We start from the raw sequence: 144,179 nt of genomic DNA, 5'->3' as shown, positions 1-144,179 counted from the left end.
TGTGACATAAGATCAGAAAATGTTGAATTCTTTTGGGTTGAGTTAAGAAACAGCAAGGTTGTTGATGAAAGTTATATACAAGCCTCCAAACAGTAACTGGGATGTGGACCACAGATTACAATGGGAAATAGAAAAGGCATGTCAAAAGGGCAAAGTTATGATAGTCATGGGAGCTTTCAACATGCAGATCAATTGGGAAAATCAGATTGATAATGGATCTCAAGAGAGTGAGTTTGTTGAATGCCTAAGAGATGGCTTTTTAGAACAGCCTGCTAGGGGATCAGCTATATGGGATTGGGTGTTATGTAATGAACTGAAGGTGATTAGGGAGCTTAAGGAAAAAGAACCCTAAGGGAAGACAGTGATCACAATATGACTGAGTTCAACTTGAAATTTAGTAGGGAGAAATTAAAATCTGATTTAACAGTATTTCAATGGAGGGAAGAGAAGTGAGTGCAGTGACTATTTCAAGGTGTTCAAAAAGCTGAAAGACCTAAACGTACATAAGTCACCTGGACTGGATGAACTGCACTCTAGGGTTCTGAAAGAGGTAGTGTTAGAGATCGTGGAGGCATTAGTAATGATCTTTCAAAAATCATTGAACTCTGGCATGGTACCAGAGGATTGGAAAATTGCAAATGTCACCCCATCCTTAAAGAAAGGAGGAGGCAGCAGAAATGAAATTATAGATCAGTTGGCCTGACAGTGGATGGGAACATGTTGGAGTCAGCTGTTAAGGATTTTATGGAGACAGGACAAGATAGGACAAAGTCAGCAAGGTTTTCTTAAGGGAAAATCCTGCCTGATAAAGCTGGTGGAATTCTTTGAGGAGATTATAAGTAAGATGGATAAAGGGGATGCAGTGGATGTTGTATATTTGGACTTCCAGAAGGCCTTTGGCAAGGTGCCACAAATGAGGCTGCTTACCACGTTGAGCCCAAGGTGTTTCAGAAAAGTTACTAACGTGGTTAGAGCATTGTCTGATTGGTAGGAAGCAGTGAGTGAGAATAAAGGGATCCTTTTCTGGTTGGCTGCCAGTGACTAGCGATGCTCTTCAGGGGTCTCTGTTATGACTGCTTTGTATGTAAATGAACTAGATAATAGAACCAATGGTTTTGCTGTCGTTTGCTGGTGATACGAAGATTGGTGGAGGGGCTGGTAGCGTTGAGGAAACAGGTAGGATGCAGAAGGAATTAAACAGATTAGGAGAATGGGCAAGAAAGTGGCAAATGAAATACAATATTGGAAAATGCATGGTCATGCACTTTGGTAGTAGAAATAAATGTGCACACAATTTTCTAAGTGGAGAGAAAATCCAAAAATCTGTGATGCAAAGGAACTTGGGAGTCCTTGTGCAAAACACCCTTAAGGTTAACTTGCAGGAAGATTCAGTGGTGAGGAAGGCAAATGCCATGTTAGCATTCATTTCTGGAGGTCTAGAATACAAGAGTTGGGATGTGATGCTGAGGCTTTATAAGGCATTGGCGAGGCCTCACCTTGAGTATTATGAACAATTTTGGACTCCGCATCTAGGAAAAGATGTGCTGGCATTGGAGAGTGTTAAGAGGAAGTTCACAAGGATGATTCCAGGAATGAAAGGGTTGTCATATAAGGAACGTTTGATGGCTCTAGGTCTGTACTCCCTGGGATTTAGAAGGATGAGGGGGGATCTTGAATGTTGAAAGGCCTAGACAGAGTAGATGCGGAAAGGATTTTCCCATGGCAGGGGAGTTTAGGACAAGAGGGTATAGCCTCAGGATAGAGGGGTGTCCATTTAAAACAGACTTATGGAGAAATTTCTTTAGCCAGAAGGTGGTGAATTTATAGACAATAGACAATAGACAATAGGTGCAGAAGTAGACCATTCGGCCCCTCGAGTCTGCACCGCCATTCTGAGATCATGGCTGATCATTCACTATCAATACCCAGTCCCTGCCTTGTCCCCATATCCCTTGATTCCCCTATCCATCAGATATCTATCCAGCTCCTTCTTGAAAGCATCCAGAGAATTGGCCTCCACCGTCTTCCGAGGCAGTGCATTCCACACCTCCACAACTCTCTGGGAGAAGAAATTCTTCCTCAACTCTGTTTTAAATAACTGACCTCTTATTCTCAATCCATGCCCTCTGGTATTGGACTCTCCCAACATCTGGAACATATTTCCTGCCTCAATCCTATCAAATCCTTTAATTATCTTAAACGTTTCAATCAGATCCCCTCTCAATCTCCTCAATTCCAGCGTGTACAAGCCCAATCTCTCCAATCTCTCTGCATAAGACAGCCCTGCCATCCCAGGAATCAACCTAGTGAATCTACGCTGCACTTCCTCAATTGCCAGAATGTCCTTCCTTAAACCTGGAGACCAAAACTGTACACAATATTCCAGGTGTGGTCTCACCAGTGCCCTGTACAAATGCAAAAGAACATCTTTGCTCTTGTATTCAATTCCCCTTGTAACAAAGGCCAACATTCCATTTGCCCTCTTCACTGCCTGTTGCACTTGCTCATTCACCTTCATTGACTGGTGAACTAGGACTCCTAGGTCTCTTTGCATTTCTCCCTTACCTAACTCGACACCGTTCAGACAATACTCTGCCCTCTTGTTCCAGCTTCCAAAGTGGATAACTTCACATTTATTCACATTGAATGACATCTGCCAAGTATCTGCCCACTCACTCAGCCTATCCAAGTCTCCCTGTATTCTCCTAACGTCCTCTTCGCATGTCACACTGCCACCCAGTTTAGTATCGTCAGCAAACTTGCTGATATAGTTTTCAATGCCCTCATCTAAATCATTGACATAAATCGTAAAGAGCTGTGGTCCCAATACATAGCCCTGTGGTACCCCACTAGTCACCTCCAGCCAGTCTGAGAAACACCCATTCACTGCTACCCTTTGCTTTCTATCTGCCAACCAGTTTTCTATCCATGTTGAAACCCTGCCCCCAATGCCATGAGCTCTGATTTTACTCACCAATCTCCTATGTGGCACCTCATCGAATGCCTTCTGAAAATCTAGGTACACAACATCTACTGGCTTACCCTCGTCTAACATCCTTGTTACACCCTCAAAAAACTCCAACAGATTAGTCAAGCATGATTTGCCCTTGGTAAATCCAGGCTGGCTCGGCCTAATCCTATTTCTGCCATCTAGATGTGCCACTATTTCGTCCTTAATAATGGACTCAAGCATCTTCCCCACGACTGACGTTAGGCTAACAGGGTGATAGTTCTCCATTTTCTCCTTCCCTCCCTTCTTGAAAAGTGGGACAACATTAGCCACTCTCCAATCTTCAGGAACTGATCCTGAATCTAAGGAACATTGGAAAATGATTACCAATGCATCCGCAATTTCCTGAGTCACCTCTTTTAGAACCCTCGGATGCAGACCATCTGGACCCGGGGATTTATTAGCCTTCAGTCCTACCAGTCTACTCACCACAGTTTCTTTCCTAATGTCAATCTGTCTCAATTCCTCTGATATCTTATGGAATTTGGGTGTAGTTAAGGCAGAACTTGATAGGTTCTTGATTCGACATGGCATCAAAGATTACAGGGAGAAGGCCAGGAACTGGGCTTGAGGATGTCCAAAAAGAATCAGCCGTGATTGAACGGTGGCACAAACTCGATGGGTCAAATGGCTTAATTCTGATCCTATGTCTTATGGTCCTATGGTCTTATGGCTTTTGAGGAAGTAGAGAGGCTACAGAAGGACTTAGGCAGATTAGGAGAATGGGTAAAGAAGTGGTAGATAGAATACAGAGTCAGGAAATGTATGGCCATGCACTTTGGCAGAAGAAGTCGATGCGTTGGCTATTTTCTGAATAAAAGGAAATTACAAAAATCTGAGCAGCAAGGGGACTTGGTAGTTCTCGTAATGAATTCCCTAAATGTTAATTTGCTGGTTGAGACACTGATGAGGAAGGCAAATGTGATGTTAGCACTCATTTTGAGAGGACTTGAATTTAAAAACAAGGATGTAACATTGAGGCTCTATAATGCACTAGTGAAGCCTCACATGCAGTGTTGGGCCCTTTTCTAAGAAAGGATGTGCTGACACGGGAGAGTGTTCTAAGGACATTCATGAAAAAGATTCCAGGACTGAAAGACTTTTCATATGAGGAGCGTTTGATGACTCTGGGCCTGTACTCACTTGATTTCAGAAGAATGGGGTCGGGGGGGGGGGGGGGAAATCTCATTAAAATTAATTGAATGTTGAAATGCCTTGATAGAGTGGATGTGGAGAGGATGTTTCCTGTGGTTGGGGAGTTGAAGGCCAGAGGACACAACCTCAGAATAGAGGGACATCCATGTGGAATGGAGATGAGGAGGAATTTCTTTAGACAGGGAGTGGTGAATCTGTGGAATTTGATCAAGTCATTGTGTGTATTTAAAGCAGAGGTTGATAGATTCTTAAATATTCAGGCATGAAGTGATACAGGGAGAAGGCAGGAGATTGGGGCTGAGAGACAAATGGATCAGCCATGATGAGATGGCAGAAAGGTTTCAATGGTCCAAATGCCCTAGCTGATAGCTTATGTTCTAAATAGTTCCTAGTTTCATTCCACAAAGGCATAAGCTGAGTTTAAATTTTATCCTGTGCTCTCAGAGCTCAAGGCCTGGTAGAATTAGTTTCTGTCTATCCACTCTGTTATCTTCCTTTATTAACTTGAAAACTTTATTCAGATTTCAGGTTAATCACCTGAAGTACTATGGAAAACAATTTGCATTCTGTCCTTGTAACCTTTGTAATTAACCAGTTATTTTTCTAATAAATACATATGATGCTCTCTCTAAGGGCAATGTATCCCATTATTATCATATTTTCTGTCCTTCTCACGTAAGAAATTATATAATATTACCATCATTTCTAGAGATTATAAAAAGGATTTGTATTACTTTCAAAGGAATGTTAGGATAACAGCTAGCTCAACAATTTACAGAATCAGTGACCAGGATTCAATTCCTGCCGCTGTCTGCAAGGAGTTTGTACTTTCTCCTCATTAATGTGTGAGTTTCTTCCAGATGCTCCAGTTTGCTCCTACATTCCAGAGGCATACAGGTTACTAAGGGTTAGTAAGTTGTGGCTATGCCATGCTGACGCTGGGAGCATGGTGACATCCTTGGACTATGTTGGTCATTGGTGCAACCGGTGCATTTTTCTGTACGTTTTGATGTTTGAGTGTACAATAAATTCAACACATAAAGCTAACCTTCAATATATATAGTAAGTATCCTACCTTAACTTTGTTCTGTGAGTAAACAGTCTTGCCATTGATTATACATTATCATCAGTAACAGGAAGAACAAAGGCTTTGTACCTTGAAAAATCCTTAGAAAAGGGTTTGTGACTCCCACTCTGCCTCATAAACAAACTGCAGGATCACAGATCACAAGGTCATGTTTGACAAACCTTATTGAATTTTTTGAAGAAGTTACGAGGAAAGTTGACGAGGGTAAGGCAGTGGATGTAGTCTATATGGACTTCAGCAAAGCCTTTGACAAAGTTCCACATGGAAGGTTAGTTAAAAAGATTCAGTCGTTAGGTATTAATGCTGGAGTAATAAAATGGATTCAACAGTGGCTAGATGGGAGATGCCAGAGAGTAGTGGTGGATAATTGTTTATCGGGATGGAGGCCGGTGACTAGCGGGGTGCCTCAGGGATCTGTTTTGGGCCCAATGTTGTTTGTAATATACATAAATGATCTGGATGATGGGGTGATAAATTGGATTAGTAAGTATGCCGATGATACTAAGGTAGGAGGTGTTGTGGATAATGAGGTGGATTTTCAAAGCTTGCAGGGAGATTTATGCCGGTTAGAAGAATGGGCTGAACGTTGGCAGATGGAGTTTAATGCTGAGAAGTGTGAGGTTCTACATTTTGGCAGGAATAATCCAAATAGAACATACAGAGTAAATGGTAGGGCATTGAGGAATGCAGAGGAACAGAGAGATCTAGGAATAACTGTGCATAGTTCCCTGAAAGTGGAGTCTCATGTAGATAGGGTGGTGAAGAGGGCTTTTGGAACACTGGCCTTTATAAATCAAAGCATTGAGTACAGAAGTTGGGATGTAATGCTAAAGTTGTACAAGGCATTGGTAAGGCCAAATTTGGAATATTGTGTACAGTTGTGGTCACCGAATTATAGGAAAGATATCAATAAATTAGAGAGAGTGCAGAGACGATTTACTAGGATGTTACCTGGGTTTCAGCAATTAAGTTACAGAGAAAGGTTGAACAAGTTAGGTCTCTATTCATTGGAGAGTAGAAGGTTGAGGGGGGATTTGATCGAGGTATTTAAAATTTTGAGAGGGATAGATAGAGTTGACGTGAACAGGCTGTTTCCATTGAGATTAGGGGAGATTCAAACTAGAGGACATGATTTGAGAGTTAGGGGGCAGAAGTTTAAGGGAAACATGATTTCTTTACTCAAAGAGTGATAGCTGTGTGGAATGAGCTTCCTGTAGAAGTAGTAGAGGCCAGTTCAGTTGTGTCATTTAAGGTAAAATTGGATAGGTATATGGACAGGAAAGGAGTGGAGGGTTATGGGCTGAGTGCGGGTAGGTGGGACTAGGTGAGATTAAGGGTTCGGCACGGACTAGGAGGGCCAAGATGGCCTGATTCCGTGCTGTGATTGTTATATGGTTATATGGTTTAGTTACCTTTGTCATAATCCAAAGGCCCAAACCAAGAACTTGATGATATTTATTATTCCAAGTATACTTAATTTAAGTGAATGTAAGTACTATAATTCAAATGGTACTTTCATTCACTTAAATATACCTGGAATAATAAAACTAATTGTGATTAGATTACCATAATTAGGGATGGCTAATAAATCTTGCCTCAGACAGCAATACCAATATCCTAATAATAAATTAAAAATCCAAGCAAAGAATGACAAATTTGGAAGTCTCCCAAAGTGTTCTGACCGCAGTAAAAGCACTGCATTATCTGGGTAAATTTAGTAGCGACTGTGAAAGGGTTAAATATCCCATGTCTAGTGTACATGCAAGAAAATGCATTGCAAGGTCTCAATATCTTTTTATTGATTGGTTTTGCTGACTGCTGATAATTGATTGGAAAGTTCACACACTCTGTTTTTGCTTACTTGTGGTTCATGAATTCATTCAATTGTGATTATTACTTTATGGCAGAATTTGTGCAAAGCAAGTCATGTATTTGCATTCAGAGGGGGTATGTGTAGAATGTAGTGTATGTATGTCAACTGGGCAAAACTACACTACATTTCATCTTAAAATACACTTTTTCATTCTTTCTTAATCTGCAAAGAAATTTTAATTTTGGGCCTTATTTTATTCATTGGGTTAAATTAATTTACTTGATTCCTACCGCTCAGGTTATTACTAACTCTCAAATTTCTAAGCCCTTTAAATTACAGCGGGGAACTAGACAAGGTTGTCATCTTAGTCCTTTACTTTTTGCTTTAGCTATAGAACCCTTAGCAATAGCATTTCGAGAATCTAAGGACATTTCTGGTATACTAAGGGAAGGTATGACTCATAAAATTTCGTTATACACTAATGATATTTTACTTTTTATCTCTAACACTGGAACTTCGGTTCTTTCTTTAATTTCCCAGTTTAGGTCTTTTTCAGGATATAAGCTGAACTTACATAAAAGTGAGCTATTTTCTTTAAATGACCTAATGTCATCAAATGCCAAATTTCCGTTTCAAGTTGTCACAAGTCAATTTACATATCTAGGTGTAACAATTACTAAAAACTTCAAGAATTTATTTAAAGAAAACTTAAACCCCTTATTGAATTATGTGAAAAAGACGCTTTCTAAATGGTCTCCTCTTTCTTTATCCCTAATTGGCAGAATTAATTTGATTAAAACGAAGATTCTTCCTAAATTTTTATATCTTTTTCAGGCCTTACCTATTTTTATTCCTAAGACCTACTTTGATTCTTTAGATTCAATTTTAACATCTTATATTTGGAATAATAAGCAAGCTCGTTTAAGTAAAGTTTACCTACAAAGAAATAAAGAGATGGATGGATTAGCCCTACCCAATTTTATGTTTTACTATTAGGCTGCTATTAATATTTTACTATTAATAAGGAATATTAATAATAATAATAAGGAATATTACTTTCTGGTCTTATTAAATTTATCGTAAAGATTGCCCATCATGGGTCTCCTTAGAAGTTAATTCTGTAAAAAATTCCTCTATTGTCTCTCTTCTTGGATCATATTCTTCTTTTTCAGCAAATAAAATAACAGACAACATAATTATTAAGCAAACTTTAAGGATTTGGTCTCAATTTAGGAAATTTTTCAGTTTAGCGAATTTTTCATTATCATCTCCCATTCTCCTTAATTTTTTTTATCCCTTCCATGACTGACAAAGTCTTTAAGGATTGGGATGAACTATGTATTAATTGTTTTTGGGACCTGTTTATCTCAGGATCTCTTGCTTCATTTGACCAATTGTCAACTAAATTTGCACTCCCAAAAACACATTTTTACAGATACCTTCAAATTAGAGATTTCTTACGTTTCCAATTAACTACTTTTCCTATAGGAAATTTACTGATAAAATTTCCTGATAAAAATTTACTGGATGATCTTTTAAATTTAAAACCTTTTGTTAATGGTTCTATTACCGGTATCTATAACTTGTTGATTGAATCTAGACAAGATTTTTTAGATAAAATAAAAAAAGCTTGGGAGGGTGACCTAAATTGTCAGATTTCTGATGATAGATGGAATAAAATTCTTAAACGGGTTAATAAATCATCTTTCTGTGCTCGTCATTCTCTTCTACAATTTAAAGTGGTTCAGAGAGCTTACATTTCTAAACAGAAGCTGTCCAGTTTTTATCGGAATGTTTCTCCACTTTGTAATAAATGTAACTCTGCTGATGCCTCTTTAATTCATATGTTTTGGTTTTGCCCTAAAATTGAAAAGTTGTAGTGGGAAGTATTTCATACCTTCTCACAACTTTTTAGGGTCCAATTTGACCCAAATCCCCTTACTGCCTTGTTTGGTATTATTGCAGATGAAGATAAAACTTTAAATACTTCTAACCTACAGGTTTTAGTTTTTACCTCTCTTTCAGCAAGGAGAGCGATCTTGCTTAAATGGAAGAAGTCTACCCCTCCTACACATCTTCAATGGCTACGTGATATTATGTTTTATTTAAATTTAGAAAAGATCAGCTGCTCAGTTTTAAATTCAAAACAATCTTTTTATGATATCTGGGGACCTTTCCTAAATTACTTTTACAATTTATAAAGTTTAACAGTGCACAGACTTTTATGTATATTTTTAACTTCTCTTCTTAAGCGAATATGTTTTATTTTCTTATTTATCCATTATCATCCATCAGGTTTTTTCTTTGGTAGTTGGTAGGGGGTTGACTTTTTCTATATAATTTTTTTTATGATGTATGACCTATCTTTAAATTTTTGATTACAGTGTGGTATACCTTTATGTGTTATACTATAACATTTTGATCAATTTTATCACAATATGTGAATGTGCACAAGTTATGTTGAGATGAATCTATGTGTTGCATTCTGTAAATCTTGTTTTTTTTTCTTCTGAATAAAAATATTGTAAAAAGAAATAAATTTCCAAAGCTTTGCTTTCTAATAAGAAACCATATTTCAAAGAAGAGGTTCTTTTATGCCATTGAGCCGAGGGGTCTATGAACCCCAGGTTGGGAACTCCTGACTTAAAGCATCATTACGTAAGGTACTGTCCATGATACTTCTACAGATCTGCTTATAGTGCTCAAACCTGACCTGAGGGTCATTTCAAACCTGACCCGAAGGATCTAGGCTCAGACACCTGACCTCAAAGCAAACCACTCCAGTTCAAAAAAAGCCCCTTGCCTGACCTTGACATTGATGCAAGTCGCCTTTCCATCCTGGGTCAAGATGCTCAGTCACAAACTAACTGGATGCTAATCAGCAGAGCCAACACCATACATAGAACATAGAACAATACAGCACAGTACAGGCCCTTCGACCTACAGTGCTGTGCCGACCCTTAAACCCTGCTTCCCATTTAACCCTACACCTTAAATTCCTCCATATACCTGTCTAGTAGTCTCTTAAATTTCACTAGTGTATCTGCCTCCACCACTGACTCAGGCAGTGCATTCCACGCACCAACCACTCTCTGAGTAAAAAACCTTCCTCTAATATCCCCCTTGAACTTTTCACCCCTTACCTTAAAGCCATGTCCTCTTGTACTGAGCAGTGGTGCCCCCGGGGAAAAGGCACTGGCTGTCCACTCTGTCTATTCCTCTTAATATCTTGTAGATAGATAGATAGATAGATAGATACTTTATTCATCCCCAAGGGGAAATTCAACATTTTTCCAGTGTCCCATACACTTATTGTAGCAAAATTAATTACATACAGTATTTAACTCAGTATAATTATGATATGCATCTAAAATCACCCTCCCAAAAAGCATTAATAAATAGCTTTTAAAGAGTTCTTAAATAGTTTACTAAAGTGCATTTAGTGGTAACTTAAGCTCAGTCCTAACCCCGGCGCTTTAACATGTCTTGCCCCTGGTGGTTGAATTGTAGAGCCGAATGGTGTTGGGGAGTAATGATCTCTTCATCCTGTCTGAGGAGCATTGCATTGAAAGCAACCTGCCGCTGAAGCTGCTTTTCCGTCTCTGGATGGTGCTGTGCAGAGGATGTTCAGGGTTTTCCATGATTGACCGTAGCCTACTCAGCGCCCTCCGCTCTGCCACCGATGTCATACTCTCCAGTTCTGTGCCCACGACAGAGCCCGCCTTCCTTACCAGCTTATTAAGATGTGAGGCGTCCCTCTTCTTAATGCTGCCTCCCAGCACGCCACCACAAAGAAGAGGGCGTTCTCCACAACAGACCGATAGAACATCTTCAGCATCTCACTACAAACATTGAATGACGCCAGCCTTCTGAGGAAGTACAGTCGACTCTGTGCTTTCCTGCACAGGGCATCTGTGTTAGCAGTCCAGTCTAGCTTCTCGTCTAACTGCACTCCCAGATACCTGTAGGTCTTAACCTGCTCCACACATTCTCCATTAATGATCACTGGCTCCATATGAGGCCTAGGTCTCCTAAAGTCCACCACCATCTCCTTGGTCTTGGTGATATTGAGACGCAGGTAGTTTGAGTTGCACCATATCACAAAGTTCTTTATCAGTTTCCTATACTCTTCCTCCTGACCGTTCCTGACACACCCCACTATGGCCGTGTCATCAGCGAACTTCTGCACATGGCAGGTCTCCAAGTTTTATATTGGAAGTCTGATGTGTACAGGGTGAACAGGACTGGAGAAAGCACGGTCCCCTGCGGTGCTCCTGTGCTACTGACCACCGTGTCAGACCTACAGTCTCCCAACCGCACATACTGAGGTCTGTCTGTCAAGTAGTCTGTTATCCAAGCCACCATGTGTGAGTCTACTCCCATCTCCGTTAATTTGTGCCTTAAGATCCTGGGCTGGATGGTGTTAAAGGCACTAGAGAAGTCCAGGAAAGTAATCCTCACAGCACCACTGACCCTGTCCAGGTGAGAGAGGGATTTGTGCAGCAAGTATGTGATAGCATCCTCCACTCCCACCTTCTCCTGATACGCAAACTGAAGAGGATCCCGGGCGTGCCTGGTTTGTGGCCTCAGATTCTGTATTATCAGCCGCTCCATGGTCTTCATCACGTGCGACGTCAAAGCAACAGGTCTGAAGTCATTCATCTCTCTTGGTTGTGGTTTCTTCGGTACCGGGACAATACAGGATGTTTTCCACTGTCTGGGTACCCTTCTCTGCTCCAGGCTCATGTTGAAGATGCGCTGAAGGGGTTCTCCCAGCTCAGACGCACAGGCCTTCAGTAATCGTGGGGATACTCTATACCTCTATCATGTCTCCTCTCATCCTCCTTCTCTTCTAGCTCCCTTAATCTCTGATCATAATGCATACTCTCTAAACCTCTGTATCCAATGCTTCCACATTCTTCCTATAGTGAGGTGACCAGAACTGGACACAATACTCCAAATGTGACCTAACTAGAGTTTTATAGAGCTGCATCATTACCCCGCGACTCTTAAACTCTCCCTCGATTTATAAAAGCTAACACCTCATAAGCTTTCTTAACTACCCTATCTACCTGTGAGGCAACTTTCATTGAAGTGTTTGAACTATGGAGCTAAGACAGCACATTCTAACCTGACTCAACTCAAAGCCTGTGAGTTTCAGATTGAGTATCTAAGTTTGTACAGAGAATGATATTTACAGTGTTTAAGTGCCTGGCACATACAATGTTATACATCAGGCACAATGGGCAGGTTCGCAATGATACGCAGTCACTCTCTGGCCCAGTGCTGAATGGAATGCTTGATGCACTATTGATAGCAAGTGGAAATATGTGACGAATCCAGTCTGTCAGTAACATATGCAAAACCTCTGAAACCCCTAGGGGACAGTACCATGGTGTAGCGGTTACAGTAACACTTTACAGCTTCGACAATTGTGATTGGGGTTCAATTCCCACTGCTAACTGTAAAGAGTTTGTATGTTCTTCCCGTGACCACATGAGCTTCCTCCAGGTGCTTCAGTTTTCTTCCTCATAACAGAGGCATATGTACAATTTGGGTTAGTAAATTGTGACATGCTCTGTCACGGCCAGGATCATGGCAACACATGCAGATCCTGGCACACCATTAGACTGTGCTGGTCATTGTCATGAAACTTGGCACCAGTGATCATCAGTGACACTCTGTAGAAAAATGTTCCTGATTTCATAGAACATAGAAGATCTACAGCACATTACAGACCCTTCATCTCACAATGTTGTGCCAACCATGTAACATACTCTAGAAGTTGGTAAGAATTTCCTTATTGCATAGCCCTCTATTTTTCTTAGCTCTATGTACCTATCTAAGAGGTTTGTAAAAGACCCTATTGTTTCCTCTTAAATATACTTCTTTTGAATTACTTTCGCTGCAATCTACTACATGTAATTTTCCTCTAAATAACAGACTCCGAATGATCTTCAGATCTCACAATCAACAAAAGAACATGGAGCAGTCAGGCGCGGTGCCTTTAAGGATCTTCGCCATGGCTGAAAATGCAGCAGGAGTGGTGGAATTCAAACCAGGCTGAAACGCAGAAGAATGAAGCCTTCTCTACCCAGCTTTGTGCCAGTGAATGTGCAGTTGTGGAAAATAAAACTGGTGATCCAAGGGCAAGGCTGCTGTATCGGAGGCAGATCTCAGTTGTTTGTTGCACCAATAGTTGCTTATCTGCAGACACATGTTTATGATTTTCAGGATGGCCTGGGCTGCAGGCTCTGTTTTGGTCAATTCTTGTTGATGCTCTGAAAGTGTCAAACTTGTGCTCCACTGTCTTGGAACACCTATCAATTAAATGCAGACCATTCTTTTTGCCTTGGGGGTTCTCATTTGTGATCTTGACTGCAGTTTGTATACCAACCTCAGGCTTTTGAACAAAAGGGGATAACTATTGAGATATTCCTAAAAGCAATGATCTGACCTTAAGGACTCTTTATCTTGTTATTTCGTGCTCTTGTTATTTATTGCTATTCATTTATATTTGCACAGTTTACTGTCTTCTATGCTGTGGCTGATCTTCAATTGATCCAGTTATAGTTACTAGTCCATAGATTTTCTGGGTATCTCAGAGTTGCATGTGGTGACATATATGTAGTCTGAAAATTACTTTGAACTTTGAGGCATTTCACTATATGTTTGATATATGCGATAAATAAAGTGAATCTCTTTTATCTTGAAAATCTATGGTGAGCCCAGGGCTGGGGCAAGAGGTCAATCTTGCTGGCATCCGATTTCTAGTGTTCTCGATTTTTGCATTCTACAATGGCTTGACAAATGAATATACTCGCTCTTCGTTCATTTTACAGTGCCAGGATGGTGCTCAGTGAGCAACCCTACCTCTTCAACACCAGGCAGACCAAATGGCATTGCAGAGGATCTACACTCAGAAATGTGATCAAAGTGACTTTGACTGTGGAATGATTGTTGGTGCCAGATGGGGTGGTTAGAGCATCTAAGAAATTGCTGACATCCTGGGATTTTCACGCACAACAGTCTCTAGAATTCACAGAGAATGGTGCAAAAACAAAAAAAAATCCAGTGAGTGGCAGTTCTGTGGGCAACTATGTTTTGTTAATGAGAGAAGTCAGAACAGAATAGTCAGACTGGTTCAAGCTGACAGGAAGGTGACAGTAACTCAAATAAACATAGGTTTCAACAGAGATGTACAGAGAACATCTCTGAAAGTGCTTTGTGTCAAACCTTGAAGTGGATGGGCTTTAGCCCCAGAAACCACAAAGATACTATTAATATTACTATTATTAATATTAATAAAGTATTAACGGTAAGACTCTTGGCAGCGTGGAGGATCAGAGGGATCTTGATCCGAATCCATAGGACATCAAAGCAGCTACACAGGTTGACTCTGTGGTTAGGAAGGCATAGGGTGCATTGGCTTTCATCAACCAAGAGGTAATGTTGCAGCTATATAGGATCCTGGTCAGACCCCACCTGGAGTACTGTGCTCAGTTCTGGTTGCCTTACTATAGGAAGGATGTGGAAACCATACAGAGAGCATGCAGAAAACATTTACAAGGATGTTGCCTGGATTGAGGAGCATGCCTTATGAGAATAGGTTGATTGAACTCAGCCTTTTCTCCCTGGGGTGACAGAGGATGAGAAGTGACCTGATGGAGGTGAATAAAACGATGAGAGACATTGATCGTGCGGATAGTCAAAAGTTTTTTCTCAGGGCTGAGGCTGAGAGTGAAGGACTAAAGACATCTCGAGAGAAGCCTTTTTTTTTGCTGATCGGGGAAAAGAGGCTAGACTGCACAGGTGCCGGATGTAGCATGCCAAAGGTTTAAAAAAAGATCGCCATACACAGCAGCCATCGTCAGAGTGGGATGGCTTTGGCTCAACAGGCTTCGGCGTGAACAGGCAGAGCCGAGGGTAGGTTCCGGTAAGTTTGGTTTTGTTTGTTTAGAGTAGAGAGAATGCCAGGCAGGATGTTGGAATGCTCCTCTTGCAAGATGTGAGAAGTCAGGGAGACCTCTGGTGTCCCTGACAATGACACCTGCAAGAAGTGCATCCAGCTGCAGCTCCTAACAAATCACGAAGGGAACTGGAGCAGGAGCTGGATGACCTCCGGATCATTCGGGAGAATGAGGAGTTTATAGATAGTAGCTACAGGGAGGCAGTTACGCCAAAGGAGCAGCGCGCTGGGAATTAGATTACCATCAGGCGAGGGAAGGGGAAAGGGCAGGCAGAGCAGGGCTCCCCTGTGGCCATTCCCCTCAATGACAGGTATACCAAATTGGATACTGTTGAGGGAGATAACTTACCTGGGACAAGCTGTGGCAGCCGTATCTCTAGTACTGAGTCTGGTTCTGCAGTGCAGAAGGGAGGGGGGAAGAAGAGGAGAGCAGTAGTGACAGGGGGATTCAATAGTTAGAGGTACAGACAGGAGGTTCTGTAGTCACAACAGAGACTCCCAGATGGTTAGTTGCCTCCTGGGTGCCTGGGTCAGGGATGTCTCTGATCACATGCACAGCGTTCTGAAGTGGGAGTGTGAGCAGCCAGATGTCATGGTACACGTCGGTACCAATGACGTAGGAAGAAAGAGTGAGGAGGTCCTGAAGAGTGAGTATGGAGAGCTTGGTAGGAAGTTAAAAAGAAGGACCTCGAGGGTGGTAATCTCAGGATTGCTACCTGTGCTATGTGCCCGTGAGGGTAAGAGTAGGATGCTCTGGAGGTTCAACACGTGGCTGAGGAACTGGTGTAGGGGGCAGGGTTTCAGATTTCAGGATCATTGGGACCTCTTCTGGGGCAGGTGGGACCTGTACAGGAGAGACGGGTTACATCTGAACTACAGGGTGACCAATATCCCTGCAGGGAGGTTTGTTAGTGCTATTAGGGTGGGGGGGTTAAACTAGATTTGCAGAAGGATGGGAACCAGAGTGCCAGAGTAGATAGAGGAAGGGGGGTGAAAATAAATGGTTAGTAGTTCATGCAAAGTCACAAATAGAAGGGTTGTGTGTGGTGGTAATAATCTTCTGAGGTGTGTCTATTTCAATGCGAGGAGTATTGTGGGGAGGGCTGATGAGCTGAGGGCCTGGATTGACATGTGGAATTGTGACATTGTAGCCATTAGTGAAACAGGGCTACAGGAGGGGCAAGACTGTCAGCTTAATGCTCCAGGGTTCCAATGTTTCAGACGTGATAGATACAGAGGGATGAAGGGTTGGGGAGTGGCATTGCTAGTCAGGGGAAATGTTACAGCAGTGCTCAGGCAGGACAGATTAGAGGGCTTGTCTACCAAGGCCATATGAGTGGAGATGAGAAACAGGAAACTTATGACCACATTAATGGGGTTGTATTATAGACCACCCAATAGTCAGCAAGAATTGGAGGAGCAAATCTACAGAAAGATAGCAGGCAACTGCAGGAAACATAAAGCTGTGATAGTAGGGAATTTTAATTTTCTGCACATTGATTGAGATTCCCATACTGTTAAAGGTCTAGATGGGTTAAAGTTTGTAAAATTTGTTCAGGAAAGTTTTCTAAATCAATATATAGAGGTACCGACTAGAGAGGATGCAATATTAGATCTCTTATTAGGAAACGAGTTAGGACAGGTGACGGAAGTGTGTGTAGGAGGAACACTTTGGTTCCAGTGATCATAACACCATTAGCTTCAACTTGATCCTGGACAAAGATAGATCTGGTCCTCGGGTTGAGGTTCTAAACTGGAAAAAGGCCAAATTTGAAGAAATGAGAAAGGATCTAAAAAGCATAGATTGGGACGGGTTGTTCTCTGGCAAGGATGTCATTGGTAAGTGGGAGACTTCAAAGCAGAAATTTTGAGAGTGCAGAGTTTGTATGTTCCTATCAGGATTAAAGGCCAAGTGAATAAGAATAAGGAACCTTGGTTCTCATTGGGATATTGAAACTCTGATAAAGAAGAAGAGAGAGATGTATGACATGTATAGGAAACAGGGAGCAAATAAGTTACTTGAGGAGTATAAAAAGTGCAAAAAAATACTTAAGAAAGAAATCAGGAGGGCTAAAAGAAGACATGAGGTAGCTTTGTATTGGCTATTTATGGAACCAAAAGAAATGGGGGAGATCTTAAATGGGTTTTTTGCATCTGTATTTACTGAGGAAACTGACAAGGAGTCAATGGAAACAAGGCAAACAAGTAGCGAGGTCATGGAACCTATACAGATTGAAGAGGAGGAGGTGCTTGCTATCTTGAGGCAAATCAGTAGATTAATCCCCAGGACCTGACAGGATATTCCCCCGGACCTTGAAGGAGACTGGTGTTGAAGTTGCAGTGGCCCCGACAGATATACTTAAAATGTCGGTATCTACGGGTGAGGTGCCGGAGGATTGGAGTTCTGTTGTTTAAAAAAGGCTCTAAAAGTAATCCAGGAAATTATAGGCTGGTAAGTTTGATGTTGGTGGTAAGTTATCAGAATGGGTACTAAGAGATTGGATCTACAAGTATTTAGATAGACAGGGACTTATTAGGGAGAATAAACACAGCTTTGTGCATGGTAGGCCATGTTTAAAAAATCCATTAAAGTTTTTCGAGGAGGATACAAGGAAAGTGGATGAAGGGAAGGCAGTGGATGTTGTCTACACGGACTTCAGTAAGGTTCTGCATGGGAGTTTACTTAGGAAGATTCAGTCACTAGGTATACATGGTGAGGTAGTAAATTAGATTAGACATTGGCTCAATGGGAGAAGTCAGAGTGGTAGTGGAGAATTGCTACTCTGAGTGGAGGCCTGTGACTAGTGGTGTGCCGCAGGGATCAGTGCTGGGTTCATTGCTATTTGTCCTCTATACCAGTGATCTGGATGATAATGTGGTAAATTGGATCAGCAAATTTGCTGATGATACAAAGATTGGAGGTGTAGTGGACAGTGAAGAAGGTTTTCAAAGCTTGCAGAGGGATTTGGACCAGCTGGAAAAATGGGCTGAAAAATGGCAGATGGAGTTTAATACAGACAAGTGCGAGGTATTGGACTTTGGAAGGAAAAACCAAGGTAGAACATACAAGGTAAATGGTAGGGCACTGAGGAGTGCAGTAGAACAGAGGGATCTGGGAGTACAGATGCAAAATTCCCTAAAATTGGCGTCACAGGTAGATAGGGTAGTAAAGAAAGCTTTTGGTACATTGGCCTTTATAAATCAAAGTATTGAGTATAAGAGTTGGAATGTTACGGTGAGGTTGTATAAGGCATTGGTGAGGCTGAATTTGGAGTATTGTGTGCAGTTTTGGTCACCAAATTACAGGAAGGATATTAATAATATTGAAAGAGTGCAGAGAAAGTTTACAAGGATGTTGCCTGGACTTGAGAAACTGAGTTACAGAGAAAGGTTGAATAGGTTAGGACTTTATTCCCTGCAGCGTAGAAGAATGAGGGGAGATTTGATCGAGGTATATAAAATTATGATGGGTATAGATAGAGTGAATGCAAGCAGGCTTTTTCCATTGAGGCTAAGGGAGAAAAAAACCAGAGGACATGGGTTAAGGGTGAAGGGGGAAAAGTTTAAAGGGAACATTGGGGGGTGGGGGCTTCTTCATACAGAGAGTGGTGGGAGTGTGGAATGAGCTGCCAGATGAAGTGGTAAATGTGGGCTCACTTTTAACATTTAAGAAAAACTTGGACAGGTACATGGATGAGAGGTCTATGGAGGGATATGGTCCAGGTGCATGTCAGTGGGACTAGGCAAAAAAATGGTTTGGCACAGCCAAGAAGGGACAAAAGGCCTGTTTCTGTGCTGTAATGTTCTATGGTTCTGTGGCTGAAATGGCTAACACGAACAGGCACAGCTTTAAGGTGCTTGGAAGTAGGTATAGAGGAGATGTCAGTGGTAAGTTTTTTATGCAGAGAGTGGTGAGTACATGGAATGGGCTGCTGTCTCCAAATAGCTTAGTACACATCTATGTTGGACATGTAGTCCAACTCCTCAGATTGGTGATCCCTTATAATGCTTTTGGCCCTTTGAAAAAATTGTCTCTTACTTACTTAAGTTATAAACAACAATAAAGAAAAGCTAGTCAAAACTTATGATCTTATAAAAATATCTATTATCAAAATCCCTGCCATCTTCTCAAAGTTACCATCAGACAGGAGTCAGCAAAGCCTTAAATCCCACATCACGTGGCGAAGGAGAAGACACTCTCTTCAACCATTCTGCTAATTGTCAAATCATAGAGAAGTACACCACAGAAACAGGCCTTTGGCCCAGCTAGTGCATGCTGAACCATTTAAATTGCCTACTCACATCGACCTGCACCTGGACCATAGCCATCAATACCCCTACCATCATGAACCTTTTTAAACATTAAAATTAAGCTCATGCACCATTTTCACTGGTAGCTTACTCTACACTGTCAGGACCCTCTGTGTGAAGTTCCCCCTCATGTTCTTCTTAAACCTTTCACCCATAACCCATGACCTCTAGTTATAGTCTGACCCAACCTTGAATGCACCTGCAAAACTCTAATCACTACCTCATTAATAGCAACACTATGACCACTTTGCAATACAGTAAACTTTATTTTTGTTCATTCTTATATAATTTCATTTACATAGAACATAGAATAGTACACCACATTACAGGCCCTTTGGCCCACAATGTTGTGCTGACCCTCAAACCCTACCTTCCATAGAATCCCCCACCTTAAATTTTAGTTCATGTTTATCTTCTGAGGGCTTTGTATCTGATACTAGGTGATTGTGATGCTGCTGCAATGAAGTTTTTCATTGCATTTTTGCACACATTACTTGTGGATATGTAATAAACTCAATTTTGACTAACTCTTGAGCTAATCTGGATTGACTGATGTGAAAAACAGTTCATTACTTACAACCTTAAAAGAACATTCATGTTGCATCATGTTGTACTTTTTCTTTCTTCAAGGACTGAGTGAAAATACCCGAGAACAACATGGCATTTAAAATAATAATATGGAAGTGTGTTATATGTGGGAATTATGCTTGACTGAGCTTTTGAAAATCCTGAAGTCCCACCACCATTGCTTGTCACATGATGCAGGTGAAGCCACCACATCAGGCACCCAGACACCAAAGGCAATAACATATATTTTTAAAGCAAACACGAGGAAATCTGCAGATGCTGGAAATTCAAACAACACACACGAAATGCTGGTGGAACATTTTCTTTTGGTGATGTTATAGGAGACAGTGGCCTGGTGCTCTTCTTTTGGTGATGGTATAAACGCTGTATTCCACCAGCATTTTGTGTGTGTTGATTGAACATATATTTTTAAAATTTTTATCAATATTTCTTTTTATTAAAATCCATTACAGCCTGAAGGCAGCAGCTGTCTTGGAATCAGTAAAAGTCCACAAAATACTTAAATCATATCTTTAGCCTTGTGCTTCACAAAGCAGTCGAGAATTAATGGAAATGGGAAGTGAACATAGGAAAATATAATTTAACATGGGAGAAACAATCAGATGCTGAAAACTCTGTCCCTGACAATAAACTGGAAAGGCGGCAAAAAAAAGAACATGAGAGTGGAGCAGAAGTGCTCAGCACATGATTTAAGATTATAAACCGGAGGAAATTTTAATGTGAAAATGGAGATCTTTTATGGAAAAATCTAGAGAGGAGCAAAATAATTTTGAATATGTAATGTTTGGTAGGAAAGAACAATGAAATCATTAGTTTGTGCTAAATTACAGTCATAGAAACATAGAAAACCTACAGCACAATACAGGCTCTTCGGCCCACAAAGTTGTGCTGAACATGTCCCTACCTTAGAAATTACCAGCTTACCCATAGCCCTCTATTTTTCTAAGACCCATGCACCGATCCAAAAGTCTCTTAAAAGACCCTATCGTATCCGCCTCCACCAGTTGCCGGCAGCCCATTCCACACACTCACCACTCTCTGCATTAAAAACTTACCCCTGAGATCTCATCTGTACCTGCTCCTCAGCACCTTAAACCTCTGTCCACTTGTGGCAACCATTTCAGCCCTGGGAAAAAGCCTCTGACTATCCAGACGATCAATGCTTCTCATCATCTTGTACACCTCTATCAGGTCACCTCTCATCGTCCATCACTCCAAGGAGAAAAGGCCGAGTTCACTCAACCTATTCTCATAAGGCATGCTCCCCAATCCAGGCAACATCCTTGTAAATCTCCTCTGCACCCTTTCTATGGTTTCCACATCCTTCCTATAGTGAGACAACCAGAACTGAGCACAGTACTCCAAGTGGGGTCTGACCAGGGTCCTATATAGCTGCAGCATTACCTCTCGGCTCCTAAATTCAATTCCAGAATTGATGAAGGCTTATACACCATATGCCTTCTTAACCACAGAATCAACCTGCGTGGCTGCTTAGAGTGTCCTATGGACTCAGAACTCAAGATCCCTCTGATCCTGCACACTGCCAAGAGTCTTACCATTAATACTATATTCTGCCAACATATTTGACCTACCAAAATGAACCACCTCACACTTAACCTGGGTTGAACTCCATCTGCCACTTCTCAGCCCAGTTTTGCATCCTATCAATGTCCCACTGTAACCTATGACAGCCCTATCCACAACATCTCCAACCTTTGTGTCATCAGCAAACATACTAACTCATCCCTCCACTTCCTCATCTAGGTCATTTATAAAAATCACGAAGGGTCCCAGGACAGATCCCTGAGGCACTCCACTGGTGACCGACCCCCATGCAGAATATATCTACAACCACTCTTTGCCTTCTGTGGGCAAGCCAGTCGTGGATCTACAAAGCAATGTCCCATTGGATCCCATGCCCCCTTACTTTCTTAACAAGCCTTGCATGCAGTATCCTATCAAAGCATTGCTGAAATCCATATACACTACATCTATTGCTCTTCCTTCATCAATATGTTTAGTCAGATCCTCAAAAAATGCAGTCAGTCTCGTAAGGCACGACCTGCCCTTGACAAAGCCATGCTGACTATCCCTAATCATATTATACCTCTCCAAATGTTCATAAATCCTGCCTCTCAGGATCTTCTCCATCAAATTACCAACCACTGAGGTAAGACTCACTGGTCTATAATTTCCTGGACTATTTCTACTCCTTTTCTTGAATAGAGGAACAACATCCGCAACCCTTCAATCCTCCGGAACCTCTCCTGTCCCCACTGATGATGCAAAGATCTTCATCAGAGGCTCAGCAATTTCCTCCTTCGCCTCCCACAGTAGCCTGGGGTACATCTCATCCGGTCACGGTGACTTATCCAACCTGATGCTTTCCAAAAGCTCCAGCACATCCTCTTTCTTAATATCTGCATGCTCAAGCTTTTCAGTCTGCTGCAAGTCATCACTACTATCACCAAGATCCTTTTCCATAGTGAATACTGAAGCAAAGTATTCATTAAGTACCTCTGCTATTTCCTCCGGTTCCATACACACTTTCCCACATTATAGGTCCTATTCTTTCACATTTTATCCTCTTGCTCTTCACATATTTGTAGAATGCCATGGGGTTTTCCCTAATCCTGCCTGCCAAGGCCTTCTCATGGCCCCTTCTGGCTCTCCTAATTTCCTTCTTAAGCTCCTTGCTGTTAGCCTTATAATCTTCTAGATCTCTAAATTACCTAGCTCTCTGAACCTTTTGTAAGCTTTTCTTTTCTTCTTGCCTAGATTTATTACAGCCTTTGCACACCACGGTTCCAGTATCCTATCATAACTTCCCTGTCTCATTGGAAAGTACCTATGCAGAATTCCACACAAGTATCCCCTGAACATGTGCCACATTTCTTCCATACTTTTGCCTGAGAACATGTTTCCAATTTAAGCTTCCAATTTCCTGCCTGATAGCCTCATAATTCCCCTTACTGCAACCAAATGCTTTTCTAACTTGTCTGATGGATTGACTTGACAACCTGAACATTGTTGCCCAGAATAACTTCAATATACATTACAATGCCAAGAATTTCTCAATAATTTATGGATATTTAAAAAATATATTATAACTATTCCTTTTTGGTTGGTCCTGCACAATTGAACTGATAACCATCCGGCAGTACTAAATCAGAACTGCTGGAGCATGGAATGTTAATTAGACCATAAGACACATAGCAGAATTCTACCATCAAATCTGTTCTATCACTTAATCATGGCTGATTTATTTTCTCTCTCAATCCCATTTGTCTGCCTTCACCCCATAACCTTTGACACCATAACTAATTAAGTACCTGTCAACCTCCACTTTAAAGACAGCCAATGTTTACCTGAGGTATACACTTATAGAAAAGAGAGGATTTTTTTTAATGTAAGTGTATACCTCAGATAAATATTATGCGGAGATTTGTGGCAAATATGAATATACAGGTATGCTATATATGTACAGCGTCTGAAATACATCTTATGGAAATGTTTATTTAATAATAAATTTCAATAAAAATGAATTATAAAAAAAATAAAGACACTCAATGACTTGGCCTCCATAGCTATCTGTGGCAATGAATTAAAGTTCAAGTTCAATTGTCATTCAAATACCCATGAATACAGCCAAATGAAACAACATCCTTCCAGGACCAAGGTGTAAAACACAATACCAACTGTCATACACAGAACAAAGTACATCTAACACATACAAGATAGCAGGAAACATAGTCACACAAAAAAATATAAACTAGCCCAAGTTCCTGGTTGCCAGGTCCTGTAGATTGATAGTGCATAGGATATTTCAGCAAGTACATATCTGGGGTAATTCAATCATCACACACTAGTGCAGTCACAGACGAATGCAGCCCAGTCTCACGGATGCTGCCTGACCTGTTGAGTCCTTCTAGCGTGTGTTCGTATTCTTTGATCCACAGCATCTGCAGTTGTATTTCTGTGTACCGATGGGAGAAGCCAGCCCTCTACCTAGAATAAACACCCACCATGCCAGTCTCTCCAATGTCTCTTCCCCTGGGTGGCTGTAACAAGTAAACTCCTCCAGTCCAGACCCCACACATTATCAAACAATTTGCTGATAAGGTAGACCTGCAGTACTTTAAGTTCATTATGTTCAACAAAGTCTTGCAATCATAAAAAAGTCAAAGGATGAACAACTATAGCTTTATACATTTTATTATAGAGGCCACCGTGGCCATGTGCATCACCATCTTACCAGACAATTCACCAACTCTGGCCAAAGAAATTCCTCCTCATCTTTGTTCTAAATGAATATCCTTCTAATCCAAAGCTGTGTCCTCTGGTCCTAGATTCTCCCACTATTGGAAACATCCTCTCCACTTCCATTCTATTTAGACCTTGAAATATTCAGTATGTTTGTGTGTGTGTGTGTGTGTGTGTGTGTGTGTGTGTGCGCGTGTGTGTATGGGAGGGGGGTGGGGAGATCTTATTTTCCAGTGAATCAGATTCTATTTAATTGATCCACTAAGCAAATACCAGCATGCTATAGAGCAACTCATTTATATGTCTGCAACTTCCCTAGAGCTATGGAAATTATTTTCCATAAGTATTTTTTTTTGAAAACCCTGTATGACAAGCCTTACAATCTGCAAGTTCTAGATAGTACCCACTGCACAAACTGTAAATTCTAAATTATACACACTGCACTTGTAAAAAATATTTTTTCTCTTCATCCCTTCTGTACCATCAGCTAATTATTTTAGCTCCAAATCAATTGATACTTTATCCATTCACCAGCTGGAACAATCACAAACAAGAGAAAATCTGCAGATGCTGGTAATCCAAGCAACACACACAAAATGCTGGAGGAACTCAGCTGTCCAGGTTACATCTATGGAAAAAGAGTACAGTCGACATTTTGGGCTGAGAACCATAGAACATATGAACATAAGAAATAGGAGCAGGAGTAGGCCATCCGGCCTTTCGAGTCTGCCCCGCCATTCGATAAGATCATGGCTAATCTGTCTGTAAACTCAGCTCCATCTACCTGCCTTTTCCCCATAACCCTTAATTCCCTTACTATGTAATAGCTACCTGTTTCTTAAATAGATTTAGTGAAGGCGGCTCAATAGCTTTCGTGGGTAGAGAATTCCACAGATTCATCACCCTCTGGGAAAAACAGTTTTTCCTCATCTCCATCCTAAATCTTCTCCCCTGAATCTTGAGGTAAAGTCCCCTAGTTCTAGTCTCAACTACCAATGAAAACTATTTTCCTACTTCTATCTTATCTAACCCTTACAAAATTTTGTATGTTTCTATAAGATCCCCTCTCATTCTTCTGAACTCCAGAGAGTATAGTCCCAGGCGACTCAATCTCCTCATAGGTTAACCCCTTCATCCCTGGGATCACCCTGGTGAACCTCCTCTGCATTGCCTCCAAAGCCAGTATATCCTTCCTCAAGTATGGACACCAGAACTGCACACAGTACTCCAGGTGCGGCCTCACCAGTACCCTGTATAGTTGCAGCATGACCTCCCTGCTCTTAAATTCAATCCCTCTAGCAATGAAGGCCAACATTCCGTTTGCCTTCTTAATAACCTGTTGAACCTGCAAACCAACTTTTTACGATTCATGCACAAGCACTCCCAAGTCCCTCTGCACAACAGCATGTTGCAGTCTTTCTCCATTTAAATAATAATCTGCTTTTCTATTATTCCTTCCAAAGTGGGTGATCTCGCATTTACCAATGTTGTATTCCATCTGCCAGACCTTGGCCCACTCACTTAGCCTATCTATATCCCTCTGCAGACTCTCCACATCCTCTATACAATTTGGTTTTCCACTCAGCTTAGTGTCATCAGCAAAATTTTGCTACGCTACACCCAGTCCACTCTTCAAAATTATCAATGTAAATGGTAAACAGCTGTGGCCCAGCACCAAACTGTGCAGCACCCCACTCACCAGACTGCCAACCAGAGAAACACCCATTTATACCAACTCTCTGCCTTCTCTTGATTAACCAATCCACTATTTTCTGTCCTGATTAAAGGTCTCGTTCCAAAACATCAACTGTGCTCTTTTCCATAGATGCTGCATGGCCTGCTGAGTTCCTCTGGCATTTTGTGTGTGCTGTGCGAACAGGATCAGCTTTTTTTACTTTAGCTAGAACTGTCATGCTCTTCATATCTCTATCAGGGATATGACTGTAGAGTCAACTGCTCTTTGTTTTGCTTGGAGGAGACAACTTCAACTTTCCCAATTTTGGCAGAAATCCTCATTCCTAGAACAATTCAACTTAATCTCTTCAAATGGAATGACATCAGGGATGAGGGATTTAATGAAGAACATTAGAAACAGAAGTTGTTTGGGCCCGTGCCTGCTTCACCTATCAATGAAATCATGGCAAATTTTCCCTCCAACATTATTTTCCTGCATTAACTCCATCTTGCTTGATTGCTTTCAGATTTAAAGACCGTGAATATACAAATAGGATCTTTGTCACCAATTGATACTAGAACGTACAATCATCAGTGATATTTGTTTCTGTGTTTCACACTCCCTTAAGTACAAGTCAAAGTAAATATTATAAAAATTTAAATTATAAATCATAATTAGAAAGTTGAAAAGGGGAAGTAAGGTAGTGCAAGTCAGGTCTGGATATTTGGAAGGTATGGCTCAGATCTGGGTCAGGATCTGTTCAGCAGTCTTATCACATTTGGAAAGAAGCTGTTCCCAAATCTGACCGTACGAATCTTCATGCTCCTGAACCTTCTCCCGGAGGGAAGTGGGACAAAAAGTGTGTTGGCTGGGTGGGTCTTGTCCTTGATTATCCTGACAGCACTGCTCCACCAGTGTGTGGTGTAAAGCGAGTCCAAGGATGGAAGATTGGTTTGTGTGATGTGCTGGGCTGTGTTCATGATCTTCTGCAGGTTCTTCGAGTCTTGGACAGGAGAACTTCCATACCAGGTTGTGATGCACCCTAGAAGAATGCTTTCTACGGTACACCTATAAAAATTAGTGAGGGTCTTTACAACATTCCTGAAGTATGGTAACCAGAAATAGGCACAATGCTCAATGTCTAGCCAGTGTTTCATAAAGTTTCAATATAACTTCCCTGCTCTTGTATTGTGTGGATCTGCAAAACCATGTCATACACTCCTTTTGAACAGACATGTATATAACACAGATGAGATATTTAACCCGAGTGTTTTAAACATAATTTATTTACAATTAAACAACTATCAAAAACAAAAGACAATGAATTTCAGAACAGATAAAGTATCTCTTTTAATAAAAAACTGAAAGCTTGGCTATTCAGTGTTAATAAAGCCATTATTAAAGTATGTCATTAGATAGATATTTCCAGGATTAAAGGGCAGATAGTCAGCCTTTTAACTAAAATGAGAAATAAAATTATAATGTCTAAAAATATCCTGAGAGCTAATATGGTGACCCACATAGCAAGTAATATTCCTTTTCTACCTTACACTTATTCCACACACACACACACTGCAGCCAAGGAGGAAAATAAAGTTTTCAGCAACTTTTAATTTGGCCCACTTCCACTCCTCCTTCCTTTCCTGGGGTGATGCCTCGCACAATAGTACAGGCCAATTCAGTAACTAAACAACAAACTGAGTTCACTTCACGTGCTTCGTTAAATATGAAAGCTGCCAAGACACTTCTACGTGATATATTTCATATATATATATATATAAAAATACCTGCTTACAGCCCATACCCATCATCCTGTCATCAGTACCAACTATTATTAACAATAGATGTTTTGGTCCAGAATTCTATGAAACTTCACAAAACAATTTTGAACAGGCAAGCAACAAACATTGTTGATGTCAGAGGGGTTAAATGGTACCAAAGTAATATTGTGCTCAATTCATGATGATCACAGGAAAACATTGGTTTTTGATCACTTGTTAAGCACAAAAATATCAGATCACCTTCACATTCAATTCCACTAAAGTTGATAGGAACCAAAAGCATTTCTAACCTCAGAATAAATAGAACTGAATTCTCAAAAGCAGTCAGGATTTTCAGTCTTTTCCTCAGAGGAGGAGCATTCCCTCATCGTATTTATCCAAATCTCTTAGGTGAATACAAGTAACTGTACAACTTTCCATAGATTCTTCACTTATATTGATAGTGACCTCTTTGCCTCTAGCTGTGTCATCTGAAGGAAAAAGAAACTTACCAGAAACAAGACAGAATTCCATTTTTGAAGAAATAGTTAGAGAAAGACATGATTTATTGGAAGGAAAAATATCCTCTCTTGCCTGCCCCATAATAAAAACAAAATGGATTTTTTTTAGAAAAGTGACATTAATGCCAATCTATCATTACTTTCATAAACTGTAATAAATTAGTTAATGTAATAGCATATGGAATAAGCAATGATTACAAGATTTTATGTATATGTTTGCAATATGTACAGGAGGTGTAATAACAGTTGCAAAATTAGATCACAGTTAAGTCTACTGATGTTTTTATATTCCTCTGCTTCACATATATTGTTGGTCATATAAAACATAACCATATCTATAACTTCCTTTGATCAGCATTTGGCAATCTGCTTGTTCACACATGTATTAGGTTAATTCTGCATATTCAGTAGAACAGCCAGATTCAATTAAAAAAAAAATATTTGACATCAGACAAAGGAAGGATGTGTGATAGTCATTTTCTCCAAATTGGTACTGATATCCCATTCACCCTTTTTACTTTTTATGTTCTGAAAATAAATTCACACAGGATTTTCTGTTTTGGACTAGCTTTCCTCTCTTCACAGAAACAGATCATTATAGGTAAAGTCAGTTCATTGTCTGATGTCTCTGCTTTGAAATGTAATAATGCAATGAGTAATCTTATAATAACAAAAACAAGTAAATATAGAATGGCAACTGGAGCAAGAAAAATGGTCTAAAGTCAGTATTACATATCATACTTTTTGTACATTACAGGTATTTTATGGTAATAATTGAATAATCGCCAGTGTTTAACTGTGACATGACCACCACAAACTGGAATAATTTTATGAAAAAATAAAGAAAATTATATTAAAAACTCTAAAAGGATTTACGTCCAGCCATGCACAAGAGTTTTGTTTATTTTATTAACCACCTGATTAAAAAAGTCATGTTCAAGGAAAATGAAATATTTGTAGTTACAATGGATTTTATAATTGTGTTGATTATTAATTGAAATGACACCACACCACAATTTTTTTTAAAGATTTGTATAAAATCTGTTCCTGTTCTGAAAATCCCTGTGGGCATACTTTGCATCCTTTTTATTGTGTGGAATTCTTCCAAAAGGTTCATGATCATTAAAACAGCTATCAAAAACATCATCAACAGCTTTCTTTGCAGTTTCTTGGCTGACTTTGCGAACAGCTAAAATGGAACGACAAGCTCTTTCACGGACACATTTCTGAGTGGAAATAAAAGAGCAAAATTAAACGAGTCAAAATCGATAGCGATTACAAAGCACAGTTCAAGCAAAATGTTATTCGCATTAATTGGTACAGTAATCCTTCTGAGTAAAATGAAAAGCATTCTGAATGTTGCTTTAGAACACACCTCAGCACCTTTATCAGCTTAAAAATACGTGGATTTGTAATTCCTTCTTACCTTGCCACAATGCAATTTACCCAGCCATAATGTCTGGAGCTCTGCCATGGACACTCCCAAGCCCAGATGCAAAAGGAGAGGGTTGGACACGGGGCTAGAAATCCTATCCCATAAAATCCCAGAGCTACAGAGATGCCGACAGAAGCTCCAGAGATCTTCACCTAAAAGATGTAAGACGGCATACACCCAAGGCCAACTTGAAAGAGCGGCCCAAGACATTGGTGCACTGCTGTAGGTGGCCTATGCCCAAGTTGAGGTGATGGGGATAAGAAGAAGGTGGTCAGGAGACTCATGATCAACTCTCCATTAAACAAAACTTTACAAAGCCAACAATAACTGATCAGCATGCACATTACTTTTGTAACTCTCAGGGATGTGCAAAAGTGACCCTGACAACTTTCTCTTTGTCAAAAAGAGATAACATACAATCTCTGTCAAATAACCCTTTCCTACTCCGGCTATATTATTTTCACATCATCATGAATAAATGCAGTGTAAAGGTTTAGATTTTCCCCCAAATACTGTACAACAGATCATTAGAGCTTAATTTGCTAGCTTAGATAAAAGGATAACTTTTGATACCACATATAAATGTGAGTATTTATTAGTGAGAAGACAAAATACATAGGAGGGAGAATAAATATTCTAAGAATAGAGTAACATTTAGAATTTTGCCCTTATAAAAAGAACAAATACAATTGTATATATCTTTTATCATAATATCATCATCGGGATCCACCACAGGATTTCCCAAATTTCTAGCATAATCTTACTAGAAGTTTATCAGACAAGCCTATGAATTCTACAAAAGCTATGTTAATCTGAAAAATCCATTAAGAAATACCTCATTCTCGTAATACGTGGAGTATTACCATACTTACTTGATGATGTTGCTTTAGACCAAAATTGAATCTGCTCAATTCATTCTGAAATGTGCACTCCCCACTGAGATTAGCAGCTCGGATCTGTTGAAAATGTCAAGGTCAGTGTATATAATAGAACTCCAGCAAGATTTCTTTTCTGAAATATCACACAATGGAAAGTCTGTTTCACATTTTGATTAAAAATGACTGAAGCCATCAGAGAAGCATGAAACATTTCCAAATAACTCAGAGTGAGATCTTTCTTCCTGGTTTCCTCTCTGATGATCTCTTTCCCTTATAAAAGCAGTCCAGTGATTACAAGCTGTTGCTTATCTAAGCGATCAATCAATTCTTCTCCGTTTCTCAAGGGTGGCATTGCAATGTTACATTTTATTTAAAATAAAACTATTCCTGACCAGTTGCAATGACCCTTTAATTAACTGAAAGACATGTCTACTTATAGCGCTTTTGAAGTGGAATTGGTTACACAGGGTGAAGATCAGAATTCTCTCTGAACTAGTTAGCAGGTGTCAATATGAACTGACAGATCACATTACTAATCCAACTGAACAGAACAAAAGCTTTCTGTGAGCAGCGTTGAAAGTGAAATGAACACAGCAATAACTTATAATACAGAAATATTCTCCATCTTACAACTATTTGAACCCAATTCCATGGCTCTGTGACTATAGATTTCTGATGTGTAAAAATGGGATTATATCAATTCTTCAAATATCCCAGTGAAGAACACAGATGTTCATGGATTCATATATGCAATATGCCTGCAGAGAAGTGCTTTAACCCTTACACAAACAATGAAATAATGTCCAACCTAACTTCCCTTAAAAAGTTCTGACATGTTTTATCATCTTCACCAAGAACTTTCAGCTGTTCCCATCTACAACCTCCCAGCCTCTAACACTATATCTTATAGTCCGATGAGATTCCATAAATGTTGGTAATCCTGAGCTAAACACACAAAATGCTACAGGAACTCAGAAAGTCAAGCAGCATCAATGGAGGGGAATAAATAGTCATGGTTTCATTCCATCAGTACCTTGCCCACACTTTGTACACTGGCTATTTCTCTTCTTACTTTTCAATCCCAATTAAGGATCAAAACCCAAAACATTGACTGTTTACTTCCCTCTATAGATGCTGCCTGACCTGCTGAGTTTCTCCAGAATTCTGTGTGTTGCTATTTCTATTCTTGCCTCCTCCATCTACCAATCACACCTCCTCACCTGGATCCAACTAACACTTACCATTCTTGCTCCACTCTTTTCCCCGCACCTCTATTACTGACCATCTACATGGAACAGTCTATGCTCCAAGCCTACACTGGTGTCACTCCCCAACTTTTCCTCTGCTATATCAACGGCTGCATTGGTGCTGCTTCCTGCACCCATGCAGAGCTCACTGACTTCATCAAATTTGCCTTCAACTTCCACCCTGCCCTCAAATTTATCCGGTCTGTTTACAACACTTCCCCTTTCTTGATTTCCTGTTTCCATCTTTGGAGACAGCTTTATCTACTGATGTCCATTATAAACCATTGACTCTCACAGCTACCTGGACTATACCTCTTCCCACCCTGTTACTTGTAAAAATGCCACCCCCTTCTCTCAAACGCTGCACCTGCTCTTTAAAGATGTACTCCTTCTTTAGGCTTCCCTTCTTCCACCATCAATGCTGATCTCAATCACATCTCTTCCATTTCACACACGTTTGTCCTCACCCCATCAGGAACATGGATTCTTTTGTCCTCACCTACCAACCCAACAGCCTCTGTATCCAGCACATAACAGCACAGCTCCATAACTTCTGCCACCTCTAACAGGATCCGACCACCAAGTACATCTTTCCCTCCCCCCACCCCCAACTTTCTGCTTTCCGCTGGGATCGCTCCCTCATGTGACTCCCTTGTCCATTCGTCCCCCCCATCCCTTCCCACCGATCTCCCTCCTGGCACTTTTCCTTGCAAGTGGAACAAGTGCTACACCTGCCCTTACACCTCTGCCCTCACTACAATTCAGGGCCCCAAACAGTCCTTCCAGGTGAGGCGACGCTGCACCTGTGAGTCTGTTGAGGTCATCTATTGTACCTGGTGCTCCCAGTGCGACCTCCTGTATATCAGTGAGACCCGACGTAGTTTGGAAGGCAGCTTCACCGAGCGCTTATGCTCCGTCCACCAGAAAAAGCAAGAGTTCCCAGTGGCCACCCATCCATTTTAATTCCACTTCTCATTCCCATTCTAACATTTCAGCCCATGGCCTCTTCCACTGTTGTGATGAGACCACACTCAGTTTGGAAGAGCAACACTTTATATTCTGACTGGGTAGCCTTCAGTCTGATGCACCAACATCGATTTCACAAACTTCCGTTAATGCCCCCCCCAACACCATTCTCCATTCCCTTTTCCCTCCCTCACCTTATCTCCTTACCTGACCATCACCTCTGGTGCTCTCTCCCCTCCTTTTCTTTCTTCCATGGTGTTCTGTTCTCTCAGATTTCCCTTTCTCCAGAATTGTATCTCCTTCCCAGCTCTCTACTTCACCATATCCACCCCACCCCCAGTCTCATCTATCACCTTGTGTTTCTTCCTCCCCTCCTCCCACCTTCCAACTCTGACTCCTTATCTTTTTTTCTCCAGTCATGATGATGAAATGTCTCTTTTCCATTGATGCTGCCCCACCTGTTGAGCTCCTCCATTTTGTGTTTGTGTGAATTTGCAGCATCTGCAGATGTTCTCTTGTTTGTGACCTCCCCACTATCTTTCAATCTGGATGTAGGAGCTCAACCAGAAATATCACCATCAATTTCCCTCCACAGATGCTGTCTGACCCATTGAGTTCCTCCAGCAGGCTGTGTTTTGCTTCTGTCTGTTCAGGAATAGTTATTTCCCCTCAACGTGTTCAGGAACAGTTATTACCACTCAACCATCAGGCTTTTGAGCCAAAGTTAACTTCACTCCCCCCATCACTGAACTGTTCCCACAACAAATTGACTCATTTTCAAGGGCTCTTCATCTCACTTTCTCAATATTTATTATCATATTTCTTTTTGTATTTGCTTGGTTTGTTGTCTTTCGCACACTGGCTGTTTTCTTTCATTGATTCTATTATGGTTATTGGATTTATTGAGTATGCCCGAAAGAAAACAAATCTCAGATTTGTACACGGTGACATATATGTACCTTGATAATAAACTTAATTTGAAGATGTTTTATGTAGCTAAATAATTCAGGGAAAATGACTGGAAATGAGGATGCTGCCACCTTTTTGTAATTATTGTTGCCATCTGCCATTAGCAGGTTTGTGTATTCATCTGAATATGCACAGAGAATTGAACAATAACTATCTTAGGAAGAGTGTTTTCTCTGAGCCAATTACTGTCTCTCTGGCAGATGTTCATCAATAGCAAATTTTAGCAGCATAAAGAAAATAAACATGTGTTTGATGAATTATAAAGAAAGACCGTTTACATCAACACCAGGAAGCAGATAGGTCACAGTACATTCCACAACCACCATCCCTGGAATACTGGCTATTTCACAGTTCATGTAAGATCAGCCACAATGCAAAACACTTATTCAGATAAATTCAGGAACAACACAGGAGTTAAGGGGGATGCACAATAGCTATGTGGTTAGTATAATGCTTTACAGCACCAGCTGTATATTCAGGGTTCAACTCCCTCCACTGTCCGCAGGCAGTTCTCCCCAAGACTGCATGTTTCAGTTTCCTCCTACAGGTTAGTGTCAGTAAATGTGGGCTTGCTATGTTGGTGCAAAGAAGCATGGCTCTCTGCTAACTCATCCTTAACGCAAATGATACTTTCCACTATGTTTTGATGTGCACGTGACAAATATAAGCTAATAATTAATATATGAAAAACTTTGAATATGGAGATACCTTTCATAATGTAGGTTGTCCCCAGGTTACAAACCCCTGACTAATGGACAACCTGCACATATGGACAACTATTTTTCGGATAGAAATTGATTTTTTAAGCAATAGGGATCTTCCCCTGATTAAAAGGAGGAATTTCTATAAGCTTTACCTTACCCCCAATATTGAATCACAAAAATCAGGTCTGGGTGAAGTACAGCAAAGCCAGACTGCTGATCAGACTCATGCACTAAGGCCAGCCTGTGCCCAGTTCTTCCCTTGCATGTTCGCTCACCTGTCACCTGTTACTTATGTCTCATTCACAAACAGCTCACTTTTGAAATCAAAGACTGCCTGCATAGATCTTGAGATTTTGACCATACTCAAGTGATACCTTACCTCCGAGCAGGCCAGATGTTTTATATTGTGGAACCAATCTACATGTGCACGACAGTGATCAAACGTATGGATTAATTCATGGGTCACCACCCGGTTCATGTGCTGTTGCTGATGGATGTTATTCTGGCATAAGACGATCTACAGAAAAAAAGCACAAGTAAAATATTGTTCTGTAGCTGATTAACTCACATGTGTTCCTCAAACACATTTGATTTACTTGTGCACAAGGAGAACAGTTTGCCCCATCAACAAACTGTTCTGAACAAAGAAATGGAATCTTTATACTGAAATTGACCAGCTGTATACAAACATTGATCCAATAGAAACTTCGTGCACATTTGAATCCCATTATATTATATATTTCAGGTTTTATTAACCAATTAAATCTACATGTTAAAGACCAATGATACTAGAGAATTAGTAAAATAACTGTCCTAGAATCCTTCATTTACATCTTTATCTTGTCTGATTACGCTCAGTGACCTTGGCTCCCGAGCTTGAACAGAAAAGCTGTAAGTACAAAGGAAAGTGAGGCTTTCAAGGACCATGTTCAGCCTGGGTGACAGAACTATCTTTGTCAGTTTATCATCTTAACTCGTCTTCATAAGCTTTCACACAGAGTATACAAAGTGTCAGTGCACTGTTTGGTTAGCACACCATTTTAACCCTTGTGTATCAGTAAAGGGAAATAGTTGGAAATTTAGTTGCTTACAGAACCTAGATCAGTACAGCACAGCAATAAACCCTTTGACTCACAGTCTTAGTGCTGGGCATATTGCAAATTTAAATTTAATCTCTTTTGTTTGTAAATGATCCATAGCTCCTCCAGTTCCTGCATACCCAGATGTCCAAAAGGCATTTAACATACCAGTGAATCAGTTTCCACTATTTCAGGCACCTAAAAAAAGTTACCTGGACTTCTCCTTAAACTTTCTCTTTTCCCACCAACCCCACCCCCCACCTTTGTAATTGATAATTCTATCCTGGGAAGGAAAGAAACCTATCCGTGCCTCTCAGAATTTTATAACCTTTTGTCAGATTTCCCCTCAGAGGACACAACCCAAGTTTGTCCAACCTCCCCTTACAGCTCATGCAGTAACCTAACAATCTCCTCAAAAGTTTTGGCTGAGAACTAAAGGTTACTCTTTTACAATCTCTTCCATGCAACATCTACCCATCTTAATTGTCCTGTGCTAAGAACTACTCTGTTATCAGTTCACAGGCAAGATCCTGGTAAACTTCTTCTGCACCCTTTCCAAAGCTTTAACATCCTTCTGTAATGGGGTAACCAGATTATAACATATCCAAAATAGGATCAAGACTTTCAAAGCACTATCCAAGAAAATACCTTCACTGTTTTCAAACTGCACTGTGGCAGACAGGAAGCCTCTATGACTGATAATCAAAACTGCCCAACACGTCATCAGCACCAGCCTATCTGCCATCAAGCCCATCCAGAACTGTGTAAAAAAAATGTGATATGAAGTGACGTCAAAACTGCCTATCACCAACACGAGGTTGTCCACCAGCAAGGGACATATATACAGAAAGTTGCTGGAAAAAGGCCAGTAATATGAAGGATCCCACCGACCCTACTCATGGACTGTTTATCCCACTCCCTTCAGAGAAGCTACACAGCATCCATACCAGGACCACCAGACTCAAAAACAGTTATTTGCCCAAGTAACACCTCCATTCACTAACCTATCATCATCACCATATCATTTCCCATCAGTACCCTCCTGTACCTAGCATCATTTTATGCTTACATGTCCTTGATGCATAATGCAGTTTTGATTTCACCTCTTATATCAATGTTTATTACATGTGCCCAAGACCTTTGCGTGGTATGGTATGACCTTGACATAGTGCATACAAGCTACATTATGTATTTATATTTATTGTGTTTTTTGCTTATTTTTGTGCTTTTTCTGTGCTGCATCAGATCCAGAGTTCATTCTTCTTTACAAATGTGTACTGGAAATGACATTGTATAACCTTCAATCATGTATAATTTCTTTCAAAGTGCAATAGGTATAAATGATAAATACAATGATTTTCTTGGATGTAGGCGTCAGTTGCCAAGTCAGCAGTCACCACCCATTCCCATAATGAGGCAATGAACTGAGATGCTTGCACAGTTATTTTCCAGGGAAAATAGGAGCGAATCTGATTACCGACTTGTGGAACCGCTAATCCTGATAGCTGATGCTTCCATCCTTGAAAGACATTTAAAACTAAACAACTCTTCAAGGAATCCATGAACACAAGAGACTGTTGATGCTGGAAATCCAGAGTAACACACACAACATGGCAGAAGAACATGAACTGTGGTCATAACTCTGGGTGAGCACATGGTCAAAAAGTTGGAGAGCAGTGAGGGAGGGCAGAGTGAGAGGGTCTCACTGAACACCTGCAGGACTACTACAGTTGAAATCCATAGTCACAGCCATGTCAATGCTTTCTAAGTACCCTTTTCAAAAACTACCAATACTCAAATCAATATCAGCTGACCCTGGACATCAGACTCAGGTTACAGATCCCTTTAAGAAAACAGATGTGGCATGGTTCACTGGTTTACAGGTACAATTCAAACACAAAGGTCTTAGACTCCCCACTGCTGATGAACATACAGTCTCTGGAAAACAAAATTGAAGACATCAGAGCAAGACTGCAGTACCAGAGGGACATCAGGGACTGCTGTGCACTTTGCTTCATGCAGACTCTAATTTCTAATGCAGGGTTCTAGTTTGATGGCTTCACTAATTACAGTAAAGAAAGGATAGCCAAGTCTTAAAAGTAGAGGTGGTGAAGTATGCTCTATGACCAACTCATTTTGGTGTACCGATATAGCGGCTTTGTCTCCATCTTCTTCACTTGACTTGTAACATCTAATGGTCAAATGTCATCCATTTTATTTGGCGGGGGACTTATCCGCCATCATCCTGGCAATGCTGTACATTCCATTTCTTTTGAGTGCTGCTTATCTGATGCTATGTGTCTGCAATGCTGCTGCAACTAAGCTTTTCATGGCATCTGGATATACATGTATTTGTGCATTAGAAAATAGACTGGACTTCAACTGAACTTTGATTTAAACTTATTGCAAAATTCAGTCCCAGAAAAATACAAAACTTATTAGCAAAACCACTGGGTAGCAGCATTCTGCTATGGCTACAAGACACGACATGTAGTAATAGGTCAAATCAATCTCTTATTGCTACAGTCGGACATTCCCACCTACTTGAAAAGGGTGACAATCATACCAGTACATAACAGCAAGGTGAGCTGCCTCAATGACTATCACCCAGTAGTATTCACATCTACTGTGATAAAGTTGATCATGGCCAGAATCAACTCCTGCCTAAGCACGGACCTAGACTCACCTGCAATTTGCCTATCACCAGGTCTGCAGTGGGTGTAATTTCATTGGCTCTCCACTGGGCCCTGGATCACTTGGACAATGTAATATCTATGTCAGGCTGCTGTTATTTGATTACAGCTAGCATTCAACACAATTATACCCTCAGTTCTAATCAACAAGCTCCAAAACCTGAGCCGCTGTGCCTCCTTCTGCAACTGGATCCCCCACTTCATCAGGAGACTGGAGACAGTGCGGATCGGAAACATTTCCTCCTATGAAGCTGTGTTTTGATTAAAAATTACTGTACACTATTTGTTTTTCTTTTTAGGTTTATGTAAAGTATAAAAACCAACAGCATTGTAGACTTCTTCCGGTGTTAGATTTTCCATCAATGATGATCTTCCCAAACTTACCAATGAATTTCTCTGCTCTTTTGTGATCAGCAGACGCTTTATCATTAACATTTTTTAACTCACTAAAAAAGTAATGTCATGCCTTTTCTTAAACTTCTGCAGCCAGCATGCTACATATTCACAAATAACTCCAATTTCAGTTTGTCATGTTAGGTCTTTGCTTGTTTCATGATCAGCATACCGTTAAGGGATCCACCAATGCTTCTGAATCCACTCTGTCAAAACACGATCAATGCAGTGTTTTTATATTTTTCACTAAACTCTGTTCAAAACTTCTTAGAACTGCCTTTGATATGTAGAGACCTGCACATCATCTGGGAGCTTTCAGTGTCTTGTGGAATTTTGCATTTGTGATGTCTGGTCAGCAAACAAAATAAATTGGGATTTCAGTGGATTTCAGGTTTTGGAATTTCAGATAAGGAGTACTTAATCAGAAGAATCAGGTTATTATCACTGACATGTGACATGAAATTTGTTAACTCAGCAGCGGTTCAATGCAATACATAATATAGAGGAAAAAATAAAATAATAAATAAGTAAATCAATTAAAGTATATATATATATTGAATAGATTAAAAAATGTGCAAAAGTCAGAAATACTGTATATTAAAAACAGTGAGGTAGTGTCCATTTAGGTGGCAGAGGGGAAGAAGATGGTTCTGAATCGCTGAGTGTGTGCCTTCAGGTTTCTGTACCTACTTGATGGTAACAGTGAGAAAAGGGCACGCCCTGGGTGCTGTATAGGCTGGTACCCAGGATGGAGCTGACTAGATTTAAAACCCTCTGAAGCTTCTTTTGGTCCTGTGCAGTAGCACCCTTCCCCCAACAACCCCCCCCCCATACCAGACAGTGATGCAGCCTGTCAGAATGCTCTCCACGGTACACCTATAGAAGTTTTTGAGTGTTTGTTGACATGCTAAATCTCTTCAAATTTCTAATGAAGCATATCCACTGTCTTGCTTTCTTTATAGCTACTTACATCGATATGTTGGGACCAAGTTAGATCCTCAGAGATCTTGACACCCAGAAACTTGAAACTTCACCCCCTCCACTTCAGATCCCTTTATGAGGCTTGGTATGTGTTACTTCGTCTTACCCTTCCTGAAGTTCACAATCAGCTCTTTCGTCTTACTGACGTTGTGTGCCAGGTTGTTGCTGCAGCACCACTCCACTAGTTGGCATATCTCACTCCTCTGAGGTGTCTCGTCACCACCTGAGATTCTACCAACAATGGTTGTATTGTCAGCAAATTTATAGATGGTATTTGAGCTATGCCTAGTCACACCATCATGTGTATATAGAGAGTAGAGCAGTGGGCTAAGCACACACACCTAAGGTGCGCCAGCGGTGATCGTCAGCAAGGATGATACGTTATCACCAGTCTGCAGAGATTGAGGTCTTCCGGTTAGCAAGTTGAGGATCCAATTGCAGAGAGGTACAGAGGCCCAGGTTCTGTAACTTCTCAATCAGAATTGTGGGAATGATGATATTAAATGCTGAGCTATAGTCGATGAACAGCATCTTGACGTGATAAAGCCGTGTGGAGAGCCATTGAGACTGTGTCTGCCATTGACCTATTGTGGTGATAGGCAAATTGCAATGAGTTCAGGTCCTTGCTGAGGAAGGAGTTTAGTCTAGTCATGACCAACCACTCAAAGCATTTCATCACTGTCGATATGAGTGCTACTGGGTGATAGACATTTAGGCAGCTCACATTATTCTTCTTAGGCACTAGTATAATTGTTGCCTGTATTATTACAAATGTACCACTGCCGTAAAACAACAAATTTCATGACAAATGCTGGTGATATCAAACCTGATTTTGAACTCCTTTCAAAGATTTAAACTTTAAGGTAAATAAAATGTGGTAGGCTCCACAGACCTCTTGGTTAATGGCATTGGTTCATGGCATAAAAAGGTTGGAAATGCCTGTGGTAGAGAGTCCCAATGAAAGGTCTTGACCCAAAACATCCACTCTGACCTGTTGAATTCCTCCAACATTCTGAGCATGTTGCTCTTTAGGCAAATCGGTCTCCTCACACCTCCTGCCATTCTTTAACAACCCACAAGACAGAGGCTACCCACTTCACAAAACAGAACATTTTGTTTGTGACTTATCACTTTTAAAGAAAAACAGGAAAATTAGTGTAGAAATCCTATCAAAGACAGGCTTTTGTACATTAAAATTAAATTCAGTGCTACAATGATATAAATAATGATTCCACACCTATTTAATTTGGCTCGAAATGACTGCTAGTTTGTCACATTCATAAAGATTTCCTTTGCTATTCTAATAGCGACATTAATTAGCTTATCCCAATACCCAACCACAATCCACAGAGAAGTTCTTTGGTCTGGTGTTATTTACTTATTTTGTTTATTTAAATTTGACATTTATTTTAGTTCGGTATAGCAATGGTCTGGAAGAGATAAATTAAAATGCCGTGTTTTTGCATAATTTGTTGCTGTTGAAAATGTCAAAAGCAACTCATCCTAACCACCACCCCAACCCCCACCACCCCTGGGTCTCAACAAAAATTACCAGGATCGAGGAAATCAGTTGTGTTAATCTGTAAGACATTAAGTGTAACGTGCAATGAAACAAAAAAAAAATGGGAATACAAACCTACAGAGTTTATAAAACTAATGAACTACTAATATTACTAAGCAGGTAAAGTCATTTTCACCACGATTTAGCAATTTTATGCAAAGGAAATAAAATTATATCATTATTAGCGTAACAGGCAGAGATATTATTTCTTTGACCTGCTCCAGTTCTACACAAGTCCAGATACTCATCCAAGCTCAGCAGTTTGAACAACAGCAGACCTCTGGTTGTGCGATATCAGTACACTGTGCATCAGTAACCACTGTCCTTCTGTGAACAGTTAAACATGAAAATCCAGATCATGCTCCCATAGGCTGTCCCCGCAAATCCAAGCCCTGCTCCATAGAATGCCCCGTTGGTCCACCGGGTGAGTGAATGATAAGTACTTGAACTCATTGAACCATTTAAAGCTTGTTTTATTATACAATACCCTCATAGGAAGCAAGTGAACCTTCTTGAATCAACTGCAATTCAGTTTTAACAAATGTCTTACACCATTATTACTCCACAATGACCTATGGTACCAAACATATGCATGTCCGTGTTATTCCTTTAAAATACACTTGGTGGGCACTTTATTAGATACCTCCTTTACCACTGAGTGCATGTTCATGGTCTTCTACTCCTACAGCCCATCCACTTCAAGGTTTGATATGACGTGCATTCAAGGATGCTCTTACACCACTGTTGTAACACCTGGCTATTTGAGATACTGTTGCTTTCCTGTCTGCTTGAGTCTGTCTGGCCTTTCTCCTCTAACCTCCATCACCAAGGCATTTTCACACTGCCACTCACTGGAATTTTTTTTGTTTTTCCTCAACATTCTCTGTAAACTCCAGAGACTATCATGCACAAAAATCCCAGATCTGCAGTTTCTGAGATACTCAAACCACCCCATCCAGCACTACCAATCATTCAACATGTACAAGCAAGCTAGATGAACTCAGCAGGTCAGGCAGCAGTCTATGTTTCGGGCCAAGACCCTTCGTCAGGACTGAAGAAGGGGGGGGGACAGGGGCCCTATAAAGAAGGTGGGGGGAGGAGGAAGTTGCAGGTGAAAAACCAGAGGAAAGATCGAGGGGTGGGGGAGGGGAAGCAGGGAGGGGACAGGCCAGAGAGGTGAAGGAGGAATGTAAGCGGAAAGCACTATGGGTAGTAGAAGGCAGAATCATGAGAGAGGTGATAGGCAGCTAGAAGAAGAGGCAGAGTGAAAGTGTGATGGGGAAGGGAGAGGGAGGGAATTACTGGAAGTTGGAGAATTCGATGTTCATGTACCAGCTCGAGTGTGCTGGTATAGCCATTGCTGAGGGTGGACTCTGTGTCAAGGCCTGATAATAGACGACAAACCCATGGTCAGCTCCATTACTTGTGCCAATTAAAGCGTTGATCAGGATTAAAATCATGGAGGATGGAGTGGAAAGCAAACAGGTGTTCAGAGATGTCCACCTGCATTTGACCAGTCTCCCTCTCTTCTCGCTACCACAGTCGAGCGGGAGGTACAGGAATCTTGGGTTCCATGCCGCCAGGTTCAGCAGCACTCACTGACCAGTAGTCATCAGGCTCCCGAGCGGGCTTAACTCACCTCAATGCTGAATGGACTCCACAGTTGTGGACTCACTTTCCGGGACTCTGCAGTTCACATTCCTTGTGTTTTTGTTTACTTTTTCACTATTCATGCGAGATGCAAGTAGGTTAAAATGTTAGCACAACATTTTGGTGAGGGGGAGAGGGGGAGAGGGGGAGAGGGGGAGAGGGGGAGAGGGGGAGAGGGGGAGAGGGGGAGAGGGGGAGAGGGGGAGAGGGGGAGAGGGGGAGAGGGGGAGAGGGGGAGAGGGGGAGAGGGGGAGAGGGGGAGAGGGGGAGAGGGGGAGAGGGGGAGAGGGGGAGAGGGGGAGAGGGGGAGAGGGGGTGTTTTTTAGTGAATTCTATTGTGTTTCTTTGTTTTGTAAATCCCTGCAAGATGAATCTCTGTTGTATACTGTACATATTTTGACAATTAATTTGAAGATTATCATTCCATGGCCTTAGCTCTTCATTAGCTTATCTTACATCAAGAAAGGAAAAATGCACAGAAACTGTGGATTAATATACTTGACCAATTTAGAAGTCTTACACTGAAGAGTATCGGCAATATTATACTGATTAAGGATGCAGTGTGAGCAACTGTCCAGATTTCACATAATCATCTTTAGAAACAAATTATAAATAATCCTTGAGAGAAGGGTGCTTGACAGGATGTTATTATACTCTGCAAAGGTAGAGGGTCTCTTTCCATCATGAACATCTTGAAATGTACTTTCTAAGTGCATCATAGTAACCTAAGTGGCACCATTTGTTTGTTTCACTGTATGTTGTATCAAACGATTGATCAAAATAAATTGGTAAATATCATTGCCACAGGTACCAAGGGAAAGTGGAAAAAACTTATCTTTCACAGCATTCTTCCAGATCGATTCTTTACAACAGTTCTTTGAGGTCATATAATAACAGGGTGTGCAACGAAGTGCTGGAGCTACAGAGAATGTACAGTGCAAGTAGACAATAACGTACAAGGTCATATAAAACAAGGTGGATTGTGAGGTAAAAAATCCATCTTATTACACTACGGAACTGTTCAATAGTCTTATAACAACGGGATAGAAGCTGTCCTTGAACCTGGCGGTATGTGCTTTCAGATTTTTGTATCTTTTGCCTGATGGGTGGGGACAGTGGGTGGGATCTTTGATCGTTTTACCACTGCAGTGAAAGGGTAGGTGAGTCCTTGGAGGGAAGGCTGGCGAGCCTTTCTTGACATGGTTGGACCAGGACTAGTTAATGGTGGTGTTCATTCCAAGAAACTTGTAGCTCTTAACCCTCTCAAGCTCAGTACCGTTAATGTAAATAGAAGTAAATGCACCACCTGTCTCCCTGAAATGAATGACCAGCTCTTCTGTTTTGCTGACATCGAGGGAAAGGTTGTTGCCATGACACTGTCATTGGGTTGTCCATCTCCATTACTAGCCCACTATAGAAGTATCATCTGCAGGTGGAAATCAAGCAGAATCTGGCCATGCAGTAATGAGTGCAGTAGCATCTCAACCTTGAGGATAATCGAGACACAGCAGTTGCTGCCTACCCTTGCTGACTATAGTCTGTTGGTCAGGAATTTAAGGATCCAGCTGTTGAATCTCAGGTTTTAGAGTTTGTTGATGAGTTTGCTTGGAATTTTAGTATTGAAGGTGGAGCTGTGGTCAATAAAAAATAGTTTGACATAGGTGGCTTTTCTGCCCAGATGGTTAGCAGCCTCTCAACTACTTTCCACTCCTCATATAGTTTATCTACATTTTTCCACAGCATTCTAACATAAATTTCAAAATGATATCATCACATTCCCTTTAAGACCAGAGATAAAGGAGCAGAATTAGGCTATTTCCCATTGAATTGCTCCGCCATTTGATTGCGGTCATTTATTTTCTTTCTCAGCCCCATCCTCCTGCCTTCTGCCCATAAACTTTGACACCTTTAACTTATTAAATATCTATCAACCTCTGCTTTAAATATATCCAATGACTGGGCCTCCATAGTCGTCTGAGGCAATGAGTTCCTCAGATTCACTACCGGCTGTCTAAAGGTATTCCTCCTCATCTCTGTTCTAAAGACACCTCCTTCTATTCTGAGGCTGTGCCCTCTGGTCTAGATTCTCCCATTATTGGAAACATTCTCTCCACATCCATCCATCTAGGCCTTCCAATATTTAATCAGAATCAAGTTCAATATCACTGGAATATATCATGAAATTTGTTAATTTTCTGGCAGCAGTACAATGCAATAAATATAGAAAAAATCTGAATTACAGTAAATTATAAGACAGACATACATACACACACAAGATAGTTAAGTAGGTTTCATTAAGATCGACTCCCTCATTCTTCTGAACACCAGTCCAGAGATGATAGAAAAAAAAATGCACACCCATGTAAGAGGGAAGAGTTAGATTGACCTTAGGTTAAAAGGTTGGCACAACATTTTGGCCCAAAGGCCTGAACTGTGCTGTGTTCCACCTTCTACGTTCCTTGCAGAGCTACAAAAATCAGCACTGAAAATTGACTTGGATAGTGAATCACAAAAGGGAATTTGATAAATATTTCAAGGGGAATACATTTATAACATAATCAGCAGAGTAGTGGGAATAACTTTAAGGACCCAACACAAGGTTAACAGACCAACTGTGTGTTTAGTCTCGGTGTGTTACTCACCTGCGATATTTCAGCATCAAAGCCTCCACTGACTGTTCCATCACAGTCTTCACAGGAAAAGTGACGATCTGTATAAACAGTGCTGAAGACATAGAATATTGTAGATATCATTTGGCTGCTTTTGTTGTGGATATATAAAATACAACACTATGACTGCTGCATATCTGAAATAAAAAGCAAACTGCTCAGAGCACATCAAATCCAACAGTAATGTGGAGTAACTAATAAAGTTAACATGTCAGATATATGTACAACATGCTGAAAGAACTCAGCAGGTCAGGCAGCATCCGTGGGACACGATGCTTCATCAGGACAAAAGAGGAGGGGGCAGAGGCCCTATAAAGAAGGTGCGGGAAGGGTAGAAAGGAGAAGGCTGGTAGGTGCCAGGTGAAAAACCAGTAAGGGGAAAGATCAAGGAATGGGGGGGGGGGGGAAGGGGAAGCAGGGAGGGGATAGGCAGGAAAGGTGAAGAAGGAATGTAAGGGAAAGTACTATGGCTAGTAGAAGGAGGCGGAACCATGAGGGAGGTGATAGGCCGTTGGAGGAGGAGGCAGAGTAAAACTGGGATGGGCGAAGGGAGGTGGAGGGAATTACCAGAAGTTGGAGAATTCAATGTTCATGCCAAGGGACTAGAGACTACCCAGCCGATATATAAGGTGTTGTTCCTCCAACCTGAGTTTGGCCTCATCATGGCAGTAGAGGAGGCCATGTATGGACATATCTGAATGGGGATGAGAAGCAGAGTTGAAGTGGGTGGCAACCGGGAGATCCTGTCTGTTGTCGTGGACAGAGTGGAGGTGCTTGACGAAGCGGTCCCCCAATCTGCGTCGGGTCTCACCGATTTAGAGGAGGCTGCACCGGGAGCACCGGAAGCAACAGATGACCCCAACAGACTCACAAGTGAAGTGTTGCCTCACCTGGAAGGACTGTTTGGGGCCCTGAATGGTGGTAAGAGAGGAGGTGTAGGGACAGGTGTAGCACTTACGCTTGCAGGGATAAGTGCCAGGTGGGAGATCCGTGAAGAGAGTCACGTGGACCAGGAAGTCGCGGAGGGAACTATCCCTGCGGAAAGCGGAGAGGGGTAGAGAGGGAAAGATGCGCTTAGTGGTGGCGTCCTGTTGAAGTTAGAGGGAGTTGTGGAGGATAACGTGCTGGATCCGAAGGCTGGTGGGGTGGTAGGTGAGGACAAGGGGAACTCAAACTCAGATATATAGTCTTTCACTAGACATAGATGTGCTGCGTAAATCTTTGGTCCCTCAACACCACCTCTTTGGGCAAGAAAACACAGCAGCATCTCCACTTCCTGAGGAGATTGAGGCAAGTTAAGCTCCTGTCAGCCACCCCACCCCAACATAAAAAATTCTTACGAGGCATCTGACCATGTCCCCACAAAGGATTGTGAGGGCTGCTGAAAAGATCATCAGATTCTCTCTTCCACTCATCAAACATGTTTATCTTGAGCTCTGCAAACAAATGCCCTTAGCACTGCCATTGATAACCTCCGTCCATCCAACAATATCTGCCCCCCCCCCCCCCCCCACCATCAGGCAGTGGGTACAGAGGCATTACGACAAGAGCTGTTAGGATAGGAAACAGTTTCTTTCCCCCAGGCTGTAAGACGACTGAATTCTCAGCCACCACCAAAAATTCATCACATATGAAGTACTAGTAGTGTTATATAGTTTACTTTTTAATTTATATTATTTGTGGCAATATTACTTTATGTTGTGCACATCGTCTATTTTGTTTGGCAGTGTACAGCAATACAGTTGAATGATGATAAATTAAACTTGACTTATTCAAAAGTTAATATTTTCTTTACTTATCCTTATCACAGTTTTTTCCTCACATAACCACCATCATCATCAACCACTTCTGCCTTCCACTTTTATCAAGGGTATTATCACTTTTAGTCCACTTCTTTCAACTTCTACGTACTCAGAAGTTGCCCAATGCATTAATTGCTTCTTACGTTTGCTACCATAAAGCATTAACTGCCTCTTATGTTTCCTCTCAGGATTGCTACCAGTGCCACGTGCAAGTGGGTTTAGAAATAGTAAGATAGTGCAGATCAACACGTGGCTGAAGACATGGTGCAAGACGGAGGGCTTCAGACTTATAGATAATTGGGCAGTTTTCCAGGGAAGGTGGAACCTGTTCTGGCGGGACGGTTTACATCTGAATTGGAGGGGGACAAATATGCTTGCAGGTAGGTTTGCTAGAGAGGCTCCAGTGGATTTAAACTAGTTACGAGGAGGGAGGGAAACCAGAGTGTAGGAACAGATGTATGGGAGAAGGAAGAAAAAGAAGACAGTAAAGTTCTTTGTACTGTTAGAGATAAACAGAGGAAGAGGTGGAGAATTTCTTAAATGCATTTATTGTAATGCTAGGAGCATTGTAAGAAAGGTGGATGAGCTTAGAGCATGGATTGATACCTGGAAATATGATGCTGTAGCTATTAGTGAAACATGGTTGCAGGAGGGGTGTGATAGAATCAGAGGGACAAGAGGGGGAGGTGTTGCGCTGCTTGTCAGAGAAAATATTACAGTGGTGCTCTGGCAGGATAGATTAGAGGGCTCGTCTAGGGAGACTATTTGGGTGGAATTGAGGAATGGGAAAGGTGTAGTAACACTTATAGGGGTGCATTATACACCACCTAATAGGGAGCAAGAATTGGAGGAGCAAATTTGCAAAGAGATAGCAGATAATTGTAGTAAGCACAGGGTTGTGATTGTGGGAGATTTTAATTTTCCACACATAGACTGGGAAGCCCATACTGTAAAAGGGATGGATGGTTTGGAGTTTGTAAAATGTGTACAGGATAGTTTTTTGCAACAATGCATAGAGGTACCAATTAGAGAAGGAGCAGTGTTGGATCTTCTGTTAGGGAATGAAATAGGTCAGATGACGGAGGTATGTGTTGGGGAGCAGTTCGGGTTCAGTGATCACAATGCCATTAGTTTCAATATAATTATGGAGAAGGATAGGGCTGGACCCAGTGTTGAGATTTTTGATTGGAGAAAGGCTAACTTTGAGGAGATGCAAAAGGATTTAGAAGGAGTGGATTGGGACAAATTGTTTTATGGGAAGATGTAATAGAGAAATGGAGGTCATTTAAAGGTGAAATTTTGAGGGTACAGAATCTTTATGTTCCTGTTAGGTTGAAAGGAAAGATTAAAAGTTTGAGAGAGCCATGGTTTTCAAGGGATTATAGCAATGTACTACATACAGAGCTAGAGACGACACAGTCGGTAAGTCATTTTGAGACTAGTTTATTCAAACTTCGCGGCGTTGGCATTTAATCCCTAGCGCCTGCCCTCTCTGGGTGGAAATGACATCAGAGGTGCATTACCAAAGTCTCTCCCCGCGTGCTGGCTATTTGTGAGCCGGTTTGCCTGCACAGAAAGTGGGTCGCCACAGGATATCGAAAACTTGGTTAGGAAAAAGAGAGATAGCTACAATAAATATAGGCAGCATGGAGTAAATGAGTGCTTGAGGAATATAAAGAATGTAAGAAGAATCTTAAGGAAGAAAATAGAGAAGCTGAGATACGAGGTTGCTTTGGCAAGTAAGGTGAAAATAAATCCGAAGGGTTTCTACAGTCATATTAATAGCAAAAGGATAGTGAAGGATAAAATTGGTCCCTTAAAGAATCAGAGTGGACAGCTATGTGTGCAGCCGAAAGAGAGGGGGGAGATTTTGAACAATTTCTTTTCTTCGGTATTCACTAAGGAGAAGGATATTGAATTGTGTAAGGTAAGGGAAACAAGTAGGGAAGTTATGGAAACTATGACGATTAAAGAAGAGGAAGTACTGATGCTTTTAAGGAACATAAAAGTGGATAAATCTCTGGATCCTGACAGGATCCCTAGGACCTTGAGGGAGGTTAGTGTAGAAATAGCAGGGGCTCTGACAGAAATATTTCAAATGTCATTAGAAACAGGGATTAGCGTATTGCTCATGTGTTCCATTGTTTAGAAAGGGTTCTAAGAGTAAACCTAGCAATTATAGGCCTACACGAGGAAATCTGCAGATGCTGGAAATTCAAACAACACACACAAAAAATGCTGGTGGAACACAGCAGGCTAGGCAACATCTATAGGGAGAAGCAATGTCAACATTTCGGGCCGAGACCCTTCATAGACCTGTCAGTTTGAAGTCAATGGTGGGTAAATTAATGGAAAGTCTTCTTAGAGATGGTATATATAATTATCTGGATAGACAGGGTCTGACTAAAGTAGGTGGCGTTGTGGATAATGAAGTAGGTTTTCAAAGCTTGCAGAGAGATTTAGGCCAGTTAGATGAGTGGGCTGAACGATGGCAGATGGAGTTTAATGCTGTTAAGTGTGACATGCTACATTTTGGTAGGAATAATCCAAATAGGGCATACATGGTAAGTGGTAGGGCATTGAAGAATGCAGTAGAACAGAGTGACCTGGGAATAATGGTGCATAGTTCCCTGAAGGTGGAATCTCATGTAGATAGGGTGGTGAAGAAAGCTTTTGGTATTTTGGCCTTTATAAATCCAAGCATTGAGTATACGAGTTGGAATGTAATGTCAAAATTGTACAAGGCATTGGTAAGGCCGAATTTGGAGTATTGTGTACAGTTCTGGTCACCAAATTATAGGAAAGATGTCAACAAAATAGAGAGAATACAGAGAAGATTTACTAGAATGTTACCTGGGTTACCTAGAATGTTACCTGGGTTTCAGCACCTAAGTTACAGGAAAAGGTTGAACAAGTTAGGTCCTTATTCTTTGGAGCGTAGAAGGTTGAGGGGGTACTTGATAGAGGTATTTAATATTATGAGGGGGGTAGATAGAGTTGACGTGGATAGGCTTTTTCCATTGAGATTAGGGGAGATTCAAACAAGAGGACGAGTTGAGAGTTATGGGGCAAAAGTTTAAGGGTAACACAAGGAGGAATTTCTTTACTCAGTGTGGTAGCTGTGTGGAACAAGCTTCCAGTAGAAGTGGTAGAGGCAGGTTCAGTATTGTCATTTAACGTAAAATTGGATGGGTATATGGACAGGAAAGGAATGGAGGGTTATGCACTGAGTGTGGGTCAGCGGGACTAGGTGAGTAAGTGTTCGGCACGGACTAGAAGGGCCGAGATGGCCTGTTTCCGTATTGTAATTGTTATATGGTTATATGTCATCTATGTAGAGTGGATTCTGGTTAATTGGATCATCGGTTAATCAGGGCAGGCCCTTATTTGGTACAACTCTTAAAGAACAAAAACTAATCCAGAAAACTTCCAGGATTCCCTTCATTTACTTAGGACCTTAACCATTTAATTGTTGCAGGACACGGTTGCCAAAATGTTTCTGGCTAACATCTCAGTTGCGTACACATGTGGCCAGTAGACACTTCACCCTGCTTAGAGAAATCAGTTGTTAAATAGCATTAGTTGCATGCGTTTGTGTTCAAAAAGGAGTGATTTTTGAACTGATAGTTGGCAAGAAATAAGCAGTATGGCAATTCAGAACTGTTTCCTTTACTGGGGTTTCAAGCATTTAGGCTTGGAGGTGGCAGAGATGGCTGGGAGTGAAAACATAATGATTTCACTATTTCAAAATTACAATTAAAATGTAGATTTGGAGGATGGAATTATCTACATTATTATACAAAGGCAGTCCATTATCTGCACTAGGTGTCAGCACTGATTTTGTCCATTTACAGTCAATCAAAATAAAACAGTACATGAATTCTTCTGTCAATAACTACTAGGGGTTAATACATAGTTTAATAGTACTTTACAGGCACTGGTAGTGTTCTAAATTGTTCTGTACTCCATTTCAATAGTTAAATTGTTACTCAGTTAAATTGTCGCTTGTTTTTCTTCCTTTCAACAATTTCCATGAAATTTTGGCAAGCTGGGGTAGCTGCTTAATTGAGCCAAAATGTACTGGTCCCGATGTGTCTCAATTAACTGGAATCCACTATATATGCCAAGATGCTATCTGGTCTTCAATATCTTCTAATTTAGTTTAGTTTTATTTGGTATATTTACATTGAAACATACAGCAACATGGTAGGTTGCACCAATGACCACAGTCTAAAGTTTTTACTGAGGCCAGTCTACAAGCCCACATTTCTCTTGCCAACATAGCATGCCCACACCATTATGGCTTTGGAATGTGGAGAAAACCACTATGCCACCATGTCATCCCAAGGATTCTGTTTTCCATTGTAACTCTGTACTCTTTCTATTTCAAATGCATTAGAGTGAGAATAGTCAGTAAAATTGGTTGAAAGCAAATATTTGCAGATTTAGAAAAGACTTTTAACAGCTGCCAAGACTCAACATCAGATTCAACTTACCATCCTGAACTTTTCATGGCATCCATAAGTAGTTTTGCAAAAGGGCCTACAGAAAGGATTAAGTGTCAAAATGTGCCAAGAGTAACACTGAACTCATAATCAGAAACTCAAAATGCAAACTGATTAAGCATTGTCATTTCTGAAAAATTTGAACATTTGCAAACACATACGCTTAACTGTTTTGAAGGCCACTGCTTAACTCCTTAATCTTAGAATGAGAGCTATGCTAATCAGAGCTGTTATGAGAGAGCAATATTTCCAGACCAACATTATAGAGAAATACAACTCCTCACAACTCCTAAAATGGGTTCTATCAAAATCAATTAAACTTCAACGACAAGAGTGATAGATTTTATAGTAACGTCACAATGATCTTTCTGCGAATCTCAGTACTACACAGTTCCCATGTTTCAGCAGTTACCACCCCCCACCAAACCTCATGAGAATGTAGCAAAGAGGAAATTAGCAACTACTAGAAAAGTCCCCTCCCACAAAAAAAACAGGCAATTTAATAATTCAGCACACCACCCATTTCTTCTCAGCTTTAAGGACATCTTGTCCTCCTAAAAGCAGAGGTTCTCCTGGGAAGTGCAGCCATTGCTAAAAACATAGCTATGGGTAGCTCAATTGTACACGGAATAGGGACAAAGCTGAAAGCACAGAAGAGTTTCAAAGTTATGGAAGCAGCCACTTCCTGCCCTTCTCTCCGGTTTATAGACACCTTCTTAGTGCCAGTGAAGAGATTATCAATGAGCAGCTGGCAAGAAAATTCCTGGACGGGGAGGGTGAACAGCCAGAGCTGTCTTAAAGACAATGGTATAAACATGATGAGATTCCGGTCAAATTTTGAGTGATGAAATCACATGTAGTACCAGAGGAACCAACACACTAGACCACTATTAAACCACCATCAAGACTGCTTAATGTGCTATCCTACACCCACCCCTCAGAAAGCCTGATCACCTGACTGTACTTCTACTCTGAGTATAGGCAGAGACTGATGCTGTAGCACCAGTAGTGAGGACCAAGAAGATAGGGACATGGGAGACACAAGAGCACCTACAGGACTGTTTTGATTTGGTGGACTGGACTATATTCAGGGATTCATCTTTGAGTTTGAATGAGAATCCCACAGCTGTCACTGAATTCATAGACTGCTGAGGGTTAGATCTGTGTGATTCAAGTCTGGCAACTCTGGTCTGCATGAGAAAGCCAGGTACGAATTATGGAGGGCTATCTCACAGTCAACTCTGGCAGGGTTTGCAGGCCATTACTTCCAATAAAGCGAAACCCAACAACACGAATGACAGTGATGTTTCACTTCCAGATGAGCCTTTTATGCTCACTTTGAAAGAGAGAATAAAACTACAGCTACAAGGATCCCTGAAGCACCCAGTGATCCAGTGATCTATCTGTGTCTCGGAGGCCGACTTTATGCTTTCTTTCAAGAGGATGTACCCTCACAAGGCAACAGGCCCCAATGGAGTACCTGGTAGGCCTCCAAAAACCTGTGCCAACTAACTGCCGCAGTTCAAAGACATTTTCAGTCTCTCATTGCTACAAATGTTTATTCCCATCTGCTTCAAAAGGGTGATAACTATGCCACTGCTCAAGAAGAGGAGGGTGAGCTACCTTAATAACTATCAACCAGTAGCACTCACATCTACAATGATGAAGTGCTTTGAGACGTTGGTCATGGCTAGAATAAACTCCTGTCTCAGCAAAGGACCTGGACCCAATGCAACTTGCCAATCGCCACAATAGGTCTACGGTGACTGCAATCTCATTGGCTCTTCACACGGCCTTGGATCACCTGGACAATACAAATAACTATGGGAGGATGCTGTTTATTGACTACAGCTTAGCATTTAACACAATCTACAAGAACTAGGGCCTCTATACCTTCCTCTGCAACTGGACCCTCAACTTCCTAACCAGAAGACCGCAGTCTTTGCAAATTGGAAATAACATTTCCACCTCACTGACGATCAACACTGACGTACCTCAGGGACATGAGCTCAGCCCACTGCACTCCTTTCTCTACACCATGACAGTGAGGCTAGGCACAGCTCAAATGCCATCTATAAATTTGCTGATGATACTATTGTTGGCAGAATTTCAGATGGTGATGAGAGGGTGTATAGCAGCGAGATAGGTCAACTATCTGAGTGATGCTGCAGCAACAACCTTGCGCTGAACTTCAGTAAGACTGAAGAACTGATTGTGGACTTCAGAATGGGTAAGATGAAGGAACACACACCAGTTCTCAGAGGGACCAGAAGTTGAAAGAATGGGCCCAACATATTAATGCAGTTACAAAGAAGGCATGACAGCGGCTATATTTCATTAGGAGTTTGGAAGATTTATTATGTCACCAAAGACACTTACAAAACTTTACAGATGTACCATGGAGAGCATTCAAACTGGCTGCATCACCATCTGGTTATGGAGCCGGGGGTGGGGGGGGGGGGGGGGAGGGTGGTGGCTACTGCATAGATTTGAAAAAAGCTGCAGAGATGTGTAAACTTAGTCAGTTCCATCATGGGCAGTATCCTCACAATATTCACACAAATTGGGGCTTGGTTGAGTGAGATGTCCTAACTTCATGGTGGGACCCAGGTCATATCGACCTTATAGACATACAGAGTCTGAGAACGGTGGTTTTCTTACTGCTGAGTCCAGTGGCTGTTAGCGAGGCTCTAATGAGCCACATTTCTGGAGATGCCCAGTAAAAAGGGGTTTGATCTTCAAGGAGTGATGCCTCAAAAAGGCAGCATCCTTTTTTACAGAGACCCAATGCCCAGGATATGCCCTCTTCTCACTCTATCATCAGGGAGCAGGTACAGAAGCCTGAAGGCACACTCAACGATTCAGAATAGCTTTTCCCCCTCTGCCATCTGATTTCTGAATGGACAATTAACCCATGAACATTACCTAACTACTTTTTGTTTCTATTTGTGCATCATTTATTTATTTACTGTAATTAATGTTTTTTTCTGTTAATATGTATTGCACTGTTCTGTTGCTACAAAAACATAGAAAACCTACAGCATAATACAGGCCCTTTGGCCCAGAAAGTTGTGCCGAACATGTCCCTACCTCAGAAACTACTAGGGTTACCCATGGCCCTCTATTTTTCCAAGATCCACGTACCTATCCAAAAGTCTCTTAAAAGACCTTATCATATCCACCTCCACCACCATTGCCGACAACCCATTCCACACACTCACCATTCTCTGCATAAAAAAAAACTTACCCCTGACATCTCCTCTGTACCTACTCCCCAGCACATTAAACCTGTGTCCTCTTGTGGCAGCCATTTCAGCTCTGGGAAAAAGCCTTTGACTATCCACACGATCAATGCATCTCATCATCTTATACACCTCTATCAAGTCACCTCTCATCCTCCGTTGCTCCAAGGAGAAAAGGTTTTCACTCAACCTATTCTCATAAGGCATGCTCCCCAATCCACGCAACATCCTTGTAAATCTCCTCCGCACCCTTTCCATGGCTTCCACATCTTTCCTGTATTGAGGCGACCAGAACTAAGTACAACAGAACAACAAACTTCACAACATATGCCGGTGATATTAAACCTGATTCTGAATCCTGTACCTCCTCTCTGATAGTAGCAATGAGAAGTGGGTATGTCTCAAATGGTGAGGGTCCTTCACGATAGATACCACCGTACCGAGGCATTGCCTTGTGAAATGTCCTTGACAGTGGGGAGGACTGTGCCCCTGATGGAGCTGGCATCATCAAGGACTCTCAGCATCAGGGACGTACCCATTTCTCCACTACTACTCTCAGAAAGAAGCCAGAGAAACCTACGGACACTCAACGTTTTAGGAACAGCTTCTTCCACTCTGCCACTAAATTTCTGAATGATCGATGAACCCATGAATACTCCCTCACTATTCCTTTTTTGCACTTTAAAAAAATATGTAACTTACAGAAACATAATATCCTGCTCTGTACCATTGCTGCAAAAAAAATTCACAACATACTGTACATCAATGACAATAAAACTGTTTGATTCTAACACTCCAAATCTCAAACTCCCAATGACATCGAGCCACTGACATTCCAAATCTCAAACTCCCAATGACATCGAGCCACTGACATTCCAAATCTCAAACTCCTAAAGAAATAGTTTTTCTTCATGATTTCATCAATATGTTGGACCTCAGAAAAGATCCTGTGGGATGTTGATGACCAGGACTTGAAGCTACTCATTCTTTCCATCATTAACCCCTCAGTGAGAACTGATGTGTGTTCTTCTGATTTCCCTTTCCTTTGGGATCAATTCGCTGGTCTTGCAGACTTTGTGTGTGAGACCGTTGTAGCAACACCACTCAGTCAGCTGATCTATCCTCACTCTGGTATACTGCCTCATCACCATCTGAGTCTCTATCAACAAAGCGGTGACATTGGTGAATTTATCAACGGCATTCGAGCTACATCTAGCACAGAGTAATGAGCCATGTTATAACCAGCTACAAAACAAAGTCAGGCAGCATCACTGAAACCAGCACATCTCTTCCCCATGAATTTAACACATTCTATTCATTTTTGAACCCTACAGCCTCCAGTGCAACTGAACCTACAATCCCCATTATGGACATAAGAAACCATGGAAAGCAGAATATCGAACAGTGCAGAAAGAGGCCCTTTGGCCCATAATGTTTTGCTAAACCAATTAAATTGCCAATTAAACTAATCCCTTCTCTCTCACGTTCATGTGTCTATATAAACATTTCTTAAAAGTCTCTTATGTTTCCACCTCTACCACCACCCCAGCCAGTGCATTCCAGGCACCCACCACTGTGTAAAAATCTTGCCCCTCACTCATCTTCTTTTCCCCCCTCACTTCAACACCACTGCCTCCTTTACCTCGTCCTGCCCCTCCCATTCCCTCCTCACCCCTCCACTTCCACACCACCTCATCTTCCCCCCCTTTATGCACCTCCTCCTCACCCCTATTTCCACACTACTGCCTTTTCTTCATCCTCCCTCTCATCCTCCTCACCCCTATTTCCACACTACTGCCTCCTTTTCTTCACCCTCCTTCACCTCCTCCTCACCCCTATTTCCGCACTACTGCCTCCTTTTACTTCACCCTCCCTCACCCCTACTTCCACACCCTTTTGCTCACCCTCCCTCTCCTCACACACCCCAGCATCCACAGCACCGCCTCTCTCCCCTCGCACTCACTTGTGTGCAGAGCCACCTTCAGCATCAGCTGACATTTGTGGTTGAAGGTAAAGAGGCTTTTCTCTAACATGCTCCTCTTTTCTTTGCTACTTTTGTGTTCGGGAAATAGCCCATAGCCATAATCCTCCTCCTGTTGCTCCTGCTGACTTTTATCCATTGAATCCCCGTGGAGAGAGTCCAGAGCAGGAGCTGCCGGTCACAACTAGAGGTCAGGCACAGCACTGCCATGAAGGGGTTAGAGGTCAAACTGCTCAAACGATATTAAAAGCAGTCCAATGCTCATCACTTTCTTTGTTACAATAATACCACTCTAAAATTATATATTTTATTTTAAAAGGACCGTATTTTATGATGAGAGTTTTTCGATGCACATGCGATTTCATAAGGGCGTCGTGGATTGGTGGTTGCTCCCTCGAACGTCATCTGCTCAGGCAAGATAGACCGGTTTCACACTGACGTCATTTGCTGGGACGACAGGAAGTCGAAACTTCTTTACTCGACAGCACACACAAAATGCTGGTGGAAACAGCAGGCCAGGCAGCATCTATAGGAGAAGCACTGTCGACGTTTCGGGCCGAGACCCTCCGTCAGGACGAACTGAAAGGAAAGATAGTAAGAGATTTGAAAGTAGTGGGGGGGGGGGAGGGGGAATTGCGAAATGATAGGAGAAGACCGGAGGGGATGGGATGAAGCTAAGAGCTGGAAATGTGATTGGCAAAAGGGATACAGAGCTGGAGAAGGGAAAAGATAATGGGACGGGAGGCCTCAGGAGAAAGAAAGGAGGTGGGGGGAGCACCAGAGAGAGTTGGAGAACAGGCAAACGACTAAATATGTCAGGGATGGGATAAGAAGGGGAGGAGGGGCATTAACGGAAGTTAGAGAAGTCAATGTTCATGCCATCAGGTTGGAGGCTACCCATCCGGTATATAAGGTGTTGTTCCTCCAACCTAAGTTTGGATTCATTTTGACAGTAGAGGAGGCCATGGATAGACATATCAGAATGGGAATGGGACGTGGAATTAAAATGTGTGGCCACTGGGGGATCCTGCTTTTTCTGGTGGACCGAGCATAGGTGTTCATCGAAATGGTCTCCCAGTCTGCGTCATAGTAATTCCTTTAGGTTAGTCCTGACGAAGGGTCTCGGCCCGAAACGTCGACAGTGCTTCTCCCTATAGATGCTGCCTGGCCTGCTGTGTTCCACCAGCATTTTGTGTGTGTTGTTGTTTGAATTTCCAGCATCTGCAGATTTCCTCGTGTTTACTTCTTTACTCGTCTTGTTTTATGGAAGTTTTCTTCATTGTTTACTTTTCTGCAATATCAACAGATAATCGAACCTCTGTAGATATACATCTTATACATGTTATACCATTCATAAATCAACGTTGCAAAGAAAAAGCCCAAGAAGGTTGCCTCAATTTCTATCTGCCAATGAGCTGTTGTAGTGAAGCAGTTTTGAAAGTCATCATACGGTACACTTTTCAGCTAGCAATAACAAGTGTATAAATTCCTCCACTACATAAATCTGTGCTTTTTGACACTGTATTTTTCAGCGTTTTGGAGGAAAGTTGATACAATCTACTACTGCTGCAAAACAATGACTTTAAATCATTTGCCGTTCAACACCATCATTCTCACAGTCCTGATAGACAAGCTACAAAACCTGGGCCTCTGTACCTCCCTCCGCAATTGGATCCTCGACTTTCTAACTGGAAGACCACAATCTGTATGGATTGGTAATAATATCTACTCCTCGTTGACAATCAACACTGGCACACCTCAGGGATGTGTGCTTAGCTCACTGATCTACTCTATACTTATGACTAGGCATAGCTCAACTACCATCTACAAATTTGCTGATGATACAACCATTGCCAGCAGAATCTCAGATGGAGACGAGAAGGCATAAAGGAGTGAGACATACCAGCTAGTTGGGTGGTGTTGCAGCAACAACTTTGCACTCAACATCAGTAAGATAAAAGAGCTGATTTTGGACTTCAGGAAGGGTAAGACAAGGGGACAGGAACCATTCCTTATAGAAGGATCAGAAGTTAAGAGAGTGAGCAGTTTCAAGTTACTGGATGTCAAAATTTCTGAGGATCTAACCTGGACCCAAAATATTGATGCAGCTATAAAGAAGGCAAGACAATGGAGTTAAGAGTTTGAGGAGATTTGGTTTGGTTTGTCACCTAAAACACTGGAAAACTTTTATAGATGTACTGTGGAGAGCATCTGACAAGCTGCATTCCTGTCTGGTATGGGCTACTGAACAAGAAAGAAATAAGCTACAGAGTGTTGTAAAATTATGCAGCTCCATTTTGAGTACCAGCCTCCAAAGTATCGAAGGCATCTTCAAGGAGCTTCAGGGAAAAGCCTGTGTCTATTATTAAGGACCCCCATCAACCAAGACATGCCCTCTTCTCATTATTACCATTCGGAAGGAAGTACAGAAGCCAGAAGACACACACTCAGTAATTCAGGAATAGCCTCTTGCCCTGTGATTCCTAAATGAACATTGAACCCATGAACATTACCTCACTTTTAAAAACTATTTAACCTATATATACTTGCTGTAATTGATTTCCTTTTTATCTATATTATCATGTATTGCATTGTACTGCTGCAGCTAAATTAATATCACCATATATGCCAGTGATGTTAAACCTGATTCTGATTCATTTAATTCAGTGGTAATTAATCTGATTCTACTGTTTACAAAAATGTAATGGCCATCTTCCCGATGTATCTCTGGAATTCTTTATCCCTAAGAGTAGTAGAAGCCAAGTTGTTAGATATACTTATGGTAAGGTGGAGATAGATGGAAAAAAAAGATGAATATTTGAAAGATCGAAGAACTGAGCACAGGAAGAGGAGCTGAGTGGAGGCCATCATAGACTGAATCATGGAGCAGGCTTGTGAGGGGCCACTGGACTACTTTTGCTCCTAATGTCTTGTGTTCTTGTCTCACAGATGCCAGTTTCCAAACAATTTGATTAATTCTATGTGATAACAAGAGTTGGCTTGGAACACTAGATACTGTAACACCCAGATATCACATTGCAGACGTGCATTCTCAGACGGACTGTGCATTAAAACAAAGCATTCCAGTACAGTTCTAATGCAGTGGTGGGGCTCATCAGCAAAAATGATGAAACAATGTACAGGGAGGAGGTCAAACACCTAGGGAGCTGGTGCAGTGACAACAACTTGATGCTTAAAGTCACCAAAACCAAGGAGATGATCGTCGATTTCAGACGGTCTCAGCCTGAGTGCACACCCCTCAGCATCGGCGGCTCCACAGTGGAGAGAGTGGAAAACATCAAGTTCCTTGGGGTGCAGATCTCGGACAACCTCACCACTGGGATTGTGAAATGAGTCCAGCAGAGATTGCACTTTTTGAGGAAGCTTAAACAAGCATCACTCCCCACTAACATCTTAACTACATTCTATGGAGGAGTGGTTGAGAGTGTGCTGACGTTTTTCATCACAACCTGGTGCCCCAGCTGCAGTGCTGCCGACAAAAACGCCTTGCAGTGGATGGTTAGGGGAGCAGAGAAGGTTATTGGGGTCTCCCTACCCTCTGTCCAAGACCTCTTTCAGAGTCGATGCCTCCAGAAGACATGGTACATCATTAAAGACCCCTCACACCCTCTCCATGAACTGTTTGTTCTTCTGCCATCAGGTAAACGTTACAGGAGCATCAAAACTAAAACCACAAGGCTACTAAACAGCTTCCTCCCACAGACAGTCATGCTCTACCTGACTCTGCTTTGGACACTTTTAACTTGCACTGAACACTTATAACTTGATTTTAACTGACATGTAGCTGTTGTGTTTTACTATTTATTGTTACATTTATTATTTAGTATTGCATTTGTTATGTTATGATTGCACTGCTCCTGGGAAATGCTGTGTCATTCTGCCCTGCAGAGCTGATGTACAGTTAGAATGACAAGGAAGTTTTTGAATCTTGAATGTGGAAAGTTGTCACAAACAGGTGGACATATCACCAGTCTACTCACTTTTATTAGTGAACGTGATGGAAGCCATCATCCACAGTGCTATTAAAGCAGCCCTCAATGCCCAGTTTGGGTTTTAGTTAAAACAATTAATTCCAGACTTCATCACAAACTTGGACAAAAGTCTGAATTCCAGAGTTGAAAGAACAAGAGTGATTTCTCATGGCATAAAATAGCATTTCATCAAATCTGATACCCTCAGTCCTCAGCATCAAAGAGAAAACACTCCTGTGGTAGGAGTCATACCTCATGCAAAAGAAACAGTTATTGATTGTCATATGTTAATTATGCCACCCCAAAATATGATTGCAGTAATTCTTCACAATATATCTTCAACACCTCCAAGAGCCTCCCTTCATCTTAAAGTTAAAAGTGGGGATATTTGCACAATTTTCAACTCCTTTTGCAACTCCTCAGATGCCAGGTAATATGACTTTGATAACATGGGCTGAATACCGCTTACCTTTTAAACTGTCATAAATGCACCCTGTTACTTGTTCATTTATTTCTTCACATTTCATGAATATTACTTCATGTGTTATGTGTGTGAGTAAAATGTACTGTGTTGTGCACCTTGGTCCAGAGGAACATGTTTCGTTTGGCCGTTTACATGTGTATGGTTGATTGACAATAAACATAAATATGAAAGTAGAAGTAACTTTCATGCAATGAACATCTCTCGCAAGGGACAGAAAAACCACCTACCTTAAATACTTAATTACTTTAGCCAGGTTCATCAATAACCTGCATATCACCATTGACCAGAAATGCAAACAGACCCATCACAAAAACATAGAGACCTGCAAGAGTAGGTCAAAGGTTAGGTATCCTGCAGTGACTGACTCCTATCCTGACATCCTATTTTTAACCCATTTACAAGGTGCAAGTGAAGATACAATACTCTCCACTCGCCAGTGTTAGTGCAGCTCCAATTCTCAAGAAGATAAACATAATTCACAGTAAAACTGCTCTATCATTACCACACTATCTCCTACATGTATGCTCCATCGTTGCTTCACTATTGAGCACAAAACCAAGGCTGATATATTATTGATCAAATTTTGTAATGCTCACTTGCTAGTTCAATTCATGGACATTTATACTACAAAACAACAGCAGCTAGCAACAGAGAGGCGAGTCTACAGATGCTGGAATCCAGAGCAACAAACAAATGTTGGAAGAACTCAGGGCGTCAGGCAACATCTGTGGAAGGATATGAAAATTCCATATGGTCATTTCCTGTGAACTATCTCGTCTGCTGTCCATATCCATAGCCCAGTTCCTCCAGCATCGTGTTTGTAAATGGCTAGCAATGCCCAATTACTGGAAACTAACATGCCAAACATACAAAAATCCTCTCCCCAAATGATATTAAATCTGTTTCTAATCCTACACTCTGGTGGAGTAGAGCAGATTGTCCCCACTGAGGGGAGTTGAAAAACGAGCACGGTGACTGAAGACCTCCTGCACCAAGGAGGTGCTTCCGGCCCTGACGTCATTTCCGTGTTCCGCGGTGTCATGGTGCCGGCGCCGCGCCGGGCCTGGGTTCTCTTCGCTTCGCCATGTCGGGACCGAACAAGTCGGTGGAGCTGCAGTTTCAGGTTCGGCACCAGGCTGAGGAGCTGCGCGACTTCATGCGAGAGCTGGACGGCTGGGAGAAGGACATCAAAAAGAAGGACGAGGACCTCCGGCGGCAGAGCGGCGTGGTACTGGCGGCGGACCCGGTGCGGAGTTGGGGGGGGGGGGGGTCACACGAGGGGTGAGAGTGTGTCGGGGTGTTCATTGCGGGAGTCAGCGGTCACACTGGGGGAGAGGGTGGATGGGAGGCGTTGTCACACATGAAGGAGTGTGGAGGGTCCCGGCCCATGAGTGGGTTTTGGTGGGGAGCCAACACATGCAGGATTTGGGGATGGGCAGCAGGGCACCGGGAACTTGAGGGTGTTTGGGGATGGGGAGGAGGGGTCTTAAATGTGTTTACAATTCTTTACTTTGTATTTGAAGACCTTTGAATCACTCTAGAATTCTTAAAGTTTCTGTTCAACTGGTGGGATGTGCTCTTTGACACACAGATCTAGTTAACTTGAACAGTAGGTGGTGTGGCTATGGAGCATTACTTTGGCTAATGTCTGTGGGCTATCCTCCTACATTCCAAATATGTACTACCAGGTTAATTACCAACAGCAGCATGGTAGTGCAGTGGTTAGCACAACGTTTGACAGTACAATCGACCCCGGTTCAATTCCCTCCACTGCCTGCATGCACCTCAGTACATTTACAACATGGTAACGTAGCAGATAGCACAACGTTTCACCATCAGCCCGGGTTTAATTCCCTCCACTGTCTGCATGTGCCTTAGTACATTCACAACATGGTAGTGTAGCGGTTAGCACGGCACTATCACAGATTGGGGCACTTTGGAATTCGGAGTTCAATTCCAGCACTGTCCGTTCGGAGTTTGTAAGTTCTCTTTGTGAACCATGTGGGTTTCCTCCTGGAGTTCTGATTTTCTCCAAAGAAGTATCGGTTGGTAGGTTGGTTGGTCATTGTAAATTATTCTGTGATTAGACTACGGTTAAATTGGAGATTGCTGTGTGATGCGGCTGAATGGCCTATTCTGCACTGTATCTCAATAAATAAATCAAATTGCCACTACTGCAGATGTGTTGTAGAAAAAAAGGAAAATCACTGGTGGCTTGATAAGTATGTGAAAAAGAACTTGGAAGTCAGTGGTGGAATGGGAATGATGGAAATCCTCTGAAAGCCTGCATTGATTTGATTAGAAACATTGAAAACCTACTGCACAATACAGGCCTTTCGGCCCACAAAGCTGTGCCAAACATGTCCTTACCTTAGAAATTACCTAGGGTTACCCATAGCCCTCTATTTTTCTGAGCTTTATGTACCTGTCCAGGAGTCTCCTAAAAGATGGGGTAGAGTGGGTTTAGTATTTTTTTAAGGAATATGAAAATTCTTTTAATATCTTAGAGTGATCTAGGAGTAATGGTGCATAGTTCCCTGAAGGTGGAATCTCATGTGGATAGGGTGGTGAAGAAAGCTTTTGGTATGCTGGCCTTTATGAATCAGAGCATTGAGTATAGGAGTTAGGATATAATGTTAAAATTGTACAAGGCATTGATAAGGCTGAATTTGGAGCATTGTGTACAGTTCTGGTCACCGAATTATAGGAAAGATGTCAACAAAATAGACAGAGTACAGAGGAGATTTACTAGAATGTTACCTGGGTTTCAGCACCCAAGTTACAGAGAAAGGTTGAACAAGTTAGGTCTTTATTTTTTGGAGTGTAGAAGGTTGAGGGGGGACTTGATAGAGGTATTTTAAATTATGAGAGGGATAGATGGAGTTGATATCGATAGGCTTTTTCCATTGAGAGTAGGGGAGATTCAAACAAGAGGATGTGAGTTAAGAGTTAGGGAGCAAATGTTCAGGGGTAACTTGAGGGGGAATTTCTTTACTCAGAGTGGTTGCTGTGTGGAACGAGCTTCCAGTGGAAGTGGTAGAGGCAGGTTCGATATTGTCATTTAAAATAAAATTGGATAGGTATATGGACAGGAAAGGAATGGAGGGTTATGGGCTGAGTGCGGGTCAGTGGGACTAGGTGAGAGTAAGCGTTCGGCATGGACTAGAAGGGCCGAGATGGCCTGTTGTATTGTGATAAGTTGTATTGTTGTGTTGTATTGTACTGTTGTATTGTGAAAAACACCATGTTGTATTTGTTATATGGTTTAATACATCGGTTGGCACAATATCGAGGGCCGAAGGGCCTGTACTGTGCTGTCGTATTGTAGTGTCTGGTATCCGCCACCATCGCCAGCAGCCCATTCCATGCATTTACCACTCTCTGTGTAAAACAACTTGCCCCTGACATCTCCTCTGTATCTACTTCCAAGCACCTTAAAACTGTGCCCTCTCTTACTAGCTATTCCAGCCTGGAAAAAAGCCACACGATCAATGCTTCTCATCATTTTATACACCTCTATCAGGTCACCTCTCATTCTATGTTGCTCCAAGGAAAAGGCTGAGTTCACTCAACCTATTCTCTTAAGGCATGCTCCCCAATCCAGGCAACATACTGTAAATCTTCTCTGCACCCTTTCAATAGTTTTTACATCCTTCCTATTGTGAGGTGACCAGAACTGAGCACATTACTTCAAGTGGGGTCTGACCAGGGTCCTATATAGCAGCAACATTACCTCTTGGCTTCTAAACTCAATCCCATGATTGATGAAGGCCAATGCACCACATGCTTTTTTTAACCACAAAGTCAACCTGGCTGATAGTTGGCTGATAAAGAAATATTCATCCTGAGATTTAAGGCTGTTTTTGTTTTAACTAAAATTTTTGTTTAAAATAAAATGAATATTGAACTAGTTGTGGTCAAAGTATGATAAAGTATTTTTAATGTAATAGTAAATGTAATTACTTGGTTGAAAATGGCCCATTATTCTTTGGATAACTTGCAGTCTTTGCCACCTATAAGAAATCGAGATTTCAAGAAAAAAACAAATAAGAAGCCTGTCTCCCAGAACAATAGGAAAAATGGAGAAAAAAAAGCAACCAGAATAAAGTCTTATGATTATAAATCTTGGGAAAAATTTGATGTGGTAAGTCTTTATTGTGTATTTGACATAATTTAGCATAATTTAAATTATTGCCTCAGATTTTCTGGCATTTTTTTAAGTTTGGTTTATTCTGTAAAGCTAAAATGATATAAAATATAAATATAATAAGTAATTTCAATCTGTCTTTAAGTCAGTCTCTTTAATTCAGCTATAGACTCTGAAATAAAAGGCTGAATTTCTTTCTAATGCTGAACTGTTTGGACCATAAATAATTTTTTCAGCTGTTTTGAGGTTGTTATACGTTATAAAGGGTCTTTGTGGTTATACCTGCTGTTTGAGTTGGACTGAGTGTGAATGACTGATAAGTACCATCGGCTCTAGAAGCTTGAACTGTTATGCCTACTGTAAAATATCTACATAAGCTGCAATGGCCTGTTTTCCCCATACACTACCCCATCCAGTTTTCCATCTGCCAGTTATAGAGCCCCCAAAGCTAAATTCCAAGAAGCTACTAAATTCCTTTTTAAAATCACATGGTGATTACTTTTTGGTATATTCATGGGTGTTGATGGCAAGTTCCTACTGAGTGGCTTGATGGTCTATTTAGGAGGTTGTTAATCAACTAGAATGTTGGAGTCACATGTAAAACTTTGTGAGGATAGTAGGATTGTTCCTCTAAAGGATAATTGTTCATCAGATAGTTCTGTGACTTTGTGCACCATTTGACATCTGCAATAGAAGGTATAAAAAGTGGTGGAAACAGCCCAGTCCGTCACAGCAAAGCCCTCCCAATCATTAAGCACACTTAAAAGGATCACCGCCATGAGCAAGCTATGTCCATCATCAAGAACCCCCCGAACACACCAACCATGCTTGTCTCTCGCAGCTACTATTTGACAGTAGGTACAGGAGCCTTGGGTCCCACACCACCATGTTCTGGAACAGTTATTACACTTCAACCATCAGGCTCCTGAACCAGTGTGGGTAACTCATCTCTGAACTGATTGCACACCATATGGACTCACTTTCAAGGACTCAACAACTCATAAATGAGAAAATCTGTAGATGCTGGAAATGGAAGCAACACACACAAAATGCTGGAGGAACTCAGCAGGCCAGGCAGCATCAATGAAAAAGAGTACAGAGTCACCGTTTTGGGCTGGGGCCTGTCACCGGGACTGTTGCCATTTTGGGCCAAGGCCTCTCACTGTATTCACAGTATTGTATATTTACTATTATTATTTGTACAGTTTGTATTTTGCACACTGGTTGTTTATCAGCCTTTGTTTATGTATCATTTTTCATGAATTCTATCTTTATTTTCTGTGTAAATACCTAAAGAAAAATGAATGTCATTGGTATATGTTGAGGTGAGGGCCTCCATCAGTTAGAGTTGACCATGGATATTACATTGTAGCTGTCCAGATTTGCATGCCCGGGCAGTACGATATGGAGAGCAAGCCATTGTCTATGTAGCAAGCTCCCCTTCTCCATGCATCTGATGAACCCAAAGAAACAGCAGAGACCGATACAGTTTGGTACCAGCATCTTCAACAGACTGGCCAGTCAACATTGAACTCAATGTAGGACTGCTTTATAACCATATAACAATTACAGCATGGAAACAGGCCATCTCGGCCCTTCTAGTCCATGCTGACGCTTACACTCACTGGCCCGCACTCAGCCCATAACCCTCCATTCCTTTCCTGTCCATATACCTATCCAATTTTACTTTAAATGACAATACCGAACCTGCCTCTACTACTTCTACTGGAAGCTCATTCCACACAGCTACCACTCTCTGAGTAAAGAAATTCCCCCTCGTGTTACCCTTAAACTTTTGCCCCCTAACTCAACTCATGTCCTCTTGTTTGAATCTTCCCTACTCTCAATGGAAAAAGCCTATCCACGTCAACTCGATCTACCCCCTCTTAATTTTAAATACCTCTATCAAGTCCCCCCTCAACCTTCTACGCTCCAAAGAATAGAGACCTAATTTGTTCAGCCTTTCCCTGTAACTTAGATAAAGACCTAACTTGTTTAGCCTTTTCCTGTAACTTTAGGGACTCCAGCTCCAGATTTTTCTCTCAGGGTTTACTCCTGAAGCTATCTCCATGAGTCAGTATAGCCACAAGACAGCAGAGGTTTGAAATCAGAGCTTTCCTTCAAGATGAATCCCATCTGCCCAAAGCAACTGGTCTTAATACACCAGTAACCTGCCTTTGCCCCTTCTCCTGTCAGTTGAAACGGTTCCACCAGGCTTAGTAGCTAAGCCATATGTGAAGGCCGGGAACTGAACTTGGTTGTCAGAGACTATTTGAGACACACACCATTGTGGGTATTTAATAGGTAATGGGAGCTTGTCCCCATTACCACCCCGGCTTTAATAGCCTTAAGGACCTATATGGACTTAAACAATAAGATTAATTTGACTTTACTCACTGTTGAAGATTATATAGATGTTGTATTTCATCTTTTGCCTTAGGACAAAGTACTGGAAGAGATGGATAAAACTGATAGCACTCCAGAGCCTGATACAGAAGAAGAAGTAGATGCAGAGAAAGCTCTTGCTGAGAAAGAAAAGGTTTGTTGCAGAGATCTCTCACTAACCAGGAATTCTCAAAAGGGAGTTGTGAAATTGAGTGGCACATTAGTGAACAGGATTGTAAATCAGCACATGGGCACATTCATTTTTAAAACTATTTTGCAGTTTAACGTTCACAATCTCTTACAAGCAGACAGTTTATATAACAAATGATACAGTGGCATGCAAAAATTTCGGCACCCTGGTCAAAATTTCTGTTACTGTGAATAGTTAAGTGAATAGAAAATGAATTGATCTCCAAAAGTCATAAAGTTAAAGATGAAACATTCTTTTCAACATTTTAAGCAAGATTAGTGTATTACTTTTGTACAATTTTAGAGTGAAAAAAAAGGAAAGCAGCACCATGTAAAAGTTTGGGCACCCCAAGAGATTTGAGCTGTCAGATAACTTTTACCAAGGTCTCAGACTTTAATTAGCTTGTTATGGCTATGGTTTGTTCACAGTCATGTTAGGAAAGGCCAGGTGATGCAAATTTCAAAGCTTTTTAAATACCCTGACTTCTCAAACCTTGTCCCAACAATCAGCAGCCGTGGGCTCCTTTAAGCAGCTGCCTAACACTCTGAAAATTAGAATAAATGATGCCTACAAAGCAGGAGAAGGCTATAAGAAGACAGCAAAGCGTTTTCAGGTAGCCGTTTCCTCAGTTCGTAATGTAATTAAGAAATGGCAGTTAACAAGAATGGTGGAAGTCAAGTTGAGGTCTGGAAGACCAAGAAAACTTTCCAAGAAAGCTGTTTGTAGGATTGCTGGAAAGGCAAATCAAAACTGGGAGATTTAGCAGACTCTGGAGAGGTGATGCACTATTCTACTGTGCAGTGACACCTGCACAAGTATGACCTTCATGGAAGAGACATCAGAAGAAAACCTTTCCTTTGTCCTCACCACAAAATTCAGTGTCACAAGTTTGCAAAGGAACATCTAAACAAGCCTAATGCATTTTGGAAACAAGTCCTGTGGACTGATGAAGTTAAAATAAAACTTTTTGGCTGCAATGAGCAAAGGTATGTTTGGAGAAAAAAGGGCGCAGAATTTCATGAAAAGAACACCTTTCCGACTCTTAAGCACGGGGGTGGATCGATCATGCTTTGGGCTTGTGTTGCAGCCAGTAGCACGGGGAGCATTTCACTGATAGAGGAAAGAACAAATTCAATTAAATACCAGCCAATTCTGGAAGCAAACATCACACCATCTGTAAAACCTGAAGAAGAAAAGGATGGCTTCTACAACAGAATAATGATCCTAAACACACCTCAAAATCCACAATGGACTACAAGAAGCACAAGCTGAAAGTTTTACCATGGCCCTCACAGTCCCCCGTCCTAAACATCATCAGAAACCTGCGGATGGACCTCAAAATAGCAGTGTATGCAAGATGGCCCAAGAACTTCACAGAGTTAGAAGCCATTTGCAAGGAAGAATGGGTGAAAATCCCCCAAACAAGAATTAAAAGACTCTTAGCTGGCTACAGAAAGCATTTACAAGCTGTGATACATGATCAAAGGGGGTGTTACTAAGTACTGACCAGCAAACTTTTGCTTCAGGCCCTTTTCCTTTTTTGTTAGTTTCAAACTGTAAGAGATGAAAATAAAAAAAGTAATCTTGCTTAAAATATTAAAGAAATGTATCTTTAACTTTATGCCTTTTGGAAATCAGGTCATCTTTTATTCACTTAGCTATTCACAGTAACAGAAATTTTGACCAGGGGTGCCCAAACTTTTGCATGCCACTGTAAGTATTAACTGAAAGTAATTTGGAAACAATCACAATGGGGTCTGAGGGAGGACTGGCTAAAAAAAAATTGGCAGGAATTATCACAAGATCTGCTTGTTCATTCCCAGCTTGCTCTTTTTTGGAAGTACACCGAATCCCAACTTGCCCTTATCCCATGGCAGGTCTACTTTTTAGTCACACGGTGGACAGTCTTTGAAAGTTTGGATGTTGATGTGGTGCTCAATGGGATTTTATTTGCATGTTTCACTTATTTATTCTAGATAACCCAGCTTGAAAAAGGGAGAGAAAGAAATAACTTTATTTAATTAGCCTTTTTTTTCCAATTTGAGGAAATCCAAATGTTTCACAGTTAGCCAGATTGTTCAGAAATATGAGCACAGTTGCATTGTGAGTGATGAGTGACCTCAGTGAAATTGTGCAACCATTGTGAATGCAGATAATTGTTTTGATTAAGAAATAACACAGATTAGGACACCAAAGAGAATTCTTCAGAGCTGTGCACTATATCCAGCTACGAAAGTCTTGGGTTTGAAAGGTGGTGTTCCTGAAAGTCAGCCCTCCTGTGGCTGAAAGTATTTGGATGGCACTTGAGGTTGAGACAACACTGCCACAACTGAAGCAAGACCAGAGATTGACCTATGAAGTAGGTTTCTTTTCCACGGAGTTCAACTGTCAGATAGACTTCTAGCAGAAGATAATCTTTTATTTTTGTTGTTTGATCTGAATGTACTGGGGGGAGGTTTACGTTTTCTCCCCCCTCTCTATCGCTTGCAGTGGTTGTTGTATCAACTAAGGTTTGCTATTGAGTTCTTTCCAGTTCCTTGTCAGTGGGGTAAACTGGAAATCTCAAAACACTTGTAAAGTTTTAAGTTGGATTATTCAGTGACTAATGAGGAGTTATTATGTAAAGCACTAAAGAAATGCTTGTGTTTGTTTAGTACCAAACCAGCTGATGGCCAATTAAGTATGGTTCCTCAAAATATAGTTAATGCTGTAATGTAGTAAACCCAGCATTCAATTTGTACTTAGTGGTAAAACAGTATGAAAAGAACCACAGAAATCCAAAACTGCACACACAATGCTGGAGGAACTCAGCAGGTCAGGCAGTATCTAGTGAACGGTAGGGCACTGAGGAGAGTAAAGGGATCTGGAAATACAGGTCCGCAATTCAGTGAAAGTGGCAGCGCGGATTGACAGGGTCTTAGACATTTAAGACATTTGTCAGGCTGAATTTGGAGTATTGTGTACAGTTCTTGTCACCTACCTACAGGAAAGATGTAAATAATGTTGCAAGAGTACAGAGAAAATTTACCAGGATGTTACTGGGACTAGAGGACCTGAGTTAAAGATTGAATAGGTTAGGATTTTATTCCTTGGAATATAGAAGAATGAAGAAGATTTGATACAATTTTATACAAAATTATGAGGTGTATAGATAGGGTGAATGCAAGCAGGTTTTTTCCACTGAGATTGGGAGGGACTACAACCAGAGGTAATGGGTGAAGGGTGAAAGGCACTCAGCACTCAGAGGATGATGAGAGTTTGGAATGAGTTGCCAATGCAAGTGGTGCATGTGAACTTGATTTCAACATCTAAGGAGTTTAGATTGGTAGATAGATGGCAGGGGTATAGAGGGCTCTGGTCCAGGTGCAGGTTTATGGGACTAGGCAGTTTAAATGGTTTCAGCATGGACTAGATTGCCAACTGCTCGTTTCTGTGCTATACTTTTCTATAACTGAATAATCAGGCTCTGTTTCAGACTGGAGACCCTTCTTCAGGACTGGAAAAGAAGGGAGAAGAATTAAAAGCTGGGGTGAGGGCAAGGAGAACAGGTTAGAAGGTGATATGTAAAGCCAGGTGTGTGGGAAAAGTAAAGGGCTGGAGAAGGAGGACTCTGATAGGAGAGGAGAGTGGACCATGGGAGAAATAGAAGGAGGAAGGGACCAGTGCAGAGCTGATAGGCAGGTGAGAAATGGTAAGAGATGAGAGCAGGAAATAGAAGAGGGAAGGGGGAGGGCAATTTTTTTAACAGGAAGGAGAAATCGATGTTCATGCCATTAGGTTGGAGGCTTCCCTGATGGAATATGAGATGGTGTTCCATCTTAAGCATAGCTTCATTATGGTACAAGAGGTGGGCATGGACCAACAAGTCAAAACTAGAATTGCAATCAAAATTAAAATGGTTGGCCACCGGGAAATTCTGCTTTTGGCAGATGGAGCTGCAAGTTTCACAACATATGCTGGTGGTATCTGATTGTGATTTTAAAGTAAGGATAACAACAATCAGACACTTTTTGTAGTTTTGTTAGTTGATTAAAGAATTGTCAGGTCATATTACTGTTCTATTACGCTAAATTATTGTTCCTCACCATTGTGAGATCACTAGCTGGGTATGTGAATTACAATCTACCTCATTATGATCGATCTAGCACCTTATTGTCTACCTGCACTGCACTTTCTCTGCAGCTGTTACATTTTATTCAGCATTCTGTTATTGATTTACCTTGTTCTGCTTCAATGCACTGTGTAATAATCTGATCTATATGAACAGAATGGAGGGCAAGCTTTTCACTGAATCTGTACATATGACAATAATAATCCAATTTTAATTCCAATTCCAAATTAATTTCATCCATGGCAGCATAAGCTTTGTTTCTCCTATCTTTTAATATAATATTGATTATTTTCACTGTTAAGCATCAAGTATTTCAGTTACAACATTTATTTTACTGAGGCACATGCAGCATTTTGTTACAAATATTTGGGAAGCATTTTAAACAAAGAAACGTATATGATTAGACTGGATATTGCTTTAAATTGTCTTAATCTACAAAGTCTATCTACGATATTCATTGTTTTTCTTGGCACCAGGATATGTTAAGATAATTCATTGTATCTCAGTATCTGAAAATAAGTATCTCCACTCTGATGGCAATTTGATAAATAATTATCCTGTACTTTTACATCCATGAATCAAGTCTCTTTGTCAGAGCAAATGCTTTGAGAACTGATGGGTGTACTTGTTTCTGTTTTGTTTCTCCCAGGGTAATAATTTCTTCAAAGAAGGAAAGTATGATGAAGCAATGGAATGCTACACGAGAGCCATGACAATGGATCCATATAATCCAGTTTTTCCTACAAATCGTGCAGCAACTTTCTTAAAAATGAAAAAGTATGTATAACATGGTGATACACCTTCAAAAGGGATCAGGCTATTTCAGAATCAGGTTTATTATCACTGGCATGTGACGTGAAATTTGTTAACTTAGCAGCAGCAGTCCAGTGCAATGCATAATGTAAAAGAGAAAGAAAATATATCAATTACAGTATATGTATATTAAATAGATTTACAAAGTGCAAAAAAACAGAAATACTGTATATTAAAAATAGTGAGTTAGTATCCAAGGGTTCAATGTCCAATTAGGAATTGAATGGCAGAGGGGAAGAAGCTGTTCCTGAATTGCTGAGTGTGTGCCTTCAGGCTTCCGTACCTCCTACCTGATGGTAACAGTGAGAAAAGGGCATGCCCTGGGTGCTGGAGCTCCGTAATAATGGACACTGCCTTTCTGAGACACCGCTCCCTAAAGATGTCCTGGGTACTTTGTAGGCTAGTGCCCAAGATGGAGCTGATTAGATTTACAGCCTTCTGCAGCTTCTTTTGGTCCTGTGCAGTAGCCCCTCCACACCAAACAGTGATGCAGCCCATCAGAATGATCTCCATGGTACAACTATAGAAGTTTTTGAGTGTATTTATTGACATAACAAATCGCTTCTGTTACGAACCCACGGGTTTCGTTTACTGTGGACTGTCACTTTAAAAGAGCGCTTCAGTGAGGCAGGACTACAATGTTGTTCACTGACTGACTTACAGCTTGTTTACCCTTAAACCAAGGGCACTGACAGTCACAGTCAGAAGTCAGAAGAAGAGAGGGAGAGAGAGAGAGGAGCGAACCTGGAAAAGGTAGCAGCTCTAGCTTGTCGAAGCTGGGAATTTGGAACTCTGCTATACCCACAAGGGTGGGTTGATTATCGACCCAGTGCACGTTGAATATGTGGCTGTCACTTCGTATAATCCATAGGAGTGGATTAAGGAATGTCCTGTGGGACCTCTCAAGTCAAGTCTAGTTTATTGTCATTTCGGCCATAAACTGCCAGTAAAAACGAAACAATGTTCCTCCAGGACCCTGTTGCTACATGAAACAACACAGAACTACACTAGACTATGTGACACAGCACAAGGCTACACTAGACTACAGATCTGCACAGGACTACATAAAGTGCACTAAACAGTGCAGGGCAATACAATAATAATTAATAAACAAGACAGTAGAGGACAAATTACAATATAATGATAAATTATGTAGATGCCAATCTAAACTCTTGAGTACTGAGGAGTCTGATGGCTTGGGAAGAAACTGTTGCACAGTCTGGTCGTGAGAGCCCGAATGCTTCAGTACCTTTTGCCAGATGGCAGGTGGGAGAAGTGTTTGTGTGAGGAGTGCGTGGGGTCCTTTGCAGGTGTTATAGCGGGAAGAGAGATCTGATGATCTCCGCTGACCTCACTATCCATTACAGGGTCTTGCGATCCGAGACGGTGCAATTCCCAAAATAGGCAGTGAAGCAGCTGCTTAGGATGCTCTCGATACATCCTCTGTTGAATGTGGTGAGGATAGTGGGTGGGAGATGGACTTTCCTCAGCATTCGCAGAAAGTAGAGATGCTGCTGGGTTTTCTTGGCTACGGAGCTGCTTTCTTGGTTGCGGAGCTGGTGTTGAGAGACCATTTGAGATACTCCGCCAGGTGAACACCAAGGAAATTGGTGCTCTTAATGATCTCAATGAAGGAGCCCTTGCCTGGGTATGTTATGTGGTAACCCCTTGAAGACGACATCCCTGTGACAGATCACTTTGGTGGTAACTCGTATGTGGATTTGGAACGGCTTGATGGAGGATCTTTGACTGCAGATATTTATTAATTACTATCATGTAACCTGTGGAATTCGATATAATTGCCTTCTCTTTGTTTTAGCTTGGATTACAAATATCTTTCCCATCTTTTATTCTGTGGGTGAACTGAACTTTCATGCTTTACCATCTCAGGACTCCAAGCCTTGTTCCCCTCAAGCTCAATAGTTTTCAAGTTATATTTATACACAAATACACTGTTAATTTTTGTTTATCTTGGTTAAGTTGCTATATTGTAAGTAGATTCTAATAAAGATAGTGGTTTTAACATCAAACCCAGACTCCAAGTGTAAACTCTATTGCTGCTGGTTCATTTCTAAATTGTTACAGTTCATAGTGAATGATCAGCCATGATTTCAGAATGGCGGTGCAGACTCAAGGGGCCGAATGGTCTACTTCTGCACCTATTGTCTATTGTCTATAACACTTCAAACTCCAAATAAAGTATAGCCGCTGTTTTGCCGCCTTTATGGCTACGTAAGTATGTTGGGACCAGGTTAACTCCTCAGAGATCTTGCCACCCAGGAACTTGAAGCTGCTCACTCTCTCCACTTCTGATCCCTCTGAGGATTGGTATCTGTTCCTTCGTCTTACCCTTCCTGAAGTCCACAATAAGCTGTTTCGTCTTACTGATGTTGAGTGCCAGGTTGTTGCTGCAGCACCACTCCACTAGTTGGCACATCTCATTCCTGTGAGCCCTCTTGTCAAAATCTGAGATTCTACCAACAATGGTTGTATCATCAGCAAATTTATAGATGGTATTTGAGCTATGCCTAGCCACACAGTCGAGGGTATATAGAGAGTAGAGCAGTGGACTAAGCACACACCCCTGAGGTGCACCAGTGTTGATTGTAAGTGAGGAGGATATGTTATCACCAATCTGCACAGATTGTGGTCTTCCAATAAGGAAGTTGAGGATCCAATTGCCGAGGAAGGTACAGAGGCCCAGGTTCTGCAACTTCTCAATCAGGATTTTGGGAATGATGGTATTAAATGCTGAGCTATAGTGGATGAACAGCATCCTGACATAGGTGCTTGTGTTGTTCAGGTGGTCTAGAGCCATTGAGATTACATCTGCTGTTGACCTATTGTGACGATAAGCAAATTGCAATGGATTCAGGTCCTTGCTGAGGCAGGAGTTCGGTCTAGTCATGACCAACCTCAAATCATTTCATCACTGTCAATGTGAGTACTACCGGGCGATAGTCATTAAGGCAGCTCACATTATTCTTCTTAAGCACTGGTCTAATTGTTGCCTTTTTGAAGTAAGTGGGAGCTTTAGCCCGTAGTAGTGAGAGGTTGAAAATGTCCTTGAATACTGCTATTTGGATGGCACAGGTTTTCAGAGCCTTGCCAGGTACTCCTTCGGGACCTTCCTCCTCGTGAAGGTTCATTCTCTTTAAAGACAGCCTAACACCGGCCTCTGAGACAGAGATCACAGGGTCATCAGGTGCAGCAGGGATTTCACAGCTGTAGTTGTGTTCACCCTTTAAAAGGAGGCAGAGAAGGTGTTGAGTTCATCTCGTAATGAAGCATCGCTACTGTTTATGCAATTGGGTTTAGCTTTTTAGAGAGTAATGTCTTGCAAACCCTGCCAGCGTTTTGATTGTTTTGCATTTTAATTGTCTGTCTGGTTTAAAAAAATAGTGTCCTCTTGGACTGATGTGTTATTTGGGTTATACTAGTTCACAGCTGGTTTGAGAAGGTACATTTCCCCTTGTGTTTTTCTAGTTTATAAATGGCTCTGCAAGCTATACAATTTAACTTTCCATTGTATTAAAGAAAGAATCTACTCAACCTTTGTGCTGCCATCCTTAAAACTCAGAAACTAGCAAAAGCCATCTTTGACTGGTTTCTGTGAAACCTTTATCTCCAATCTTGCTGAGCTCTTTTCCGGAATAATTCCAACTTCCTTTACTTTTGTGGATGCTGATTCTATTTGAGCCCCATTCCCAACATAAATATATAATTTTTACTCCTGTGAATGAAACAGGCCCTTCAGCCTATCTAGTCCGTGCCAAACTGTTATTCTGCCTAGTGCCATCAACTTTCACCTGGAACATAGCCCTTTATGCCCTTTCCGTCCATGTACTTATCAAATCTTCTCTAAATGTTGCAATCAAACCTGCATCCACCACTTTTCACCAGCAGCTCATTCTCCACTTGCACCACCCCCTGAGTGAAGATGTTCCCACTAAATATCTCACCTCTACTTCTAACCTCAGATTCTCATATTTTGACCTCAAACTTTATGCCCTTCTCTGTGAGTATGCATTCATAATTCCTACGTCTCAGTTGTTAGCACCATTCAGATGAAAGCTTTCTGTAATCTTTAGTCTTGTCAGTTTTATACACTGTTTAATACATACTAAATTTTTGGCCTGCTGCTTTGTCAGGTATTTTTGATCCAAAGGTTCTTCATAAGTCAAGAGTGAAGCATAAAACTTAATGCTTATAGTAATTTTATTAAGTGTTATTAGAGTGGAAAATGAACACAGGAGCCATGATATAAAGCAAAGACCAGACTAAAAGGCAGTTGTGGTTTCTCATATTTGTTCTAGAGATAACAAAATTCCAATGACAACAATTAACCATTAAAATAGCCAGACTCAAGTGGTGTGACAGCTGCTACTGAAAAGTAAGAATTGTACAAAAATACAGAAGCAATTGCACTGTAATTACTGGACTATTCACTAAACAGTTACATGTATATAGGTGATTATATAAAATATAAGCAAGCGTAGGAAATGTAAGCTAAACTAAAAATACAATGTAACCAACAATCTGCACACCAATCTAACAAATATGACTTTTCCCCAAACACTCAAAGAATTACAAAACATCTGCTATATTTTCTGCAATTCTTGCTAATTTTTCACTTAAGACATCTTGAATTTTTATTATACTAAAAACATTTTCCTATTTCAATATTGGTCCAGCTAATTAAAATTTTAAAAAGTTCTGCTGAATAACTCAAAGGCGTTAATGATTTTTTATAAGTTCATGTTGCATGGTATTTCAGTAACTTCTTTCCGTACCCTATTCCCTGTGCCATCTTACATCACTGCTCAACTGGGCTCAAAAGCTGCTACTTTCACTCAGTTTTCCAGCAGATCTTGTGATAATTCCCTGTCTACTCAGTTCATCTTACTTTTGCTCTGTAATGAATTGAACTGTGTGGAAACATTCTGGAGTAGTTCGTCACATATGTTAACCCTTTGAATGAAAATACGTTGTGGATAACTTATTCTATGAAGCTTATTTCCCATGTAGGTATGCTGTGGCAGAATCAGATTGCAATTTGGCAATTGCACTGGACAAGGCCTTCTTCAAAGCTTACCTTCGAAGAGGTTCTGCTCGTTTTAAACTGAATAACTTGCAGGGTGCAAAAGAAGGTTAGTAAAGTTAAGTCTGTCGAGCAATTAAAATTGTCTATAAAAGATTTATTATCATTTAATTTTTTTATTGCTATCTGTGCAGAATTAATAGATTTGAATTTACTTTCTTTTTCAATCTTTTTATTAAGTTTCATATATATATATAAGAAAAAACATAACATAATAATGAATAGGTTATAAATTCAATAGACTTGAAATTACATTAGTAATAGGATAATAATATCCTATTAAACATCAACAAACAAAAGGTACATTAATCAATCAAGTCTATATAAATATATATGAAAAAAAACAAAAATAATCATCAAAAAAAAATTGAAAATATATAAAAGAAAATATATATTGAAAAAAAATACTAAATTAAACTAACATGGGCAATAATAAGAGTTTATAAGTATGTGATAGTGTCAAGAAAAAACTCCGGAACTCCATACCTGAACAAGAATAAGCAGAGAGAGGGTCTGAAAAAGGCCAAATTAATTCATATAGAAATGTCGAATGAACGGTCCCCAGGTTTCTTCAAATTTAATTGATGAGTCAAAAATAGTGCTTCTAATTTTTTCCAAACTCAGATAAGAAATAGTTTGAGAAAACCACTGAGATGTGGTAGGAGGATTTACTTCTTTCCAGTTTTGTAATATAGACCTTCTGGCAATTAATGTTACAAAAGCAATCATTCGTCTGATTGGAGGGGAAAACTGATTACCATCCTCATTTGGTATACCAAAAATTGCAGTAATAAAATGAGGTTGTAAATCGATATTCCATACTGAGGAAATGACACCAAATATGTCCTTCCAATAGTTATGTAAAGTGGGACATGACCAAAACATGTGGGTCAATGAAGCCACTTCTAAGTGACATCTGTCACATTGAGGGTTAATATGAGAATAGAATCGAGCAAGCTTATCTTTAGACATATAAGCTCTATGTACAATTTTAAATTGTATTAAAGCATGTTTAGCACATATAGAAGAGGAATTAACCATTTGCAAAATTTTTTCCCATTTATCTGTTGATATATTGTATCGAAGTTCTTTTTCCCATTCTTGTTTAATTCTATCTGATATTTCTGGTTGTATCTTCATAATCATGTTATAAATAAAAGCTACTAATCCCTTCTGACAAGGATTAAAGGTGAAAGTCAAATCTGAAAAATCCAATGGAGTTGAATTGGGAAAAGATGGAAGAACTTTATGTAAGAAATTTCTAATTTGTAAGTATCTAAAAAAATTAGATTTAGGTAATTTAAATTTGTTAGAAAGTTGGTCAAAAGACATCAAAGTACCTTCAAAAAAAAGATCACGAAAACATTTTATACCTTTCCTTTTCCATATGCTAAAAGCTTGATCTGTCAATGAAGGTTTGAAAAAAAAATTAAGTAAAATAGGGCTATCAAGAACAAAGTTTTTCAGATTAAAAAATTTGCGAAATTGAAACCAAATTCGTAGTGTATGTTTGATAACAGGATTAGATATCTGTTTATTGAATTTAACTAAATCAGCAGGAAGAAAAGAGCCAAGAACGGAGAATATAGAATATCCCTTTACCTCACTACATTCCAAATTTACCCACTGTGGACACAATGGTGAGTCCAAATCTAGTTTCCAATACGTTAGGTTACGAATATTATTCGCCCAATAGTAAAATCTAAAGTTAGGTAAAGCTAAACCACCATCTTTTTTAGATTTTTGTAATTGCCTTTTGCTTAACCTGGGGTTTTTATTTTGCCACACAAATGAGGAAATTTTTGAATCAATGTTGTCAAAAAAAGATTTAGGAATAAAAATTGGTAAGGCTTGAAATAAATATAAACATTTCGGTAAAATCATCATTTTAATAGCATTAATCCAACCAACTAATGATAAGAATAAGGGAGACCATCTTGTAGTAAATTGTTGAATTTGATGAAGCATAGGTAAAAAATTCAGTCTAAATAAATCTTTATATTTCTTGGTGATTTTTATACCTAAATAGATAAAGTTATCAGTAACAACTTTAAATGGTATCCTGTCATTCAATAAGGTTTGCGCGTTTAAGGGGAATAATTCACTCTTATCTAAGTTTAATTTATAACCAGAAAAACTACCAAATTGAGCCAACAAGGATAAAATAGCGGGAATAGACCTATTAGGATCAGAAATATATAACAGCAAGTCATCAGCATAATGTGATAATTTGTATAACTTCTCATTACGGGTGATACCAAAAATATTAGGAGATTCACGAATAGCAATGGCTAAAGGTTCTAATGCAATATTAAATAATAAAGGACTTAAAGGACAACCTTGTCTCGTACCACGAGATAATTGAAAAAAAGAGGATCTATAATTATTTGTAAGAACAGAAGCAACAGGTTTATAATATATTAATTTAATCCATGATATAAAATTAGGACTAAAATTAAAGTTTCTCAATGCATTAAATAAGTATGTCCATTCAACTCTATCAAAAGCTTTTTCAGCATCTAATGAGATAACACATTCTGGGGTTGTAGGTGATGAAGTATAAATTATGTTAATCAATTTTCTAATATTAAAAAAGGAATACCGATTCCTAATAAAACCAGTTTGATCTTCTGAAATAATCTGTGATAGTACCTTTTCTAATCTAATGGCTAAAATTTTTGTAAGAATCTTAGAGTCTACATTTAATAATGATATAGGGCAATAAGATGCACATAAAGTAGGATCTTTATCTTTTTTAAGAATTAGAGAGATAGTAGCTTCATAAAAAGATTGAGGTAATCTCTTCTTAACAAACGCATCATTAAAGATTTCACATAGCCAAGGAGAAAGCAACAAAGAAAAAGTTTTAAAAAATTCTACAATAAAACCATCAGGACCAGGAGCTTTCCCTGAATTCATTGATGAGATAGCCTCTCTTATTTCGGCCATAGAGATAGGAGCATCAAGCAAGCTACGATCTTCATCTATCAGTTTAGGAATATTCAAATTGTTAAAAAAATTATCCATCATGGACAGGTCACCATCAAATTCTGATTGATATAAAGATTTATAAAAATCTTGAAAAGTGTTATTGATTTCTTTATGATCAGTAGTTAAATTACCGTCTTGTTTACGAATTTTAATAATTTGTCGCTTAGTCGAAATAGCTTTTAATTGATTAGCTAACAATTTACCAGTTCGATCACTATGAATATAAAATTGAGCCCTGGTCTTAATTAATTGATTCTCAATTGAAGAAGATAATAATAAGCTATGTTCCATTTGAAGCTCAACTCTCTTCTTATAAAGTTCTTTGGTAGGAGTAACGGAATAAATCTTATCAATTTCTTTAATTTTATCCACCAATAAAGCTATATCTAAATATCTTTGTTTTCTTTTACCAACGGAATATGAGATAATTTGTCCACGGATAAAAGCCTTGAAAGAGTCCCAAAGTATTCCTCTGTCAGTCTCTTCGGTATAGTTTGTTGAAAAAAATAAGTCAATTTGTTGTTTTATGAAGGTAATAAATTCTGGATCTTGAAGCAAAGTAGCGTTAAGTCTCCAAGATCTAGTATTAATGGAAGAGTCCGAGATCTTGATAGATAACTTCAAAGGTGCATGATCCGAAATAGCAATAGAATCATATTTACAATCAGTAACATGTTAATAAATGATGATCAATAAGGAAATAATCAATTCTAGAATAACTATGATATACATGTGAAAAAAATGAAAATTCTTTATCTTTAGGGTTCAGAAACCGCCATATTTCAGTAATTCCCGAATCGACCATAAAAGAATTAATAAGTAAAGCTGATCTATTCGGAAGAGTTCGAAAAGGTTTAGATCTATCCATCGAAGGATTCAAACAACAATTAAAATCTCCACCCATTATCAACATATATTCATTCAAATTAGGAAGGGAAGTAAATAAACGTTTAAAAATTCAGGGCAGTCAAAATTTGGAGCATAAATATTAACTAGAACGACTTTTAGATTAAAAAGTGAACCAGTTATCAACAAAAATCTGCCCTCTGGATCAGAAATGATTTCATGATGTGTAAACGAAATTGAGGGGTCTATAAAAATAGATACACCCCTAATTTTAGCGGTACAATTCGAGTGAAATTGTTGACCCTTCCAGAACCTAAAAAAACGTTGATTATCCTCCCTCCTAATATGGGTCTCCTGTGCAAAAATAATATTAGCGTTCAATCTATGGAATACTTTAAATATTTTTTTACGTTTAATCGGATGATTTAAACCATTAATATTCCAAGAGATAAAGTTAATAGATTTATCCATCATACCAATATTAGTTGTGTGTATCATAAAAGGTTAAAAGGACACATAACCCATAATTTAGGAAGAAGGAAAATTGATTCAGGAGCAACCGGAGATCATGACACCTCAACAATATTAATAATTTAAAGTCGGCCCATAAACTAAAAGCAAAAAAATAAAAAGCAAATGCGTGAAAAAAGATCCCTACCCCCTCCCCCCACCCTTTGAAAGAAAGCCAAGCGGCAGGCGCATAAACTAATACTAATATTACCCCATTTCAAGATGGCAGCTCCATAAAAAGATTTAAAAAAAACTATATAACACCCAGATTAAGATATAGGGTTGCAAAAAAAAATATATATCAGTCAGATTAAAAAAACTAATATAGTAAAACAAACAATCATTAATCAAAAAAAAGTATGAACATTAAAATTTGAAAGTGTAATATACTTTTAAAAAAAATTCCATATTCAAATACAAGAAAGATGACGTTTCAAAAGCAAAGACTTATGGGAAGAAGAAACGACATTTTGAAAAAGCCATATTACAAAATATGAATATAAGTTCAGCAATCTAATAAAAAAAATTTAGTAAAAAAGAGTTATCAAAATAGAATTAAAAAAGATTTAATAGACACTACAGTATATATAAAAAAAGACTAAAAAAATTCAAAACATTCGTCCCATTTCTAAGTACAGGCAAACAAATAAATGCTTACAAAAAGCAAAGTCTTATGGGAAGAAGAAACGGCATTTTGAAAAAAAATAATTCATTATTACAAAATATAAATGTGTATAAAAAAGGATATTATAAAAATTAAAACAGCATCTATAAACAATGATAATAGTAGTAAAAAAAAACCAGACCCGTCGATCAGGATAAGAAGTTATAACCCAGCTTCATAGGTTAAAACTTAAAATGAGATGGCATCCTCTCTCCGAAAAATCTTCAATGTAACTCATAGTTCAAGTTGCACTAGAAGATCGATATTCTTCAACAAATTTCTTCGCTTCTTCCGGAGTGTTGAAAAATCGTTGACTGTTGTCGTTCAGCGCAATTCTAGGCTTCGCTGGATACATTAAAGCTTGTTTAAGTCCAATCAAGTGAATCTCTGCCATCACTGGTTTAAAAGCGATTCTGGCTCTCATTACCTCGTATGAATAATCCTCAACAATTCGAAATGTGTTGTCGTTGTGAGAAATCATACCTTTTTTACGGGCTAAACGAATTAGAAGCTCTTTCTCATGAGGATAATGAAGGCGAACAATCACCGCTCGTGGTTTACCAGTCGTAGACGAAAACCTCGCAACTCTATGAGCGCGATCGATAACAGGTTTAGCTTGCAAACCTTCATCACCGAAAATTTCCCACAGTAATTTAGAGAAAAATTCAGTTAAATCACCGGACTCAACTTTTTCGGGAAATCCGATGATGCGCAAATTCTGTCTGCGAGATCGGTTTTCAAGATCAGTAATTTTAAACTTATACTGATCCATAGTTTTAGCAGTCGACTCTATCTTCTTCTCCAACGCTTCAATTGTACGTGCTTTTTCACAAATTGATTGTTCAAGAGTCGTAATCTTATTTTCATGCCGCTGAATATCTGATGCCTGCGATTGAAACTTAGTTTCAAGCGATCTAACAACTTCTTCAAGATCAGATATTTTCGTGGTAAGCCTTTTTTCCAAACTTGACAGTTTACTATCCAATTTACCTTCTAGCCTGCCTTCCAAACCCGCAAGTTTAGTATCCAGAAGGGTAGCAACTACATCGATAGATAAAGGATCCTTAGACGATTTCTTGCTTGTAGCCATTTTAAGTTTGACAAGATTAGATCAAATATTATTTTAGGAAAAAAAAAGTTAATCAGAAGTAGCAACTCATATGATTAAGTTCAGAAAGATTTGATTAAAGGGTGATTATAGTTGAAAAAATGAAGAGCATCTAAAAGGCAGATGCTTACGTCGCCATCTTGAAACTCCACCCCCAGATTTGAATTTAAACGGTTGTAAATCTTTATTTTTATTTTCTTAATGTTTCAGATTTTGAAATGGTGCTGAGCTTGGATGCAGGAAACTTTGAAGCAACAAATGAACTCAGAAAAGTAAATGAGGTAAAATATGAAAATATGAAACTGCATAATTTTATAAAGCACTCTACTGAGAGCATTTGATTCTCTGGACCTGTGCAGAATGGAGTTTGGAAAGTTGAGGGAGATCTGAAAGGTCTGGATAGAGAGGATGTTTTCATTAGGATTGGACATATCACATGTACTTCGAAACATCCAGTGAAATGTCATTTGCCTGCCAAACTGAGAAATCTCATTGTGTGGATGCTGCGTGATGTGTTGCCCAGTTACAAATACGCACCACAAAATATCAGACAGTACACTATATACAATTTAATGATTGAACTTTATAAATCTTAATCTGGATAGAGGGTTAGTAAAGAAAATAAAAATTAAAAGGGCTGATTTTAAGGAAAAAGTCTATTGCGCATCGTTGGAGCTCACTGTTGGTTCATTTGTTCCCATCGATCTCCAAGTGCAGCCAGCCCTCAGACCCTAGTTCCTAAGTCCACTCTGTCCAGGGGTCTTCCAACTCTTCATTCGTGTCCCCTCTCTCCATTGCTCCCCGACAAAAGACCACAAAAAACCTGGCTCCCAAACACACAAGAAAGAACCAACATTTCTCCCATTGGATAGCCCCTGCATTCCGAAGTCCTGTTATATCTAGTCATAACCCAAACATTGCTGCTACAGAGAAACCATTGCCTTAATCGTGGAATATTACATAGAAGCCATTACATTAGCCTTAGCAGTGAAACCTTACAGCGTGTTACATAGTGTATATGGATTTAATGTTCTCAGCTGTCCTTTCATTAGGTACTTTTAGAAATATTTCTCACCCATTTGGAACTTCTACTTTACTTTTTTATAAATTAACTATGGGCCTTTGTTTTGTATTGGAAGAATAATGAGCTGAATGCCTTCTGTTGGCGCCAAATGGGTAACAACTTTGATGACCACATTTAGACAGTTAACTATGGGAATTGAGAGATTATCTAATCCTGCCACAGGACTCTGTGTACACATGCTCTGTGTACATGCTCAACATGAATTTGATGTACACCATGCTAGCTGGAATCTAAAGACGAGGAAAAATTAGGGTTGGTGTATTCAGAAACAGATTGTGAAATTTTCCTTGTGTAAAAAAAAAATGAATACACTTTCCCTTGGTCTGAACAATTCTTTCTGTGGGAATGCCCCAATGGCATCAGCTATCTACTATATTGTTAATAATGTATGATCTAATGTATTTTCTGATTCCTGAATTAGATTCTATGGAGATTCTCCAGTCTGATTTAAGAATCTTGGTCTTATCCTGTTTCTTGCTGTTTACAGTAACTGAGAATGTAAGCTCTAGGACTGAACGCTTTATAGGAACTGTTGCAAGGTGATTGACCCACTGAGTTCCACCAACAGTTTTTTTCAGGTTGTAGCATCTAAATCTTCTGTGTGTAGTTAGAGAACTGCTTGGTAGCCTCAACATTTCTCAGGGAATGTGTATAATATTCTGAGTGTTATCAAAGTATTTTGCTTTCTTGAATACTTCTCCAAGGTCTCCCTCTCTTAAACATGAAGAATAGCAGTGCAGTCGGCCTTCCTTATCCGCGAGGGATTGGTTGCAGGACCCCTTGTAGATACCAAAAAACCGTGGATGCTCTAGTCCCTTATTCGACCTGTCCCAATGCCGTGGACCTTAAGACCCAGCAGAACCCCAGACCTTATGTAACCTGCCTCAGTGCAGTGGACATGAGGACCCGGCAGCAGAGCTCTGAATCCGCAGTGTGTCTGTTCATGAAAATAATCATGATCACAATTGAAAATAAAGTGGAAATAATAGAGTGATTGGAAAAAGGTGAAAAGCCATCCATCATTGTAAAAGCGTTAGGCTATGTTGGTTAACGATCGGAACAATTTTAAAGTGAGAAAGGCCCTGCCCTGATGAAAGCTACAATTATTACTAAGGAACGCAATGGTTTAATTATTGTGTTTTGGGGTTTTGAGTTTTTGAACCTCCACGGATGGAGAGCACACTCGGAAGTGGTCTGTCACTGGCTTGCACTCGGGAACTTACGTTCCCAAGCCCAGCGCTGAAACATACATTCTGAAGTGTTTTATATGCATAGAAAGGTAAAATATATGCTATATACTAAGACAAACATTTGACTAACTTATGCTAAATAATATCGGATGTACCTGTTCCGACTTACTTAGTAAGAGAACTTCAGATTTTTTTCGATCCCGATCCACAATAACCCACATAATCCTCCCATATACTTTAAATCATCTCTAGATTACTTATAGTACCTAATACCTAACACAAAGTAAATGCTATGTAAAATTGTTGTTATGCTGCATTGTTTAGGGAATAATAACAAGAAAAAAAATCTGTACATGCTCGAACAACAAGTGCTGGAAGAACACTTCTGGGTTTTCGAGATTCGCGGTTGGTTGAATTTATGGATGCGGAACTCGCGGATAAGGAGGGCCAACTGTAATTACACATTTTACCTAAAGCAAAAGAAATTGTGGTGATTTTTGGAAGCTACAAACTGTATTTGCATTATGCAATAAGTACAAGGGCAGAGTTACTGAAACATGAAACAAAAACAAGTCATTTTGTCTGATGGTCCCCTCACGCATTTCAATGTGTGTATGTGCTTTTTTCACTAGGCTTTAGATCCAACAAAGTCTATTAAAGATCAGAATTGGTCAAACAATGAAAAGCTGAATGCCGGTGAAGAAAAGAGAGTGACTGAAGCACAAGCAAAGCAGCAAGCCATTTTTGAGAAAGACTTGGTATGTTAATGACCAATGATGAGAAGATTTTAAAATGCCATCCAAAATGGCTAGGTTTAACTAGTCCTACAACTGAAATACTCGGATTGTCCAGTTTGATTCCAGGTTTAATATCATGCAATTTAATAGTTTATATTTGAAGAAATCCAGTAATTGTAACTTTTAGTTTGACACTAATGTAGTATAATTCCAACTCACTAATCTGAATACATGCAAACTATCAGCGTAGTTTTGTCATCCACCTGTGGCGTGTGGTAACTGAAATTGTAGAGAGCCCGAGTAGGAAAGTTAACATTTAACGTGCAATAAAAGTTGTGAATCGTTTGCTCTGAAGTGAAGTTCTATTCACTACAATTCCAGTCATTTTAAAGACAACAATGTAAATGGTTTAATTACAGGGCAACGATTACTTTAAGCAAGGCAAGTATTTAGAAGCAATTGAATGCTACACCAAAGGGATGACAGCAGATGGCACCAATGTGCTTTTACCAGCTAACCGGGCCATGGCTTTTCTGAAGCTTGAAAAGTAAGTTTTGCTTTAAACATGTAAGATGTTAGGGCAGTCCAGTAACATAACAATTAATGTAACATTATTACAATACTAGCAACTTGGATTCAATTCTGCCACAGTTTGTAAGGAGTTTAAGGCCCGAGTAGGAAAGGCAACAGTGAAAAAGAGCTTTGACCAATGACCAATCAGCGGTTGAGATTGATTAGTAACAGCAACTTAAAGGAAGGCGGGGCAAGCACAGCAGCCATCATCACAGCAGCTGTCGTCTGAGTTGACAGAGTCAGAATGGTGATCTTGAGACTGTGGCTCTTCAAGGTTTCAGTGAAGAGAGGCTTCAGTTAACAAAATCAAAGGAAAGTAAAGCTCTCTTTACATCTGCTCAGGGTGGTAGAGATGCCAGGAAGGATAGTTGAATGCTCTTCTTGCAGGATGTGGGAAGGCAGGGAGACATTCAGTGTCCCTGATGACTACTGCTGCGAGAACTGTATCCAGCTGCAGCTTTTAACAAACCATGTTGAGTTGGAGCTGAAGTTGGAACTGCGGATCATTTGGGGGGCTGAGGGGGTGAAAGATAGGAAATATAAAGAGGTAGTTACCCCGAGGTGCAGGATATAGGAAACTGGGTGAAGATAAGGAAGGGGAAAGAGGTTAAGAAGCCATTAGAGTACCCCTGTGACCATCCTCCTCAACAACAGATATATCACTTTGGGTACTGTAGAGGGGAGGGGGGGGAATGACCTAACAGAGGAAAGTCACAGTGGTTTTGTCTCTGGAAATGATTCTGCCTCTAACTCAGAAGGGAAAGGGGAGAAGAGGCATGTTGTGGTGAGAGGAAATTTGTTAGTAAGGGGAACAAACAGGAGGTTCGGTGGGTGAGAAGGAGAATCCCAGATACTATTTTGCCTCCTGGATGCCAGGGTCTGTGATATCTCGGATCAAGTCCACAGCATTCTTAAGTGGAAGAGTAAACAGCCAGAAGTTGTCCATGTAGGTACCAATAGCATGGATAGGACAAGTGTCGAGGTTCTGCATGGAGAGATCAGGGAGTTAGGTACTAAGTTAAAAGGCAAGACCTCCAGGGTTGTGATCTCAAGGTCGCTACCAATGGCATATGCTAGTGAGGCCAGAACCAGGAAGTTTATACAGTTTAATACATGGCTAAGGAGTTGCTGTAGGAGAGAGGACATTAGATTTTTGGATCATCTTTCAGGGAAGGTGGAACCTTGTACAGTGGGGATGATTTGAACAGGAGTGGGACTAATGTCCTAGCGAGAAGAATTGTTAATGCTGTGCAGTGGAGTTTAAACTAGAATTGCAGGGGGATGGGAACCAGAATGCCAGTACAGTTTGTGGAGAGGCTGTGCAGGTAGATGTTGGTAAGACCACAGACAAATTTAGGAATCAAACGGTTGAGCATGGTGTAACTGGTGTCCTGAGCTGCGTGTATTTCAATGCAAGAAGTATCGTAGGGAAGGTGAATGATAGTGCTGAAGAGGAGGTAGCTGGTTTACAAACAGAAACAATGTATACTAAGGAGAGGCTGTAGATGGGACAAAATTGCAGCCAACTGGATGAGTTGCAATGCCAAAGGTGGGAAAAAATTAAAAAGGGTGAATATAGTACTGTTTTTGAATGTGTACAGTATGTGGAATATGGGAATGAACTTGTAGGACAGTTGCAAATTGGCAATTTGATGTTGTAGGCATCACTGAATTGTGGATGAAAGATTATAGCTGAGAGCTTAATGTCCAAGGATGCACATTGTAGAGAAAGGACAGGCAGGAAGCAGAGGGTGTGGTGTTCTGTTGATAAAAAAATGAAATATCATAAAAAGGATGGAAGGTGTTGAATCATAGTGGATAAAGCTAAGGAACTACAAGGGTAAAAAAACCCTAATGGGAATTGTATACAGACCCACAAACAGTACTAACAATGTGGTCCACAAGTTATAATGAGAGGTAAAAAATGCATGCCAAAAGGGCAGTGTTACAGTTGTCATGGAGGATTTCAATATTCAGGTAGATTGGGAAAATCAAGTTGGTACTGGGTTCCAGGAGGAGGAATTTCTAAAGGCAAGAGGACACAACCGTGGCTAACAAGAAAGTCAAAGCCAAAGAGAGGGCATGTACCAGAACAAAAATTAGTGAGAAGGCAGAAAATTGGGAAGCTTTTAATAACCAAGAGAAAGGAACTAAAAGTCATTAAGAAGATAAAGTAAGCTAGCCAATAAAGTAGAAGAGGATACCAAAAGATTCTTCAGATAGTTGAAGTGAAAAAGAGAGGCAAGAGTGGATCTCAGACTGCTGGAAAACGATGCTGGAGAGTTTGCAACTGGGGACAAGGAAATGATGGATGAACTGAATAAGTATTTTTCATTGTTCTTCACTGTGGAAGGCACTAGCAGATGGTGGAAGTTGTAGGTGTTAGGGGGCATGAAGTGTGTGAAGTTACCATGACTAGAGAGAAAGTTCTCGGGAAACTGAAAGGACTGACGGTCACCTGGACCAGATGGTGTACGTGCTAGTGTTCTGAAAGAGGTGGCTGAAGAGATTGTGGAGGCATTTGTAACGATCTTTCTAGAATAGCTAGACTCTGGAAGGCTGGAAGATTGCAAATGTCACTCTACTCCTTAAGGAAGACAGGTAGAGGAAAGGAAACTATAGGCCAGCTAGTCTGTCCTCAGTGGTTGGGAAGATGTTGGAGACTATTATTAAGGATAAGGTCTTAGGGCAGTTGGAGGCACATGATAAAATAGGCAACATTGAGAATGGTTTCCTCAAGGGAAAATCTTGCCTGGCAATTCTATTGGAATTCTTTCCAGAAATAACAAACAGGAGAGACAAAGGAAAATTGATTGATGTTGTGTACTTGCGGTTTCAGAAGGCCTTTGACAAGGTGCCACACATGAGGCTGCTTAAAAAGCTATGTGTCTATGTTATTACAGGAAAGGTTCTGGCTTGGATAAAGCAGTGGCTGATTGGCAGAGGTAAAGAGCGGGAATAAAGGGAACCTTTTCCAGTTGGCTGCCGGTGACTAGTGATGTTTCACAGGAGTCTGCGGTGCGACCAGTTCTTTTTCTCATTATATGTCAATAATTTGGGTGATGGAATTGATGGCTCTGTTGCAAAGCCTGCTGAAAATGTGATGATAGGTGGAGGGACAGATAACTTTGAGAAAGTAGGCTACAGAAGGACTTAGACAAACGAGGAAAATGGGCAAGGAAATGGCAGATGGAACACACTGTTGGGAAGTGTATGGTCATGCACTGTCGTAGAAATACTTGAAATACTAGCACCACTGGGAGCATACTGACTGGCCGTATCACCGCCTGGTATGGGAACTGTGCTAACCTTGATCGCTGGGCAATGCAGACTGGTACTGTCATCTGTGGATGTGAACTTCCCTCCATTAAGGGCATTTGTAGTGCAGGTGCAGAAAGAAGGTCTGGAAGATTATTGGGGACGCACAACCATAAACCGTTTTAGCTGCTTACTTCTGGCAAACGCTACCGCAACATTGAAGTCTGGACCAACAGGCTATGGGACAGTTTATTTAAATTCTAATTCTAAATGCAATGTTAGCCTTGAGTCAGAATATAAAAGCAAGGATGTAATGCTGAGGTTTTATAAAGAACTGGTGGGGCCTCACTTGGCATATTGTGAGTGGGTTTGGGCCCCTTGGTGAAGAAAGGATGCGCTGAAACTGGAGAAGGTTCAAATGAGGTTCATGAAAATTATTCTAGGATTGAATGGTTTGTTGTGTGAAGAGCCTTTGATGGCTCTGGACCTGTACTCATTAGAATTCATTGAAGCCTATCGAGTGGTGAACCTGTGGAATTCTTTGATGTGGAAGCCAAGTCTTTGTGTGTTTAAGGCAGAGTTTGATAGATTCTGATTGATTAGCGCATGAAGGGATATGGGGTAGGAGATTGGGGTTTAGAGGTAAATTGGATCAGCAATGATGAAATGGTGGAGCAGACTCGGTGGGCCAGATGGCCAATTCTGCTCCTACATCCTGTATCTTATGGAGTTTGTACCTGTGTCCATGTGGGTTTCCTCCAGATGCTCCTGCTTCCTCCCACAGTGTAATGGCATGTTAGGTTTATTGGCCTGTTACCATGTTGTATCTCTAACTAAAAATAGTTATTTAATTTAGTTAAAATTAGTGTTGCCTTAAATCTATCATGATAATTGTTGATATTCTATAAGTACTCTGTAATCAAATGAAATAGATAGTATTACTGCAAGTTTAAATTTTAAATATTTTCAAATCCATATTAATTCTGAGTTTTGAGTCTAATCATTGAAATAGCAACCATTCAGGCAAAGCTTTCTCAAATATGATATTTTATAATCTCATCAAATTTAAAATGTTAATCATTGGGATGATCTAAAACAAATGCACACACAGCAGTGTTTGTCTAAGACTATTAGTTTTCTTTAAGTTGTATCTGAATTGAGGGAAGATGTAGAAACAAATGCATTAGGTTAAATGGATTGTGAGATACAGTTTGATATCCTTGTTCATGTGAGACTAACTATCTGAAAAAACACGCACCTTTTTCATTCTCCTCTGTGATGAACTCTAGTTTGTTGATGTCGACCTATTTTTAGTTATTATTGATACTAACTTTATTTGGTTCAAATCAATTGTAATTAATGTTCAGCTTCCTAAAATCTGGCAATATGTAGAGAGATTATTTATTCATAAATACATATGGTTTGAAATAAAATATTTTGAGGTACTCATGCAATATTAAGTATATTCTTAAGACAGCAAAGAAAATGTCTTCTTTCACAACCAATTGTTATAACACTTTTGAGCCACTTAATGAAACTCTTTAGGTTTGCAGAGGCAGAAGCTGACTGCAGCCAAGCAATCTCATTGGACAATACTTATTCCAAAGCCTTCGCACGTAGAGGAACTGCCCGTTTATGCCTTGGGAAATTAAAGGAAGCAAAAGAAGGTGAGAAAGGTTTAAAGCTTGGAAAAATGATTTTTATTTCAAAGAAAAATTCTTCTTGGATTTTGCAGTTAATTTGAACAGAAATCAGCAGGAGTCACAGTTTTATTTTGTATTGAAGACTTATTGTTGGGGGGGGGGCAAGTTGGATTCTCTGAACTTGTATAAAAGGAGACCCTTTTGTTATGTTCCTTCATAATACTTTGTATTATGATATTCCGTAACATGAAGCTGCATCATCTGCGTTTGCATCAAGAATTTGTGCTCAATTGTTATTTTCACATAAATTAAGTGCAGATCTTTATTCTTAGGCCAGGTTGTTTTGGGAGTGATTTGTGAATTATGTACGGACCAACTTCTGTAACACTGAGGTCTCACATGCCAGTTAATTTTCATTTGTCATTGTTTTCTTGCATGGGAAAGCTATTTAGTTAATCTGGGTGTGATCTTGTCAGTTATTGTGATCATTTGTCCCATTAATCTTAGTGACCAATATCCTGTTACTTGCCAGAAGTATGCAATCTCATTTGTCTCTCTGGACAAAATGACAGGCATTCAGTTTGTGTTTGTAACTTTGGTGAGAGACAGAAAGCAGTCTACAGAGAAGAAAGCACATGGGTGGATTGTTCTGACAGCCACAATGAAATTGATGGACCAAATAGCCAACCATATAAAACAAAGTATCTAGTGCATTCCTGGTCTATAGGACGAATAAACTCTTCTCGTGCTTCCAGCTGGGTACAGGTATCAACTATAACTGGCTTTTTGATGACAAACTCCACAATCTTCGTCAGGGATGATGCCTAGGCATGTCGAGTCTGGTGATATTTATACCCTTGTAGTCCATCCCTCTTGAGTGGTTAGTCCTTGTCCAATAAGGTCTCTGTTCTCCCACATTGTTTACAAATGAATTCCAGTCCTTGGGAGTGAGACCTTCGTCTTTGTTAGAATTCTTTTCCTCCAGTTTTATTTCAGTGGCTTCCTTTACCCAGCCAATTATTCCAGCAATTAACCCAGCCTCGTTATTCCTTCCAATATACCACAAGCCATTGGCGCAGCACAGTAGTTTTGCGCTGTTGAAGACAATCCTGTGGTTATTGCAAGTTCAGTGTTCTGCTACTGCCGATTTCTCCAGGTAATCCAAACCTCCTTTCTTCCTTGATGTGGGTTTCCATCGTGTCTGACCAATATACGCTGCTCTGCATTCATGGAGAATCATATAAACTTCAGGCAACTTGAGTCCCAGGTCATTTTTTACCTGCATGAGCTGTGATTTGAGTTTCCTTACGGATTTGTGGATTGTATTAATCCATTATTTCTTCAGGTTCCTGGCTATCCTGCCTGGGCATGATCCCTGAAGATGGTAGAATGTGTCATCAAAACGTTGATTGTAATCAATACCTGTACTCAGCTGGAAATCTGAGAAGTGTTTATTCATGCAAATAATTGCTTTATAATTTTGCTGATTTCTTCACTAATCTAAACATTGAAGGATTTTTGCATCTTGATTATTTGTAATGCAAATTTTTTTCTTTCATGATCTGGGTGTTGTTGGCAGGACCAGCATCAATTACCTGTTCCTAAGTGCCCCTGAGAATTAGTCATGCCAGTGAGGTAGAGAATTGGCGACCTTCCTAAACTGCTGCAACCCTGGCAAAATGTCTGTGTATTGCTGTTGCTTCCATGATATTGCTCTTATGACACTATTGGTGATAGAGCATGCTGTAGTTAGAACGATAGAACATTCCAGCACAGAAACAGGCCTTTTGGCCCTTTGTGGCTGTGCCAAAACAATTTTTCTGCTTAGTCCCACTGACCTGCATCTGGGCCATATCCCTCCAAACCACTCTCATCCATATACTTACCCAAGTTTTTCTTAAATGCCAAAAGTGAGCCCACATTCACCACTTCATCTGGCAGCTTATTCCACACTCCCACTGCTCTCTGCGTGAAGAGCCTCCCTTAATGTTCCCTTTAAACTTTTTCCCCTTCACCCTTAACCTATGACCTTTTTTTCTCCCCAAGCCTCGGTGGAAAAAGCCTGCTTACATTCACTCTATCTATACCCATCATAAATTTATACACCTCTATCAAATAACAAATTATCAAATAATTCTCCTACGCTCCAAGGAATAAAGTCCTAGCCTATTCAATCTTTCTCTGTAACTCAGATGCTCAAGTCCCAGCAACACCCTTGTAAACCTTCTCTGCACTCTTTAAACCTTAATACTATCCTTCCTGTAACTAGGTGACCAAAACTGCACACAGTACTCCAAATTTGGTCTCACCAATATCTTATACAACCTCACCATTACATTCCAAATCTTATACTCAATACTTTGATTTATAAAGGCCAATGTGCCAAAAGCTCTCTCTACGCACTATCTGCTTGTGACGCCACTTTTAGGGAATTATGTATCTGTACTCCCAGATCCCTCTGTTCTACTGCACTCCTCAGTGTCCTACCATTTACCTTGTATTGGACCTAGCACTGATCCCTGTGGCACACCACTAGTCACAGGCCTCCACTCAGAGTAGCAATCCTCCACTACCACTCTCTGGCTTCTTCCATTGAGCCAATGTCTAATCCAATTTACTATCTTTCCATGTATACCTAGCGACTGAATCTTCCTAACTAACCTCCCATGTGGGACCTTGTCAAAGGCCTTACTGAAGTCCATGTATACAACATCCACTGCCTTTCCTTTATCCACTTTCTTGGTAACTTCCTCGAAAAACTCTTAATACGTTGGTTAAGCATGACCTACCACACACAAAGCCATGCTGACTTTTTTCTATTAAGTCCCTGTCTATCCAAATATTTGTAGATCCTATCTCTCATTATTCCTTCCAATAATTTAACTACTACCGATGTCAAACTTACCAGCCTATAATTTTCCGCCTTACTTTTTGAGCCTTTTTTAAACAATGGAACTGCATGAGCTATCCTTCAATCCTCAGGCACCTGACCTGGGATATCGACATTTTAAATATTTCTGCCAGGGCCCCTGCAACTTCAACACTAGTCTCCTACAAGGTCCAAGGGAATACCCTGTCAGGTCCTGGGGATTTATCTACTCTGATTTGCTTCAAGACAGCAAGCACCTCCTCCTCTTCAATCTGTATAAGTTCCATGACCTCCCTACTTGTTTGCCTTGTTTCCATAGACTCCATTCCAGTTTCCTTAGTAAATACAGATGCAAAAAACCCATTTAATATCCCTCCCATTTCTTTTGGTTCCATATATAGCCGACCACTCTGATCTTCAAGAGGACAAATTTTATCCCTTACTATCCTTTTGCTCTTAACATACCTGTAGAAGCTCTTGGGATTATCCTTCACCTTGACTGCCAAAGCAACCTCATGTCTTCTTTTAGCCCTCCTGATTTCTTAAGTATTTTCTTACTCTTTTTATACTCCTCAAGCATCTTATTTCCTCCCTGTTGCCTACATATGTTATACATCTCTCTCTTCTTCTTTATCACAGTTCCAATATCCCTCGAGAACTAAGGTTCCTTATTCTTATTCATTTTGCCTTTAACCCTGACAGGAACATACACACTCTGCTCTCTCAAAATTTCTCCTTTGAAGGCCTCCCACTTACCAGTCCCATCCTTGCCAGAGAACAACCTGTCCCAATCTACGCTTTTTAGATCTTTTCTCATTTCTTCAAATTTGGCCTTTTTCCAGTTTAGAACTTCAACCCGAGGACCAGATCTGTCTTTATCCATGATCAAGTTGAAACTAAGGACGTTATGATCACTGGAACCAAAGTGTTCCCCTACACACACTTATGTCACCTGCCCTAACTCATTTCCTAATAGGAGATCTAATATTGACCTAATATCTAATGTTTCTTCCACCATGCTTCATATTTGGGATAAGGTTTTGGTGTTAGTGTGCAGTGCCCTTTTTCATAGAACAGTACAGCACATTGCAGGTCCTTCGGCCCACAATGTTGTGCCGACCCTTAAACCCTGCCTCCTATATAACCCCCCCACCTTAGATTCCTCCAGATACCTGTCTAGTAGTCTCTTAAACTTCACTAGTGTATCTGCCTCCACCACTGACTCAGGCAGTGCATTCCATGCACCAACCACTCTCTGAGTGAAAAACTTTCCTCTAATATCCCCCTTGAATTTCCCACCCCTTACCTTAAAGTCATGTCCTCTTGTACTGGTGCCCTGGGGAAGAGACGCTGGCTGTCCACTCTGTCTATTCCTCTTAATATCTTGTACACCTCTATCATGTCTCCTCTCATCCTCCTCCTCTCCAAAGAGTAAAGCCCGAGCTCCCTTAATCTCTGATCCTAATCCATACTCTCTAAATCAGGCAGCATCCTGGCAAATCTCTGTACCCTTTCCAATGCTTCCACATCCTTCCTTTACTGAGGCGACCAGAACTGGACACAATATTCCAAGTGTGGCCTAACTAGAGTTTTATAGAGCTGCATCATTACATCACGTCTCTTAAACTGTATCCCTCAACTTATGAAAGGTAACACCCCATAAGCTTTCTTAACTACCCTATCTACCTGTGAGGCAACTTTCAGGGATCTGCAGACATGCACCCCCAGATCCCTCTGCTCCTCCACACTACCAAGTATTCGGCCATTTACTTTGTACTCTGCCTTGGAGTTTGTCCTTCCAAAGTGTACCACCTCACACTTCTCCGGGTTGAACTCCATTCTCCAATCAGCGGTGTGCATTTCTGCTAAAAGTTCAACTTTTGTCTCATCTGTCCCAGAAGCATTGTGAAACATCCAGGGGGTCTTTTGCAAACTTGAGGTGTGCTATAATGTTTGTCTTTGGAGAGCAGTGGTTTCCTCGGTGGTGTCCTTCCATGAACACCATTCTTGTTCAGCGTTTTTCTTATAATGGACACATGAACAGAGACCTATAGCAAGTTATGGAAATTCCTGTGGGTCTTTTGGTGTTACCCTTGAGTTCTTTTTCACTTCCTTTAGAATTGCACATTGGACTCTTGGCCTGATCTTTGCAGGATGCCCACCCCTATGGAGAATAGCAACAGTACTGAATTTCCTCTATTTGTAGACAAGTTCTTTTACTCTGGACTGATGAACCCTTGGGCTTTCAGAAATGCCGTTGCAGCCTTTTCCAGCGTCGTGCATGTCTACAATTCATCTTTAAGGTCCTCTGAAAGTTGCTTTGAACAAGACATGGTACACAAAAACAGATCTTTCTTGAGAAGAATAGCCTCTTGTCAGTAACCTGATTTTGTGTGTCTCTTTTGTAGAGCTAAGCACCTCCAAAACCTGTATCACCAATCTCATGTCATTGTTTGACTCCAAATAGGTTTTGCAGAAGGCATTACCCCAGAGGTTCATGTACTTATTTGAACCTAGACTGACTATTTATATGGTGTAATCAGTATTGATGTGAAGGAGTACAATTGTCTGTGTTATTAGTTTAGTCAGATAGTGTTTGTCTATTATTGTGATGTACAAGATCAGATCATATTTTATGAGTAATTAATGGAGAAAAATCAGGTGATTTCAAAGGGTTCACAAACTTTTTCTTGCATCTGTATGTTCCAGAAGATGCTGAAACTTGAGTTGTTGCTCTGGATGAGTTAAGTGGAAAGTACCTCTGATTAGTGCCTTGTCAGTAGTGGAAAATGGTTGGTGTGCGACATGAGTCTAGCTTCTGACCTGATCCATTGAGTTTTTGATATTTGGTGACATCCAGGTTTTTGATCCTCTCTCTCTTGGAGATGATCATTACATTCACTTCTGTAGCACAATTGCTTCATTTGCGATTGATCACTTAAGCAGTTTTTAATTGCATTTTAATTATTTTATTAGACTTTGAAATGGTGCTAAGGCTGGAACCAGGAAACAAGCAGGCTTTAACTGAACTTGGAAAAATAAACAAGGTAACAATGAAGAACTTGTATTGCATGGTGAAAAGGTGAAAATATAGACTTAATTTGTATAATAATTGCATTTTGGAAACAACCATCTCACATATATCCTTCCTGCCTGTGTTCGCAGTTTGTTCATCAACACCAGTAGCAGATTGTTCAAATTATCACATCAAAATAGGTGTAGATATAACATTAGTAGCTGTTATTAAAATTGTGATAGATTTGAGAGTAAATGAGAAATTGTCAACAATAAAACAATTTGATAACCAGAAGATACAGCCAAAGCTGAAGAGAAGAATATTATCTTTAACACAATGGTTGACGTGAACTTGAATGCAATGTCAGAAGGAGCGAAAGAAACAAAATCAACAGTAATATTTAACAGGTAATGTTGTTACTTGGATTTTCAGAAGGCCTTCAACAAGGTGCCACACATAAGGCTGCTAAACAAGATAAGAGCTCATGATATTACAGGGAAGATATTAACTTAGATAGAATATTAGCTGCCTGGCAGAAGGGAAATAGTGGGAATGAAAGTGGCATTTTCTGGTTGGCTGCCGGTGACTGGTATTCCACAGGGGTTTATGTTATGTCTGCTACCTTGTTATATTAATGACCTGGATGATGGAATTGATGGCTTTGTGACCAAGTTTATGGATGAAACAAAAGTAGATGGAGGGGCAGGTAGGTTGAGGAAACAGGGAGTGTGCAAAGGACAGGTAGATTAGGAGATAGTCAAAGAAATGATAGTTGGAAAACAGTGTGGGGAAGTATATGATCATGCACTTTAGTGGAAATAATAAAGGTATAGCCTATTTTATGAATAAGGAGTGAATTCAGAAATGAGAGGTGAAAAGGGACTTGGGAGGCTGCATGCAGGAATCCCTAAAGATTAACTTGCAGGTTGATTCTGTATTAAAGAAGGCAAATGCAATATTAGCACTCATTTTGAGAGAACTAAGGTGTAATGCTAGGCTTTGTCAGGGATTGGTCAGACTATATTTAAAGTACTGTAAGATGTTTTGGGCCCAGAAAGGATGTGCTATCATTGGAGAGCAGTTTTGGGCCAAGAAAGAATGTGTTGGCATTAGAGAGGGCCCAAAGGAAGCTTAGGACAATAATTCTGGGAATGAAAGAATAAATATACAAGGAGTGTTTGGCTCTGGGCCTGGAATTCAGAAGAATGGGGCGGGGGGGATCTAATTGAATCTTCCTGAATTTTGAAAGGCCTCTGTAGAATGGACATAGAATGGATATTTCCAATCATGGGACAGTCTCAGAACAAAAAGGTATCCCTTTAGAAAAGAGATGAGTAGGAATTTTCTTAGCCAGAGCATTGTGAATCTGTGGAATTCATTTCCACAGACCGTTGTGGAGGCCAAGTGATTGGGTATACTTAAAGCGATGGTTCATAGGTTTTTGAATAGTAAGGGTGTCAAAGGTTATGAGGAGAAGGCAGGAGAATGGGGCTGAGAATAATTCAGTCATGATGGAATAATGAAGCAGACACAATAGTCTGATTTTGCTTCTATGTTTTATGATCGAATAGATTAATAGTTGAACATACAAATTTTTTCAAAGCTTTTGAAAAGACAGGGTTAATTGGATCACTCTTTTGGAAGTTGTCATGTAAATGACTCCCTTGTGCATAAAGGGCATTAGCATTCATTGGTTGAAGAAAATGTGAGCAATCTTTATCATAGCATCTTAGTTTTTAGAATGGGTTTGTTTTGCAAGTTGGCATAGTCTTGAATGGGTTGAATGGTGGCCTCATTTTAGTAAATAAATACAGTCGATTCTAGTTAATTGGGTCCCAGTACGTTTTGGTCCAATTTGGTCCAGCTGCCCCAAATATCAAAAGTTTCATGGAAATTGTTCAAAAAATTTTAAAAAAAGAACTACTTTTTGACTGAATAGCAAATTACTTACTTAAATGAAATACAGAAGAAATTAGAGCACTACCAATACTACTGCAGTGCTAAAAATCTTTATTAGTTCCCAATATTTGTCAACAGAGGAATTTATCCATGTTACATTCTTTGTTAATGAACAAAACCAGCACAAATACCTAGTGCAGATAATGGACTGGTTTTGTACAATTCTCTCGACGATTCCATCCTCCAAATCTTCATTTTCATTGTAACATTCAAGATGATTGTTGATGCCTTCAAATTCTTTGTGGTCCCTAACTTGTTGAAGTAGTGAAATCATTTCATTTTCTCTCCTGGCCATTTCTGGTATCTACAAGTCTCAGTGCTTGAACTGCAGTGAGCAAAACAGTTCCAAATTGTCTTAATGCTTATTTCTTACCAACTGCTAGTGACAAAGTCACTGCTTTTTGAACACAAACACCCACAGCTAACTCTATATAAAAACTGCTCACTCTAAACATTTTGTAGCATCTAATGACCACACAAGTACAGATGATTCAACTTCAGTCTCCTGCCCTAATGAAGCAGCATAATATCCCAAATGAACATAAAGGAATCCCGGCTATTTCCTCGATTAGTTTTTGTTCTTTAAGAGTTGTCCCAAATGAGCGGCTGGCCCGATTACCTGGTGGCCCAATTAATCAGAATTCACTGTATAAGAACTTTTTCAATGACTTTAACTTGAGGAAAATGGGTAGAAATGAGAGAAAAGTAATAGCTTTCATCCTTAATGAGGGATGTCACTGCATTGAACACTTAGGAAATGGTTTACAAGAACATATTGAACTAGTTTCCTTATAGTTCATTGACTATTTCTGTAAATTAATATTGTAATAATAAGAATAACTTGTTTAAGTTGACTAATTGTTAATAATGCACTGAGTTGAAGTTTGGGTCAGAATTATATGTTAGGGGAAAAAAAAAAGAATTCTTAGTAATATCTAATGATTTTTCTAGGCCAGTAAATGAGATAGTTGGCAAGTTTAGAAGTTGTTTAATGAAGTTGATAAATCATAGGCCTGCCGCAGAAAATATCTGACTGCTGAGTATTTATAACCAATTCGTAATGAGAACTTCAATGTTTTTTTCAAGGAATTAGCTTTGCAAGGGGACACACTTACAAAATCATTGGGAGAAAAGGATGATGGTCCAAGGCTAGTGAAAGCAATTGATAAGCCACCTCATCTTAGGTCTACAGTAAGTTTTGAATTACTATCAATTAGAAATTTAGAATAACTAGACCAACAGAGGCATATCCTTGTATGATCACATGTTGAATTATCTTCAGTGCTTTTCCTGTTCTGTAAATGAAGAATATGAAGGATCTATGCTTCCAGAATAATTTCATTTAAATTTACTAAAATCATGTTAATTATTATTAGATGATCTTTTAGAAGAATGGTGTGCTGTGGTGTATTTTGAAAGTTTCCTTCCTTGGCTATACAGCAGAAAAACTGAAGTATATGTAACCCCCTGGGTCACCTCAGGCTCGCTCAGCTCGTTCTCGTCTAGGGGGAGCAGCCTTCAGCTCTGCCAAACTGGGTAATCAGCTGGTGTGGATGCTGTGTGATGTCCCCGCCTCGCCCAAAAACAGACAGTACACCATAAGCGATTAAATGAGTACAATTTATAAAGGTGACTATAACTAAGTGATTAATAACGATACAGTATATATGAAGAGAAAAAATAAAGAAAAGGCGCCAAACTTATCAAAGTCCAAACCACTTCGTGCACAGCCGTTGGAGCTCAATTACTGAAGTCTTCTGGCCACCATTCGATCCCCTCCAAACTCCTCGACTCGCAGCTCAGGACCCTCCGAGTGGTCAACCAAGCACATCTAGCTTCATCCCCCGTCCTCGGAGTACCTCCTGGCCTCGGACCCCCGCTTGGGGTCCGTTCCTCGCCCAGCTTACAGCATTGCGTCCTCTCTCTCGACCCCCTTGCGCCAATCTACCCAAAAGCCTGTCAACAAAAGCTTACAGACTCAGAAGAAAGAACATTAATCCCCATTTGGTTTACAAAGGAATACTATTCTCGTTATCAGTAAATTTTAACCCAAACAAGCTTCCAGCACCCTCTCGCAACAAAGGAGCATTCCTGCTAGTTAACCAAGCAAAGAAGCCCTTTTGATTACATACACAGTAACAAAGAAAAAAGAAGAAACCCCCCTTTACATATAAACATACCAGCACTAAACCAGGGTTATGCTTAATGTCAATATTGTTAAATTTTGTCAACAGCCTTTTGGAGTTATTTTCTAAAATCATAATTTGAGGAAAGTAAATTGAGAAGTGTCTTTCACTGAAGAGTTGTGTTATTATTAGATGAACAATACTCTATTCAGTAATGAAAGGGATCAACCTGAAATGTTGACTGTCCATTTCCCTCCACAGATATAGCCTGACCAGACTTCTTTCAATCTGGCATAGTTACTTGAAAGCTAATTTTTTTTCTGTGCAATTAATTCTTATGTCCTGATTCTTATTTCAACATTTGCCATACTTTCATAAAAATGTAAGGAATCAATTATAAAATATGAGTATGTCTTCAATTTTAATAGAGAATCTTTTAAACGCAAATCATCACATTGCACAGCTATTACGTTTACTCTTAGCAAGATGTGCCTGACTCCTTTCTTGGACCAATTAGTTTCGCATTTTGGATTCCAATTTCTATTAATTTTCATGAAAATAGTAGTCACGGTGTTTAAACTTGAATGGTATTATCAAAAATACAAAAAGGTGTCAAATTTACAACCTTTAGTCTTTCAGTATATGGGGTGGCTTGCTGCTACTTTAGTTTTGTGGGTTCTGTGGTAACTAGTGAGGCAAGAGTGTGATTCACAGGCTGTTTTCTGGATGGGACAGGATGTTCCTGCTGGAACTGTTAGGTGAGTAATTTATACATTCCCAAATCATGGGTGCAAGGTACTCATTGCCATTCAGAATGCTCCTTCTCTACATAAGACGTAGGCCCTTAGATTCCCTGGAGTCAATGGGAATGTTGCACAGTCTGCTAATAAACTGCCTCCCATGTGCTTTAGAAGTCTAGTGTAAGAAAGGGCATCCTATGGTTAGCCTGATCTAGTCAACTGAGAACCAGGATCTGAATGCTGGGAATGCTGGCCTGGGGAACGATGCACATTGGCAAACTGGCATTGCTGGTACTTTTCTATTGCTTTAAGATACATGCCTCAGGTAGTCCAAGTCTCAGGAGCACATGAGACTGTAGATATGCAGGCTATTTTGGAGACTGATTTTTGTGCCAGCAAAATCATGGCCAAAGGGCACATGCCACATTAGCAGAGTAATTAGTATGCACAGCCTTTTAATAAATGTGATAGTACTTAAAAATTAGATGACTGTTGTTTTTCTTGGAATAAAACCAGTTTTTAGTAAAGTTGAACGAGTTGTTTGAACTTTAAACTTTGAAATTTGCTTTCTATGATTTTACTGTAGAAGCTTCTCCCCATGATCTGAACTAAACAAGAACAAGGAAATCAAAAGGTCCAATATATTGAATTCTGGTCTGTATTTATACCATAGAGTTGAACCAGCATCAATTATTTCTGTGTTTTAAGTTCAGTAGTAGGAAGAAAGACTCACTTGTCAGTCTACATTGCTTTTGACGGACGCTTTTTGAAAATGAACAGTGATATGCTAAGAACTGTTAGACGATAAGAATGCCTCCAACAAAAGAAAGGAAACATGCTTTCTTCTCATTGCTACCATCAAGGAGGATGTACAGGAGTGCGAAGATGCACTATAATGTTCCAGGAGCAGTTTCTTCCCTTCCACCATCAGATTTCTTAATGGACAATGAACCCATGAACACTACCTCAGTATTTTTCCTCTCTTTTGCACTATTTAATTTAATTTTCTTTTTTATATATACTTAAATTGTAATTTATAATTTATATTATGTATTGCTGCCACAAAACAAATTCATAACATATGCTAGTGATACTAAACCTGATTTTGATTCTAGTTTAATGGACTGTTGGGCAGTATGTATAATGGCTCATGCAGCAAAACTGAGTTGACAAAGTGGAGAGTTGAAAGTGTTTGAGACTGAACATAAACTGAAATGTAAATTAAATGATTGCTTCATTTCTGTCTTTTAATATTCATTATTACCATAATAAACTGATCACATTGGGTGGGCAGCACAAATTAACTGCAGTGGCATAGTGGCTGCATTGCAAACAGCATGAAGGTTATGCTTCATTGCATAGTTATTCCAGTTCAATGTGAGGGATGAGATGGGGGGGTGGACGAGAAAATATTCCTACTATCAGCAAACTGCCAAGATATAACTTTAAGGCTAATTGACAGCTACATGTGTGGCTGTTTCTCTTTTAATGGGCTGATTTCAAGCTAGGGATCCCAACAGAAAATTTGTCCACAGTGTTGCTTCTACTCTTCAGCCCCACGAATGGTCATCTCTGAGGAAATGTTTGATTGGACTTAATTTTTTTCAGCTTTTTTGTTTAAGTAATTTCTTTTTAGTTTAGTAACTTGACAATAACTTGAACAGTGTTTTCTTGGATGCTTTTCTCCCTCTTTCATTTGTCTAAAACTGAATATACTGTGTGTGCTTGTAGCGGTGTGCTACACGCAGCGCTAAAATTATGACACAGAGTCGGTAACTGCAGGTGAAGGAAAAAACTTTATTCGAAAACTTCAGCCTCACTTTTAAGCCTCCCTCAACTGGCCCCCCATGGCGCAGAGGCTCCCAAGCTCTGTGCTCGCAAACCCCCGTAGGCTATCTAATTGTGAGTCGGTTCGGATGCGCCAGGAAATGGGTCGCCACATAACCCCCCCCTAGAACCGGCGATACACCCCCCAATGTCCACAGTCTGGGCCAGAACCTGTTTGGGAGGTCGGCCTCTGCGCCGAGGCGCCGGAAACTCGGCCATTTCTGGTCCAAAAATCGTTTGGACAGTTGGGGTCACCAATTGTAGCGGTGTGCTACACGCAGCGCTAAAATTACGACACGGAGTCGGTAACTGCAGTCGAAGGAAAAAACTTTATTCGAAAAAGTGAGGCTGAAGTTTAAGCCTCCCTCAACCGGCCCCCCCATAGCGCAGAGGCTCCAAAGCTCTGTGCTCGCAAACCCCCGTAGGCTATCTAATTGTGAGTCGGTTTGGATGTGCCAGGAAATGGGTCGCCACATGCTATCCTTAAAAGATACATTGATATCTCCTTTTCCCACCAATTTTCAAATTCACTTTCTCCCTCCAATATCAATTTCTCAGATTTCATTTTATCCCTATCTCAGCAGGTCATTCTGTCCCACCTATGCAGCGTTCATAACCTCTCCCCCGACACTGCATCTTTCCTTATTGAACTCTAGGCTACAGATGAGCATTGACAATTTAGGACAATACTGGTGAAGTTCTCACTTGCAGGATTGAATTTAAGTTCAGTGCAGAGCAAGTGGTCATCAATAACATGTAGTTGGGAATATCTACTGCACTGTGAATGAATGCCAATCAGGATTTTCTCCACTGAGACCAGTAGAGCTTTAGCTTTAAATTTAAAAGTGATTTGTTTAAGCAACTTAACTCTCAGTTGAGCTTAAAAATAAGTAGAAATCTAGTGTAGATGGTATTACTCAGATATCAGCAATATTAAAAATAAAAAAAATTGGGTTGCATTGTATAAATCAGTGTATTGGTGGATATAGTTTTGCTTTGTCTGTATTGTATGGTCAAAAGTGTTTTTACAGAGTTTCTCCTTCACTAAGGCAGTTGGTCTGACACTCTTCTTTTGTGGTGAAATGTCAAAATAGTGTCTTTCATCTTGCTGTTTGGTTCCTGTCAGTATTAAAAAGCAAGAAACATTGATCTTTATGTTAGCAGATAAAATGGAGTCCCTGAAATCAAATTGAATTTCCTTCAGCCTGCTTCTTATATTTAAATTATCTTAAATTTGAACCATTTTGCAGCCAGCTGTTGAAATGAAAAATGCAAAGACCTTTATTATAATTATTATAAAAAGTCCATTTCAATAACCTCTAAATGTTAATGGTAGAATGGTAAATCTATGCATGGAGTCAAAAAAGATGGGAAGATCTTAAATGGACTTTTTACATCTCTGTTTACTCAGGTGATGGACACAGAATCTATAGAAATGATGCAAACAGCGGGGTTATGAACCCGATACAGATCACAGAGGAGGAGGTGTTTGCTGTCTTAAGATAAATCAAGGTGGATAAATCCCCAAGGCCTACAGATGACACCAAGATTGGGAGTGAAGTGGTCTGCAAGGAAGATTATCAGAGCTTGCAGGATCTGGACTAGTTAGAAAAATAGGCTGAAAAATAGCAGATGGAATTTAATGCAGACAAATGTGAGGTGTTACAGTTTGGTAGGACCAACCAAAATAGGTTTTGCACAGTGAACAGCAGACCTTGAGTGCAGTAGGACAAAGGGATTTGGAAAAACACTTCCATAATTCATTGAAAGTGGTGTGACTGGTAGATAGAGTTGTAAAGAAAGCTGTTGGCACATTAGCCTTCATAAATCAATGTATTGTGTGCAGGAGATGAGATGTTATGTTGAAGTATTTACTCTATTAGTAATTAACTCATTTAGCAGGCTTGTCAGTTAAATATGTAGTTAAGCAAAAATATATATGTAATGTGGGCATTTGTTCTGAGTGGGTTGTGGGTTTCAGCCTCAAGTGCAGTGCTATGAAAATGCTGCTTTAATGTTGGTGCTGCTTTTCAGGTGAGACGGGCATTAAACCAAAATGCCACTTGCATCTCAGGTGCCATAAATTTATTGCAAGAGCAGCAGTGTAGTTCCGGTTTTCTACCCAGCATTTATCTCTCAAACCACATACAATTTGTCTTTATAACAATATATTATGGGAACAAACTAACAAAATATCTGGTAACATGCTAGATTACTAAATTTTAAAATTACTGGATTTGGTAAGATGGATGTTTTTTTCAAGCTGCACGGTGTGCAATTGTCAAAACTTATCTGACATTTCTAAAGGGCAAGCTGTGATGATTGAATTGAACCTTGCAAATCTGAAGCTGAGGGATTTCAGACCCTAATACAAAGACACGTTCTTGCCAAAGCATCTGCAAATCATATAACCAACATCTGATATTGACATTTTTATGCTTGGCTGTGCAAGTTGGCGGTTCAGTCCAACTCATGGCCTGTGCTTACTCACACACTCCTGTCTGTTCTTGTAGTTGTACTTTCTACTTCCCTTTGGGTCCAGTTATCCTTGAGACTGGGTTGATGTAGCTGAAGCCATTTAAATTTGAATGGTGTACCTTGAAGGCTTGCCTGCATTCTGATCGGGGATCTTCAAGAACTACTCAAGTAGATTGAAATATTTTTAAAGCAATATGCTTAAATGCTTTGTGCTTCATATGACTTTCCACAATTTATGTATAATAAAAATGACCTGTGTTTGCACTTCATACACTTTTGCAAAAGATTGCCTTTATTCATAAGGCCCCAATGAATGTTGCCAGCTCACGCCCAGCAGAGTAGGAGGTTAGATGTCGCAGCTAATCTCAAGCTTATTCCTTTCAAAGTTCAAAGTAAATTTATTGTCAAAGTACATATATGTCCTGATATACTACTCTGAAATTAATTTTCTTGCAGGCATTCATAGTAAGTACAAAGAAACACAATAGAATCAATGAAAAACCACACATAACAAAGGCAATGTGCAAAAGACGAAAGACAGCAAATACAAACAAGAAAAAAAAGCAAAGTAATAATAAATAACTACTAAATCTCAAGAACATGATTTGTAGAGTCCTTTAAAGTGAGCCCTTAGGTTGTGGAATCAGTTTAGCGTTGGACGTGTGAAATAAGTACTGCAGGCTCTAATTAAAAATCAAAATGATACAGCTCATTTTCTCTGAACACTTGGTGCAGAACAATTGTGTTTCTTGTTGCCAACAGCCTCCTTTCATCTTGCATCTTTTGACAAGAGATGAAGGCTGAGAATTGTAATTAGTTTTCAGACATTGAATATCATGAGTCAGGGATCTTGTTGTCACTATCATAAAATATTGTACCCTCTTATTTATTTTTACTCTATTAGTAATTAACTCATTTAGCAGGCTTGTCAGTTAAATATGTAGTTAAGCAAAAATATATATGTAATGTGGGCATTTGTTCTGAGTGGGTTGTGGGTTTCAGCCTCAAGTACAGTGCTATGAAAATGCTGCTTTAATGTTGGTGCTGCTTTTCAGGTGAGACAGACATTAAACCAAAATGCCACTTGCATCTCAGGTGCCATAAATTTATTACAAGAGCAGCAGTGTAGATCCAGTTTTCTACCCAGCATTTATCTCTCAAACCACATACAATTTGTCTTTATAACAATATATTATGGGAACAAACTAACAAAATATCTGGTAACATGCTAGATTACTAAATTTTAAAATTACTGGATTCAATATAAAGGTAATTTCTATGTCCTGAGGTGATCAAATCAACCATATTTCCTCGCTTCTCTTCCTGAGATTAACAATTTTTTCCCACCATCTTGAATATCTGTACAATAGGAGCAATATTAATTGAATATCGTAAAGAAGTGCTTTGCATTTGATTATGCATGTGTTATGTACCAAAAGTTACTTTCATTGCCTAAAGTCCAACGCCCTATTTAATTTTTGAGCAGTTTCCTGTTCTCTATATACATCCTAATTCTATCAAGTGTATTTTGGGATGACCGAAGCCTCTTTCAATTTGTGTAAATCAAAGACCCAGACTTTCAAAGACTGTCCTTCACTTGAGGGGAAAGCTTTACACCCAGTGCAGTTTTTTTGGATTCCAATCACTTTGGTAGTATATCTAGTGCCAAATGCTTCCATCAGTTAAAATTTGAATGTAGATCCTAATTTTTAATAATAATGAAACAAATATAATGGTCATATCATTTAGGTTACTCCCTTAGTGCATTCCAGAAATCTCCCATGGGATTCTTTATGTCCATATATGTACATAGACTTAGCCTTAGCTTAAAGCTTCATACAGAAGATTTCACTTGTATCCATGTGGAACACCCAGGTTGCTGAAGTGGAATGTCAGCCTAGATTTCTTTCTGTGTAGTCAATGAGTAGAAATTGGAGAATCTGAATCACTGGCACATGTTGTGAAATTTGTTGTTGCTTTGTGACAGCAGTACAGTGTAATACATAGTAAAAAACTAAATTGCAATAAGGATGTATATAATTTTTGTTACCAGCATTATGAATGAATATGTAATAAGAAGAGGGCAAGTCCTGGGTGATGAGGTCCTTAATGATGGGTGCCGCCTCTTTGAAGCATTGCCTTTTGAAGATGTCCCAAATAAAGGGGAGGCTAATGCCCATAATGGAAGTGACTAAGTTTGCAACTTTATGCAGCTTCCCCCATACACTCCCCCACTACCAGATGGTGATGCAACCAGTTAGAATGATCTCCATGGTACATCTGTAGAATTTTTTTTTTAACTTTTTTTATTGTGTTTTCAAATAATTACAGAAATAAAATTTGATATAATCTTTGGTGACATAGCAAATCTTCTCAAACTCCGAATGAATTATAGCCTCTGTTGTGCCTTCCTTGTATTTGCATCAATAATTTGTGCCATGGATAGATCTTCAGAGACATTGAGACTCAGGAACTTGAAACTACTTACCCTTTTCACTGCTGATCCCTCGATGAGGACTGGTGTGTGTTCCCTTGACTTCGCCTTCCTGAAGAACACAAGCAATTCCTTGGTCTTACTGACACTGATTGCAAGGTTATTGTTGCAACACCACTCAACCAGTTGATTTATCTCGCTCCTGTATGCCTCTTTATCATCTGAAATTCTGCCAGTTATAGTTGTCATTGGCAAATTTATTGATTGTGTTTGAAATGTGCCTAGCCACACAGTGGTGAGTGTAGAGAGATTAGAGCAGTGGGTTATGCATGCATTCTTGAGCTGCTCCAGTGTTGATTGTCAACAAGAAGGAGATGTTGTTTCTAATCCACACAGACTGTGGTCTCCTGATGAGGAAATACATTTTAGTTTTTTGTGAAATGTAATTTCATAATTCATACTGACAAAGGATCAGACTAAAGCGATCTGTATCTGCTTTGCAAAACAAATATTGAGGAAAAGTATATTTATTGCTTAGTTGAATTTACTGTCTAAGTCTAGCTGTAATATCCTACAATTAATTTGCCTTGATATTAATATTCCCTTCAAGAAACCTCTGATCAGAATTGCAATTGAAGAAGTTGGTGATAAACCAAGTAACATTAATGAGATACCAGCTGCAGTCTCTTCTTCTGATCTTCCATCAAATCAAACAACTGCGTTATTATCTCCTGAAGCTCCCAATGCCAAAATCCTTAAAGTGGAAGAATGTGGGGGCTCTCCATTAATTTCTAGCAGGAGGTATGTTATGTTTATTGTAAGAAAATGTATTGGCATAGATAGGGTAGACTTACCTCAGGGTAGAAATGTCGAGTGTTGGGTGGTATTTGTTTTGCTATGCATTGGCATTTAACTATAGAGCAACAGCTCTTAGTGTTACAGGCCCTTCAGCATATGATACTGTGCCTATGTTTTAACTTAATCCTACATAGACCTCATTTTTTTTCTATCATCCATGTGCTTATCTTAAGAGTTTCTTAAATTCCACTAATGTTTCTGCCTCGGCCACCACCCTTGGCAGCACGTTCCACTCATTCACCATTCTGTGTGGGGGTTGAGGGGGAAGAAACAATTTATCTCTGACATCTTGGACTTGTTTATGCCAGTAAAAATACTGTGTTAAGGGAGCTCTGTTTGCTTTTCTCCTCATTTTTTCCACCTGTAGATGGAGAGCTCTCATTGTATGTCCACTGCTACTGTACTGTTGGTGAAATCAACTCATTGACAGTGAACTGGGAACCATAATCTTGGTCTAATGATTCAGTATGCTTACACTAATATTTCAGAGAAATGAAGAAGGTTGTTTTGTTAAAAAGTAAACCTGGCGTGTAGAGTGTGGCTCTGGAAATACCATACAAAGCAATCAGTTTACTGATAATGGTCCTATCCCAGTCTGGTTGCTGTTATTGTTTGCACAATTTTTTTTTCTCTCTCTCCACTCTGGGTGTTTGGATGGACTTCTTTCATTTTTGATGAGTTTTATTGGTATTCTTTGTTTCATTGCTGCCTGAAAGGAGATAAATCTTAAGATTTTCTGAAGTATATATTCTTTGATAAGAAAATGTACTCTGAACTTTGAAGATATTTGAGCATGTTATCTAGCCTACCACAGTTTCAACCTTGTATTTAAATTTCTGCATCTTGGGGCTATGGTTTCTTTCATTCACTATCCTGAGGATTGTGTAAACCTGGTCACAAGTTCCTCGGTAGACACATCAATGGAACTTCCTACATGACCTTAAAATTGCTTTAAGTTTCTTTACTATTTTAATGTTTTGCTGGAAAAGTATAGATAAAAGAAACTAAATTGAGAAATATGAAACATCAATGTTTTTATGGTTTATGTGTATTGAATAAATTATGTTCCTTTCCAAGTATTTTACTGAAACTGTCCTTTTCCAGTGGTTATTCTGGTGTGCCAGATAAGGGTGAAGCCGTTGCCATAGCAAACTCAACAAAAGTGAAGAAACCCGAATCCTCTTTGCCTCATCATAATGTACCTATCCCTCTTGCCCCTGCCAACGCCTTTCAGCTTGAAGCAGACCTCCGCAAATTGAAAAATTATCCGGAGATGGTCCATAAGTATTTAAAGGTAGGAATAATAGTGTGTCATTCATGGGTGTGCAATTTTTTTGTCTTAATTTTAAATGTTTTTAAATGGTAGAAAGAAATTTATCTAGGTTCAGAAAATTAATGTAAGGAGGAGGCTAACGATAATCAAGTGACATTGCATCAAAATTGCAGAGGATTATTTCTTCCATTTTGTAATCAGCGGAGCACAATCAGCAATTTAGGGTAATTCAGTAAATTCCAGTAGAATTAATTGTAGACAGTTGTAAATATTTACTTGCTGGTGCATTGTCTAATTTATTTAAATTATTGTTCCTTTTGAGCAGCAAATTGAGCCCTCTTTTTATCCACAACTGTTTCAAAAGTCTTTGGAACCCGACATTCTAAATCACATTTTAAGAATCCTTCATGATTTATACATCAGGTAAGCAGTATTCAGCTTTTTATTCCACCTTCTCTGAATAATGCACCAAAGTGTGAGTGATGGTGATAAACAACAGGAAGATTTACCAAAAAAAGCATGTCATCCAAATGTTTTTTCTTTCCCATGTCTTATAAAGTTCAAAGTAAATTTATTATCAAAGTACATATGTCACCAATACTACCCTGAGATTCATTTTCTTGCAGACGTTCACAGTAAATACAAAGAAACACAATACACTGTATACAACAAAGATAGATAGACAACTACTGTGGAAATACAAAAATATAATAACAAAACAATAATAATTAAGTAACAAATACTGAAAGCTTGAGTTATACAGTGCTTGAAAGTAAGACCATAGGTTATGGAATCAGTTCAGTGTTCAGGTGAATGAAGTTATCCATGTTGGTTCAGGAGCCTGAAGGTTGAAGGGCAATAACTTCCTGAACCTGGTGGTGTGGAACCTTAGGCTCCTGTACCTTCAGCCCGATGATACCAGCAAGAAGAGAGTAAGGCCCGGTTGGTGGGCGTCCTTGATGATGGATGCTGCTTTCCTGCAACAGCACTCCACGTAAATATACTCAATATCTACCCGTGATAAACTGGGCTGCATCCACTAATTTTTGTAGACTTTACATGTTGTTGAATGCCTCTTCTTTACCAAGATATAGACCACAACACATCACTGATTGAAAATCTATTTGTAACACTTGCAATATTTTCTTAAATAAATGCAAATGTCTGGTGCTATCTTACTGCTTCTAAATATGTACATGATCTCAAACTCAATATATTAGTGCTTCCAAGGCCTACCACAATGGGAACAGTGAGCCAATCTCACAGCATATGTTGGAAAAACAAATCAAGTTAACCTTTCCAAGCTCTTTGTGAGTAGAAACATTTTACCAGTGGTTTTGATGTAAAACTTGGCAATGAAGGTAAGCTTTTCTGTCAATCCTTCACTCCTGAAATATACAGTCCAGTCATTGGAATTCTTGTCATGGAATAGGCAGGAAACCTATAAAAACCTACCAGGAGATTCATAGTCTGCTGAGGGCTAGATCTGCGGCATTCGAGACTGGTGATCCACAGCTTTACAAAAAATCCAGGGACAACCTATGAAAAGCTATTTTAAGAGCAAAAATAAACTAATTCCAGTTGAGGTTAAAGACAGAATTGGATGCACATCAGCTCTGGCTGGGTTTACAAGCCATTACTTCCTGCAAAGCAAAACATAACATCATGAATGGCTGTGATGCTTCACTCCCAGATGAGCTTGATGCCTTTTCTGTACAGTTTGAAAAGGAGAATAAGGCTACACTTGCAAATCCTCAATAGACCTCAACAGTTCCCCAACACCACCACACTCCTCAGGTTGGCGGAACTGGTACTCACACTTAATAACTTCTCTTTCAGCTCTTCTCACTTTCTCCAGATCAAGGGTGTAGCTATGGGCACTTGCATGGGCCCTAGCTATGCCTGCCTCTTCGTGGGTTATGTGGAACAATCTATGCTCCAAATCTATACTGGTACTGCTCCCCAACTTTTCCTTCAATACATTGACGACTACACTGGTGCTGCTTCTTGCACCCATGCTGAGCTTGTCAATTTCATTGACTTTGCCTCTAACTTTCACCCAGCCCTCAAATTCACTTGGTCCATCTCGGACACTTCTCTCTCCTTTCTCAATCTCTCGGTCTCCAACTCTGGAGACAGACTGTCCACTGACACCTTCTATAAACCCACAGACTCCCATAACTACCTTGATTATACCTTTTCCCACCCTGCCAAATGCAAAAATTCTATTCCCTATTCCCAGTCCCTCGGTCTCCACTGCATCTGCTCCAAGGATGAGGCTTTCCGTTCCAGGACATCCCAAATGTCCTCTTTCTTTAAGAATCATGGTTTCCCTTCTGCTGTCATCAATGATGCCCTCACCCGCATCTCCTCCATCTCCCGCACTTCAGCCCTCACCGCATTCTCCCATCACCACAACAGGGACTGTGTCCCCCTTATCCTCACCTATCACCCCACCAGCCTCCGGATCCAGCATACTATCCTCCGCAACTTCCGCCACCTTTGACAAGACCCTACCACTAAGGACATCTTTCCTTTTCTACCCCTCTCTGCTTTTCGCAAGGATTATTCCCTCCGCGACTTCCTGGTCCACACGTCCCTCCCCACAGATATCCCACCTGGCACTTATCCCTGCAAGTGTAAGTGTCCCTACACCTCAACTCTTTCCACCATTCAGGGCCCCAAACAGTTGTTCCAGGTGAGGCAACACTTCACTTGTGAGTCTGTTGGGGTGGTTTATTGCATCCGGTGCTCCTGGTGCTGCCTCCTCTACATCGGCGAGACCCATCTCCCAGTTGCCACCCACTTCAACTCTCCTTCACATTCCCATTCGGATATGTCCATACATGGCCTCCTCTACTGCCATGATGAGGCCAAACTTCGGTTGGAGGAACAACATCTCATATACCATCTGGGTAGTCTCCAGCCCCTTGGTATGAACATCAAATTCTCCAACTTCCGGTAATTCCTTCCCCCATCCCACCTTCACTCTGTCACCTCTTCTAGCTACTTGTCACCTCTCATGACTCTGCCTTCTTCTACTACCCATAGTGCTTTCCCCTTAGATTCCTTCTTCACCTCTCCTGCCTATCCCCTCCCCCACCCCTTTGTCTTTCCTCTGATTGGTTTTCCACCCTCTCCCTACCTTCTTTATAGGGCCCCTGCCCCCTCCATCTTTAGTCCTGATGAAGGGTCTCGACCCAAAACGTTGACTGCTCCTTTCAACGGATGCTGCCCGACCTGGTGAATTCACCCAGCTTTTTTGTACGCCTTGACTTGTGAATCCTTACTGCATCTGGTGATTCTGTGATCTCAGTCTTGGAAGCTGATGTCAGGACATCTTTCAAGAGGGTGAACCATTGCAAAGCATCAGACCCTGATGGTGTGTCTGGAAGTTCTCTGATAACCTGTGCCTGTGCCAACCAACTAGGGAGTGTTCAAAGACATCTTCACACTCTCATTGCTGCAGTCAGAGGTTCTCACCTGCTTCAAAAGTGTGACAATCATACCAGTGCCCATGAAGAACAGGGTGAGCTGCCTCAACAACTATCACCCAGTGGCACTGTGATGAAGTACGTTGAGAGGTCAGTCATGGCTAGAATCAACTGCCTAAGCAGGGATCTGGACCCACTGCAATTTGCCTGTCACCACATAGGTCAACAGTGGATACTTTCTCAGTGGCTCTTCAATCGACATTAGTAATACTTATGTCAGGCTGCTAACTATTGCTTACAGCTCAATGTTCAACAAAATCATACCCTCAGTTCTAAAGAAGCTCCAAAACCTGGGCCTCTGTACCTTCCTCTAACTGGACCCTTGACTTCCTCACTCGGAGACCACAGTACGTAAGGATCGGAAATAACATTTCCTTGCTGATGTTCAGCAAGACCAAGGAATTGATTGTGGACAACGGGGAAGTCGAGGGAACACAACACCATCTTTGTTGAGGGATCAGCAATGTAAAGGGTAAGCAGTTTCAAGTTCCTGGGTATCAACATCCTTGAAGATCTATCCTGGGTCCAACATAGTTACAGAGGCTATGTTTCATTAGGAAATTGAGGTTTGTTATGTCATCAGTGATTCTCACCAATTTCTCCAGATGTACTCTGGAGAGCATTCTAACTGGTCACATCTCCATCTGGTAATAGAGGAGACATTGGACAGGATAAGAAAATGCTGCCGAAAGTTGCAAACTCAGCCTGCTCCATCATGGGCGTTAGCCAGCATCATGGACACCTCCAAAAGACGATCCCTCAAAAAGGTGGGCAAGCATCATTAAGGACCCCTATCACTGAGGACACGCCCTTTTCTCATTGCTACTGTGAAGGAGGAAGTGCAGGAACATGAAGACGCACACATTTCAGAAACAGCTTCTTAAAACCTAGAAAACCTACAGCACAGTACAGGCCCTTCAGCTCACAAAGTTGTACCGAACATGTCCTTACCTTGGAAATGACCTAGGCCTCTATTTTAATAGCCCTCTATTTTTCTAAGCTCCGTGTACCTATCCAAAAATCTCTTAAAAGACCCTATCATAGCTGGCAGCCCATTCCACACACTCACCACTCTCTGCGTTTATTTAAAAAAAATATAAATCATCCCCGTGACATCTTCTCTGTGCCCTCTTGTGGCAACCATTTCAGTCCTGGGGAAAAGCCTCTGACTATCCACAAGATCAATGCCACCCTCATCATCTTGTACACCTCTATCAGGTCACCTCTCATCCTCCGTCACTCCAAGGAGAAAAGGCCGAGTTCACTCAACCAGTCTTCATGAGGCATACTCCCCAATCCAGGCAACAGCCTTGGAAATCTCCTCTGCACCCTTTCTATGGTTTCCACATCCTTCCTGTAGTAAGGCAACCAGAAGCTTCTTACCCTCCATCATCAGATTTCTAAATGACTTTGAACACATGAATATTACCTCACTATTTTTTTCCTCATTTTGCTCTACTTATTTAACTTCTATATGTATATAAATGTATGTATGTATACAATGGTATGCAAAAGTTTGAGCACCCTGGTCAAAATTTTTGTTACTGTGAATAGTTAAGTGAGTAGATGATGAACTAGTCTCCAAAAGTCATAAAGTTAAAGATGAAACATGCTTTTCAACATTTTAAGCAAGATTAGTGTATTATTTTTGTTTTGTACAATTATAGAGTGGGGAAGAAAGGAAAGGAGCACCATGCAAAAGTTTGGGCACCCCAAGAGATTTGAGCTCTCAGATAACTTTTACCAAGTTCTCAGACCTTAATTAGCTTGTTATGGCTATGGCTTATTTACAGTCATCATTAGGAAAGGCCAGGTGATGCAAATTTCAGAGCTTTATAAATACCCTGATTCCTCAAACCTTGTCCCAACAATCAGCAGCCATGGGCTCCTCTAAGCAGCTGCCTAGCACTCTGAAAATTAAAATAAATGATGCCCACAAAGCAGGGGAAGGCTATGAGAAGATAGCAAAGCATTTTCAGGTAGCCATTTCCTCTGTTTGTAATGTAATTAAGAAATGCCAGTTAACAGGAATGGTGGACGTCAGGTTGAGTCTGGAAGACCAAGAAAACTTTCCAAGAGAGCTGCTCGTAGGATTGTTAGAAAGGCAAATCAAATCCTCCCCCCCCCCCCCCCCCCCGCCCCTTGACTGCAAAAGACCTTCAGGAAGATTTAGCGGACTCTGGAGTGGTGGTGTACTGTTCTACTGTGCAGCGACACCTGCACAAATATGACCTTCATGGAAGAGTCATTAGAAGAAAACCTTTCCTTCGTCCTCACCACAAAATCCAGCATCAGTAGTTTGCAAAGGAACATCTAAACAAGCCTGATGCATTTTGGAAACAAGTCCTTTGGACTGCTGAATTTAAAATATAACTTTTTGGCCACAATGAGCAAAGGTATGTTTGGAGGAAAAAAGGGTGCAGAATTTCGTGAAAAGAACACCTCTCCAACTCTTAATCATGGGGGTGGATCGATCATGCATTGGGCTTGTGTTGCAGCCAGTGGCACGGGGAACATTTCACAGGTAGAGGGATGAATGAATTCAATTAAATACCAGCAAATTCTAGAAGCAAACATCACACCATTTGTAAAAAAAAAAGCTGAAGATGAAAAGAAGGTAAGAAGGTGGCTTCTACAACAGGATAATGATCCTAAACACACCCCAAAATCCACAATGGACTACCTCAAGAGGCGCATGCTGGAGGTTTTGCCATGGCCCTCACAGTACCCCGATCTAAACATTGAAAATCTGTGGATAGACCTCAAAAGAGCAGTGCATGCAAGACTGCCCAAGAATCTCACAGAACTAGAAGCCTTTTGCAAGGAAGAATGGGCGAGAATCCCCCAGACAAAAATTGAAAGACTCTTGGCTGGTTACAGAAAGCATTTACAAGCTGTGATACTTGTCAAAGGGGGTGTTACTAAGTACTGACCATGCAGAGTACCCAAATTTTTGCTTTGAGCCCTTTTCCTTTTTTGTTATTTTGAAACTTTAAAAGATGGAAATTAAAAAGTAATCTTGCTTAAAATATTAAAGAAATGTGTCATCTTTAACTTTATGTCTTTTGGAAATTAGGTAATCTTTTACTCGCTTAGCTATTCACACTAACAGAAATTTTGACCAGGGTGCCCAAACTTTTGCAGACCACTGTATACAATGTAATTTATAGCTTTTTTCACTGTGTATTGCAATGTACTGTTGCCGCATAACATATTTCATGACATATGCCAGTGATATTAAATGATATTTTGATTCTGAAACTTAGCACTGTATATATTGCCCCTTATTTTTAACTTGGGGGACCTTGTGAGCATTTGGCGATTGCATGTTTTTGACCAGAACATATGGCATGCTCTTTAGATACTGCAGTTAACATACATTGATTTTAAACATATTGGCATTTTGCTGATGGGATATACTGCAGAAGTACTACAATAATCCACTCCAGATTAAACTGCAATACTTTATAAAGACTAAGTTGAGATAAAGTGAAGAAAAGTAGCTTTAATAGTGAAAGAAGAGTGTAGATGTTTATGGTGTACTAGATCACTTAAATTAGTGAACACTGGCTTTAGACACTGTCATATCTCTCCATGGCCTCCTCTACTGTCAAGATGAATCCACACTCAGGTTGGAGGAACAGCACCTTATATACTGGCTGGGTAGCCTCCAACTTGATAGCATGAACGTTGACTTCTCTAACTTCCGTTAATGCCCTTCCTCCCATTCTTACCCCATCCCTGACATATTTAGTTGTTATTTTTTCTTTTCTCTCTCTTTGCCCATCACCCTGCCTGTTCTCCATCTCCCTCTGGTGCTCCCCCCTCCCCCTTTCTTTCTTTCTCTTGAGGCCTGCCGTCCCATGATCCTTTCCCTTCTCCAGCTCTGTATCACTTTCGCCAATCACCTTTCCAGCTCTTAGCTTCATCCCACCCCCTCCGGTTTTCTCCTATCATTTTGCATTTCCCCCTCCCCCCACTACTTTCAAATCTCTTAGTATCACTCCTTTCAGTTAGTCCTGACGAAGGGTCTCGGCCTGAAACGTCGACAGTCCTTCTCCCTATAGCTGCTGCCTGGCCTGCTGTGTTCCACCAGTATTTTGTGTGTTGTTTGAATTTCCACCATCTGCAGATTTCCTCATGTTTGCTCTTTGAATAATCCAGCTGCCTTAAATAAAATGGCTTTAGTCATATCATCAGAATCAGGTTTAATATCACTGCTATATGTTCTGAAATCTGTTAATTTAGTGGCTGCAGTATAATGCAATACATAATGAATATAGGAGAATCCTAAATGAAATACACTAAGTATATTTGTATATTAAATAGTTAAATTAAGAATAATAGTGCAAAAACAGAAAGAAAAGCAATGAGGTAGTGGTCAAGAGTTCCAGTGTCCATTTAGAAATCATATGGCAGAGGGGAAGAATCACTGAGTGTGTGTTCAGGCTCCTGTACCTCCTTGATGGTCAGAGCCCAAAGCAAAAGTAAACCACTGTGAGTAATGAAGCTCCATTAGGGAGGCGGTTCATGTTTTGAGTCAGTTAACTCATGTTTGAATTGAAAGTTAGGAATGTTGCTGTTTATCAGCAAAACATTTGCAGGAAGGCATGAAGATGGAGATGAACAAGAGGCAGATGCTGAAAAACAAATACCATCTAAATGATTATTAATCTATTTCTATCTCTGCAAATGCTAACTGACCTGATTATCTCCATATACTTTTTTGATAAATGTCTCTTAGCTTTGAAGCAGCAGAAGTTAAGTTAAAAGGTATGAAAGGAAATGTCAGATGAAGTTTTAAATGTAGGTATTTTGTTTATGACATTGTTATAAGATTCACCCCTTGTAATAATGATCAGTGAAGCACAGAGAATCTGTATTGACCAACAAGTAACTTTTATTGTTTCAACTAAAAAGCAAGTGGGTTCACAAACTACCTCTGTGTGCATCCTACTAGAATCCCTGACCCTCCATGAACAGTCAATGAAGAGAAAAGCTATTACCCGGGAATGCTGGCGGGCATTCCTAGTGGTCCCGATCTCCACGTGTCTGTATGGTCCTCCTTATCTGCGATGGTTGGTCTCTGGTTGCTGGAGAGTTATCATTGCTGTGTATTTGGAGCTCCTTAACTCTTATAGTGCTGCTCATCCATTGGCTCTAGGTTACCTGACCTACCTGGGTCACCTTCTTACTGGTCATTGTACAGGACTACAACCAACAGTTCTGCCCACCCTAGCCTTGTGTATTTGTGTCTTTCAACTCTGGCTGGTCCAAATCAATTAAATGAGGCAACCTAGACAGAGTCTAATGAGATTACAGATTGCTTCTTTGGCAGGTCTGGCATTTTAATAAATAACTACTCCTCTAAGGGTGGTCTCAGATTTAGCAGGTCATTACCTGAAGTTCCTGTGTCCACATTCAGTTGCGCAGATGAGATTATCCAAAAGCAAGAATCAGTTTGGAGTCCACAAAATAGGGGGAAACAAAGACAACTGGTTTGTCTGCTGGTTTGTAGTTTCTTCTGTCCAAATGGATCTTCAACCATTGACTGGATACCTTGGGGTAGTGGGGATGGATGTGGAAAAAACTGGAATAGATTAAAAATGTGTGGAATGAATGACTGTTCAGCTCCTGCAGTGTGAATTTCTTCACCTAAAAGTGCAATTTTAATATGATAAGCTAATAATTAAACTGATGTACTCTATTTTGACAAACTCTGAAAATAGCTGCAAAAAACTCTTGAACCAAAAATAAAACTGAACAATATTATAGCTTTTTAAATTGTCAGGGCATTGTGCCACACAGAGTTCCAGGGGCAGCTTTCTAACAATTATAACCATATTAACCATGTAATAATTACAACACAGAAACTGGCCATTTCAGCCCTTCTAGTAAGTGCCGAACGCTTACTCCCACCTACTCTCACCTACCTGCACTCAGCCCATAACCCTCCATTCCTTTCCTGTCCATATACCTATCCAATTTTTTTTTAAATGACATAATCGAACCTGCCTCTACCACTTCTACTAGAAGCTCATTCCACACAGCTACCACTCTGAGTTAAGAAGTTCCCCCTCATGTCACCCCTACTAAACTTTTGCCCCTTAACTCTCAACTCATGTCCTCTTGTTTGAATCCCCCCTACTCTCATTGGAAGAAGCCTATCCACGTCAACTCTATCTATTCCCCTCATAATTTTAAATACCTCTATGAAGTCCCCCCTCAACCTTCTATGCTCCAAAGAATAAAGACCTAACTTGTTCAACCTTTCTCTGTAACTTAGGTGCTGAAACCCAAGCAACATTCTAGTAAATCTCCTCTGTACTCTCTCTATTTTGTTGACATCTTTCCTTTAATTCGGTGACCAGAACTGTACACAATACTCCAAATTTGGCCTCACCAATGCCTTGGCGAGAACAATTCTGTTGTTTACCAATAGGAATGGATGCCTTATAGTCACTGAAAGTGGCATTTGATGCTGTTAAATTGTGGGTGCAACAATATCTTGCATCATACTGAACAATTCCTGCAACTGTCCAAGAAAATTTTGATTCCATTACTTCTCTCATGAAGTTTTAGATTGTATTAGAAATTTGGAACATAGATTTTTGTACAGAATTGTGTTCTTAAGTAATTGGTGATTGCACTGCATTTTATAGATTTGAAGAACCTTCCCTCATTTTTGATGTCCTGAAGAACTTATCAAATGTAAAGCGATTTGATATGGCAGTGATGTTCATGTCAGATCCTGAACGGAAAGGTAAGTTGTTATTATGCTGAAGTTTGAGAAGCTTAAAAACTACAGATGCTGGGCATCTGAAGTAAAACAGAATTGTGCGAAACACTCAGCAGTCATGTGTTCACAAATTCCTTTGTTTTCTCTTGTCCTCATTAATCTGGAAACTATACAATCCCATAAATCACAGATTCATCTTGGTAGCATTGGTTTTGCATATCAGGGATACTCTTTGTCCCTTGCATCACTGCCTGCTCTCTAGCTTAAAACTAACCTCATTTCCAGAATATCTTCTATCTGAAGTATTAACTGTTTACCTTTACATAAGTGTATCTGGCATTCTATGTACTGAGGAACACTCCCTGTGATTTATTTGATTCGCTTGTAAATCAAGTTAAGTCTATTGTTATTTAACTGTATACATGTAATCCATCAAAGGGAGATGTTTCTTTGAACCAGGGTGTACAGCACTGTAATATACGTAACACATAGAAGAATGTACCACAGTACAGGCCTTTTGGCCCAAAATGTTGTGCCAACCCTTAAACCCTGCCACCCATATAACCCCTCACTTTAAATTCCTCCATATACCTGTCTAGTAGTCTCTTAAATTTCACTAGTGTATCTGCCTCCACCACAGTCTCAGGTAGTGCATTCCACACACCAACCACTCTGAGTAAAAAACTCTAATATCCCCCTTGAACTTTCCACCCCTTACCTTAAAGCCATGTCCTCGTGTACTGAACAATGGTGCCCTGGGGAAGAGGTGCTGGCTGTCCATGCTATCTATTCCTCTTAATATCTTGTATACCTCTATTGTGTCTCCTTGCATCCTCCTCCTCTCCAGAGAGTAAAGCCCTAGCTCCGTTAATCTCTGATCATAATGCATACTCTCTAAACCAGGCAGCATCCTGGTAATTCTCCTCTGTACTCTTTCCAATGCTTCCACATCCTTCCTATAGTGAGATGACCAGAACTGGACACAGTACTCCAAGTGTGGCCTAACCAGAGTTCTATAGAGCTGCATCATTGCCCCACGACTTTTAAACTATATCCCTCATCTTATGAAAGCTAACATTCCATAACCTTTTTTAACTACCCTGTCTACCTGTGAGGCAACTTTCAGGGATCTGTGGGCATGTACCCCGATCCCTCTGTTCCTCCACATTACCAAGTATCCTGCTATTTAGACATATAACCATATGGATGGATTTACTTTGTACTCTGCCTTGGAGTTTGTCCTTCCAAAGTGTACCACCTCATACTTCTCTGGGTTGAACTCCATTTCCTACTTCTCAGCCCACTTCTGCATCCTATCAATGTCTCTCTGCATCTTTGACAATCCTCTAAACTATCCACAACACCACCAACCCTTGTGTCATCTGCAAACTTGCCAACCCACCTTCCTACCCCCACATCCAGGTCGTTAATAAAAATCACGAAAAGTAGAGGTCCCAGAACCGATCCTTGTGGGACACCACTAGTAACAACCCTCCAATCCGAATATAGTCACTCCGCCCACAACCCTATGCTTTCTGCAGGCAAGCCAATTCTGAATCCATCTGGCCAAACTTCCCTGGATCTCATGCCTTCTGACTTTCTGAATTAGCCTACAATGTGGTACCTTGTGAAATGCCTTACTAAAATCCATGTAGATCACATCCACTGTACTACCTTCATCTGTATGTCTGGTCACCTCAAAGAACTCTATCAGGCTTGTTAGACACGATCTGCCCTTCACAAAGCCATGCTGACTGTCCCTGATCAGACCATGATTCTCTAAATGCCCATAGATTCTATCTCTAAGAATCTTTTCCAACAGCTTTCCTACCACAGAGGTAAGGTTCACTGGTCTATAATTACCTGGACTATCCTTACTACCTTTCTTTGAACAAAGGGACAACATTCGCCTCCCTTCAATCCTGTGGACAACGAGGACATAAAGATAACACAAAGTACACTGCCAAGATGCTGTGGTCAAATCAACACGTACAAAAGCTGGGTGAATTCAGCAGGTCGGGCAGCATTTGTTGAAACGAGCAGTCAATGTTTCAGGCCAAGACCCTTCATCAGTACTGAAGAAGGAGGGGGCAGGGGCCCTATAAAGAAGGTGAGGGAGAGGGTGGAAGGTCCCTGGTGAAAAATCAATCAGAGGAAAAATCAAGTGATGGGGAGGGGATAGGCAGGAGAGGTGAAGAAGGAATGTAAGGGGAAAGCACAATGTATGGGTAGTAGAAGAAGGCGGAATCGGGAGAGAGGTGATAGGCAGCTAGAAGAGGAGGCAGAGTGAAAGTAGAATGGTGGAAGGGAGAGGGAGGTTATTACCGGAAGTTGGAGAATTTGATGTTCATACCAAGGGGCTGGAGACTACCCAGATGGTATATGAGGTGTTGCTCCTCCAACCTGAGTTGGCCTCATCATGGTAGTAGAGGAGTCCATGTATGGACATATCCGAATGGGAATGTGAAGTAGAGTTGAAGTTGGTGGCAACCGGGAGGTCCTGTTAGTTGTGGCAGATGGAGCGGAGGTGCTCGACGAAGCAGTCCCCTAATCTGCGTTGGGTCTTGCCGATGTAGAGGAGGCTGCACCGGGAGCACTGGATGCAATAGATTACCCCAACACTCACAAGTGAAGTTTTGCCTCACCTGGAAGGACTGTTTGGGGCCCTGAATGGTGGTAAGAGAGGTGGTGTAGGGACAGGTGTAGCACTTACACTTACGGGGATAAGTACCAAGTGGAAGATCTGTGGGGAGGGACGTGTGGACCAGGGAGTCGCAGAGGTAACGATCCCTGCAAAAAGAGAGGGAAAGATGTGCTTCGTGGTGAGGTCCTGTTGAAGGTGGCGGGAATTGCAGAGGATAATGTGCTGGATCGAGAGGCTGGTGGGGTGATAGGTGAGGACAAGGGGGAACACGGTCCCTGTTGTGGTGACAGGAGGATGGGGTGAGGGCTGAAATGCGGGAAATGGAGGAGATGTGAGTGAGGGCATCATTGATGACGGCAGAAGGGAAACCACGATTCTTAAAGAGGACATTTGAGATGTCGTGGAATGGAAAGCCTCATCCTGGGAGCAGATACTGTGGAGATGGAGGAACTGGGAATAGGGAATAGCATTTTTACATTTGGCAGAGTGGGAAGAGGTATAATCAATGTAGTTATGGGAGTCAGTGGGTTTATAGAAGATGTCAGTGGACAGTCTGTCTCCAGAGATGGAGATCGAGAAAGGGGAGAGAAGTGTTCGAGATGGACCAAGTGAATTTGAGGGCTGGTTGAAAGAGGCAAAGTCGATTAAATTGATGAGCTCAGCATGGGTGCAGGAAGCAGCACCAATGTAGTCGTTAATGTAGTGAAGGAAAAGTTGGGGAACAGTACCAGTATAGATTTGGAGCATAGACTGTTCCACAGAACCCACAAAGAAGCAGGCATAGTTGGGGCCCATGCGAGTGCCCATAGCTACACCCTTGGTCTGAAGAAAGTGGCAAGAGCTGAAAGAGAAGTTATTAAGTGTGAGTACCAGTTCTGCTAACTGGAGAAGTGTGGTGGTGTTGGGGAACTGGTGAGGTCTATTGTCAAGAAAGTAGCGGAGGGCTTTGAGGCTTTGCAATTGAATGGGGAATTGAAGTGTATAAAGATTGGATATCCATGGTGAAAATGAAGCAGTCAGGACTAGGGAACTGGAAGTTATTGAAGAGGTGGAGGGCATGGGATGTATCCCAGATGTAGGTTGGGAGAGACTGAACTATGGGTGACAAAATGGAGTCAGAGGTAGGCAGATACAAGTTCAGTGGGGCAGGAGCAGGCCGCAGCTATAGGCCTACCAGGACAGTCAGGCTTGTGGATCTTGGGGAAGAGGTAAAATCGAGCAGTGTAGGGTGTGGAAATTATGAGTTTTTTGGCTGAGGATGGAAGGTCTCCGGAGTTGATAAGGGCAGTGATGGTACGGGAGACAATGGTTTGATATTTTTTGGTGTGGTCCAGTTCCAGGGGTAAGTAAGAGGTGTCAGAGAGCTGCTGTTTGGACATAAAGATCCTAGCCAGAGGCTCAGCATTCTTTTCCATCGCCTTGTGGAGCAGCCTGGGGAATATTCCATCAGACCCCGGGGACTTCCGTCCTAATGTATTTTAACAACTCCAACACCTCTTCTCCCTTAATATCAACATGCTCCAGAACATGTAGCACACATATATAAATAAAAAATATTTATTGCAAGGCACAGAGCAGATTAATCAGTGATGCTTTGAACGCAATGCAGCAGATATTTCAGAAGCCTAATGGCCTGAGGGTAGAAAGTCAAGGGATGCTGGATGGATGGGTGGAATCCTTGTACTAGGGGCCCTGTGTACGTAGCGCTCCTGATAAATGTACCTTATGGATGGTAGGGAGACCCCTATGATCCTCTCAGCTTTTCTTAGTCCCTTGTAGAGACTTCTGATCCAATGCTCAGCTGTTCCTATACCAGATGGAAATGCAACTTGTCAGTGGTAACATAACCGCATTTATATTTCACTGTTACAAAAGCTGTTTTTTCCATCTTCTTTGCAAATTTAATATAATCTGTATAGCTACCCCATACAGAAGTCAAGTTGCAGACTTGGTATGGGCTATGTTTTTTAAAACAATTCTTTCCCTAAGGTCAGAGGGCTTGTTAAACAATAAAATTATTTTTATCTAGAAAGACAAAATCAAAGGTTTTTTGGGGGCTATTTCCTTAAATTTGAAGAATACAATTGTTTTATTTTGGATTATGTATGTGGGATGGACAAAAAGAAAGCAAGGCATATGAAGATGAGTAAAAACATTTGTAACATTATGAAAAGACGAGCATTGCCAACAATGCTGACCAAAAATGGCCACAGATTTCAGTGTCATGTATAAAGTTGTGATCAGATGAATAACGGCCAGTGCTTTGTCTACACAACTCATAAAGTAGGTAATTGTGCATAAGTAAAGTCCTAACATCAATAAACCAATTTCTCAAAACAATGGAAGAAATCCTAATACCTGAACTGGGAAAGTGACAGGGACAAGGTTTTTGAATTTTTTTCTCTTGATTCAACATTGTGCTGCATTATTACTTGGTTCTACCTTTTCACACTGCATTAATAATTTGAAGCTATTTTGCTAGAGCTTCATTGCAGTAGTCGGTCAATAAGTCAAAGGCTATAATAGTTATTTCATTGAATCAAAACGTGATTCAGTATCAGTCACTTAGTGTCTCCGAACTTTTATCAGCTTTCTTAAGCTCGGTTAAATTCTTGTGAAGAATATAAAGCAAATAGCTGTACTAGTGAAGAAGGGAATATGATTTATATGTATTATAAGTAACTCTAAAAGCATGGACTCACTAGTTAAATGAATGAATACAGCTGGTTCATGACTGTTTCTTCAGTGTAACAGTAAATGCTGGGAGTGTCCATATCTAGAAACCCTTGTTTGAAGAGATAAGTGGATTGAATAATAAGCGCTTTTTGAATGTTCCCTATGATTAACATCTCTGGTTCATTTGCTGTAATATTTAGTGTTTATTGCTTTTCAGCAAGAGTTGTGAAGAAGTTTCATGACTGTCAATGTAAAGCAAAAATTAATTTTTGTTTTTGCAGTTGTAAAAGAACTATTTGATCATCTACGGAAATCTGGCATTGAAGAACCATTGCTCATAGCATTGAAGAGTAGATACAGTGTTTGAAAGATTATCTGATTTGACCACATTAACTGAATATTATTTGTACATGATTTCCTTCATTAGCAGCTACTTTAGCACAAGGTTATCCCATGTATGTGTGCAGTGTTTTTCCTGATCTCCTTTTGTTTGGTCAGGTCGCTGCTTGATTGATCCTGCTGAAGATCCTGGCGCTGAACATTCAATGGGAGATGGGTTTTTGTTTTGGAATTTTAGCCATATGTCTAGCTCGACTGAAACTACAGAACATTATCTAAGTGCTGTGGCACTTAAGAAACTTTACTGTAGGGGTCATGAACTAAGGGGCCACTTTTTGCTGTATGAAAATTTTCACCTGAGACTGTTCTTGATTCAGTCTTTCTTTGGCAAATTAAATCCAATTTATTTTTCTGATTTGTGTGAATTCTTGCTTTATTTTTCAAGGTATCTGAAAGACTTATTTCTATCTATTGCAAATAAATTGGAGCAAGAATGTTATCTACTATTTACCTGGCATCAATATTTTTGTCAAGTGTTTTATCAATCTGAGATTTGCAATGAGCTGGCCTGAACCTGAGTTAAAAAGTACAAACTTTAAAAATTTCTACTTGCACTTTATGCATGGTCTATTTTCCACTTTGGAATTGCAGTTATTAAAGAAAAATTATTAACAATTCTGCACAGAAATATTGTAAGCCATTTAGCTCTGTTAAAAGATAGCACATGGTAGATTGATCTCTCGATTCCTAGTAGGAATTGCAGAGATTAGAAGAATGCTTCAGGACAAAATGCAATGCAGTCGGCCCTCCTAATCCGCAAGTTTCGCCTGCGCGAATTCAACCAACCGCGAATCGAGAAAACCCGGAACTGCTCTTCCAGCACTTGTTCGAGCATGTACAGCTTTTTTTTCTTGTCATTATTCTCTAAACAATGCAGTATAACAACTATTTTACATAGAATTTACATTATATTAGGTACTATAAGTAATTAGAGATGATTTAAAGTATACAGGAGGATGTGCATAGGTTATCGTGGATTGGGAAGTTCTCTTACTAAGTAAGTCAGAACAGGTACGTCTGGTATTATTTAGAGTCAGTTAGTCAAATGTTTGTCTTAGTATATAATATAATATATATTTTACCTTTCTATGCATATAAAACACTTAAGAACGTATGTTTCAGCTGGGCTCGGGAACAGAAGTTCCCGAGTTTGATCCAGTGACAGTTTGCTCCAGAGCGTGCTCTCCATCCGTGAATGGTTGCTGTGGAGGATCAAAAACCCAAAACACCAAAACTCAATAATTAAACCACTACATTGCTTAGTAATAATTGTAGCTTTCATCGGGGCAGAGCCTTTCTCACTTTATCCTTTAAAATTGTTCCGATCGTTGACCGACTGTAGCCTCACGCTTTTCCAATGTCTGATGGCGATTCACCTCTTTCTGAGTGCTTTATTATTTCCATTTTATTTTCAATCATGATTGTGATTATTTTTGTGAACAGAAACGCTGCGGATTCAGAGCTCTGCCGCCGGGTCCTAATGTCCACCGCACTGTGACAAGTTGAATAAGGGACTTGAACATCCATGTTTTTTGGTATCCGCGAGGGGTCTCAGAACCAATTCCTCGCGGATAAGGACGACCAACTGTAATAGAGCTTTTTAAATTTGCAACAAGATGATTATGAACATTCATACAAAATTAAAAGGATATCTTTTGATATTAAATGCAATAAAAAGGATGGGTTGCTGGTGGTACAGAGTGTGCTAAAGAATCCAGTAGAATAAACTGTTAAACTTCCGAAAGCAGAAGCTTCAAAATTAATATTTTAAATTTCTTTGAAAAAGAAAATTAACTACCCAGTGTATGAGTAGTTCCAAGTAAATAAAGGGAAAATCTATCCAGCTGCTTTCAACCAAGCATTTTGCCCAGCAGCTTTGTGGGAAGCCAAGTGCAGTAGTTTACTAAATTGTATTGAACAAAAATACTTGGATTAGGAGGTAATAACCAGTATGAAAGCATTTGCTTAGCTTTATAGCAAAATACATTTTTCATTGTCATTCGAGGTGCTTAAGTGTTCCCCAAAATTATGAAAGCCAGAGGAGAATATTTTCTAAAGCTGTATAATGTTGACACGAGGAAATATGCGGATGCTGGAAATTCAAGCAACACACACAAAATGATGGTGGAATGCAGCAGGCCAGGCAGCATCTATAGGAAGAAGTACAGTCGACGTTTTGCGCCGAGACCCTTCATCAGGATTAACTGAAAGAAAAGATAGTAAGAGATTTCAAAGTAACCATATACCAATTACAGCTTGGAAACAGGCCATCTCGTCCCTTCTAGTCAGTGCAGAATGCTTACTCTCACCTAGTCCCACTGACCTGCACTCAGCCCATAACCCTCCATTCCTTTCCTGTCCATATACCTATCCAATTTTTTTTTAATGACAATATTGAACCTGCCTCTACCACTTCTACTGGAAGCTAGTTCCACACAGCTACCACTCTGAGTAAAGAAATTCCCCCTCGTGTTACCCCTTAACTCTCAACTCATGTCCTCTTGTTTGAACCTCCCCTACTCTCAATGGAAAAAGCCTATCCACGTCAACTCTATCCCCCTCATAATTTTAAATACCTCTATCAAGTCCCTCCTCAACTTTCTACGCTCCAAGGAATAAAGACCTAACTTGTTCAACCTTTCCCTGTAACTTAGGTGCTGAGGTAACATTCTAATAAACCTTCTCTGTACTCTCTCTATTTTGTTGACATCTTTCCTATAATTTGGTGACCAGAACTGTACACAATACTCCAAATTCGGCCTTACCAATGCCTTGTACAATTTTAACATCCATCCCAACTCCTATACTCATTGCTGTGATTTATAAAGGCCAACATTCCAAAAGCTTTCTTCACCACCCTATCCACATGAGATTCCACCTTCAGGGAACTATGCACCATTATTCCTAGATCACTCTTCTACTGCATTCCTCAATGCCCTACCATTTACTGTGTACTATTTTGATTAGTCCTATCAAAATGTAGCACCTCACACTTATCAACATTAAAGTAGGAGGGGGAGGGAGAAGCTAAGAGCTGGAAAGGTGATTGGGAAAAGGGATACAGAGCTGGAGAAGGGAAAGGATCATGGGACAGGAGGCCTAGGGAGAGAGAGGGGGAGGGGAGCACCAGAGGGAGATGGAGGACAGGCAAGGTGTGATTATGAGGCGGGCAAAGAGAGAAAAATACTAAGAGAAAAAAAGAATAATAAATAAATAAGGGATGGGGTAAGGAGGGGCATTAATGGAAGTTAGAGAGATCAATGTCCATGTCATCAGGTTGGAGGCTACCCAGATGGAATATAAGGTGTTGTTCCTCCAACCTGATTGTGACTTCATCTTGATAGTAGAGGAGGCTATGGATAGACATATCAGAATGGGAATGGGACGTGGAATTAAAATGTGTGGTCACTGGGAGATTCTGTTTTCTCTGGCGGACAGAGCGTAGGTGTTCAGTGAAACGTCCTCCCAGTCTGCGTCGGGTCTCACCAATATACAGTATAGAAGGCCGCACCGGATGCAGTATACCACACCAACCAACTCACAGGTAAAGTGTCGCTTACTTCACCTGTGAGTCAGCTGGTGTGATATACTACGTCCCTAGACCTCCTGTCCCATGATCCTTTCCCTTCTCCAGCTGTGTATCCCTTTTGCCAATCACCTTTCCAGCTCTTAGCTTCACCCCTCCCCCTCCTGTCTTCTATCATTTCCGATTCCCCCCACCCGCCCCACCACTTTCAAATCTTTTCTTTCAGTTAGTCCTGACAAAGTGTCTCGGCCTGTAACGTTGAGTGTACTTCTTCCTATAGATGCTGCCTGGCCTGCTGCATTCCACCAGTTGCTAGTATAATGCTGAAATGGATTTAATATTGGATTGCTCATGGCCTGGCCATAGAACTATATTTACAGACAAATTTTTCCCTTTCACCTAAATAGTCAATAATAATCAGAGAGACATGCATTTATGATGAGCATCTGGAATTTATTAATGTAAGTTCATTGTGTAAAGAATGTGACAGCCAATTTGTGCACATGAGCTCTTTCAAATATACTTTTGTGGTAATACACAGATTATTTTGAATTGGAAATATTGATTTGCCAGAAGGCCATTAGAGAAATTTTTCTTTCAAATTGTACCAGTTTATATCCTGTTGAGCTGTAGCCTGACATCTCAAAAAGAAGAGTTTTCGAATAGTGCTACGCTTAGTTCTGGAACAACAGTTTGAGTTATCGAACATCCGGCAGTCAAGTCTTGTCCTTTCAATCTGCCAAGGGAGTTTTCAGCCTTCATCCTGGTTACAGTGTACATTCTATTTTTGCCCAACATCACGCTGGAGCACTGTGATCAACAATCATGAGGCAGTGCACACTGATGCATTCCGGATCATTGCAAGGGACTTAAACCAGGTCAGCTTGAAGTCACTGAGCAACTATCACCAGCTTGTCACCTGTGGAACCAGAGGAGTCAAAACACTGGACTACATGCTATACCACCATCAAGAACGTTTCCCGTACCATCCCATGCCTGCACTTTGTACTTCTACTTCCAGCATGTAGGCAGAGACTGAGGACTCTGCACCTCTCGTGAAGACTGAGAACATATGGTCAAAAGAGGCAGAGGAACATGTACAAGATTTCATCAGGACTGGAAAAAACAATGAGAACTTAGAGCAAGAAGGTGGGGGGGGGGGAGTTGTCACAGGTTTTCAGTGCTCTTACAGGTATGTCATTAGGACCTGACACCGTGTGAGGGTTCACCCACTTGAAAGATGTTCTAATGTTGGCTTCAGACAGGTGTGTTTGTAGGTGAGACCTGACATAGATTGGAAGACTGCTTCGCAGAGCATCAGAAAAAGTGTGATGGTGGGTGTGTGATCTCATGGTGGCCACCTACTTTAATTCTACTTCCCATTCCAACATGTCAGTCCATGGCCTCCTCTACTGCCACGATGAGGCCACTCTCGGTGAAGAAGCAACACCTTATACTCCGTCTGGGTAGCCTCCAACCTGATGGCATGAACACCAATTTCTCAAGCATGGTAGCTGCGCCTTGCTCTCCCTTCCCCCACCCCCACTTTACCATTACCATTCCTATTCCCTCTCTCATATTCTCCTTCTGATGCTCCTCCCCTTCCTTCGATGTTTTTCTACCCTCTTCTATCAGATTCCACCTTCTCTAGCCCTTTATCACTTTAACTATCAGTTTCCCAGCTCTTCACTTCACCCCTCCCCCCATTTCACCTATTACCTACCACCTTGTACTACTTCCTTCCCTCATACTACCTTCTTGTTCTAACCTCGTCTTTTCTTTCCAAACCTGGTGAAGGCACTCAGCAAGATAATTCCACAGTTTACCTTCCATAAATGCTGCCTGTCCTACGGAGTTCCTCCTGCATTTTGTGTGTGTTGCTTGGATTTCCAGCATTTGCAGATTTTCCCACCGTCAAATATGCCACAGTTGTCTCTAACTTCAAGACCTGTGTGTTTAAGTGTGTGCCTTTGAGAATGTACGAGACATACTCAAATCAGAAGCTATGGAAGATTCACAGGCTAGACTTGTGTTCATGATCAGTGATCCAGAGTTACAGGTATGATCTACAGAAGGCTTTCTTAGAGCAAAAAAGTAATTCCAAATTAATTTAGAGACAAAAATCTGATGCACTTCAGCTATGGCAGGGTTTGCAGGCTGTTAACATTTTCAAGGTGAAACCTATTATTGTAAATGGATGCGATGCTTGACTCTCCAATGAGCTGAACACTGTGTCCTTTGAAAGAAAATTTCAAAGCGTGCAAAAAAAGGCATTCAGCTTATCAGCCTCTGAGACAGATGTCATGGGGTTGCCAGATGCTGCAGGGAGTGTGAATCCCTGCAGCATCTGGTGACCCTGTCACATCTGTCTTGAGATGACATCAGAACATCTTTCAGAGGGTGAATCCTCAATGACCTGGTGGGGGACTGAAAACCAGTGGCAACCAACAGGTGGGAGTGTTCGACCTCTTGCTGCTGTGGTCGGAGGTTTCCAGCTGTTTCAAAAAGGCATCAATCATATCAGTGACCAAGAAGACCAGGATTATTTGCTACAATAATTATTGCCCAGTAGTACTTACATCTCCTGTGATGACGTGCTTGGAGAGGTTGTTCATGGCTAAGTTAACTCCTGCCTGAGCAAGGACCTGGACACCATGCACAAAATCCTGGAGGAACTCAGCAGGCCAGGCAGCACCTAGGGAAAGAGTACAGTTGATGTTTTGGGCCAAAACCCTTTGGCAGGACCTGAACATGCTGCAGTTTGCCCACTGCCACAAAAGGTATACAGCAGATGTAATCTCACTGGCTCTCCATTGGACTACATTGTTAACAGCAATACCTATGTTAAACTGCTGTTAATAAATTACAGGTCAGCATTTAATGCCATCATCCTCTCAGTACAGTCGGCCCTCCTTATCCACGGGGGATTGGTTCCGGGACACCCTGCAGATACCAATATTCGCGGATGTTCAAGTCCCTTATTTAACCTGTCACAATGCGGTGGATCTTAGGACCCAGCAGAACACCGAACCTTATTTAACATGTCTAAGAGTGGAGGTCTTTAGGACCCGGCACAGCTCTGAATCCGCAATGTTTCTGTTCATGAAAATAATCACGATCGCCATTGAAAATAAAGTGGAAGTGATAAAGCGATCGGAAAGAGGTGAAATGCCATCGGTCATTGGAAAAGTGTCAGGCCACAGTCGGTCAACGATCGTTGTGTGTGGCTAGTCACAGCTCAAATGGCATCAAAAAATTCATCAATTTTAATGGAGCATGTGGAAGGTCCTGCCCTGATGAAAGCTACAATTATACTAAGTGACACAGTGGTTTGATTATTGAAATACATATGTTTATTAAGTGTTTTATATGCATATAAAGGTAAAATATATACTATATACTAAGATAAATGTTTGACTAAGTGACGCAAAACAATACCGGATGTACCTGTCCCAACTTCAAATCCAATTTAAAGACAGACTCAGGAACGGAACTCCTTCATAACCTGGGAACTGTCTGTACTTTTAAGTTATCTCTAGATTACTTATTATATCTAATACAATGTAAATGTAAATAGTTGGTATACTGTATTGCTTAGGGAATAATTACAAGAAAAAAATAGTTCATACATGCTCAAACATTAAGTGCTGGAAGAGCACTTCCGGGTTTTCCTGATCTGCGATTGGTTGAATCCGCGCATAAGGAGGGCCGACTGTACTAATAAACAAGTTCCAAAACCTGGGCTTCTATCCTTCCCTCTGCAATTGGATCCTTGACTCCCTTATCAGGAGACCAGGCTTTGCAGATCGGCAATAACATCTCCTCCTTGCTGACAATCAACACCAGTGTATCTCAAGGATGTATCCTTAGCCCACTGCTTGACTCTTTCTACACCCAGGTGTGTGTGGCTAGTCACAGCTCAAATGGCATCTAAAAATTCATCAAAGGCACAATGTTAGATGGTGATGAGGAGGCGTACAGGAGTGAGATAGATCAGCTGGTTGAGTGGTTTTGTAACAACCTTGCAGTCAATGTCAGTAACACCAAGGAATTGACTGAGGCCTTCAGGAAGAGGGTCATAAGTATGAGATTCTGCAGTTGCTGGAAATCCAGAGTAATACATTAGGTAATGCTGGGGTAGCTCAGGTCAAGCAGTATCTTTGGAAAAGAATGCAAGGTCAATGCTTTAAGCTGAGACCCTTCGTCAGGGCAAGAAAGAAAGGGGGAAGAAGTGGGGGTTCCCAACTTTTATTATGCCATGGACTCTTACCAATAACCAAGGGATTGTGGACCCCAGGTTGGGCAGCCCTGAGAAGGTGGGAGGAAGGGAAGGAATACAAGCTGGCAGGTGGTATAGGTGAGAAGGAGGGTGGGTGGGGGATGGAGAATGAAGTGAGAAGTAGGGAGGTGATAGGTGGAAAAGGGCTAAAGAAGAAAAAACTAATAGGAGGAAAGTGAACTCTGGGAGAAAGGGAAGGAGGAGGGGCAGTGGGGGAGGTGATGGACAGGTGAGGAAGAAGGGGTAAGAGGGAAACTAGAATGGGAATAGGGAGAAATTACTGGAAGTTAAAGAAATCGTAGAGCTGAAGAAATGAAACAATTTTTGAAGCGGTGGGGAATGAATGCTTTAACTGCCAGTAATTTCTTCACCCCCCAAACCCCCACTTGATGCCAAAAAGTTGAAGGAGAATGATCAAGTATTGTAAGTACTTGGTGAAAGTGGAAGGGCTTACAAAATATCTATGAACTGCAAATATGTCCAGTCCCCTCACCAAACCCTCAGCCTTGCTTAGCACAATGCAAAGGAAATTTAGTAGTTCACCCTGATGGATTTAACTTCCAAGGCAGTCTTACTTCACTTTGAGAGGCATGTCCTCTGGAAAAAGAATAGTGAGGGCTAATAACTAGTACATAGGGATGTGGATGGTGCTAATGTGATAACAGGGAAATACAGACAAGGCCTAGAAGAGGAGACATGGAATGCGGCAGTGACAACATCCGTCTTTCAGGAACGTCATTAATTATGTTATAGCGTGCACCTATTATTACAATAGAAAATTGGATTTTTTTTTTAGTTAGACCTCTGTATAATCATGTTATTCTGTAATCTGGATGGAATCTGTTACTTAATTAAGTCTTCCTGTAGCCACCATGCTGTTTAAAGAAAAATGGACTTCTACTTCTAATTTAAATTGTAATGTAACTGAGAATGTAAAAGCTCTACCAAATTCATACTTGGGTAGATTAGCTTTGACTGGACTCCTGGTGTTCTCCAGTTTTCTAATAAATCTGTTATTTGGAGCACCAGCTCCATGTGGCTTTTCAGTTTGCTCCTACACTGGCAACTTAATATTAATGCAGAACAAGTTTTACTACTTAATGGAGTGTACTGTAAGTGCTTTTTCATTCACAATTTGCTCAAAACAAATTATGCTAAATGTCTGCCTTTCTGTGAAAAGAGGCTTGGGATTTATTCCTCTGTGAATCTTTAGGGTGAAATATGCTAATAAGCTTCACTCCCATTGGTTATTACAGCATCAATATTACGATTGCAGAATTATGTCTCTTTATTGTTTTTGCATTCATAAGCATTTATAGAATAAACTGCAGTGTCAGGATATTTAAATGGAGTTAGAGGTAAACAGAGAATGTAAATGTAAAATATGGCAGAAGGCTTTGCAATATTTTGTCTTATTCCACATTTAACCACAAATCTTTCAAGGCTATATAATGGCATATGACATAATATAATAATTATTTTTTACCAAAGTGTCAAGCATAAACTTCCCACTTAATATCTGCAATTTAGAATGCTTATGATAAATATTCCTAAACCATTATTGGTACTCTGTATCATTCAGATCCCCTGTCTATTTCAATGGTAATAATGACTTAAGATTGCGCTTAGGAAATCAATGGAAAGAAGGATTTAAATAGCAAAATAAATGTACAATTACTGATATGAAGCAACACAAGCACTTTTAATTAAATGTCTTTAAATTGACAAAATCATGGAAATTATGAAATATATTTTGGTTAAATGAAAAAAGAAGTTACAGTTAAACTCTAATCTACTGTCCAACATTTCAGCAATCCTGACAGTTTGGTACGGTTGCTGCCCTTCTCTTCCATTTGTCAGGATGTCAGTTCCCTTCCTTTGGCCTGTGTCCAGCTCACCAAGGTTCTGCATCTCCTGATCCATGCTCTTCCTCCTCATCTGAGACCCAGTTCCTCAGCTCCCATTCACTTTGCTTGGGTCACAATTCCCATACTCTCTTTAAATAGGTTTGCTGAATGGGAGATTTTATTATGTTACTATATAACATCTTAAAAATCTGTGGAGTATTAGTAGGAATGACATCTAAATCGAGAGTGCTGGATAATTGGAGCTGGTGGTGGTTTTAAGGTGCATTTCAAATAGTGATGGAGATGTTAGAATGAAGAGAAGTGACAAAAAACACTCCTTGTTTGAAACTGGAGAATGACAGTGAAGGTTCAGAGGGGTTGTGAGAATTGTAGCAATTACAGAGGCAGAGTGGGATAAGATTAAAGTTTCAAAATTCATTTATTAAGGTACATATACAGTATACAACCCTGAGATCCATCATCCCGCAGACAGCCTTGAAGCAAGAAAACACCATGGAACCTGTTCAAAGGAAAGATCAAACACCCAAAGCACCAAAAAAAAAAGAGCCAATTGTGCAAATGCCAAAAAATGATAGAATAACACACAATATTAAATATCAAACTGCAGAGTCCTTGAAACAGTCTAGGAATGATCAGTTTAGTTCAGTTCAGTTCAACTTAGTGTTGTGTTATTTATTGCCTGTCAGCCCTGATCAAAATTGTGCAAAATAGCAATTAAAAAAGGAGTACTAAAAATATAGCAAATGAAAAAAAAACAAACTCATCATAACATGGACTGCAGCATCCTCTAAAAACAAATCCAATTCTCAAACCTTGCCCAAGACACAGTGATCTGGAAACAAGGATGGGATATTTGAAGAGTTTGCAGATGCAGGAATGTGGAACAGAAAACAAACTGCTGGATGATGTTTGTAGAACTCAATGGCACACTGAATACCTCCAGTAGATTTTTATTTTAAGCAAAGGAATTTTTAATACTGATGCTTCAGTGAACTGAATAGTCAGTGTGTATCAATCTGATGGTTAAAGGGATTGTACAGGTTAAGCAGGACTTCAGTAAGGCTTTTGACAAGGTTCCACATGAATCGTTAGATATTAATATCGAAGTAGTAAAATGGATTCAACAGTGGCTGGATGGGAGATGCCAGAGAGTAGTGGTGGATAACTGTTTGTCAGGTTGGAGGCTGGTGACTAGTGGTGGCCTCAGGGATCTGTACTGGGTCCAATGTTGTTTGTCATATACATTAATGATCTGGATGATGGGGTGGTAAATTGGATACTAAGGCAGATGATACTAAGGTAAGTGGCGTTGTGGATAATGAAGTAGGTTTTCAAAGCTTGCAGAGAGATTTAGACCAGTTAGAAGAGTGGTAGATGGAGTTAACGCTGATAAGTGTGAGGTGCTACATTTTGGTAGGAATAATCAAAATAGAACATACATGGTAAATGGTAGGGCATTGAAGAATGCAGTAGAACAGAGTGATCTAGGAATAATGGTGCATTGTTCCCTGAAGGTGGAATCTCATGTGGATAGGGTGGTGAAGAAAGCTTTTGGTATGCTGGCCTTTATAAATCAGAGCATTGAGTATAGGAGTTGGGATGTAATGTTAAAATTATACAAGGCATTGGTAAGGCCAAATTTGGAGTATTGTGTACTGTTCTGGTCATCTAATTATAGGAAAGATATTAACAAAATAGAGAGAGTACAGAGAAGATTTACTAGAATGTTACCTGGGTTTCAGCACCTAAGTTACAAGGAAAGGTTGAACAAGTTAGGTCTTTATTCTTTGGAGCGTAGAAGGTTGAGGGGGAGCTTGATAGAGATGTTTAAAATTATGAGGAGCATAGATAGATTTGACTTGGATAGGCTTTTTCCATTGAGAGTAGGGGAGATTCAAACGAGGACATGAGTTGAAAGTTAGGGTCCAAAGTTTAGGGGGTAACACGAGGGGGAATTTCTTTACTCAGAGAGTGGTAGCTGTGTAGAATGAGTTTCCAGTAGAAGTGGTAGAGGCAGGTTCGATATTGTCATTTAAAGTAAAATTGGATAAGTATATGGACAGGAAAGGAATGAAGGGTTATGGGCTTAGTGCAGGTCAGTGGGACTAGTTGAGAGTAAGCATTCTGCACTGACTAGAAGGGACGAGATGACCTGTTTCCGTGCTGTAGTTGTTGTATGGTTATATGGTTAAGCAGGATCAGTAGACTTTTAGATGATCTTTGACTTCTGAAGGATGGAAGACAAATTGGCCAAGATTCCAATAGAATAGCAAACCCTAGAGTATGAAGTATAAAATGGCTTCAGAGAGAGAATCCATTGCATAGGATCAAAAGAGGCTGCAGGTGATTGTAGACTTGGCCAGCTCCATCACAGGCATAAGCTTCCCCACTATCAAACACAATTTCCAAAGGTGGTGCATCAAGAAGACACCATCCATCTTTAAGGACATGCCCTCTTCTTACTACTTTCAGGAGGAGGCACAGGACCATAAAAAGATAACCTTGACTTTTTATGAGCAGCTTCTTCCCTTCCACCATCAGTTTTCTACATTCTCCAGGAACCCATGACCACCACCTCACTTTCCCTCTTAGACATTCTAATTATTTCATTTCTGACTGCAACTTACAATAATTTTCTATGCATGCTGTTGTACTGCTGTCATAAACCAAGAAATTTTGCAACCTATATTAGTGATAATAAACATTTGGATTGTCGTTCAGAGATGAGGGAGTGACTGCACTGGTCTGAATGTGGAAATGTGTGGTTATAAATTGACAAGTTGTCAAGGGTTAAACATTGTCGGCAAAGTTATGCGTAGTCTGGTATTGGTTTATTGTTGACATATGTACAGAGATAGTGAAAATATTTTTATGTGGGTCAGCGTCAGATAATTGCCATGGGGCAGGAAAAAGTTGGTGGCTGGTCAGTGAAATTTGGGGCAGGATCCAGAAACAATAGCCTTGGTCTTTCCAGTGTTTAGTTGGTGGAAACTTTGACTGATCCACCACCAGACAGCAAGTGGAAGAAGCCAAAACAACATGTGGAGGTCCTACTTCAGTAGAAAACATGATTTTCTGCATGTGCCTTGGTATATGTAATAATAATAAAAACAATTTTGGAAAGTGTGTGAAGCCTGCACAGCCTCAGAGGTCAACATTGAACCTGGCTCTCTGGCACACTACTAGCTGCCCCACTGTGATACCATGTTCTTCAGTATGCATGATTCAGAATAATAAAATGAATCGTCTCCTAACTATGTATCACTCATGCTTGCATGATCAAATACTTTAACCAGCTTCTACAGATATACTATTGAAGGTATCCTGGCTAGCTGGATCATGCCAATTCAAATGCATACAAAGCCAAAAAGTTGCAGAGAGTAGTGGACTCAGCCCCAATACATCATGCATACATCCAGACGTCCATTGGTTGTATCTACAAAAGGCACTGCCTCAAGAAGACACCATCCATCATCAAGTATCATCACCATTGGGGCCCAGCCATCTTTTTGCATCTACCATTAAGCAGGAGGTACAGAAATCTGAAGTCACACCACCAGGTTCAAGAACAGCCACTTCCCTTCAACCATTCTGTCCTTGAACCAACTGGCAAAATCCTAATCACTACAGTTCAGCAACACTATGAGCACTTTGATCTCTTTGACATTAGACAATAGACAATAGGTGCAGAAGTAGACTATTCGGCCCTTCAAGCCTGCACCGCCATTCTGAGATTATGGCTGATCATCTACTATCAATACCCAGTTCCTGCCTTGTCCCCATATCCCTTGATTCCCCTATCCATAAGATATCTATCTAGCTCCTTCTTGAAAGCAACCAGAGAACTGGCTTCCACTGCCTTCCGAGGCAGTGCATTCCACACCTCCACAACTCTCTGGGAGAAGAAGTTTTTCCTTAACTCTGTCCTAAATGACCTACCCCTTATTCTCAAACCGTGCCCTCTGGTACTGGACTCCCCCAGCATCTGGAACATATTTCCTGCCTCTATCTTGTCCAATCCCTTAATAATCTTATATGTTGCAATCAGATCCCCTCTCAATCTCCTTAATTCCAGCGTGTACAAGCCCAGTGTCTCTAGCCTCTCTGCGTAAGACAGTCTGGACATCCCAGGAATTAACCTCATGAATCTACGCTGCACTTCCTCTATAGCCAGGATGTCCTTCCTTAACCCTGGAGACCAAAACTGTACACAATACTCCAGGTGTGGTCTCACCAGGGCCCTGTACAAATGCACCTTTGCACCAAAGTGGATTTTTTTTCTTTCTTCTTACTGCATTTGTTGTAAAAATGCTTAATTTATATTTGTCTTGTGAATATTGCTGATATAGTTTTACTTGTCTGTGATGCTAAATTTTTCATAGCACCTGCGCATCCATGTAATTGTGTGTATAGTAAACTTGACTGACCTGCTTGGACTCCTTTTGAGTAATTCTAAATGCCACAAGGTGGCACCAAAGTATTATACCTAGTGTGTTAGAGGAGCTTATGAAGTACATTTATATGTTATCTAAGTCAGGATTTTGTTACTGTATCTGAATGTAACCTTGAAACTTCCTATAGTTATTAGTGCTGGAAGAGTTGTAGAGCACAATCAAATAAGGAACAGCATGCTAGTTCAACTTGAAATCTTTCCCCTTTCGTTTATAATTTTGAAAATTTTTATCAGTTTAAAAGGACCGTACTTACAGTATGTTAATGTATTTTTAATTTATGACTCCTGTGTCATCCTAAATTCTTTAGCCAAAGGGTGATGAATCTGTGGAGTTCACAGCCACAGATGGCTGTGGTGGCCAAGTCATTGAGTCTATTTAAGGCGGAGATTGATAGGTTCTTGATTGGTAAGGGTGTCAATGGTTACAGGGAGAAGGCAGGAAAATGGGGTACAGAGGGATAATAAATCAGCCTTGATGAAATGGTGGAGCAGATTCAATGGGCTGAATGGCCTAATTCTGCTCCTGTCTCTTATGGCTGCACATGATTTTGACTTGGAAATTTATCACCATTCCTCCAAACCTGCTGGTTTTAAATTCTTGGAAATCCTCCCACGTCAGTAGGTAACAGGAGGAGGATCCTCAACAGAAACATTGCAAAGTCAGGGAATCAGCTCAATGTGACCATCTTAGTGGGAATTAGGAATGGATAATAAATGTAGGTCTTGACAGTAATGCCCAGTCCTGGAAAGAGAATAGGAATATAATCTTGCTTGGTGCAAATGCAGCAGCACTTTTCTGTGGAATTCCTTTTCATGGTTAATGTAATGTAAAAACCACTTGGTATGTGTTAAACTGAAAGTAGCTAGGCTGAAAATGATAAGAATTGGTTGGCAAAATGGCACCGTTGACATGTGGCAATGTTTGGCAGAGTTCCTCCAGTATTTTATATGTGTTACTAGATACAATTTTGAAATACAATCATTGCAATCCACAGCTTGTAATTTCCCTTTAAGAAATGTACTTTTTGAATCATCCAAACAAACTAGTGATTTCACAGCCTCCTGAAGGATTCAGCAAACCTGACTCTTGAGAATGCAGGTATGACTGTCTCTGGGTCAGATGCTAAATCAAGGCCCAAGAATGGAAAATGAACCCGTGGTCAGTTTCATTACTCCATACATCTGACTTTTCATTGGTGTACTGTTTAGAGAGGGAAGGTGAGTGGTATTGGTGCTTGGTACGAGTATATATAGATTGGAACGCACAGTGAATGCCTTGCTACCACTGTAAAGCAACCAACATAATCAAAGACACCCACCACCACCGCCTCAATAACTCCCTGTGAAATTGGATACTCGATTTCCTGATTTGCAGATCCCAGTCAGTTTGGCTTGACAACATCTCCTTCACAGTCTCCATGTGCATAGGTGCACCACAACCCTGCTCTACTCACTTTACACTAATGACTGTGGCTAAGCACTACTCCAAAGCCATATTCAAGTTTGCTGATGACACCACTGTGGTAGGCTGAATCAAAGGTGGTGATGAATCAGCATATAGGAAAGACTGAAAATTGGAGTGGTGTCATAATAATGTCTTGCTCAATGTCAGTAAAACCAAGGAGCTGATTATAGACTTCAGGAGAAGAAAACCAGAGATCCATGAGCCAGTACTCATTGGCGGATCAGAGATAGAGAGGGTTAACAATTTTAAATTCCTGGGTGTTTACTATTTCAGAGGACCTGTCCTGGGCCCAGCATATAAGTGCAACTACAAAAAAAAAGTA

The 144,179-nt window shown here is 40.4% G+C and overlaps 2 protein-coding genes across 5 annotated transcripts; one reads left to right on the top strand and one right to left on the bottom strand.

Moving 5' to 3' along the window:
* Positions 1–29,041: 29,041 nt before the first annotated feature.
* Positions 29,042–57,173, bottom strand: atp23 (ATP23 metallopeptidase and ATP synthase assembly factor homolog). The gene is made up of 6 exons (XM_059977511.1): positions 56,890–57,173; positions 51,676–51,721; positions 45,351–45,432; positions 34,731–34,868; positions 30,460–30,543; positions 29,042–29,378 (listed from the first exon to the last, which is right to left on the bottom strand). The coding sequence occupies exons 1-6, from the start codon at positions 57,044–57,046 to the stop codon at positions 29,175–29,177; spliced, it is 711 nt and encodes a 236-aa protein (XP_059833494.1). The 5' UTR covers positions 57,047–57,173; the 3' UTR covers positions 29,042–29,174.
* Positions 57,174–62,382: 5,209 nt separating this feature from the next.
* Positions 62,383–137,093, top strand: rpap3 (RNA polymerase II associated protein 3). 4 transcript variants are annotated; one of them, XM_059977510.1, is made up of 17 exons: positions 62,383–62,629; positions 65,387–65,527; positions 67,971–68,069; positions 72,866–72,993; positions 78,058–78,179; positions 84,460–84,530; positions 87,156–87,281; positions 87,680–87,807; positions 90,737–90,778; positions 92,637–92,758; positions 98,580–98,650; positions 101,665–101,769; positions 110,794–110,984; positions 112,146–112,335; positions 112,640–112,737; positions 122,471–122,571; positions 129,710–137,093. In XM_059977510.1, exons 1-17 carry the CDS (start codon positions 62,468–62,470, stop codon positions 129,745–129,747), a joined length of 1,935 nt encoding a protein of 644 aa, XP_059833493.1. In that variant the 5' UTR covers positions 62,383–62,467; the 3' UTR covers positions 129,748–137,093. The 4 variants fall into 4 exon arrangements, with proteins under 4 accessions (XP_059833493.1, XP_059833491.1, XP_059833490.1 ...); XM_059977508.1 differs by lacking the exon at positions 129,710–137,093 and adding an exon at positions 128,149–128,621 and having other exon boundaries at positions 62,383–62,611; XM_059977507.1 differs by lacking the exon at positions 129,710–137,093 and adding an exon at positions 128,149–128,621.
* The last annotated feature ends 7,086 nt before the right edge of the window (positions 137,094–144,179 follow it).

Source organism: Hypanus sabinus, chromosome 8, assembly GCF_030144855.1.
Source record: "Hypanus sabinus isolate sHypSab1 chromosome 8, sHypSab1.hap1, whole genome shotgun sequence".
Taxonomy (NCBI): Eukaryota; Metazoa; Chordata; class Chondrichthyes; order Myliobatiformes; family Dasyatidae; genus Hypanus; species Hypanus sabinus.
The sequence above is the reverse complement of the archived record's forward strand: the minus strand, read 5'-3'. Positions and strand labels throughout refer to the sequence as shown.

What these genes read in the sequence shown, in the direction of transcription:
- rpap3 (XM_059977507.1), top strand. Translation starts at nt 62,468, where the DNA reads ATGTCGGGACCGAACAAGTCGGTGGAGCTGCAGTTTCAGGTTCGGCAC. An exon ending in CTTGCAGGGTGCAAAAGAAG is followed by an intron (nt 78,180 to 84,459) that starts GTTAGTAAAGTT and finishes TTAATGTTTCAG; the next exon opens with ATTTTGAAATGGTGCTGAGC. An exon ending in CTTCATGATTTATACATCAG is followed by an intron (nt 112,738 to 122,470) that starts GTAAGCAGTATT and finishes TGCATTTTATAG; the next exon opens with ATTTGAAGAACCTTCCCTCA.
- atp23 (XM_059977511.1), bottom strand. Translation starts at nt 57,046, where the DNA reads ATGGATAAAAGTCAGCAGGAGCAACAGGAGGAGGATTATGGCTATGGG. An exon ending in TTGATGCTGAAATATCGCAG is followed by an intron (nt 34,869 to 45,350) that starts GTGAGTAACACA and finishes TTTTTTCTGTAG; the next exon opens with ATCGTCTTATGCCAGAATAA. An exon ending in GTCTAAAGCAACATCATCAA is followed by an intron (nt 29,379 to 30,459) that starts GTAAGTATGGTA and finishes ATTTCCACTCAG; the next exon opens with AAATGTGTCCGTGAAAGAGC.